We start from the raw sequence: 144179 nt of genomic DNA, 5'->3' as shown, positions 1-144179 counted from the left end.
CGTATCACTGCCCCTCTGGCGTCAACACAGACGTGTATTGTCACATGTAAACGGTCATAAAGGTGACAAATGACATCTTGCGATAGATTGTCTCAAACATCTTGGGCATTTTGTTGCAACTGGCTCTGGACAACTAGTAAATACCTGCTTCATCGTGTCCCATACTGTTCAGTTGGCTGATTGGTTGGTTAGTTTATTTGGGGGAGGGGACGAAAAAGCGAGGTAATCGGTCCCATCGGCTTAGTGAAGAATGGGGAAGGAAGTCGGCCGTGCCCTTTCAAAGGAACTATCCCGGCATTTGCCTGAAGTGGTTTAGGGAAATTACGGAAAATCTAAATCAGAATGGCCTGACGCGGGTTTGAATCGCCGTCCTTCCGAATGCGAGTCCAGTATGTTGACCACTGCGCCACCTAGCTTGGTGTTCAGTTGGCGAGAGATCTGGTGATCTATCTCGTCAGGTCATTACTGTGCACCATGAAGAACAATTTATGTACCAGCAGACGTATGTGACTGTGCATTGACTTGCTGCAAAAGCACACCTCGTCCCTACCGAAGAAATGTCAGTTGCCCGTGCAATTTAGTGGGCACTGGTTACTTTACCCTCCAGAAACACAAGACGTGACCGCAAATGGAAACTGATGGCTCCCACACCATGAAGCCTGGGGTGGGACCAGAGTGTCGTGGTCGAATGTAATCTGGAATAGGCAGCTCAACAGGTTCTAAGCCATACAAGTGTACCTCCGTCACTTAAATACAGATAGAACCTACTCTCATCACTGAAGACGAGCACCATTCCACCTTCTAGTCAACTTTTCCAATGAACCAGAGCAGCCATGACTGACAATGTATTGTTTTCACTCTATACTGATGACTGTTACTGCCTGCAAAGTCATAAGAGATGGGGCAGGCCACCTGACCACCATCTGGTTGCCGATGATCGTATTAAATCAATCACTAACACTACAACCGCTAAGTATGCATGTATTATACCCTGGTGCCACTGTACATACGGTGCTGCATTTTTTCTGACAGTGTGTAACAGTATCCTGCAAAGACCCAAAAAATACTTAAAACACTAAGTGATGGCGGTATGGAACCCAGGAAGAAAAACAGAGAAAAATAAATCTTCACTGAAGTTCCTGAAAACCGAACTAGACCGACATTCCCGGAAGAATGATACCTTGAGTCAGTTGTATTGGAAGAGAAAAGAAGGTTAGTGTTTGACGGCCAATCGACTACAATGTCATTAGACTCAGCGCAAATTAGAATTCGAGAAGGAAATTGGCTATGACCATTCACAGGTACAATTCCGGCACTCGCCTTGAACGATTTAGAGAAGTCACGGTAAACCTTAATTTGGATAGCTCAATGATGCTGTGAAATGCAGTCCTTCCGAATGACTTGTATAGCGGCGCAGTGGAAGACACGGCTCCGTACATTTACACGCGTCGGTTATCCAAGCGTTATTGTGTAGCCAATCAGTATTATTTTGCGGTACCACCAGCCAGAAAATCTTTTTAAATAACGGCCGACAGCTCCAGTGCTGCTTCAGCGCCACCGGTCTGTCAAAAAATGTGATTACACCCCAAACAATTTTTACGGTATCAAAAGGTTGTCTCTCTCAATTTCTGTAATAAACGCATCGCGCTACGGGTGATATTTTTGGAATTATTGGTTTTTCGTTTGAAGCAATAGGTAGTGTGTCACGTGCACGATGATACATACAAATGTCAGGAGTGAGTTCTTCGGATAAAGATCGGAATATACAAATATTTTTATTTATTTTATGTACATCGTGAAAAGTCACCCCCAGAAGACAACACACTAATGCCAAGTAACACCACATCTAGCCCTGATAATGACTTCAATTCGACGAAGAAGAGACTCCACACGTTTCTTCAGGTACACCAATCCAGCCGAACCTACTCGTTGATGTTTCGGTACCCTAGTGTTGCCAGCCTATAGAGATGCTGACCGTTACATTTTAAACGCTCCTCCAAGTAGTTTCTGGTTCAGGAATTTTCGTTGGGATTAAGATCGGATGATCTATTAGCCTAGGCAAGATGCAATAGAATGCCTGAATGTTAGTCAAACCAGGAACGTATGCACGTAACTCTGTGAACACACAGGTGTGGTGAAGGGTGACGGGAGTGTACTACAGCATACTCATCATGAAGCTGTAGAAAGGGCAATACTTGATCTCCGAGAGTATTGAAATAAGCATACAGGTTCATGTTCTGTTCGTGGTAACCTGAACCGTGTCGTCGCCCGAAAAACACACCCAGAATATCACAAAATCACCGCCATTCTGAGCTATGCCCTCTCCATATTGGAGTTGGACAATCCCCGTTGATACACGAAACAACTGGACAACATTATTCACAGTGGCTCATGGGTACGATCAAATATGGTAGCTCCTTTCTGACATTCTTTCACATCTCATCGTCGAGTCTTCATTGTTCACTGTGTTGAAGCCATACAACCGAATGGCACATAGTCACTACGTCGCTGCTATGATTTACGTGAGCGAGGAAGGTCGCATGACTACCTGGTAGAAGTTCTACACAGTGTACGATCACTGTGCTTCTTTAAGACGGTAACCGGTACTTTGTTCAGTGAGTTTAACTGCGAAGTTGTCTTTATAGATAACATCCCACTGTGCCTAGCAAATACGGTTTCAATTACGTCAGAGGGAATGCATGGAAGCTGAACGTTAAGCATTGGTCGTGGGACTTTACATTCATTTAACGCTTCTCTTACGTCTTGCAATGAATGTCCGGCCCTGCAGCGACAAAGATGCGCCTAGCGGTAAGTAGTAGGAGAGTTTGTGAAACAGCTGACGGTTCGTTCTTAATAAGGAAGTGGATATTTTATACGTTTGGAAGTGTAATATGCACGTACATATAGCATCTCTTACAGTGAGAAGTTAATAGAGATCTTATGCATGAGGACCTCCACTAAATGAAAGAATGCTACGAACTTCACTAGTGGGGCCACGGCAATAAAAGACGGTACGCTCGCAGTTATCGCGGCAGCTACTGTTGTCGTAACACGGCAAGAATGTCAACACAGCTTAATGGCCTCGGCGTAAACACAGGGCACTCGCAACCAGGGGTGACGTAACCGAGAGCAGACGATATGAATCACAGGCGCGACATCACCTTCATATGGCTGAGAGCAGATAGTCGAGAAGGCCTGAACGAAAATCGACAGTAGAATACAGTATACCAGAGGTCAACGTTAAATGTCACATGTAGCATTACAGCAGTGTATCGGAATCAAAAAGTCTGTCCAGTTGAAGCTTTCCTATGTAGTTGAAGTTAATCAGGAATTTCTATCCGTGTGCCTACTGCAGTAACGACACAACAAATTACAAAAAAAAGATATGATTACTTTTCTTCTGTTAGGATATCCGCATGGAAAGACATGTTGAGCACATGAGAGCGTCGTACTATGGGACATTTTCAGACTTTCTCCTCTAGTCAGCCCTACAATAAAATTTTAATCTTTCTCTTACTCTATTTTGCAATGATAGCTATAAGTAGGCTGTTTAGGTTTTTATGTCGGTAACGCCACGAAGCTCTCTGTATGAAAATCACTGACAGTGCTGTAGTGAACTTACATATATATATATATATATATATATATATATATATATATATATATATATATATGACGACTTTTGAATATTATTAAGGTAAATACATTGTTTGTTCTCTATCAAAATCTTTCATTTGCTAACTATGCTTATCAGTAGTTAGTGCCTTCAGTAGTTAGAATATTTTATTTAGCTGCCAGTATTGGCGCTCGCTGTATTGCAGTAGTTCGAGTAAAGAAGATTTTTTTGAGGTAAGTGATTCATGAAAGGTATATGTTATTGTTAGTCAAGGCCATTCTTTTGTAGGGATTATTGAAAGTCAGATTGCGTTGCGCTAAAAATATTGTGTGTCACTTTAGTGTTGATCAGAATAAGTAAAGAGGGAAATATCTAAGTACGTTCAGTTCTGCTCAGCTGTTTGAAAATCAAATAACGTAAGGCGTAAGGGGTTTACCAACACAATTATTCACTAATTTTTCTAAGGGGATGTTACATAGCATTCGCATTGTATGTGCTGGAGCCTTCTTCTGAAATTACAAAAATTACTGCGGAAAATTAAGCTTTCTCCAAATGTGAAACACTGTTTCAGGGAACGATATGATCAAGTACCTATTCAAACATGGAAAAGTTCTGCAACAGAGAAAATTTTGTCAGTACTGTATTTAATAGTCTATGTAGTACTGCACTATTACTCTACTTAACACCATCAATCAGTCACTGAAAACAAATTAAGAATTTTTATCAAAAACCAATTCCACGTTTAAAACATTTTGGAATAGGAGCTATTAGCAATTAGCGCAATTTTCCATATTTAAAAAAAAGAAAAATTGTTAAGGCGTTAAAGAAACGTTGCTAATTTGCAAATATCAAGTGTTCCATGGTAGAAGACCTCCTTCCATTTCAAGGTACAAGATGACGCACTACCGACGAAGTGTAGCTTAAACGTCCACAGGTTAGACAACTAGTTTTGGAAATAAAATATAAAGTTCTGTATCCGAAGAATTAACAATATCCTCCAAACAATTTTAACATATTATACCACTATTAAATACGTAGGACTCATAATGCAGGGCTTAGGGATATACGTGCAGATATTGTGAAGACTGTTACCGTGATTTGTACCCATTAAAGAGTGTTAGCTGTTTTTTCTTTCTGTCTGACAGTCTTCTCGCCGACGCATCACATAATTTCCTACTTAATGTTTTCTGCACGGTCGTAATTGAGGTGCAAAGTGAAGCATGCCTGTCGGTATACAGTATCCGCTTTGCGTCCACGTGTGCACACCTAAATAAACGATAATGTGTTGCTCGTGCCTCACGTACTTGGTGGTACTAACTAACCTAAAAACATATTACCCTAAATAGCTACAAATTTTTATTCAGCAAATGATGTAGATACTGTTGTCAAGTTGTTCAGGACACTGTCCACAGTCATCAATAGAAATATCTGCGCTAATACCCTTAACAACTTTTATTTACAATATCTGTAGAAAACACGACCCTATGTATCACAACAATAAAGACCTGTTGAAAATGTCGGAAACTGCTTATGGTGGTTTATGGTGTACATATGGTTCTAAAATCAGACACTAGATTGAAGCACTGGCCAGGAAACATCATGCATTATCCACCAGGCACGAATCTCTCCTCTACGCTCTCTTTCACTGTAAATACACTGCCCTGCAAAACGTAAGGAGAAGATAGATGAAGTAACATTACATATTAACTGCTCGGTGGGAATGAATGAAAGTGCAGGAGCACAGTGCCAGAGGTCTCCCAGTCGTGTTCAGAAAACTGGATGTCACTTGCCAGGAGGTCAGAATGACTGTAGCGTCAAGTGGGGCTGGCCCCTAACACGAGACACTTGAAGGAACGGGCACACAGAGCATGCCAATCTTCGAACAGTAACGGTGCGCTGTGATAGTGTTCTTAATTACAACATGGCCTGTTGACAACATATGGATGACTTCACCTGGGCCGGCCGAAGTGGCCGTGCGGTTAAAGGCGCTGCAGTCGGGAACCGCAAGACCGCTACGGTCGCAGGTTCGAATCCTGCCTCGGGCATGGATGTTTGTGATGTCCTTAGGTTAGTTAGGTTTAACTAGTCCTAAGTTCTAGGGGACTAATGACCTTAGCAGTTGAGTCCCATAGTGCTCAGAGCCATTTGAACTTCACCTGGGAAGAATCACTGGGAAACTGGAAGAAGACGAAGTGTGGCGAGTGTAGCCCAGGAGTTTGCTACTGCTCACAACATTGTGTCACATGTATGGGGAACGTTCCGAGTCACAGGCACTGCTGCCAAAAGGAGAAGAGATGATCGACCACAGTCAACTGCAGCATCGGATGACAGCTACATTGTGCAACAACCAAGAAGGGATCCACGTCAAACAATGGTTGCAGTTGCAGCTACATTTAACAGGATTGTAAGGCACGCAATCTTATGCTGCACAGTGTCACGGCGACTGCATGGGGGTGGCCTTCATGCCCGACGACCAGTACGTTTTATTCCGTCGACGCCTGTACATCGACGGCATCGTTTGTTATGGTGCCAAAAGCATAGGGAAAGGATCTCGTGCTCCTCTGGGATGAGAGCAGATTCAGTCTGCTTAGTGGTTCTGGACGTACGCAAGAGTTGGGATTACATAATGAACTCAGGAACATAATCGTTTTGGTGGTCCACATGTTACGGATGGGACGGCGTAACATTGTGTGGGTGTACTGACCGCCAAATCTATGAGCAAGGTGCACTCACCGACCGATTATTATGACATTGAACTCATTCCCCAAGTGCGTCTTTTCAGGGGTGCATACGGTCCTGACTTCATTTTTATGGATGGCAAAGCAGAATCGCATCGAACAGCGCAGGTAGAGGAGGTGTAGGAACGAGAGGTATTCGAAGGTGGGACTGGCCTTCTCGTTCTTCCCACTTTAATCCAGTGGAGCACTTGTGGGATGCGCTGGGGAGACGCAGCAAATTCATGTGTACCAACCATCATCCATCAGTTATCAACCGTACTGGTGGAGAAGTGGGGGTGCCCTATGACAAGAGCTCTTTGCCAACCTTCATGCATTGCCGTCCATGGTGGTCACATTTCCTACTAAAAACCATGTCCCGCCTTGTGCAATATCAAGAAGACTATCATAAATCACGCGGACTTCAGTGTAATTTTTATCTTTGAGTAAAAGCGGTATTTCTGTTCGTATCACTGCGTTCTTCTTCCAGCTGGCTTGTGTATTATACTGTGGCTTTCTACGTATGGTACAAGTTTCATGGAGCTATGTTACCTGGCAGTGGCACATCATGCGAAAGTTACTTTTGTCCTTTTGTTTTTTATACCAGTGTATTTGTGGTGTTTTATGTAGTAATGTTTTGGCAGGATAACGACTTGTATACTTCTTTTGTATACTGAAGTACTGAAGAGTTCTAGATATTTTAGACGTGCTTTCTTTCTTTTAGAAATTGTTGGATGATACAGCTGTGCATGGATGGCTCCCAGGCAGCTGTGAAGTTCAGAGGATCCATATCTCCCACCTTTCCAATTAAAACAGGCTTACGACAAGGAGACGCTTTGTCATGTCTCCTCTTCAACATTGTATTCAAAATGGTTCAAATGGCTCTGAGCACTATGGGACTTAACAGCTGTGGTCATCAGTCCCATAGAACTTAGAACTACTTAAACCTAACTAACCTAAGGACATCACACACATCCATGCCCGAGACAGGATTCGAACCTGCGACCGTAGCAGTCAACATTGCATTAGAGAAAGTGGTTTGGGAGAGTAATTTACATCTATACAATGGTCTCCGATTCGAACACAGTGAAGTAAAACTTCTAGCTTATGGATATACGTTGCTGAATGAAACTGAAGAAGGCATGTACAGACCTCTCAGGCACAGTGCCAGCAAAATGGGGCCTTTGATTAACCAACAGAAAAGAGAATACATGGAAACAGGACGAGTCATAAACCCAAATCCTTACTTTGAAATTGACCAACAATCTAAATTCAGAAACCTTCTTCAGTTTAAATACTTTGGATCACGTTTCAACAGTAAAAGTATCATAAGTATGGATATAAACGAATGAATAGCCTCAGGGTGAAGATGTCTGTAGTCACTAAGCAACCCACTTAAAAGTAAAGCTTTGTCAATCACCACAAAGATGAAGATATACAACACTATCATCTGCCCCATAGAACTGTACCGTTCAGAAAGCTGGACGCTTACAAAGAGTGAAAGAGAAAAACTGAATGTTTTCAAAAGAAAAGTAACGAGGGAAATCTGGGGACTTGTGTTGGAGATTGGCGTACGGAGAATTCGAAAGAACAATGAAATTTATCAGTTAATGAAGCAACCTACTATCATCCAGAAATTAAGAAGTTGAAGACTGCAATGGGCTGGACATGTCGCTAGAATGGAAAACAACAGAATCACCAAAAAAGCATTTGAAGGAACACTCTAGGCAACAAGGCCATTGGGCCGACCTCGTACAAGGTGGAAAGATGACATAGGGAAGGACATCGCAACATTAGGAATTTCCGCAGTGTGGAGAGAGGCTGCGAGAGATAGAAGGCGGTGGAAGCAGATCGTTGATGCAGCGAGTGGTCTACAAGGCCTGTGATCACTGAGAAGAAGAAAAAGAAGAAATTATTTTAGTGCTGGACATTTTTTGTGTCTAATGCATTGGCAAATGCGTCAGAAAGTATGTGCTAATGTAGCTTTCTTTGCTGTTAATGTTCACACAATGAAAACGAATAAATGGAGCGTTGTTACATACGTATAAGAGTGCATTATTTTCAAGACTTGTTACAACTGTAAACAATGGAATTACTGTGACAATGGAGTAGCAGATTAATTGTACCTGGCTGTATCAAATAACCTAATTTGGACTGTGAACACTTCAGTTATAACAAATAACTCTCAGAGTATACAAATAAATAGTGTCTGTTAGAATTCAGCGCCATAATTGGCGTGTATAGCAACAAATCACTTCCACATACTGGACTGTACGTAAAGAATAATTGATTGCAATTATTTGTTACATCAAACAGATAAGTGGTTGGACGTACATAGAACTTTCACTATTTAATTGTCTGTGTAAAAGAGGGCGGGACATGTGTGTCGATTCTCTGCCTCGTGATGACTGGGTGTTGTGTGATGTCCTTAGGTTAGTTAGGTTTAAGTAGTTCTAAGTTCTAGGGGACTGATGACCATAGATGTTAAGTCCCATAGTGCTCAGAGCCATTTGAACCATGTGTGTCGATGCTGACAGGGTTACTGAGCATGAGCACTGTATCTTTTGAATTCTGTTGCTATTAATTCCAAACGAGTTTTCAGTGGATTTGTCGACAGGACTGGTTATCAAGATCTTTTCTTTGGTAGAGTGTTGATACCCTCCAATGGCACACAGATTAGGCTGAGATCAAAGATGCAGAGTTCGAACATTAATGTTCATACCATTATAGAAAAATATGGAGAAGAGGTTGATACCGTCACATCGTCAGGCCAAGCCTGATAACACTGGGTGCGGCAGATGCTACCAAGAGTGACTGTCTCGCTGCGCGTTGGTCATTGAGGTGTGGCTGCAGCGGCGGGGTGAGAGAGAGTGTGGGGAAAATTGCGCCGTCGCTAGGGCTGTATTTAGTGGATGAAATGCTAACAGATACTTTGTAATGGTACAATAGAAAAATAAGGAATTAGTGTGGTACACAGGGATGAAGGGCAATATCAGAGGTGGTTTCTGTAGATTTCTCATCTCGTTCAGCTCCCGGGAATACCTCTCTGCAGGTAGCAGCAGCATTCATCTGGCAGTTCCTAAACAAAAGCAGTTTCCATTACTCAAGGGAACAAGAAGATTAATCATTCCTCTGAGACGTCCACAGACAGTAGCAGCGCCGAAGCCCTGACGCTTTGATTATAACAGTAATCATCCTTACTTCAGGAAACAAGAGGATTAATCACCTCTACTACAGATTCACTCACCTAATAACAACAGCACCTGTAGAACATCGATTCATTTTTCCCTCTTAAACTCAAAACAACGGTCGCAGTCCTTGTCGTCTGTAATGGTGCGAGAGAGAATTGAGCTTCTCGTCATTTAGTGCTGGGTCTGCTGATTCAGAGATAAAGCGCTTCTTAGAATCTCTAATTCCGTCACGGTTCTCAGAAAGTCATGTTCTTTGTAATGCCAAGTTGTCTGATGACGATGTGCCATGAATCATGTACACCGAAGAAGTAAGTTCGTTTATCAGTGTGTGCCGGGTTATCCGGATAAGACTCGGTACTCTAGCAATGACATCAAGCGCAATAAACGTGAGCAACTGTGCTCGATGGGTAGTCACTTGGAGGAACGCGACTTTTTTCTCGTGCACAATGAACGTGTGATAATAGGACTCCCAGTCGGATTGGACATTCAACTCAGCTGGTGATACATAAAAAAGCTGGCGTGCGCTGCCATAAGAAGAACATAAGAGCATAATGATAGAAAAATCTGTGACCGACCTAGACTGTTTGCAGGATAAGCACTCGAATTCGTACGCCATCAACAGATGATTAAAATAGCTCTCACAAGAACAATGTGACAATTACGTGCTTGCCTAGGTAGTCTGAAAATGGAATAAAGAAGGTAAAGCTGAACAGACACGAGGAAATCACAAACCTCGACAGCTCGTCTTTCATTAGAATCTACTTTAAGTAAAAGTTCTGCTATATACAATTCCTTTCCTGAATGTGTTCAGGTTGGCGAAACTCTTATTACTGGATCATTTTACCAGAACGAACGACGAGTTTCTTAATAAATATATGCAGACACTCTCTCAAAGTTCAAAGTTACTAATACTGTGATTATCCTTTATCAATAGAAAAAAACCTTTTCATAACCACAGTACATCAGGTCCTCATTACCAACACAAGGGAATGATAAAAAGGGAATGTAATTTTCGAATCTCCAGCACAGGAATTTGTCGTCGAGGCACAAACAGGGGAAAGGCACACAGACATTTCATCAGAATTAGGAAAATTCGAATAGATAAGTCTCCGACGCAGAACACCGTGGTCACAGATAATCTAAATAACTGATATATTTTGAAACCGTTGAACAAAACATCCAGCTTCGTACCTGCTGTTACCAGGAAAAGAGAGTGAGAGATATTGAAATCCGATTGACGTCGAGGCCGTTTGAGTCCTGAATACGAGTCCATTATTTTAAATTCGCACCACAACAGTTTATTTCTGCTAGTATGTAGGCATGAAGCAAGTGTAACATTCTTTCTTGTGTTACGTCGAGAAAAGATAGCGACAAAGTTTTGAGATATTGATTCATGAAAATCTGTCACGTACCGTAATCTGATTTCTAAGTTTATCTCAGCCTGATTGATCGCTTGTGCTTTCACATTTCTAAGTTGCCATCTGCAGTTTGTATAAAGTGTTTTTACAAGTGATATAGACAGCCTCTTCCCTCTTCCGTTGTCTTACGAGTGCCCTCTGGCTGAAGTCCAGACAGTGTTTAGAAAGTACTCAGTGATATCGAGAGGAAGAACATTACTCGCTACAGTATCGTCTGTTTGGTACTGAATATTTACTGAGACCTATCAACAGTCCAGAGAAGACGAACACTAAGCAACGCTTTTCGCTTCGTCTGCAAGAGAAATAATCATTTTATTTGAAGAGGTTGAAAACATAAGCCAACTAGTTGCAAGGCAAAGGTTTATTTGGCTATTGACTAGGTTTCGATATTTCTAAAAATAACTTTTTCAGAATTGTGTGCAAGTGGCTACGAACTATTTGTACAAACATAACAAAATATTAATAATAGAAAAATATTTGTGAGGTAAGCTCCCTCACTTGTTACATCACATGATGGTAAATTACATCGGCTGAATCCGAACGGCTGTTGTCATATACAAAACTGATATAAAAACCAGAAACACCACATGCCATGGCTTACGACAGCAGCCAGATTACATTCGGCATATACCAGAACAAATGCACATACGTATACGCGCACTCTTAAGGGCTCTTGTCAACATAAAATTATAACAGGAATCCAAAGGACAAAATATTTGCATAACCAAAGTATTTACCATGCCAGAGACAAAGGCCAACTGTTCGGAGGTACAGGCTAAAGTGATAAGGAAAAATTGGGCTACAGAGGGTGCTAAGTACATGCACGTAAGAACTACGGCTTGCTTGTGTTAAGTAACAGCATTTTACATTAAAGTAAGAATTAAAATTTCAGCTACAAGTTTACTAATAATGCAATAAATTTACAGGTATACATTACGTATAAAATCTGTAATACATTTACTGACAGAGTACTACTGCACGTAAACTCAGCATGCAGAAGCTAGAGTCCTATTTCCAAAGGACCACTGTTACAAATGCATGCGGAAAGAAGAGCAAATACAGTATGAGCTAAAACAACGTTACTAAAAAACGAAACTTCCGGTTTACACTATGACAATTTCTTGTAGAAGGCCAGTAATAAATGCAATAAATTTAAAGGTATACATTAAATATAAAACTATGAGTAAAAAATTCATGTAGCAGAGTGATACTGCACGCACATTTAGTGTGCAGAAGATAACAATTCTATTACAAAAAATACTTCTGTAACAAAAAGCTGGAGGAGAGATGAGAATCGGTAAAATTAGATCAAAACATAAAAAAATAAGAACCTTCCGCTAAACTGTTTAAATACAATTTGTTTTGGAATGCAAACTGTAGAAACACATTGTAACAAGTCCGATTTACGTATCTCGACCCGATCGGATCTGCTAGCAATAGCAGCCCAAAATAATTATTAATTAATGTGACCGTGTACCTAATGGGGCTGGCAATCGGAAATGACTGCTACGGAGTTGTTACTTCCCAGTTTGTCCTTCTCAAATGCTGTAATAATGAAATGTACGGTGACAAGAAGAAACGCCAACACAGCTTCACTAATCAAGGACCTATATTCGTTTTAAAAACACAAAAGGAAGGAGACAGTGCATGGGGGCTTAATTAAATAAATGAAAATAATTTAAAAATTTTAGTAACTGTCTGTCCGATTACGCAAGTCTCGTAAACGGTTGGCCCTGACTAGTATTATTACGCTATCTGACTGCAACAAACAATGTAAGAAAATTTTCGTAAACACAGTTAATTAATTAAGTCCCCAGCAACTAAAAAACCTACAAAATCCAAGCACAAATGTAACTGTTCTGTATGTGGGAGTGTGACTCAACGTATGCATCTGGCACGGTTCTTTTCCAACAAGACAAGAATTTTTTAAATACCAACTATACAGACGTGACAAAAGAAAATTAGAAAACTATAATTACGCAAGAAAACCAGAATTCCACTCTAATCCAAGAACACAAGCCAGATGCTTTGTTGACTGAACCTGTAGTGACACATTATTTCAGATAGACAATTAATAAAAAAAAACATTATAAATTTTACCTTCATATATATTGACGAAATGCACTCATTACAATAACATCTGCTATCTCTCCCATCAAATAACTGCATAAAACAAGGAGCAACACTCTTTACTACCACATCTCACTCCGACTTCACGACAATCACGAGCTCTTAACACACACTGTGCTCTCTACTAGCACTGACTGCCATGAGATCTTAACACGCACTGTGGAGGCGGCTTAATAGTACTCTTTGGCGCAATCTCTGGCGCAGTGGCACAGTGTAGCCACCTTTCATATGCCCCTCCTCCACAGGCCAGAATTTGATGGTATTTTTGCCAGCATTGGTGGTGAAAATACCACCAAATTCGTCCAGAAAAATACAGACAAAAATAAAAGATAATATTAATACCTAAACATCACATAATTAGTTAAAAATTTTGGCTTTGCACTGACCTTTTACTAACCTAACATATGAAATACAGAAGGCAATACAAATTATTTTCATACATGTGACTTTACATAATAGTTTACACAATATACAAAAAATCAGTTTATACAAATGTTCACATAAAATGCTTTCAATGATTAGTTTATACAAAAAAGAACACCAACAGGTAACATCTTTTCAGTAGAAGCAGTCCATCAGTTGCACCCAGTAAAGTTTAGCAGGTACACCCAGCAACAAGTGACTTCATTTCAGTAAAAACAGTTCATCAGAGGCACCCAGCAATGTTGAGTAGGTGCAGACAGCAACAAGTGACTTCATTTCAGTAAAAACAGTTCATCAGTTGCACCCAGCAATGTTGAGAGCAGGTGCAGACGCCAACAAGTGACATCATTTCAGTAGGAGTAGTCCATCAGTTGCACCCAGCAATGTTGAGCAGGTGCAGACAGCAACAAGTGACATTATTTCAGTAGAAGCAGTTCCATGTGTGGCACCCAGTAAAGTTCAAGAGGTACACACAGCAACAAGTCACATTAGTTCAGTAGAAGCAGTCCATCAGAGGCACCCAGCAATGTTGAGTAGGTGCAGACAGCAACAAGTGACTTCATTTCAGTAAAAACAGTTCATCAGTTGCACCCAGCAATGTTGAGAGCAGGTGCAGACACCAACAAGTGACACCATTTCAGTAGAAGCAGACCATCAGTGGCACCCAGCAATATTGAGAGCAGGTGCAGACACCAACAAGTGACACCATTTCAGTAGAAGCAGTCCATTAGTGGCATCAGCAATGTTGATCAGGTGCACACAGCAACAGGGGACATCTTTTCAGTAGAAGCAGTCCATCCGTGGCACCCAGCAATATTGAGTAGGTGCAGACAGCAAAAAGTCACATCTCTCAGCAGAAGCCGTTCCAAAAAATTCACTAGCACTGATCACACAGTTCATCAGCAGAAATTAAACACGACCAAATGTCACACATCATGTTGAAAAGTACAGGTAACAGTTCAGAATATTTATCTTCACTAATCAGACAGTTCAGGCATGAACAATAGTTTGAATGCACATACAGATGCTTTTACAGTAACATACAAATCACAACAAACACACAAATGATATCAGATAATTATCCTATTAACTATTACAATACACAAATACCAGTAAACCTATAATATTCATGGGTGTCAGTGCAAGCCACTACAAACAAATAAAATAATATTTAGGAGATAGGTGGGTAGGATTAGTAAAGGAAAACACACAGAACACACTCACTCATCTCTCATCCACATTAAGTACTACTGTGTAACTGAATAGTGTTAATTGTGTAAATGTAATTCTGTCAAAATCTGATGTTCATCATGTGTATCAAGTAGTACTGGCAGCAATGTATAACAGTCACTAATAGTTAAGTCAACGTCATAGTCATCATGTCAAGACCAATGTTTGCCAAGCCAGATCAAATGTACTGTTGCTGAACAACTGTCAGTGAGCCACGATATGCAATTACTTCCTCTCTCCAAAAAAAAGTATATACTGCTTAGTGATTTAACAAAGTGTGTGTATAGACTGTCTTCTTTCTACTTTAGTGTTTTAGTTTGCTCTCTTCATCCTCTTTGTTCCATAAGACCAACAAAAAAAATATGCTCCTCACTTACTTTACCTCTTATCCACCAAAACTCCAATAATCATCAGCATCACATAATCTCAATAATACCTCAATAATACGTCGATAAATGTAAACCTCAGCACCAATATCACCTTACCTCTTGTCCACAAACAACTTCATATACTCTCAATACCTATAATAATACATCGATAAATATAAACCTCAGCACCAATATCATTTCACTTCAATAACAACTCTTTCCTCTAGTCAGTCTCCTCGAACAAGAACAGATAAACAACCTCTGTGTAATCCATCTGACCCAAATTTTCTACTCATTATAAATTATAAACAAAGAAATGCATACATGACCTCTAACAGACTTAGTTCGAATAACTCTCAGTAATTAAGTACGATTACGGAGTGTGAATGATCATAATATTTCACAGTGTGTACACCACTTCAAGAATTATGGCAAACAGAAGCAAACATGTGGAGTATTTCTTGTGTCAAGTGTCACTTCCTATTTCAATTGCTTACGAAAAATGCAGTCTAATAATTGTTAATGGTCTAAACCTCGTAATGGTATGTCATGTCGTTAGCTTCCTTCCTATTAGCATAAATTTATACAGCTTCCATAAAACCTCAGCTCATGTGACTTCAATGACTTTCTTGTACTAATGTCGTTCGTCGAATTATAGCAGTTCATTTTCTTATCTTAAAATGTAAGGCACTGAGCGTAAGCAAAACAAGCAATAGCGAGTAAATATACCAGTGGAGAACAGAATGTCAACAAGTGGATGCAGCACAATCCCTACAACGAGGCTCTGCCAAGCGAACGATCTATAATTAATCCAATAGTGTGACCTAAACTCTATGTTTATACACAGTATATCAGCATTTCTATACACCAAATTAAAGAGCAGTTATGGCAACAAAACAGAAATGTGTAAATATGTAATCCATACAAAAAGCAGCAAACATATATCTTACGTAATAAACAGGTCATTAGCATCATATCAGCATAAGCAAATAAATGTTCATATGTAATCTTAATAAGTAAACATGGAGGCGCAAGCAGATAAATCACAAAGTATAACTTACATACCTAAACACATCAGCACAATAAATCAGGTTACCATTACAATTTAAATAAATAAGCACAGCAGGCACATAATTAAAAAAAAAATATGACATCAGTGAAAAAGCATAGCAGCCAAGCGGTGCATAATATATACAAGTCAACCCAGTTCATTAATCAATAATTGTCAAAATCAGTAAATGTACACAAGCATGTCGCTTCACAAGTAAATTCATAGAACATGAAATTAGCACAAAGTATGAATCACGTAATCGCGAGCAGCAAATTACGTCTAAAGTACGTACCTAAGTGGAAATTTGTTACCTGAAAAATAAACTCAATTGATAGTTACCTTTTTTAGTTTATTAGTTTCTTCTTCGAAATTACATTCTTCCTGAAAATTTCCCGATAGCAAGTCGTCTTAACGTCGGACACGCACAGAATTTACCTGAAGTTCTTAAATACTTTATACAACCGTATCCTGAAAAATACTGAATGTTAATAACAAAATTCATCAAGTCACTATAGCTTTATACTGAATTTAGTCAGAGAAATTAGAGTGTGTATTTGTTTACGGCTGTCAGTGCATTCGCACTGAGCGCTCGATCAGCTGTAGGCGCGTGACGTAGGAAGCAATTGTTCGCGGTCAACGACTGCCTTGTGCGGCGCGCAGACTTGACTGTTGCTTTGAGTATATGCCGCCGCCAAAACACAGCGCGGTATCCTTGTACTCTCTGCGTGTTTACATGTAGCTGTTAGTTTCTCACAAGTATGTCATTCCACAAAAATTTTAACGTTTGATATATGATGTATTCCTTTAGAGCGTCGAGATTTAAGAGTTTCTACTTCAACAGTGTTATCATGTATAATTTTGCGAATTCTATATGGACCGTTATAAAGCAGAAAAAATTTGCGACACAAGCCTTTTCCTTTATGAGACAAACGGTGGGACTTAATTAATACCTTTTGACCAACTGACAAGATTTTTAAACGACCAGGACGCTTAGCTGATCTCTCTCTTCTAGCAGCCGCAGATGCAATATTTTGTAGAGCCAGGTTGACAACTTCAGAATGCCGCAGTTTCCGTGAAGGCGGAAAAGGAACGATTTCAGAAATGCGATTTGTTGGTACTTTATTTTTTAATATCAATAGAGGCGGTAAAGAAGTTGAGTCATTAGGAAGTTCATTCAGAATGTTTTGAAAAATATGAAGATACTGATCCCAAGTTCTGTGATTCTGATGACAATAAAGACGACACAATTTATTGATTTCCTTCATCCATCTCTCTGAAGCGTTCGATTGAGGGTGAAAAAGTGAAATGAAAATTGGTTTAATTTTACGACGGTGTAAAGTACGAAGCCAAATTTTAGAACGAAACTGTGATCCATTATCTGATATAACCTTATCAACATGACCAACTTCTTTAAGAAAATGTTTGATGAAAGCGTTAGATACTGAACGAGCTGTTGCTTTGCGTAAAGGTGTAAAACACACATATTTTGATGTCAGTTCCACTGCTACGAAAATGTACGCAAAACCATTAATAGATCGAACCACTGGACCAAACAAATCGACTGCAGCCATCTCCTTTAATTTCGCTGGAATGATGGGAAACAACGGTGCTCTGTGAGAAATCGTTGGAGGCTTAGCCATTTGACATAATTTACATTTGGCAAGAACAGATCGAATACGTTTTTCCATATTACTGAAGTAACAATTTTCTCGTAATTTGTGAAAGCATTTTCGGGGACCAAAGTGTGCATAACTGAAATGCGTATACCAAATCAGTTTATTGACCCACTCATCAGGAATACAAACTAACCAAACAAAGTTGTCGACGGATTTTCGTTTAAAAAGAATGTCATTGCGAACTAAATAATGCTGTCTAATCGCCACGCTTTCCTTTCTCCTCCACTTCTCCTTAATGTCCTTCCAGATTGGATCCTTATTTTGCTCCTTAGCGATGTCCTGGAGCGAAGACGAAATAAAGTTCTCAAACGCAACACCTTGAATATACATCAAACAATAATTGTTTTCCTTGCAGTCCTCTTCAGCACTTTGTTTCAAACCCATAGGTGCACGTGATAAAGCAACGGCAACAATATTAGAAGAACCCTGTATGTAAACAATACTAAAGTCAAATTCCTGTAGGTACAACGCCCATCGTGACAATCTGCCGTGAGTTAATTTTGTTGACATAAGAAATTCCAGAGCTCGATGATCGGTGTAAACCTTAGTATGTCTGCCAAACAAAAATGTGCGAAATTTTGTAAAAGCCCAAACAACAGCCAAAGCTTCAAGTTCCGTAATCGAATAATTCTTTTCTGATTTAGAGAGAACACGACTTCCAAATGCAATAGTTTTCTGTACTACAACGCCGTTTTCTTCTATCTCTTGAAATAAATGTGCCCCTAGGCCCTTGTATGATGAGTCCGTTGCCAAACAAAATTCTTTAGATAAATCCGGATGTGAAAGAAGTGGAGCAGCAACTAAAGCATCACGAAGCTGTTCAAATTCTGACTGAGCTTCCTCATCCCAACACCAATTAGATTTCTTTCCAGATAGTTCACATAAACGAGGTGTGGCCAAATCGTCCAATCTAACAAAGCGTCGAAGAAAATTACAGACACCAAGGAAACTACGAACATCACGTTTTGTAGTAGGAACAGCATAATTACGAATAGCGTCTAATTTCTCTGGATCAGGAAGAATACCTTCTGTAGAAATAATGTGACCGAGAAATTTCACCTGAGAACGACCAAATTCAGATTTTTCCAAGTTTACTGTAATGCCAACTTTTGCAAAGATACGTAATAATGAGTCCAAAATTTTGTTGTGTTCACTCCAAGAACGTTTAGCAATAAGAATGTCGTCGACATACGAAGTAATATTGTCACGAAGATAAACAGGTAACATTTCATTTAAACTACGAATGAATGCTGCTGAAGATACAGTAACTCCACATGGTAATTTCCAAAGTCACTTTTGGGTAAAACAGTCATATCCGGTTATTGTTCACTTACTCACTAGATAGATTGATAGTCGAAGAGCTGGTTTGACAGATGCAAAGAATAGTAAAAGAGTAGGCAGCGGTGCAGAAAGCTAAAAGAGAAATAGCACCACTACAGCTCGGGGCCCTATGCTCGCTACGGCACATATTCACTTAGAGTAGTGAATCCCCTGAGGACTTTAATAGCTGCACATAATTTCAAGTTTGTGACTTAGTGGCAAAATTGGCGGAAGTGCGTACGTAAATTGATCTAGCCATGAACATGGATGTATGTCATTCTTAGAATTACGAAATATCTTAGTCTTCCAAACAGTTAAAAAGTGTTTACAGTCAAAGTTTTCGCCTCGTGGCGACAAAGACCTACCGCGTCTGTCCCAGTCCCAATAACGATTATTGTTAAATTCACGCGCCTGGCGCTCTCTTGTTGCTTCTCGTAAATGAAACAAATTACTTTCTTCAAACCCTTCTGCTAAACTAACACTTGTCAATTTATCTGAGATCTCCTCAACTCTTTCCGATGAGTCACTCAATTGTTCTTTCACTTTATTTACGTCCTCCGTAAATGTCGCGACTCGGGTGTCGGTGTTGTCACCTTCAGCAGTTAAGTGTTCACACTGTTGCGTTAAGTTATTTATTCTGTCATTTGGTACGGATTCCTCGGTTCCCTCAATTATTTCTTCCTTATCTTGTGCACGTTGTAAATTTAACTCTGAAAATTTCTGTACTATCACGCGATCTTTTTCTTCCTGTTCTCTGTCCTGTTCCTCTTGTCTGATTTCTGTTGAAATTAAACTATTATTGTCAGCATTCAAAATCGGCTGTACTTCTTCTCTGATTTCTTTCTTTAATTCATCTTTCATGTTTTTGAAAGATGTCCCCGTTCGTAAGCCTAACCGTGTTTCCATTGTTCCCATCTCAGTTCTAATTGTTCCTACCTCTGTTTCAAATTCAGATCGAAACTGTGATCTCACTGCTTTCATCTCGGTTATAATTGTTCCTAGTTCTGATCCCTGTGAGTCTAACCGTGCTTCCATACGTGCTCCCAAATTTAATATAGCACTCATCAACTGCCCTATCTCTTCTGTCGTTAATCTCGTATTCTGTGAATTTTTCGATTGAGAAACATTTTGAACTGTTACCGGACTATTTTCCTTGCTTATTAAATTGTTTTCCACTACATTATTCATGACACTGTTTTCCTCTGTTGGCGAGTTCGCCATGTTAACAATTTCGTTATTCTGACTATTCATCATTTTTGCCTTTTTCATTGATCGCGTAATCATTTGCAAAACATACAAAGAATTCGCCACTGTACGAAAATTACACACGGTGACTCTTTATCTCAACAATACCATTCAAATGCAATGACTCCCTCAAACACGATCAATCGAACAATTGAAATAATTGCACAAAATTGTCAAACGCGTATACAAGGCAATAAAAATTAAATTTTGAAAAATACCATTAGAAGAATGCTAATTACCAAATCTACACATGCAATATAACCTACAATTACTAAACTACAAATTGCTACAACAATACTACAGTCTACAATTTTCACAATCAGAAGAATCCAAGGGACGATCCGAAGCAGCGGTCGCCACGTGCATGGGGGCTTAATTAAATAAATGAAAATAATTTAAAAATTTTAGTAACTGTCTGTCCGATTACGCAAGTCTCGTAAACGGTTGGCCCTGACTAGTATTATTACGCTATCTGACTGCAACAAACAATGTAAGAAAATTTTCGTAAACACAGTTAATTAATTAAGTCCCCAGCAACTAAAAAACCTACAAAATCCAAGCACAAATGTAACTGTTCTGTATGTGGGAGTGTGACTCAACGTATGCATCTGGCACGGTTCTTTTCCAACAAGACAAGAATTTTTTAAATACCAACTATACAGAAGTGACAAAAGAAAATTAGAAAACTATAATTACGCAAGAAAACCAGAATTCCACTCTAATCCAAGAACACAAGCCAGATGCTTTGTTGACTGAACCTGTAGTGACACATTATTTCAGATAGACAATTAATAAAAAAAAACATTATAAATTTTACCTTCATATATATTGACGAAATGCACTCATTACAATAACATCTGCTATCTCTCCCATCAAATAACTGCATAAAACAAGGAGCAACACTCTTTACTACCACATCTCACTCCGACTTCACGACAATCACGAGCTCTTAACACACACTGTGCTCTCTACTAGCACTGACTGCCATGAGATCTTAACACGCACTGTGGAGGCGGCTTAATAGTACTCTTTGGCGCAATCTCTGGCGCAGTGGCACAGTGTAGCCACCTTTCAACAGCCACTGCCTTCGTCATACATATTTAATTACGGCTAATCTCAGCACAGGCTTCTTCGTTATTCATAATCGTCACACGCTAATACAATCACTGCAGTCCAACACTGCAATCCAAATGATGCCGGCGCGGTAGACGCGAAACCAAAAATATCGGCACAGAAATATCACTGATCACTCTCGTAATTATACTTCTTCACTTTCCCGTATTATTCTAACACAAAGGGGTTAAACCGCGACGATGGCCACTCCCTTTGTCTGTAAAGCCTTGCATTACAGCAACAGGCCTCCACATGGCTCGGCCCGCAACCTGGGAACTGACTTCAACTCTACACTCGCTCTCGCAACACGACACTATCGATTGTTTGCCCTATCGACCTGTGCCGAGTGCAAACTTATAGTAAGGGCCTACGGACCCCTTACAACATACTGAAAAGTCCATGAAAAACGAAATCCAATGATATGAAATGTCAGTAGCTCAACAGTATAAAGGAAATATTTTGAGGAAAACACATATTTTATGACCGTGAGCAGCGGTTTAAATCCATCCACGAAGTACTTACTCGCTAGTTGCAACTGATCGTTTAAAATGTACCGTCTCCCTTAACAAGATGTTTATAAATTTCACGTTCATCTAATAAATCCAGTTTCCAGCCTTTTATTTCCTTACGTAAAATTATGGTTTCTTCTAATTCCGTTGGAGAATGTTATGATATAAGTAAATGTTCAGCAAATGATGAATTCTTAATCCATGGCATGTGATGTTCCTGGTTTTTATATCAATTTTATGTAAGGCAAGAGCAGCTCGGCTTCAGCTAATGTAATTTACCACCATGTAATGTTACAAGTAAGTACCCTTACCTCACAAGTATTTTTCTATTATTAATGTTTTGTTACGTATGTAAATATAGTTTGTCGCTGGGTATATACATTTTCAGGGCCCACTCCTTCTGAAGAAGATCTTTTTAGAAACATCCAAACCTAAATCAACGGCTAAATAAACCTTTGGCTTGCAAGTGGTTGGCTGATTTTTTCAACCACTTCAAATTTATACAGTTACTGAATCGCAGACATGTTTAAGATTTTGGAATTATTTTGTTGCAGTACCTTCTGACACGTACTAGACATACAGGGTGTCACGGAAGTCCCTGTAACGCTATTAATTTCGTAAAACTGGGAAAATAAGTAGCTCAAATTTCGTTCCATTTGAAAAGTGGAGGCACTCCACGTTTGTGATAACACTTTGAAAATGGTACAGAGCAGCACCAGCAGTCGATGTTTCCGTTCTAGGTTTATTAGAGCAGATCCATATTTCGGCTAGTAACTAGCCATTAACAGTGTCGTATTTCGCAGCTGTTATACATGCCCTAGTACGTACACCTATTCATCAGACTCTTGTTACCGTTCACTAAAATGAACTGTGACAAAAGTCTAAACAACAGGCGTAAAAATACTAGGGTGTGTATAACAGCTCCGAAGCACTACATTGACAATGGCTAGTTACTAGACGAAATCTGGATCTGCTCTAATAAACCTAGAACGGAAACGACGACTGATTGCTCCTCTTTAATCACTGCTTTCAAGCTGACGAAAAGCGCTGGTGTCATCAGGGCATCGTTTTATTTCTATGTTGCATTGTTTCAGCTGTGAAACCACGGCTAATGTGAAGTCATATACTGTCAAGGAGCGAATAGTGGATTGTGTGTGGATGACCGAACATCCACAGACGGGGCATAGAATGACAGAGATAATGAATGTGTTTAGAGACCGCTTTGTGAAAGCCCCACCTCGTAAAGTAACCCTGCTTGACTGGGAGGCAAGTGGATTTGTTTTAGGCAGTGTCATTGATATGCCGCTAGTGGCGCCATAAGATGTGAGAGGGCACGTGTGGCGCAGCCGCTCAATCGGCTGAGCAGTCTCCATTGCAGGTACAGCTGTCTTCCCAAAAGGGCAATTGCTGACAATGCACACTGTAAAAGATTTGATAATGAAAGGATTTAGACAGGTCTTTGTGAGAGAATTGTCTGATAACGGCTTCTAGCTGGGTCTTGCTCAAAAATGTTATTTTTATCATGAGTATGCGATATATCGCAGTTTGCACTGGAGGAATCCCCATTACCAGCAAGCGTTTGAAAGAAAAGTGTCTTATGCTACAGGCTGGCACGTCATCACGACTGGGTATCCTGCAGCCCTCTGATGACGGGGGACATGATCACCTTGAAGACTGCGGTGATCCAGTGTTGAAAAATTCGCAGAAACTAGAACAATCTTTGATAGCAAATTTCACTGTTTATTTCAATTGTCGGTTTCGAGCACTACGACCAAAGACTCATGTCTCTTTACTGAGTTTAAAGAGTTATATGAGTCTGATGATGAACGTATTGATCGAAACCGGTAACTGATGTAAATGATGAAATTTGCAATCACAGTCTGCAGCCCCACTGAAATGGTCAGCGAGTAGCCAAGACCTTAACAAGTCAGATCGCTTCTTGTGCTAAATAATTAACTTCCATGTGGTTCAGTTTTGGTAAAAGCCTAATGAAGAATTTCGCAAAAATGTTGATGATGATGATGACGTTTGGTTTGTGGGGCGGTCAACTGCGCGATTATCAGCGCCCGTACAAATTCCCAACCTTTGCTCAGTCCAATCTCGCCACGTTCATGAATGAGGATGAAATGATGAGGACCCCGCCGGAAATCGAGCCCGGAACCCCGTGCTAGGGAAGCGAGAACGTGACCGCGAGACCACAAGAACGTTGAGCAGGCCTTCATAAGCTAACTCCCGAGATGTGCCCCAAATGTGAATGAAAACATGGAGACAAACAGCTCTTCGTATAAGGCAGGACGGTGCATATACTGCACGAATCCACTGGATGTAAGGGGGCAGTAAAATGAAGACAAGACGCATGGAAAATAGTAAGTAAACTGTTCATTATTTCAAAAGCAATCGCCGTAACTGTTAATACATTTATTTCACTGTGAGACAGGATGGTCAGTGGCTTCATGGAAAAATGTCTGCGCTTGTGCTTACATCTCTTCGTCCGAAGCAAATCGACGGCTACGAAAGTCTTTCTTCAGGTCTCCAAAAAATATGGTAACTGCATGATGACAGATCGAAACTGTGTTTAGGATGTGTATGGACTTCCCAGTGAAACTTATGCAGCGTAGTCGAAACAAACTTGCCTATAAGTGGGCGGGCATTATCTTGGAACACAATGATGCCATCCGTCAACATTCCTGGGCGTGTAGACTTGATGGCGTGCTTCAATTTCTGCAAAGTGACAGCGTACCGCTGTGCGTTAATTGTGGTACTGTGATACAGAAAATCAATTAGCAGCGGGCACTTGCATTCAAAGTAAAACGTCATTATCACTTTGACGGAGATGGCATGTACGGCTTTGGATGTTTTCGGTGATGGTGAATCCATGTGCTTCCATTGTTGGCTCTGACACTTGCTCCCCGACTCAAATTGATGGCATCATGTCTCAGGCGCTGCAGTGATGTCGATTTCTGTTCAACTTCTGCTTCTCCGTCAAAATGCGGGGAACCAACTGCGCAATGAGTTTCTCGAACTTCAAATGCTCTCATGACGGTATGAGCAGTACCGTGACTGATGACCAACAAGAACCGAATGTCTTCGACCGTCCGTCGTCGTGTAAGGTGTCAGGCAAATCCAACACCTTCCATGAAAACCCTGACATGATAAGCAAATCCAGTAGTATGTCACATAGCTCCGAATAAATCGTGACATTAAATTAACCAAAGTAATACGAGTAACGAGTGAGCAAATGAAATACCACAGACTAACACAAGAATGCCTAAATGCATGTCATACCTTCCCACCGTGAGACAGACGCAGTTCCGAGGGGAGAAACGAGAACAGAAGCCGAGAGCAGAACCGTGTTAAGCGAGAAGGCCCTACGGTAAGGGACGGACACACACGTCTCCAGCTAACCGCTACGACCACACCACCCGCAAGTTTTTAGCGTGAGACTTTTTCGCGTCTCTGTTACGTTAGGACCACCCCCCAGCCGATGTTAAAAGCTAGAGCCCTGCAGAAGAACGGTATAGATCTTACGATAACACAAAAAGGGCTACACCACCCGCAAGTTTTAGCGTGAGACTTTTTCGGTCTCTGTTACGTTAGGACCACCCCCCAGCCCATGTTAAAAGCTATAGCCCTCCAGAAGAACAGTATAGATCTTATGATAACGCTAAAAGGACCACACCAGCTGCAAGTTTTAGCATTGAGACCCTGATTGGTCAAATGGAAACACAGTCAGATAGTTTTTTTTTTAAACCAACTTCGGTAAATTGTAGTAAGGAGAAGTTAAGAGAGAGTTGCTTGAAGAGTTGCTTCGGAGATGGCGAGCTGGACGGAGCTGCGCCGGCCGCCGCCCCCTGACGAACACCGACAAGGTAATGAACGCAAGCGATGGCGCATAACAGCGCATAAAGCCTCACTCAGAACTGCAGAAGTCTCATCTGTTACATCCCCTTTTTGCGTAATGCTAGTGTCGATCGTCAATTAAAGCTCATGGTGTTCACATTTGCCACTTGAAGTAAAAATCTGAAACGCAATGATTTTTCTGTTATATAGTTACTGAGAAGCCACATCAGCCACTGTAATTTACAAGTTAGATAAGTAATTAAAGATGATTGAGGGTCACTGTAGACCATTTTGATAGTTTTCTCTCTTGTGAAACTTAATTTAAACCTAGATTATAGATGTGATATGGCATAGGTCATCCTTCGATCCATTGTAGAACTTGGAAACCCATTCAGGGAATATTCGTTCACATTTTTGTTGAACGCAGTTGGTTTTTACCAGCCTGTATTAAAACATTTCCTTTTATCAATAGTGCAATTTATAAACAATGTTTTGTGAGTAGAATAAAATTTCCAATGGTAAACTTAACTGCTTTTTCGACGTTATTTTACCAGCTAACTAAAAATAGGAAAGCCTTGAACCCCTTCCACTAAATTTAGTTAGTATTAAGATTCCTTTACAGGGAGTGCAGTGGAGCTGACGCTGAAATCATTAAGTATTTGGTTATATCATCGCTAGTCTCACTGAACTCTTCTGAACTCTACATGTCATGTGTGGTCTGGTGTCTCCTTACCAGCAACAGGTCCCAGGTTCAAACTAGTCAATTCCCTAAAAAAAAAAAAAAAAAAAACCACGCTCAGAGCGTCGTTGCGCGAAAGTGGTAAGGAGACACCACGCAGAATGTTTAGAGTCGGTCATTTCTGACGCCAACATTCACCCAATGACTGAGAGAAGGGGTAACGACACTATGAGGCTGCCCTGGCCGACTACTGTCTTTCAATGACACCCGACTTTCTCGAGATCGTTATTCCAGGCACACTCAAGCACACGTGACATTACTGTGTTCGCCATACACCGCACTCCATCTCGCTGTTGCTGTTTCCTGGATCCATGTTGATGTCGAACGCTCAAACAACCCGCTGGCCTTCGTCGATCACGTCTAATAGACAAATGACTCAACAGTGAACGTTCATGCTGGTCCTTCTTGATCCCAATAGAGGGCACATCTACACACACACCCGCCTGCATTACTATCGTCCGCACCATGCTCGTTATATAGTCTGTCTCGGTTTCATTTGATTCCCCCAACCTCCTCCATACTGCTGCACTAGTATTAGTCTTAGTCGTAGGAAACGGGAATTTTGTTTAAATTCAGTAAAGGCGCAGTTGGGCGATGAAGTCTGGGGACGCTGGTAGTGTGTGGTAATAGTCGCCAGCCAGTAGGCCAGGCAGGGTAAACATGGCGAGGAGCTGCAGCAGCATATTGCACATACGATTTGTTTGGAGTGAAGCAACAGCGAGGGAGGGAACTACAGCATCGATTTAAGTTATTTCCATGTATGAGGCGAGGCAGTAGGCGAGAGCCAAGAGTGGCGGTGTGTAAGTGGCTGATGTATGGGAATTTACCCCTGCCATAGTTTCTGTCTCTCTCTGACACTACGTCATAAGTGAGGGGAAAAGCAGTATAAATAGTGAGACACTTTTAGTTTGGGGGTTGTGAAACGACAGTCAAGAGTCGGATCGGACCTGTGCTGGTCTACGCTTATAGGGGGCAGCGATGTTGTAGGTATTCTGTGTAAACCTGTAATTCGTTTCTGTGTACTTGTTCGGGCTGTATTCCACTTCCGGGGACACAACACCCAGGTAGGATAGAACGACAGCTGGGTACTTGGAGACTGCACGGTCTGCCTGAAGGAGGGCAGTGACAGCGGTCTGCAGCGGCTTCAAGAGGGGCCACGTTCGCTTCCTACCTGGCGTACTGCGGTCCGGGCGAGACGTACGCCGCAGGAGGCGTGGCAGCGCTAGAGACGGCGGCGGTGTAACCATCCGGCAAGCACCACTAACAGCAAGTTGCGGCACAGCATGCAGAAGGGCGCGGGTTCGAGTCCGGGCCTGTCCTGGGAGCAGCGGCAGCCCGAGGGCCACTGGTGACCAGTACATCCATCTTGTCTCATGGTCAGACAGAGCAGGCCAAATGGGGCAGAGGGGGGCGAGGACCAGGGGAACTCTAGCAGTCTCCGGAATCACGGACAGCTACGCGGTGCAAGACGCGACATATCGGCGACCGGGCGAGCACGGATGATTTCCATTGTTGGGCGGCCTTGATGACGGCAGCAGCGCTGTCGACAGTCCAGGAGTGCTGAGATGGCCGGACTCGCAGAACAACGCGCTGGCGGCTCGCCGACATTACGCTACTGTAAACTAGAAGAATAAAGGAGTACTTCCGAATACCGCTGTATCACTCTGCATGGCCCCTTGACGCTATGGAACTTGCTCGGTCTCCTGCGAGAAAAGTCGCAGTGGGCCCTGGCTTCAGCTCCGCCAATTGGAGTCCTGGTTTGGACCATCGACAGTCCGCAACAACACATAGTTTTCATATGTATGTACTCCAACATACAGTTCGCAGTATATTGTTTTGATAAAGGGGTGCCAGGACATCTCAAACACACTGTACATTGACTGATTTTCATCTATTTATTCTCATTTAATTGTAAGTTAAGAAAAGTGTTAATTCCAAATTGTTGCCGAGAATTGCGGAAAAGCGACAGGTAGAAATCCATGCGCCAGTCGCTACAGTTATCTTTCACTGTTTTTCAAAAACGCTTGAAGAGTCAATATTACGAGACGCAGTGCCTTATTTTTTCTTTAAAAAAGTATTATTTTATTTGTTCTAGTTTTCTTTTTCAAAATGAACTAAAGCTTACTGAAATTACTTTACTTTCTATCAGTTCGTGAGTGTGCAGCTTTTTTAAATTGCTACGTGGAAGTGAGACATTTAAACCATATTTTATTAGTTAGTATTCTATGGAGTTGAATCACGCACGGAGCGGCGGAACTTCATTCATGCAGTCATATGCGTGTTCTAGGGCCTCAATTAAATTTTGCACCAGTTAATCAATATTTTTCAAATAGTTTTCATTTTAGGCTCCTAATAGCGGCGGGCGTTACACTTTTCTCTATGTGTTTGTCCACCAACATCTTCTTACACTGTCTTCACGTCTTCTTTCAGCGTCGGATGCGCCTTACGGAACTTGATAAAGAAGTACACCCGTCTTGGCCACAAGCTATTGTCATGTGTTGTGTGGTTTTGTTCCATTATTAATTGGCATCCATTACTATTACAACTAGTATAATTAATGTTATTAATGACATGACTTGTTATGCTGTTAATATCCAGCTGTTTCCGCCTTGGCTGTAACGCATTCGTGTTGTTTCACTGTGGTATCAGGTTCGGTTGTCACCACTTGTTACCCATTATTACTACAACGTCTGTTAGAGGAGACTGGAGAGTACCGAAATACTTGGGAATACCGACACCAGTTGAGCAGCCCCGTAGCCAGTGGGAGATAGTGCTGCAGCGTAGCGGACAATGTCAGATGTAGGGTGCAGAGGCGACGAGTTCTTGTAAAGGACAGTCTCACTGCGGTACTAATAATCAATTTTTATTGCGTGTTGATGTTATTTTTGGTTTATGCTTAGATTGAGGAACTCATTTCTATACTCTTTTAGCGCCAATAAATATAATTTAGATAGATAATATGTTTCTAATTCGTCTTTTAGAATCGGATTTCTTACTTTTCGAACGTTAGCAAAACCATTAAAGTCTGATCTCCACCATTACGTTTGACTGGTGTAACATCGGCAGACCAATATGGGTCAATGTCGCCAGTGTCGATATTTTCCCGTGTTCTAAACTTTGGAAAAAGTGTTGTTTACACATAAGTAATGTCGTATATCTAATGTCAGATAGCGAGGACAAAAAAAAAAAAAAAAAAAAAAAAAAAAGAGAAAATCATAGAGGGCTAAATGGACCGAAGAAACCCTAAAAATCGCATTAAGTGTATGAAGTCACGGACACCACTGAACAGTGTATGAAAGGAGTTGAACATACCGAAATTAGACTTTATGATAGATTAAAATGAAATTGAGACAAGATACCTTCAGTTTGGGAGAAGATCTGCTTTTACTCCTGAGCACTAGCATTAGTCAGCCGTATGACTACAGTGGCACAATTAGTCTATGGCATTACGATAGATGAGTTGCTGTGAATTGCCTGTGACCTTGTCGATAAACTAGGCTTGAAGCACAGTTTCAATAAAATTACCAAAGGGCTAGAAAAAACTGAAATCCTGGGTTTAAAAAGAGAAATCCGAAGATAAGCTTAAGAAAATCGTCAGCAATAAGTTGGATCTATTTTTTCCAATGTGAACACCATTTTCGAAAAACGTTTACGTTTTTTAATACGTGTTAAGATAATAAATTATTTTACTTTCTTAGAACAGGAATTTTATTTTTTATGTATTTCATACTGCTGGTATTAAATTGTCAGGATGTCTATGTTATCTACGTACTCGGGGCAATACCGACAGGTTTGAGGCTTGAGAAAATGTTTATGTAGCTCCGAAAAATTCAACAGTTTTCGATTTTTCTGGTACAGCTGTGCGTTTAACAATTCTGGATCACACAGGGTGCTATGCATTTTTCCATGGAAGTGACAGATTCTAAAGGAAAATGAAAAGTGTCTTAAGGTATCAGTGTATCACCAGTCTCCTCTATTACTAATCTCAGATGTATACGTTTCGCAGCTACTACTGCTACTACAACACCTACAACTATTTGTACCGCAGACGGGCCGGAATAGACTCAGCTTGCAGGGATCTCAGTTGACTCCATAGTTACAGTCTGAACTGCCATCATTGGCCCACTTATCACACAATAGGACAACTGATGTTTGCTGCTAGGACTTAACTACTCGTATAGCGCAAGCGAACAGGATTCCTTACTCTTTCCGAGCCACTTAGTGGTTGGTACGCTAGACTCGCTTTCGGGAGGATGACGTTTCAAATCCGCGTCCGGCCATACTGATATTACTTTCTGTGATTTCTCTGAATTGCCTTTGAAAGGGCACGACCGATTTCATTCTCCATCCTTGAAACATATACAGCTTGTATTCTGTCTCTAATTACTTCGATGTCAACGGAACGTTAAACCGTAATCTCAATTCCTTTTCTTCCGAGCCTCTTGCTCCTCTAAAAGCGGGCAACTCGTGACGTGAATATCGAACTGTTAATAACATTGTATTTGAAAGAAAAGTAGGAAACCTACATCTTTGATGTTAAAGGAGAATTTACATGACCATATTTTACGGCAAAGTATGGCCGCGACAGCATTGTCGTCAACATTGCTGCAGTATGGCTGCAACTCATGCAATACTGCTAGATAACTGGGAAGTAGTCCTGATGGAACAGGCTGTTGCAAGAGTATTGAAGCAAAAATTATTAGAGCGAACCGAAATTATCAGTTTATAAATAAGTATTTGCAATGCTTTACATTTCTTAGCTATTACCTGCTTTTCAGAAGATTCCGCGACAGATAATGAGGGACAGATGTTTCTATCTTTAGCTGCATAAATGGGCGCTGGAAGTCATTTGGCGTTGCAGTTGTTGGCGACCATGCACGGAACACGTAAATTAGAGACTGGCGCGGTTATTAATTAGCCTCGGTACACGCGTAACGAGCCACCCGAAGCCTTACCTGTGCAAACGCTGCATCGACACGAACTGCGGAAAAATAATTACCGTCATGTTTTCAGATAGGAGTGGTGGGACTAGAGCCAGAACATATTGGGAAATTGGCGTGGGTATGTGAAATGTGTTGCACGAGAAACGTTGAGCAGACGATTAGTAAAGCGTGTGGATAAAAGACTAAATACCAAAGGTTTTCTTTAAAAAGAGGAGTTAAACATGTTAAATGTTCACAAAAACAGACATAATGTCTTAAGGGATAACAGCAATCAGTGATTTTATAATGTTACTTAAAATCCGTCTTGATTGCAATTTTTTTTATTATTCATATGACCGGTTTCGGTTCATTCAGAACCATCTTCAGATCTGATATTTCAGTTACAGGAGTAACCCGTCCAAATCCAGCAACTTTCACATGCTACGTTACATCCAAGATGAAGAGATGTGACGTAGCATGTGAAAGTCCAAGATGAAGAGATGTGACGTAGCATGTGAAAGTTGCTGGATTTGGACGGGTTACTCCTGTAACTGAAATATCAGATCTGAAGATGGTTCTGAATGAACCGAAACCGGTCATATGAATAATAAAAAAATTTGCAATCAAGACGGATTTTAAGTAACATTAAATGTTCACACTGAATAGTTAAAAATGGAATTAAGAGACGATATGACAGCCTTTAAGGTAACTATCTTGAAGGACGCTTGGAAGGAAAAATGTGTGTGAAATATTATGAGACTTAACTGCTAAGGTCATCAGTCTCTAAGCTTACACACTACTTAACCTAAATCATCCTAAGGACAAACACAGAGACCCATGCCCGAGGGAGGACTCGAACCTCCGCCGGGTCCAGTTTGGAAGGGATAGGCTTTTGGGAAGAGGTGGGGGTTGCTGAGGCATCTGCGTATAGGGTGGCAGGCGTTGTGTGACAAGCAGCTGGACGAGCGGCCAGTTGGCCACACTAATTCGGACTGGTAAGAGCTTGACGAACAGTGTAAGGCGTTGATCGAACTCTTGTTCGCACAGTTGAGTATTGTAGCTGGATAACCCGCTGGTCTAGATAATTTACGCAAATTTTCCAGCTGCAGATAGTTTTGGACTAATTTGAAGTGCAAAATAAAATGTTATTTTCGCTAGGAAACGTTGTTTGAGCCTACGTTATTTAGTAGCCGCAGCCGCTTGAAACAATACTATCCATAATGCACTGACGGCACCGATGCAGGCATGTGACGTGATAAGGAAAGTGTATAAGCAGAGGAGATACGAATGGTGAGATCATTATAGAGATACGGACCGCAAATTGGGAAATCCACTTACGTAAGTGACTCTAACAAATGACATGTAATTATGGCCCTGCATCTGGTAACGAGCGTATCGGAAATGGCGAAGCTAGTCGGTTGTTTGTGTGCCACTAGTATGACTGTCTGTTGCGCTGCGGAAGATATACTGGGCGAATGTCAAAATTTTTAAAGTTTCGGCTAGCCAACACCGAGCCAAGTCAAGAGAGGCTCGAGCACAGTGTCACAACAAGAATTTCAAGCAGGCAAGAGACTACATGCTGCAAATATCATGGTACAGAATCGAGTTCATTGCCACAAATTACTTGAGTAAGATGTCTGCATCCCCAATTCAGCAATACAATCTGTGTAGGGAACATAACATCATTCAAACAGCATTACAACGTGACGTAACAACATGTACCTGCATCCCCAATTCAGCAATACAATCTGTGTAGGGAACATAACATCATTCAAACAGCATTGCAACGTGACATAACAACATGTAAATTTTACAAAAGAACGCCTTGCAGCTTACAGACATTGCAGAAAGCTCCAAGATGAAGAGCTGAAGGCTACATGTGAGATATAATGTTGTAACGATGAGCACTGAGCTGCCCAGAAAACCAGGCAATATTCGGTCATCTTTGCCAAGGGTAATGTAGTTGTCTCTCACAGACAGTGGGCTCCCAAGCCCTTCTCTACTTCAATTGCAGTGAGCCAGCTTCGAGACAGCACTTGTGATGTGCTGGCTACCATTCGCCAGATGATTACTACCATTGAGACTGCAGCCAGCCTGGTCTGTTAGACTCAGCTGCTGTGAACTGCTAACCTCTCCTTCTGTGACTTTCGAGTCTTCTGCCACTGGCTCGCTACCCAGTGAGCTGGTGGTAGGGGACTCCAAAGTCTTGCATTAAAGAAGGAGAGGCTGGCAGTTCGAAACACCCAACAGCTAAAGTGATGGTGTTTGGAAAGCTCTCAACTGTCACTGTACCAGGGTCCAGGGTGCACTAACTGCTGCTGTTCCCCCCCCCCCCCGCCCGACTTGCATCCTATCCATGAGTGGACACTGACGTTCATGGACTTTCTCTGGGGAAGCAGGAAGCAGCCATCAAGGAACTCTGCATCGCCACTGCCAGCCTGTGCAGAACGTGGAAGCTTACTGCGGTCCTTCTTAGTTGTCAACTAGTGCGCCCTAGTAAGATGTGCCATCGAGTTGTGGGGCGTCAACTCTGGATCAGCTGGACTGGCGCTGCTTCCGCTATGTTAGCAGCCGCGACCTCGTTGACAACCCCAAGATTACTGAGATGCTTATGTCATTGCATTCCAATCTGGCCACCTCTGCTGCTCTTGCTGCAGCCGTGGAGAAGATCATGCAGTTGTAAAACCAAAACAAATAAATTTATAGATCGCTATTGCTATGTGATTAGCGTCCAGAGCGTCTGACAGGCTTCTCTCGCCGTACTCCACACTTCTCCATCCTGCATGCATAAGGGTCACAGCTGACTGTTTCATACATATTGGTGTCAGAATTAACTGTCATCTCAGACTTTAGTGACAGTGGAAGCCTGCAGAGTCAGCGTCACAACCTATGTGGACATGCAGTCCGACACAATGCACTGCGGTGAGTGATCATTTCTCTGTCGGCTCTCTCTTTGCGCTAATTTTTATGTAGCCATGCCGAGTTGCAGAAACATCGACAGTGTCAATACTGTCATTTGTTATATTGCACGAGCTTGCAGACTTTTTCAAAGGAAAACATGTTTAACGATAGTGATATGTGCTGTGGTAAACCACAGAACTCAAGAGGTGCTGAGTCAGGGCCATCTACATGTGACATTTGTAGACGATTTGGTCATTTAGTAGATGACTGTTTTGAGTCCTGCTGGGTCATAATTCGATGTAAAAACTAATTTAGTTCATTTTTTTGTGAGTATTGTAAGTATAGCATTTCTATTTTTTTCTGCTTTTATAACGACTGTTGTAGAATATGAAACCCAGACTACGGGGGAGACTCTTGGCAGCTAAAGCTCAGTAGAAATAATACAGTCAGGGATTACGAGGGCAAGAAGAAGTATTAAAAGCCACTGAACAGCACGTACCGTCGGGATCGGGCAAGTAAAATCAGTAGTCTATTAAGTGTACCCCCTCCTGTGGATCTGTCAGCAGCCAACTTGAACACCTTTTTCCGGAAAAACAACAGAGGAGGCTACTGTGTTTATTAACAATTATGTAGCTACTGCCAAACTAAGTAAATGCTCAGGTGGGACACGTATACGTGTGGTTAATTTACGATTAGTGGGCCAGGTAAAGAGATACCTTATATATCAGGAAACACATGAAACACCCCCTTGAAAAATTATGAATGACTGTGCTGGGAAACGTCTTACGTCATTTGACTTTCAAACAGCTGAGCAAAACTGCAAGTACTCAGACAGTTTTCTCTTTACTTATTCTGATCATCACTAAACTGGCTCACAATATTTTTGGCGCAACACAATCTGACTTTCAATAATCCCTACAAAAGAATGGTCCTGACTAACAATAACCTATACCTTTCATGAATCACTTACCTCACAAAAATCTTCGTTACTCTAACAACTGCAATACAGCGAGCGCCGCTACTGCCAGCTAAATAAATGATTCAAACTACTAAAGGCACTAACTACCGATAAGCATAGTTAGCAAATAGACGATTTTGATAGAGAACAAACAATTTAGTTACCTTAATAATGTTCAAAAGTCATCATATATCTATCAATTCATGACAACCATCTTTGCAAGTTCCCTTTTTCTGGTGGACACACGTCCAGATCGTCCGCTTATAGTAACCTCTCAAAACTCTTCCCTCTCTCTCCCCACATCCACCACTGCTGGCGGCTCTCCTCCAACTGCCCAACGCTATGTGCTGTTCACGTCCAACTGCCCAACACTACACAAGCGAATATTCCAACAATGAGTCCAACCAACCACAGACTGCACACAGCACAGTCAGTGATTTTCATACAGAGTGCTACGTGGCGTTACCAAAATAAAAACCTAAACAATCGACTAACACATATAGTAAGGCAGAGAAGTTTGAGGACTCACTAGGTGTAGAAGTATGAAACCGAAGTTCGCCTTAATTACACGTCTGCTGTTAGAAATTGATAAACAATATTTTATTCAAAATAATCTCCACTGCTATTTATACATTTCTCCCAGCCCTCCGGCAGGCTATGAATGCTACTCCAAAATATAAGTTAAAGCGAACCAGTCAGCGAGTCATTTTTGTACATTTTCATACGAATAGAAGCGTTGTTCAGCGAGAGCGTGTCCCAGTGATGCAAATACACTCCTGGAAATTGAAATAAGAACACCGTGAATTCATTGTCCCAGGAAGGGGAAACTTTATTGACACATTCCTGGGGTCAGATACATCACATGATCACACTGACAGAACCACAGGCACATAGACACAGGCAACAGAGCATGCACAATGTCGGCACTAGTACAGTGTATATCCACCTTTCGCAGCAATGCAGGCTGCTATTCTCCCATGGAGACGATCGTAGAGATGCTGGATGTAGTCCTGTGGAACAGCTTGCCATGCCATTTCCACCTGGCGCCTCAGTTGGACCAGCGTTCGTGCTGGACGTGCAGACCGCGTGAGACGACCCTTCATCCAGTCCCAAACATGCTCAATGGGGGACAGATCCGGAGATCTTGCTGGCCAGGGTAGTTGACTTACACCTTCTAGAGCACGTTGGGTGGCACGGGATACATGCGGACGTGCATTGTCCTGTTGGAACAGCAAGTTCCCTTGCCGGTCTAGGAATGGTAGAACGATGGGTTCGATGACGGTTTGGATGTACCGTGCACTATTCAGTGTCCCCTCGACGATCACCAGTGGTGTACGGCCAGTGTAGGAGATCGCTCCCCACACCATGATGCCGGGTGTTGGCCCTGTGTGCCTCGGTCGTATGCAGTCCTGATTGTGGCGCTCACCTGCACGGCGCCAAACACGCATACGACCATCATTGGCACCAAGGCAGAAGCGACTCTCATCGCTGAAGACGACACGTCTCCATTCGTCCCTCCATTCACGCCTGTCGCGACACCACTGGAGGCGGGCTGCACGATGTTGGGGCGTGAGCGGAAGACGGCCTAACGGTGTGCGGGACCGTAGCCCAGCTTCATGGAGACGGTTGTGAATAGTCCTCGCCGATACCCCAGGAGCAATAGTGTCCCTAATTTGCTGGGAAGTGGCGGTGCGGTCCCCTACGGCACTGCGTAGGATCCTACGGTCTTGGCGTGCAACCGTGCGTCGCTGCGGTCCGGTCCCTGGTCGACGGGCACGTGCACCTTCCGCCGACCACTGGCGACAACATCGATGTACTGTGGAGACCTCACGCCCCACGTGTTGAGCAATTCGGCGGTACGTCCACCCGGCCTCCCGCATGCCCACTATACGCCCTCGCTCAAAGACCGTCAACTGCACATACGGTTCACGTCCACGCTGTCGCGGCATGCTACCAGTGTTAAAGACTGCGATGGAGCTCCGTATGCCACGGCAAACTGGCTGACACTGACGGCGGCGGTGCACAAATGCTGCGCAGCTAGCGCCATTCGACGGCCAACACCGCGGTTCCTGGTGTGTCCGCTGTGCCGTGCGTGTGATCATTGCTTGTACAGCCCTCTCGCAGTGTCCGGAGCAAGTATAGTGGGTCTGACACACCGGTGTCAATGTGTTCTTTTTTCCATTTCCAGGAGTATAGATGATAATCGGACGGAGCCAAGTCTGGAGAATAAGCTGAATGCCCTTGTGTTTCCCAACTGAACTCCTCTATCGTTTCCCTGGCCGATTTTGCTGTGTGTGATGGGGCGTTATCATGGAGCAATATGACCTCTATGTCGCCGTTTTCCATATTCCGGTCCAGCGGCGTATATAAGGGGGGAAGGCTTCCTGGCCCCACACCCCCGAAATAATGAATGCAAAGAAAAAAAGTAGGTATCTGAATGATGTTAATAAATGATGCATGAAGGCATCACTGTAGTAGGCAGTCATACGTTCCCGTATTGTTGAAGGGAGTGAGGTGTTAGTGGCGTGAAGTTCGTGCCAGTTCGTTTGATTCGATCTGAGTCGGGATCACACCCGGCTACCTGTGCGCATGCGGACAATTAGACCACGTTCGGAATGAAGACCAATTCATATTATTTGTCGCCGCCCCTGTTCATTTCTGCTCCTTTCAGTGCCCGTTCCGTCTCAGAAAATGGTGTAGCACTCATGCTAGCCTCCGTCAACCTTCCGTAAGTTCACGTGACAAACACTTGTTTCTCATCGTCCAGCTGTTTTTGTACGAAATGTCTTTAATGGATTTGAAAAACAATTTCATACCGTGACCGCAAGGGAATATATCAAAATACTCGTTAAATCGTGTCGATTCCGCTTTGGTCCAATTCAAATTCAATTTTTTATCAATATATGTCGTTCGAAGCATGTTATTTGTCTTTAGGTCAGTGTAAAAATGTAAGCTGATTTCCCAACAAGGAATTCCTGAAAGAGGTTTTAAGAGATCCTGTTCAAATGTCGTTTATCATAGCCTCGTCTGACCTGCAGTTACGTTTGAGACAAAAGTTTTGTGATTCAGTTCTGTCACTTAAAACATGTCCTCACCAGCAGATTGAAGTTACTAAAACTTGTGACGTGGGATGTGTTAGTTTATTTATAAGTGCGTAGTATATATACGATACACTGGTTCACTAATAATACATATCACATAACCTTAGATGGATAAATTAATAGAGGAACAGAAAACTGTATTGTAACGGCATACACTAGGTAAGGAATGTTGCGGAGTGACAGCAATGCACAGTGCTTGCGAAATTATCGCATCATATCGATTATTTGCTCAAGTAGGAGTGCCGCGGAAGTAACAATGTTTGGTAAAAGCGCATTATAAACACGCTCATGTTCAAATGTAGTGATTGTCATAGTGTGAACGAACGTAATGATGTAATAGCCTCTTTTTATGTAGCACTACCATTGTCACTGCAGATACGTTTGCGTTTGTCTCAACGGCGACGGTTACCGAGAATTACCGAACGGCTGCAGGAGCCAAATTGTCCGAACCGGACACCAATAAAATCTGTAACTGATTTTTCTAGGTTATTGTTTCTTCGACATCCGTATGGTGGTGTCTTAAGTCTTAAAGTTTATGAACTTTACAGTGTATTGAAGTTGGCCGTAAGTGAACCACAATCGTAATGAAGAGGCAAGCTTCTAAAACTTTCTCTCCAAAAAACTAAGTGTTTATAAGCCTGACGTCTGTAGTGTTACGAAAGGACAAAGTGCAAATGGGCTTGACGGTGTCAATTCTGAAGTCAGCTGCGTTGGTAGAATTACTTCTTGTGATGTCGCTACTTCGAGCTCAGTTCCTGTGGTTCCAGTTACGGAGGATAGTGGGCCTGATCAAGTAAGGAAAAAATATCTATAATATTGGAAACTATTGTCAAAACAATTCCACTCAGTTTTTCTCAAACGAGAAAAAACAATTTTTTTTGTTAGAAAATATTAGGAAACCTGAGCCTGAGTACAGATTTCCCTCAATTACTAGTTCAAACCGTACTAGATCTTTTCAAACGAAGTGGGAGGAAGAATTTACGTGGTTAGCTTATTTAGCGGTAAAATCTGGATGTTTTTGCAAGTACTGCGTGTTATTTTCCCGTACCAAAAATGAAAGAAAAGGAAATCACTAGGCAGCAGTGGCGTTGGTTACTCAGGCTTTTACTAATTTTGAAAAAGCCAGGGAAATGTTTAGCGAACATCAGAACTTATCATATGATAAGAAATATGTTTTGATTGCTGAAAACACAAAAGATATAGTTAAGAAAAAAAGCTGAAAGTGTTATCACTCAAGTAAATGTCCAAAGAAGACTGGATGTTGAGAATAATAGAAAATTGCTTATCCCCATAATACCAACAATTCCATTTTGCGGGAGGCAACAAATAGCTCTAAGGGGTCATCGTGACTCTGGCCGAACCAACTTTGAAGAACCGTACGAAAGTGATGCAAAGCTGTATTACAAGAATGATGACTGCGCACACGTCGCTCTGCAGAAGTTCCGGACAATGAAGGGTTTGAGAAAAGGCGTTGGTCCGATGACTGCCGCGAGTCTGGAGAAAATGATTTGGAAATTCGATAAGACGGGTTCTTTTGGTGTGCAACCTGGTAGATGGAGGAAACGAATTGATTCGACGTTAGTGGAAGCAGTGGCCACAGCAATGCAGTAGGAGACAATTGGTGGTGTGTAAACGTGTAGTGCACGGAGAATTGTCCGAAGATTGGACATACCGGTGAGCACGCTGCCTAAGATCTTTGCTATCCATTCGAAATTACCCATGTGCAGGAGTTGCTTCCTGTTGACCTGCCGTCAAGAGAGACCTTTGGTTTAGAGTTTTTTGTTCGCATGGGAGTGTACAATGATTGCCGTGGAAGATTTTGTGGACAGACGAAGCCCACTTCCATCTGACAGGATATGTCAATACACAGAATTGTCGAATACGGACAACGGAAAATCACACGCAAATCAACCAGAACCACTTCATCCTGAAAAGGTCACTGTGTGGTGCGGGTTTACGGCATCATTTATCATAGGGTCATATTTTTTCGAAGAGACAGCTGCTTCCGGTCCTGTTACTTGTACCATCACTAGTAAGCGCTGTGAGTATCTTTTGCGCAACCACGTCATTCCAGCTCTCCAACAGCGTGGTTGTTTGGATGGGATTATTTTTATGCAAGATGGAGCATCTCCGCACATTGCAAATCCAGTTAAGCAGTTGCTGAAGCGCCTTTTTGGAAATGCTAGAATTATCAGCCACCATTTTCCTAGAGCCTGGCCGTTCCGATCCCGTGATCTTAATTCGTGTATGTTCTGGCTGTGGGGCTACCTGATAGACGTTGTGTTTAGTGTACCGATTGCAAACTTAGCTGCATTGAAGGCACGCAATGAGCAACACATTCTGATCGTGACACGGAAACACTTCGATCATTTGTGGAACATGCTGTTTCTCGATTTCAACCAGTTGCAGACAGATATTGAACACGTTTTTCGCCAGTCACATGGAAATTAATAATCTGATTTGATTTTGATTGATGCTTTTCCAAATGGTTCAAATGGCTCTGAGCGCTATGGGAATTAACATCTTAGGTCATCGGTTCCCTAGAACTTAGAACTACTTAAAGCTAACTAACCTAAGGACATCACACACATCCATACCCGAGGGAGGATTCGAATCTGCGACCGTAGCAGTCGCGCGGTTCCGGACGGAAGCGCCTAGAACTGCCCGGCCACCCCGGCCGGCGAATGATGCCTTTTATGCAGTTTTTGGCCTCAGGACAATTAAAAACTGATGTGGGTGATGCTTCTTATGCTGTTGTTGGCCTCAGGACAATTAAAAACCTATTTTTCCCATCCGATGTGATATGACCTTGCTGTGGTGCATGGGCTTACGTAACTATCAGTATCACACCTGTACCCCTAGGCACACTGAGTAGTACAGTTTGTTTAACGTCAAACGTACATGGTAGGTATTGCTGTTTGATTCTTTTGTCACTCGCAGTCGACCACTATTAAGTTATGATGCTTACAGCGCCATCTATTGCTACATTTTGTAACTATTTATTTTTCTTCTGCCATACGTTTTCCCCTTCCTGATAATATTCCGTTGCAATTTGACGTCATTCTGAACAGTGGAGTTATATTTACAGTGTTTTGAAAGTTTAACTTCAATCATAATCACCCCGTATGTGATCCAGTAGACATAGAAATACTATTCAAACGTTTCCGATGACATTAGCGGCTTTGGACATTCAAATGAATCAGTGGCAACAGGTGAAAATTTATGACAGAACGGGACTCAAACCTGATCTCCCACCTAAAGCGAGCGGTCGTCTTAACCGCCTTGGCCATTATATATGGTCAAGGTACGACAGCCAAAGGTCTATTCTTTTAATGTGGATCCATATCAAGCCAAACCCGATCTCTTGTGGGAATCCGAAATGGCGGGTGAGAAGCTCATGGGTAGATGACTTCACTCTAGTGGTATGCGAAAGGCTGGGAATCCGCTTCGAATGGAAGGCGTGCTTCGCTGGCAGAGGAAGTTACGACGCGCGCTCGTGTTAAGCGGGAGAACCGATATCGAGTCCCAGTCCACCATAAATTTTCACCTGTTAGCTCGAATGCGGCTAACGTCATTGAAAACTTTTGAAAGGATATTAAAGGTTCGCGTCTCATCACAAAACTTGGAAGTCGGAGGCTTGCCTGTTCTGTAAAGCAGAAAGGGCAGCGGTCTGTGGCGTGTCTGACGGCAGAGCACATTGCTGGTGTAGGCACAATTGTTTCGGACCGTGGTCGGATAAACCACGTTTCCTGTTACAGCAGTTGGTGGTCGTGTCCGAATATGGCTTGATCCAGGCTGTTCGAAACATGCACCGTGTCGCCGACGCAGTCCGGTGGGTGACGAAAGTCATTGAATAGCGATACGCATGTATCTGGATGGCGGCTGTGGTGTCACCGCCAGACACCACACTTGCGAAGTGGTAGCCTTTAAATCGGCCGCGGTCCGTTAGTATATGTCGGACCCGCGTGTCGCCACTGTCAGTGATTGCAGACCGAGCGCCGCCACACGGCAGGTCTAGAGAGACGTACTAGCACTCGCCCCAGTTGTACAGCCGACGTTAATAGCAATGGTTCACTGACAAATACGCTCTCATTTGCCGAGACGATAGTTAGCATAGCCTTCAGCTACGTCATTTGCTACGACCTAGCAAGGCGCCATTACCAGTTTATATTCAGTGTAATAATGTCTAAACAACAGCGATACTCCAATTGTGGATTAAAGTTAAGTATTCCAAGAACTACGTTTTTTCTTTATAGGATAATTACTTTACCTTGTTCCAGACCTCACGCCAATCTGCGTGAGCTTAACGCGTGCCTTTCGGCTACCTCCGAGTGGCTTGGCTGTCTTGCCACGCCACTACAGCGGCAGTATCGCATACACAGGGTATAAAGCGGCAGTGCATTAGCAGAGCCGTCACCTGTAGTCACGTTACTCATGCGTAAAAGTTTCCGAAGTGATTATGGCCGCACAACGGGATTTAACAGACTTTGAACGCGGAATGGCAGTTGGAGCTAGACCCATGGGACAGCCCACTTCGGAAATCATTGAGGAATTCAGTATTCCGAGCTTCACAGTGTCAGGAGTGTGCCGAGAATACCATACATCAGGCATCACCTCTCACCACGAACAGCGCTGTGCCCGAAGGCCTGCCGCCCGAAGTGGCCCAGCGGTTCTAGGCGCTACAGTCTGGAACCGCGCGACCGCTACGGTCGCAGGTTCGGATCCTGCCTCGGGCATGGATGTGTGTGATGTCCTTAGGTTAGTTAGGTTTAAGTAGTTCTAAGTTCTAGGGGACTGATGACAGCAGTTAAGTCCCATAGTGCTCAGAGCCATTTGAACCAACTCGAAGGCCTTTACTTAATGACCGGCAGCAGCAGTGTTTGCGTAGAGTTGTCAGTGCAAACAGACAAACAACACTGCGAGAAATAACCGCAGATATTGAAACGTCCCCTTTGTAAAATTATGAAGACTATGCTGGTAAACTTCTACGTTATTTGATTTTCAAACAGCTTAACAAAACTGAACGTACTCAGACATTTCTCTCTTTACTTATTCTGATCATCACTAAACTGACCCACAATATTTTTAGCGCAACACAATCTGACTTTTAATAATCCCTACAAAAGAATAGCCCTGACTAACAATAACCTATACCTTTCATGAATCACTTACCTCACAAAAACCTTCGTTACTCAAACTACTGCAATACAGCGACCGCCAATACTGCCAGCTAAATAAAGATTCTAACTATTGAAGGCACTAACTACTGATAGGCATAGTTAGCAACTGAAAGATTTTGATAGAGAACAAACAATGTACACTCCTGGAAATTGAAATAAGAACACCGTGAATTCATTCTCCCAGGAAGGGGAAACTTTATTGACACATTCCTGGGGTCAGATACATCACATGATCACACTGACAGAACCACAGGCACATAGACACAGGCAACAGAGTATGCACGATGTCGGCACTAGTACAGTGTATATCCACCTTTCGCAGCAATGCAGGCTGCTATTCTCCCATGGAGACGATCGTAGAGATGCTGGATGTAGTCCTGTGGAACGGCTTGCCATGCCATTTCCACCTGGCGCCTCAGTTGGACCAGCGTTCGTGCTGGACGTGCAGACCGCGTGAGACGACGCTTCATCCAGTCCCAAACATGCTCAATGGGGGACAGATCCGGAGATCTTGCTGGCCAGGGTAGTTGACTTACACCTTCTAGAGCACGTTGGGTGGCACGGGATACATGCGGACGTGCATTGTCCTGTTGGAACAGCAAGTTCCCTTGCCGGTCTAGGAATGGTAGAACGATGGGTTCGATGACGGTTTGGATGTACCGTGCATTATTCAGTGTCCCCTCGACGATCACCAGTGGTGTACGGCCAGTGTAGGAGATCGCTCCCCACACCATGATGCCGGGTGTTGGCCCAGTGTGCCTCGGTCGTATGCAGTCCTGATTGTGGCGCTCACCTGCACGGCGCCAAACACGCATACGACCATCATTGGCACCAAGGCAGAAGCGACTCTCATCGCTGAAGACGACACGTCTCCATTCGTCCCTCCATTCACGCCTGTCGCGACACCACTGGAGGCGGGCTGCACGATGTTGGGGCGTGAGCGGAAGACGGCCTAACGGAGTGCGGGACCGTAGCCCAGCTTCATGGAGACGGTTGCGAATGGTCCTCGCCGATACCCCAGGAGCAACAGTGTCCCTAATTTGCTGGGAAGTGGCGGTGCGGTCCCTTACGGCACTGCGTAGGATCCTACGGTCTTGGCGTGCATCCGTGCGTCGCTGCGGTCCGGTCCCAGGTCGACGGGAACGTGCACCTTCCGCCGACCACTGGCGACAACATCGATGTACTGTGGAGACCTCACGCCCCACGTGCTGAGCAATTCGGCGGTACGTCCACCCGGCCTCCCGCATGCCCACTATACGCCCTCGCTCAAAGTCCGTCAACTGCACATACGGTTCACGTCCACGCTGTCGCGGCATGCTACCAGTGTTAAAGACTGCGATGGAGCTCCGTATGCCACGGCAAACTGGCTGACACTGACGGCGGCGGTGCACAAATGCTGCGCAGCTAGCGCCATTCGACGGCCAACACTGCGGTTCCTGGTGTGTCCGCTGTGCCGTGCGTGTGATCATTGCTTGTACAGCCCTCTCGCAGTGTCCGGAGCAAGTATGGTGGGTCTGACACACCGGTGTCAATGTGTTCTTTTTTCCATTACCAGGAGTGTATATATGTCCAATGAATACCCGTTTATCATCTACATTTCTTCTTGGTGTAGTAATTTTAACGGCCAATAGTGTAAATATACAATCTTTCAATACAATACAGACATTCACATCAAGCAGCATATAAAAATGCATTTTTTAATCGTCACATTATATAAGTTTTACGTTTCTTCCTGTCAGACTTATTAACATTTCTTTCTCTTGTTGGCTGGATTTAGAACATCACCAATACCAGCAGTTCCTTATTATCTGCGCCGATTCATTGACCTGCTGTATTTGTGTCATCACTGAAGTATGTACAAATCGTATGGTAATTTTTTAAGGAAAAATAGTTCTCATTTTTTCGCACACAAATCGGACGTAATGTTTGTTTCTCGAGGATGATATATCTCCTTCAGTCACCGGAAGTTAAATGACACATACCGGTACATAAAGGAAAATTTTATGCATCGTCTCTCTTTTACTGGACACGGTATTTAAAAAAGAAAATGAAATATCATTTAAGTAGAGACTCTAAAGAAAATAGATGTTAAATGACAACGCTTGGTTCCATTGACTGTAGGCATGCTGCCGGCTATATTGTGTTTATGGCGTGGTCATTGCTTTTAGCATATTGACAAAACTGTCCGTGTATTTGGCATACGAAGAGACTATAATATACACCTTAATTTTTAACCAATTTTTTTAAAAAAATTAACATTTTTATCATTTTTATTATTAGACTGAAAAGCTAGACTAAAGAACTCTTAGTTTATAAAACCGAACTGACCTTTAAAACCCCTGAATATCATCTAAACTTTCTTCTTCTTCTTCTACTTCTTCTTTTTTCTAAGATGGTCTTCACGGCCATCGAGCGTTACTTTGGCCGCACTTCTTGAAAGATTTAACAATAATCTCTTCTGTCATTCTAGATAAGTACTGTTTTATCCACTGACATACTTATTTGATTGTAGGTCGTGTTAAAGTTCTCTTAGGCGTGAATTCATGTTGGGTTTCATCCACCATCCGTTTATCCATTCCTGTCTCATATACACTTTAAATGGCTGATTCATCGAGACATCAAGAGGTTGCAGTTTTAAAGTAAGTCCTTCCAGAGAAACAGCAAGTTCTGTATTTCCCTGTCTCAGTTTCCCTTTTATAGAATTTTTCAAATGACAGCTAAACTGATCCAGCACAAGAAGAGAACTCTTCTTCAATACTCTGTTAATCTATAATGTCATACCAGCCTCGTCCATCCATCTCTTGTCGTGTACGTGAACAACAACACTTGGCGGTATTTCAGAAGATTTTGGCATTGTTTTGCGCTTGAAAATAATCATTGGATTAAGTTTAGTACGTCAGCCCAGCATGAAAGGACAACAGTGTAGTGCATTTTTTCATATCCAGTTGTTTCTATAGTTACAGTTTTAGCACCTTTCATGGCAACAGTTCCGTTACTCGACACATCAAATGTCAGAGGAGTTTCGTCCATATTCGCTATTTGGCTTAGTTCCACACTGGTTTTCTTTCGATGTTGAACAATAAAGCGATGGAAAGATAATATTTTCTCTTCATGCCCTTGTGTCATTTCCTGAGATATTTTGGTTTTGGTTCGCATGCTAAGTCCATGACGCTTCATAAACCTATACTACCAACCAACATCACCCTAAGTCTGTTAAGTTCCACTGTAGCGCTAACGCATAAGCGCGTATTTGAATCATTTTTGTAATAATTCCAAAATCATTTTGACAGTGTCCTTGAATCCATTTCAATACGTCATATTCCAGTTTTGGCCATTTTGCAATCATTCCACTATTTTCACATTTAGTCCTCCTAATTTTTTCCGTTCTTCTTTAATAGATCGCAATCGCGAAAGCTTTTTTCTGTTGATGGAGGGCCGAAATACCGCTCAGCTGTCTGATTCCATATTCTTTAGCATGTGCTGTTACTTTCAATCCGTAGCCTCCATCATATGAAAACATTTTATTTTCTTCCTTTATGAAACTGTCTACTAACAGAAATACCGATAACACATATAACTTTCAGTTCAAGTTTACTAGCATCGTAGACTGCAATGACGCATCGTAGACTAGACAGTGTACTCGCTTGTGACGGCGGAGCGGGAGGAACACAAAGTTAGCAGCCGTGTGAATCCCCACAACTCATGTTCGTCGCATCGGTGCACTACCACAGTCATTTGAATCCAATGTTTCCACATAGACGGAGGTTTCCCGCGGCATCGAATATATGGCCCATTTTTAAGGCAGGCGGGAATTTTAAATCAAACACTGGAATTTTTATATTGATGTCGAGCATAAGACGCACATTAATTTTGGAGGCAATTTTTCGAAGAAAGTAAGTATGTTTTATAGTGCGCAAAATATGGTAAGTATGTAACATTACGTGCAAGCATCTAGATCGCTGCGTCGTTCTTTGTTCTTGCATATCTGTCTTTCCAGTCGTATCAATTTAGTTTTATTTACATTCGCAGAGATGTTCTGTCAGTGACTGCCCGTTTCTGACGCAGTTAATTCCGCATATCACCTGCGTCTCCACAAGTAAATCCGTGGATGAAAGTGTCAACATTCCCACATATACAGGAGTCTGTCTGAGTTCGCAGAGATTTCCATTGATAGAGAATCTGTCATTGACGATAATGTACCATTTATATTTCACAGTGGACCTGAGGTCAACATTTCTCCAGATGATGTTCCGTTTCGATCGAGGATATTTTTCTTCGATTCGGTTACAGCAGATTGTTGCTGTCAGGATTATGTAAAAGCAAACCCATTGTCCTATGTGTGGTGTCATCGCCAGACACCACACTTGCTAGGTGGTAGCCTTTAAATCGGCCGCGGTCCGTTAGTATACGTCGGACCCGCGTGTCGCCACTATCAGTGATTGCAGACCGAGCGCCGCCACACGGCAGGTCTAGTCTAGAGAGACTCCTTAGCACTCGCCCCAGTTGTACAGCCGACTTTGCTAGCGATGATTCACTGACTACATACGCTCTCATTTTCAGAGACGACAGTTTAGCATAGCCTTCAGCTACGTCATTTGCTACGACCTAGCAAGGCGCCATATTCAGTTGCTATGTCTTCTGAACAGATAATATTGTGACTCATGTACCGTCAAGAGCGACGTTCATCATTAAAGGATTAAAGTTAAGTATCAAACTAATTACGTCCGATTTCTGAATTCTAATTCCTTGTCATGTTCTAGACCTCATGTCAGTATAGTTCTTCCATCCTCACGCCAGTCTGTGTGAGCTAAAACGCGTGCATTCCGGTCTCCTCTAGTAACACGGTATTGGCTCTTCTGCCAACACAACAGTATGAACTGCCATTAGACTAAAAATAATTTAAAAAAGAAGAAATTAAAAGTTTAGAGAGAGACGCACTAATCTGTAGAGTATCTGATAACGCGCGTTTATCCTACATCTTTCAACACAGCTCTTATTAGAAGGAGCAAATTTTTTTCTGAAACTTTGCGACCAGAAGAATGGGGAGTAAACAGTAACCACGGGAGAAATAAATCAAAAGATTTGACTTTCGGTTCTCCCAAATCCGAGACCACTGCGCCAGCCGCTGCGGCACATCGGTCTGGACGCAAGTTCTAGAATGATCGTGTGCTACTTAGGAAAACGTATTTCCCGTTACGTATGTGCTCCAGAGTACAATGTTGAGTTGAAGGATTGTACATTTAGCGTGATCGATCTTATTGCCAACATCATCCGTTCCCAGAATGAAATTTTCACTCTGCAGCGGAGTGAGCGCTGATAAGAAACTTCCCTGCAGATCAAAACTGTGTGTCGGACCGAGACTCGAACTCGGGACCTCTGCCTTTCGCGGGGAAGTGCTGTTGGAAAGTAGGAGATGAGACGCTGTCGTCAGTACAGCTATGAGGACGGGACAAGAGTCTTTATTGGGTAGCTCAGTGGTAGAGCACTTGCCCGCGAAAGGCAAAGGTTTCGAGTTGGAGTATCGGTCTGGCCAAATGTTTTGATCTTCCAGGAAGTTTCATCATCTGTTGCGTTTGAAGCAGGGTGACTCCTAAATAAGTACACGACTTCGGTCTCTAAGCAGTTTTCTGTTCTTGTATCGCACTGTGCCCCAATTCTGTTTTCTTCTTATAGATTATAAGATCTATCATTTCAATAATGTTCCTTGAACATTCGGGGCATGTAACTGGCATCGCTACATTTCAGTTTTAGTTACCTGACCGTTGGCGAAGATGACTGCACACAGGATACAAACACGTACAACTTTTCGCCTCTACAACAGCCTGATGAACATGCATCACATAGAGAATTGTTGCCACGAGATGTTGTGCATACGGAGAATGCTTGTAATGCCAGTGGCTGATAACGCCACCGTGTCGTAACCGAGTAGACTGGGTCTGAATGTGGGAACGCAGGAAGCGGCAATGAGGGATCGTGGTCTCCTCTCTCCAAATGGGCCACGGCTGTAGTGGGGTCGCTAGAAATTGCCTCCCACGCTACCAACTTCGTTAAATGGTGATTTACTGCATTGCCTCGCTCGAAGGACCCCGTGAGTCCCAGTTTCCATGAAAGGCAATACGAATTATGAAAATACAGCAACTTACTATAAACGGAATAAGATAATTCCTAGGCTAAAGTTTTCGTTCCATGAGAACCAGTGATATTCCACTTCATGCGATTATATTCCACGGCAGTCATTTTCTTTATCTATCGTAACACTAGCGCTGAACAGACAGTGCACGCTGTCTGTTTCGTATTTTGACTGAACGGGTTGGTAAATAAATAGGCTTTGAATGTATCCTTGTGTCTAACACACTCGATGACATAGCAAATTACGAAATTACGTAACGCGTTAAAAACATGGGGGAATATGGGAATAATATTGTGGTCGGTTATGAAACAACGCTGGCGCCTTTGTAGATTTTGCCAATGTAGTCTGAATCTCACAATAGCATTTATGAATAAATTTGCTCAGGTTACTTGCTTATAGAAACACAGGTAGGCAGATTATGTTGAGGGACAACAGAGAGAGTACTGTATTTTGGCAAAACGTTCCTATTATTAAGCGTAATGTGTCTCTTTAGACTTGAGAAACAGAGCCAAAGGATAGTGGCTTAGATTTTGTAAGTCCTTAGTTTACGTTGTATACAAAATCTGTAATGCACCTAGTTCTGCCATAATATTTACGGAACAGTAAATTTACTTTTACGTCTGTGCAAAAATACTTTCTTAATTTAATAAAATTTTAAAATTAAATTTTTCAAACTGAATCATGTACTTGGTATCCCTAAACATATTTCTGCAAATGTTGTTATTTTTGAAATATTAGCATCCATTGTGAAAATAACGGAAGAGGTATTTCAATCACTTGAATAATTAATAATAAGCCAGATAATGAATAAAGCTGAATTTTTCACAAAATAGTAAGTTCTAGTTGGAGGAACATTTTCTTGTAAAGAATGATAATTCAGTTTTTAATTACTATCTGACAAAAAAATAAAAATTAAAAAAAAAATGAAAGGTAAACATGAATTTTTAACCATAAGATTAACATAAAATACATGAATAGTGCAGTTTAATTAACTGTAGCAATGATAATAACAATAATAATGTTAGCCACAACAGTCAAACGAATCTGGCATTATTGGCCGATAAGTGGAAGCCAATTTTACGATATGTGGCTTCACTTTAGTCAAACGGAGGCTCTGTTTGTCCTTTCACAGGTCTGTACGCCCCCTGGTATTGTTCTTGTGAAATATTAAATAGAATAAAGCAACAGCCTCCGATCGGGGACGTATAATTAATATGCCATCACTGTCCGATTTGCTGTTGACATTTTCGACCGGTGCAATATTTACTGAGAGGATAAACCACTCGCGGCTCCAGAGTGAAATTTCGCATTTCAGCGAAGTGTGCGCTGATTTGAAACTCTGACAGGTTATAACTGTGTGCTGGAGTGAAATTCCAACGTTGGAACTTTCCCTTTCAAGGGCAAGTGTTTTACCGACTGATCTATTCAATTGCGACTCACGGCCCACCCTCACGGCTTTACTTTCGCCAGTGCCTCATCTCCTGCTTTCCAACCTTCACAGAAGCTCTCCTGCACTCCTTGAGGAACATTCGGCCGGTCGCGGTGGTCTCGCGGTTCTAGGCGCGCAGTCCGGAACCGTGCGACTGCTACGGTCGTTGGTTCGAATCCTGCCTCGGGCATGGATGTGTGTGATGTCCTTAGGTTAGTTAGGTTTAAGTAGTTGTAAGTTCTAGGGGACTGATGACCACAGCAGTTGAGTCTCATAGTGCTCAGAGCCATTTGAACCATTTGAGGAACATTCATTTCTGGAAGTAAAGACGTTGTTGGAACATAGCGAAGCCACAGCCAGGGGAATTATTTGCAGAATGAATTTTCACTCCATAGAGGTATGTGCAGTGATTTGAAATATCCTGTCAGATTAAAACCTCGTGCCGGACCGGGACTCAGTCTTGGGACATTTACCTTTCGAAGTTAAATGCTTTATCAATTGAGCTACCTGTATCCAAGCACGACACACGAACCGCTCTCATAGCGGTGCTTCCGTCAGTGCCTCATCTTCAACGTTCGAAACTTCTGGAAACAAAGCCCCTTTCTTCCAGTAGTGCTAGAACCGAAAAGTAAACTGGAGAAGTTTGTAAAGTTTGAAACGTGGGAGGAGTGAAGTAAAGCAGTGAGAATGGATCGCGAGACGTGCTTGGATAGCTCAGTCGAGCTGACCACGAAGGCAAAAGTCCCAGGTTCGATTCCCGATCCGTCACAGTTTGAATCTGCCGGGAAGATTCACTTGCGGCTGTGTGCAACAGTTGCATCTGAACTCTCACTGCGAAGCGAATCATATATCTGACACGAACATGGGAACGCAACATGCACGCAAGTAGCATTTATTCCGATAACACACTGTCAGAACTTTTGTTCAACCTCGATTTTACTCTGTAGATTTCTACGTTACTGAGAAATGGGTATGTTTATCTCAGAATATTAGAAAATAAAGCGTTTTTCTATTTTAGGGTATCTGAATTTCTATTGAACACAGAAAGCTAACTCATTATGCACTGTACGTGCACTAAATTAGCATTTCAAACGTTTATGCAAGTAAGTTCTACCGCTTTCTGGATTAGGAAGCTGAGGACTGTGGGCTTTCAAAAACCTACGCACCCTCCGACTCAACGTTGAAAGATTAAAAGTTTTGGCTGGTTTCGTTGTCTAGGGGCTGGGATACGTAGTTGCCGCATTACAGGCGAAATACTGCCGAGTCTACAATATACGATAAGAATAACCACACGAATCGAATGGTTGAAAGTTTCAATCACTCGGAAATTTCGAATTGTGAAAGTAAGATATAAATTTATAAATGAAAAATTGCAATTAAATAAAATCTGCAGGTACTATCTTAACGACTTTAAATGATGAGTACGATAGTAGAAGTACTTTTCAGAATGCGGTATATTTCTGCAAAACACTTATTGGTGTCGATGGTCCAGCAATTAAATAAAATAAAAGTTGAATAACAGGGAAACAATAGATTCCTACTGCACGTAATTAGTTGTGAACAACATAGCTCGCGAAATATTCACTTGTAAACGCACACTACGTCTGCACTGCAGATGCCACGGAAATCACACAAGAGCACAGGTCGGCACTCCGAAGTATTTCTATGGTTCGCGACCACGCACAAACTGCTCCACTGTGCAAGTCTTTCCGCCAACTGTGCGTCCGTTGCGCTGTACTGTCCGCGTCCAGCACTCACTCCCGTGTCCTGTGCCGTGCCGTCCAGAACCCCCTCGTGTCCTCTCTGGGAACGATGCTCCTCCCCACTTCGATACAGTCTATCCGTCTCTCCACTTAACGATCGCTGTGATTGGCTAGAGCGCTCCCACCCTGTCTTGAAACGAACGTGCCTTCACAAATATATTGAAACACATACGAGATACTGGATTTACATTTAAATAACTTGAAAGTAAATAAATTTTCCCACGGCTGGACCATAAACACGCTCTAACACACACTATTAAATACATAAACAAATTAAATAAACGTATATCAAAGGAATAGCACCAAAAGGTGGCCAGTAACCTAATGTCTCTGTGCTTTCTAAAACACAGTAAATATTTAACCAATTTCTTCATGAATAGTATATATCGGATATAAACAAAGACATAGATGAATAAATATATTTATAAGCATGCTGCTACCGTATTTTCGTGTAACTGTGGAGTACTTATGGCCTGACGAGATCGATAGTAATCGGCCACTTTGACCTCCAATAACTCATGTACTATTTAAGTTACATGCCTGTAATTAATACCAATTTAGGGTTACGCTGATAGCTTTCTAAAGACACGTAGATCGATGAAATCGGATGAACCGTTTAGATTTTGGAAATTCGTTGCTGAGTGTTACTTGTATAATTTATCGTCAGATACTGAACTTTAAACTATATTGAAAATCTGATTACACCATCAGAATCGTCGTGCAAATAATGGTAATGTACATGTTTTTTGAGGTATCATGGTTCATCTGGCTACTATTAATTTCTATACGAACTGTGAAATGTCTGCTATGAAGGTTTCACAAAGTCCGCCATCTTTGGCACTCCCGGCATAAAATCTCCTTCATCGACACAAAGCACCGTCCTCGTCACAGTGTCAACATGGAATTCCCAGCCACGCGGCTGGACCCCTCTTCCTTCGGCCAGCGTCTGCCACCACGTGGTCGGCCTGCCGATCGGCCCGCGCCCGCCAAGCGGCCTGTGCGACCACTGCTTCCTCCGAACTTAAGAATATTTTCAGGGCGCGACGACTCGCCCGTTACCTCACAGGACACATGTTTAAGATACCATTATTTTTATTTCATCTGTTGTGGATGTACGAAAGAGTTAGGATATTGCAACCTATGATGACAATTCTTTATCTTCTTTCCCTTTTTATGACATATATTAAATCTACGATGCAAGTTCGCAACCATTTTTCCCCCCTATGGGTTTGGGGGTAGAATAGGCCAGCAGTATTCCTGCCTGCCGTAAGAAGCGACTAAAGGAGTCTCAAACGTTTCGGCCTATATATGATGGTCCCAATATTCCAAAGAGTGAGCCAACTGAGAATGGGCGCCTTACATGTTGGATTGTGTCCATCATGCATTGAGACCTTTAGCCAGCTTTCTTGTCGTCGCATTGCCGTCCCGATCGTTCTCCATCTCTTGGGCGAGGATGCATTCCTGGGAGCGATTTCCACCATGCACTGTGCAGTGTTGCTTTTTGTGGAGACGACAACCATGGTCTTCCTTGCACCTAATATCCAGCATGGTAGCCAGTCCATTATGGTGGGGCTGCCATGTACCCTCTTGGTTGTAGCCCCTTGACAACACTGGGATCGCTCTGCTGATGCCTGCGCCATTAACTCCCCATGTATGCCAACGAGTAGATGACTATCTCCATGAGGCATTGGGACTCCTGGCAATGGCCATCCTGCCACGTGGCCCTTGCTGAGACTGGGTGGCTCCTGTGGGGAGGGCCCTTGATCAGAGTGGGTGGCATCAGGGCGGATGACCTGCAATGAAGCATGGTCCATCATCTCTGGCTGGCCAGCCGCCAGCAGCCTCTAAGCGTTCTTGGGCTCAATTCAACGCTCATAAATACGATCCCAAATCGTTACCCTCCCTGGCCACACCATGGGAGGAGTGTAAGGTTCAGGATGGCAGTGACACTTTTTCGCCCTGGTTCCTAGTATGTACAAGAGCTGATGGGGAGTCTTTCATGTCAACAAAGGCTCAATTCTTCGTAGAGAATTTATAGAGGACAAGTTTGGAGAGGTGGAAGGCTTGTCCAAAATGCGCTCTGGGTCATTATTGATAAAAACGGCATCCTCTGCCCAGTCACGAAGGTTACTTGCATGTGACAAGTTGGGAAATGTTTCAGTTACCATCACATCCCACAGGAGTTTAAATATGGTCCAGGGTATTATTTTCCATAGGGACCTTCTTTTTCAGTCTGATGACGCGCTGCGCGCCAATTTAGAGCGTCGAGATGTTCATTTCGTCCGGCGCGTTCATCGGGATCTGAAGGATAATCAGGTTGCTACTGGTGCCTTCATCTTGGCCTTCGAGGGTGATACATTACCGGAGAAGGTCAAGGTGATGATCAATCGCTGTGGTGTCAAGCCCTATATCCCTCTCCCAATGCAGTGGTTCAAGTACTAGAAATTCGGCCATGTGTCTTCCCGCTGTACTTCCAGCATCACATGTCGAGATTGCGGATGCCCATCACATCCCAATACTGCATGTGCCCCGCCTCCCATATGTATCAACTGCAGAGAACATCATTCAACTTGCTCGCCAGACTGCAGGATCTTACAGAAAGAGCGGACCCTTAAGGAATATAAGACCCTAGACTGACTGACCTACACTGAGGCTAAGAGGAAATATGAACGATTCCATCCTGTGCGAATGATTTCCTCATATGCTGCCACTATGACAACCGTGATACCCCATCAGTTCAGCGAATTCCAGTCGGCTCACCGAGCCATACAACACGTGCCCCCTTGTTCATGGGGGGCACTACCCACCCTGTTGCTCCTGCACCACCTACCTAGGGAGCAACACCCCTCCCCCATCCATCAGGGACGTCTGCCTCTGCTTCTAAGCCGGAGAAGCGTCCAACTTCTTAGGATCCTCTGGCTCGTAAGGGGTCCCTTGGGTCCCTACCTTCCCAGGTTTCCACAAGTGGGAAGGACGACGCCAAGCAGTGGCATCAGAGCCCACAAGCAGATGCTTGTAGGGCTTCACGATCCTCCTCTGTCCTGCAGACTGAATCGGTGAAGCCCTCCCAGCCAGTGAAACCCAAGGAGCAGCAAGAAAAGTCGAAGAACAAGACCTCTAAGAAGAAGGAACTTGCGATGGCACCCACCGCACAGCAACCTACAAGCTCTGCGTCTGAGGATGCGGTGGAGATTCTGGCGTCCGCTGAGGACCTAGATCTCGCCGGTCCTTCAGACATGATGGATGTCACTTCCATCGGTACTCAATCGGTGGCAGCAGGTGATCCAGTGGCGTAATCTGCCTCCTGGGTCCCTTCACGCCTTTCTCGGCCATGGAGCATGTCGTCCTCCAGTGGAACGACAGCGGTTTTTTCCACCATCTTGCTGAGCTTTGACAACTTCTCATCCTTCACCCTTTCCTCTGCACTGCTCTTCAGGAAACATGGTTTCCGGCGATGCGAACCCCCGCCCTCCATGGCTATTGGGGTTATTATAAGAACTGGGCAGCTTATGAGAGGGTATCTGGTGGCATCTGCATCTACATCTTTCACTCCCTTTACAGCGAGTCTGTCCCTCTACAAAAACCATTACAGGCTGCCGCTGTTCGGCTGCAGACGTCTCAGGCTGTTACTGTCTGCAGTCTCTGTCTTCCACCAGATGGTGATGTCCTGCAGGATGTCCTGGCTGTGCTGATAGCCCAATTGCCACCACCTTTCTGTTACTGGGCGACTTCAACGCCCATAACCCTCTGTGGGGTGGATCAGTGGTAACAGGCCAAGGGAGCATCGTTGAGAAAGTATTGGCATAGCTCGACATTTCTCTTTTAAATAATGGTGACTTCACACATTTCAGTGTGGCACAGGACACGTACTCAGCCATCGACCTTTTGATCTGCAGCCCTAGCCTATTTCCATCTGTCCAATGGAGTGTGGATCACGACTTGTGTGGTAGTGACCACTTTCCGATCATTCTGTCACTGCCACAGCGTCACTCTTCTGGGCGCCCCTGCAGATGGGCTATGAATAAGGCTGACTGGGAAATATTCTCCTCCATTGCCACTATTGAGCCTTTTTCCCATGACGCCTTTGATGCGGTGGTTCACTCGGTCACCAGAGGCATCGTTACTGCCACAGAATCTGCCGTTCCCTGTTCTTCTGGGTCCTCTCAGCGGAGGACTGTGTATTGGTGGTCGCTCGAGATCGCTGAGGCGATTAAAGACCGCAGTCTGGCACTCCAGCATCACAAGTGGCATCCCTCACTGGAACACCTCATCGTCCGTGCGTGAGCCCGCCGCCTCATTCGCTAATGCAAGCATGAGTGCTGGGAAAGGTTTGTCTCCACCATTGGCCTCCGTACCTCTCCATTGCAGGTTTGGGCCAAGATTAGGCCACTGTATGGCTATCAGACCCCCCATCAGCATACCTGCGCTTTCACTCAATGGAGAAGTCTGTACTGACTATAACACAATTGCAAACCGCTTAGTGGAACATTTTGCTAAGAGTTTCACCTCTGCGAATTACCCACTATCCTTTAGCTCCCTGAAAGAGCGGTTGGAATGTCAGAGCCTTTCATTTCACACACGCCACCCTGAATCGTACAATGCTCCATTCAGTGAGTGGGAATTCCAAAGTGCCAATGTTGAAACCTGCCAAGAACCCACTGGAGGTGGACAGCTACCACCCTGTTAGCCTCACCAACGGTTTTTGCAAGTTGCTCGAACGCATGGTGAGCCAGAGGTTGAGTTGGCTATTTGAGTCTCGGGGCCTTCTGGCTCCGTCTCAGGGTGGGTTCCACAAGGGCCGCTCTGCCGCCGATAATCTTGTGTGCCTGGAGTCTGCCATCTGTACGGCCTCTGCCCGCCGTCTTTTTTGACATGCGGAATGTATACGGTACGACATGGCGATATTACATCCTCTCTACGCTTCATGGTTGGGGTCTTTGGGGTCCGCTCCCGATTTTCATACAAAATTTTCTGTCACTTCGTGTCTTCCATGCGCAAGTTGCGGCCTCCCATAGTTTCTCTGCCTCTTTTTGACTGCTCACTGCGGCGGTGGGAACGTCTGTCTCGTCATCCTTGTATGCTTACGACTTCTGCCTATACTATAGCTCCACTGGCATTGCAGCTGCTGAACAGCAGCTGCAGGGCACTATCCGAAAGGCGCAGTCTTGGGCTGTAGCGCATAGCTTCCAGTTTTCGGCTGCCAAGATCTGCGTTATGCCTTTCTGCCGGTGACACACTGTTCACCCTGAGCCACGCCTTTATCTTGATGACGAACCTCTTGTAGCCGGCCGGGGTGGCCAAGCGGTTAAAGGCGCTACAGTCTGGAACCGCGTGACCGCTACGGTCGCAGGTTCGAATCCTGTCTCGGGCATGGATGTGTGTGATGTCCTTAGGTTAGTTAGGTTTAAGTAGTTCTAAGTTCTAGGGGACTGATGACCTTAGAAGTTAAGTCCCATAGTGCTCAGAGCCATTTGAACCATTTTGAACCTCTTGCTGTGGTGGAGATTGGTTTTCGATACCTGGTTGACTTGGTTGCCTCATATTCGGCAGCTTAAACAAACGCGCTGGTGGCATCTTAACGCTCTTCGTTGCTTGAGTCACACCAGCTGGGGTGCCGATCGGTCCACCATTCTACGGCTGTAGCAGGCGTTAATTCAGTCCCGTCTAGATTATGGGAGCCTTTCTTACGGTTTGACATCCCCTTCCGCATTGCGGTTGCTGGACCCCCATCCTCCACAGTGGGATCCGACTCGCCACTGGAGCTTTCCGGACAAGCCTTGTCAACAGCTTTACTTGTGGAGGCATGTGCCCTCCATTGCGGTTCCGGCGCCAACGACTACTGGCCGCCTATGCTACACACGTTTGTAGCTTGCCCAGGCATCCCAATTATCGTCTCCTGTTCCCTCAGTCGGTCGTCCATCTTCTGGAACGGCGGCCCCGGTCAGGTTGTACGATTGCGGTGTGCGTGAGAGCTCTTCTCTCTGGGCTTGAGGTTTTCTGTCTTCCATCTCTTTTCCAGGCTCCTCTGCGTATACCTCCGTGGTGTGTGCCCTGTCCATGCCTGCGGCTCGATTTGGCACAGGGCCCGAAGGACTCAGTTACTCCTGAGGCCCTCCGCCGCCGTTTTCTTTCAATCCTTGCCACGTTTCAAGGCTCTGACCTTGCCTATACTGACGGTTCGATGGTTGCTGGTCGTGCCGGTTATGCTCTTACTCTAGGGGTTCATTATGAACAACACTCATTGCTGGCTGGCTGCAGTGTTTTCACTGCCGAGCTGGTCGCCATCTCTTGTGACCTGGAGTACATCCGCTCCTGCTCAGGTGAGTCCTTCGTTATATGTAGTGACTCCCTGAGCGGTTTACGAGCTATCGACCAGTGTTTCCCTAGCTCTCGTCTGGTGATGGCTATCCCGGAGTCCCTTCATACTCTTGCCCCTTGTGGCCACTCTGTGGACTTTGTGTGGAGTCTGGGTCATGTAGGCATCCCGGGAAATGAAAGTGTTGACACGCTGGCCAAACAGGCTGTCGGTGCAGCAGCCTTGGAGATTGGCCTTTCAGAGAGCGACCTCAGGTCAGTTTTGCAGCAGACGATACTTTGCACCTGGTGTGAAGAATGGCGCGCCCTTCCTTCACCCAACAAACTTCAGGCCATCAAGGAGGCTACCGGTGCGTGGCGCTCCTCCGTGTGGGTCTCTCAAGGACTCTGTTGTCCTCTGCCGGCTGCGCATTGGCTACACCTGGATAACGCACAGTTATTTATTGTGCCGTGAGGACCTACCTTTATGTCGCTACGGGTCAGCTTTGACTGTGATCCACATCTTGTTGGACTGCCCGCTTTTAACACCGCTCAGGCAGACGTTTGCGCTGCCTGATACGCTTCCTGCACTTTTATCACATGACGTTGCGATGGCAGATTTAGGTTTGAGTTTTATTAGTGCAGGGAGTTTTTATCGCTTGATCTAAGTGTTTGTCCTTTTTTTTGTGTTGAGTCTGGCCTTTGGCCTACGATTTTAGACTGGGGTTTTTAGTGCGTTTCTTGGTGGTTGGCTTTTCCTTTTGTTGTTTCTATGGTCAGCCAATAACTGTTGTTTTTATTCCTTCTGGGGGTTTCAAGTTCATGGAAAAAGTGACCGATAGCCCTAGTAGTCTGGTCCCTTTAATCCCACAAACCAACCAACTGCTACCATTTTTCCTTTTTATTACCTGTATTGGACCAAACTTACACGTTTTAACGTAGTGAAGTCATTTTTATAATTACTGTAAACATTACGAACCGTGTAGCATTCTTCTAGAGGGTGTGTTAATAGACTTATGATGAAGTAAGGAACATCATTACTAAAGAAATGATAAGGTAAAAAGAAATACTTTCAAATGGATGGTGAATTGCTGCATGATCTTGACAAAACACTTAACCTCCAGATAAATTTTTAAAAAATGGTTCAAATGGTTCTGAGCACTATGGGACTTAACATCTGAGGTCATCAGTCCCCTAGAACTTAGAACTACTTAAACCTAACTAACCTAAGGACATCACACACATCCGTGCTCGAGGCAGGATTCGAACCTGCTACCGTAGCGGTCGCTCGTTTCAAATAAATCTCACAAAGTAGCTGACGTCAGGCCTGTACTACCCCGCTTAGCATACTACCAATAGCAAACAACTACGGTAGCCATTACTCAGACCGTCAGTTTTCCATATATTTTGATAGTAGCCAACTACAAATACAAGATACGATTGACTGACAGTTTATGACTTGGCCTTAAGCTGATCTTCTGCAGGTTTCCACTCATTTTCAACATTCAATTTTTTCTGTGCTTTCATAGCGAAGTGTTGATCAAGTGTTTTGCTGGAATGTCCAACTGTACGGTTTGAGATTCTATTTGTTGATAAATTATTCATTCTAAACGGCAGATCAGCATGTCACTCTAAACGTATTTGGCCAATATAATTTCGAAACAGAATTATCTAAGGTGAGGTTAACTTCGGTATCAATGAAGCTAATTAGCTTGCTGGTGGCACACCGCCTCCTATAGTCTCCAACGAGGCACTCGGTGCTAAACGGGTCGTGGTCTAAGCATTGGTATATAAATAAAACCTTGCAGCTGAAGCCGTAGTTTCATTCTGCTATAATGTTCAGTTGCGGATGTTGCTCCATCAGCATTGTCTGTGAAGCGGGCAGGATTTGCATTGGCCGCTGCAGTGTATCTCGACTGACCTTGCGTTCATCCAGTAGTATATGAGGGGGTTGACCATGGCGTTGGCCATGGCGAGCCAGTAGAAGGCGAGGTACAGGTGGCGCACGTATTTGGCGTATGTGACGGCGCGGTCGTGGTGCGTGTAGATGAAGTAGGCGTGGTAGGGCAGCCAGCACACCGTGAAGATCACCACCACCACGATGAACATGCGGACCACCTGCAACAGAGACCAGTCTCGTAGCACCCCGGCGCTGTGTTGGCGCCTTCAGACACAGCAGCTGTCGTGCAACTGTAGGAGTAGCGGTAACTCCTTTCTCAGGAGTTATTAATAACCCCTTGAATTATTTTTAACAGAATTCGTAAAGGACCACTGTAACTAACAATGATCATGCGATGCGACGACGTGGAAGTTCTTCAGGGGGGACGTTAATGAAATTGACATAAAATGTCAACTTTCGATTTATTTTTTATTTGTTAGATCAACTCATGGACAACAAGTTCCCAAAGTTTCAATCTTGAAATCGCATCCGAAGTGCCTGAAAATTAATTAAAAGTAGACGCGGCCTCCCTGCCACGCCAAGGTCAGAGGGATAACAACCCCTATATTAGCAAGGAGAGGCTTCCAAATTGTATCCTGGATCTTGTCAAGCCTACTTAGTTTTCTGGCCGATCCTGCAATCTTCAAAAAGTGTGTTCATGGCAAAACCCAAAATCCAAATGAGTCTCTAAATTCACTCATGTGGAAACGATACCATAAAAACACATTTGCATCTGCTACAGTTGTCAAAATTGCAACTTATGATGCAGTTATTGTATTTGATGATGGGAACGTCGGGAGGATGAAGGTATTAGAAAAAAATGGGCTTCAAGATAGGAAATTTTACTCGAGACATCCTGAGAAAAATAGATTTACAGAGCGTCTCTGCAGCTGAAAAGTCAGTGGAAGACCTGGTAAAGGAAAGAAGACGGACAACAAGAAACCAGAAGAGAAGCCTTGAAGGGAAATACATCCCTGAGTACAAATGTGGTGCCTTCTGAAGAAGTGACGTAAGGAAAAAAGTTGCGTTGAACTTGAAATTGCGTTTACTGAAAAGTTGGTTTTTTAAAGTTTATCTACCTTTTCCTCAGATTCTATGAATGCTACAATTATGAAATTCCATACACATATTTCTGTAAACCTAATAAACGTTGTCTCAAGAGCAAATTTTAAAATTCTGATTGCAAGCTGAGATATGGGGCAAAGTGCTTGGAATTTTGCATGAATTTAAAATTGTACTTGTGGAATTATAGTTAAAAAGTTATGACTATTCTCCTGTTTGACCTATTCCAAAAACCTCATGAGAGAACCTTACAACAGAGAAACTTTTGTAGAAATCTCTCGAATACTTTCTGAGAAAAAGGAACATACATTATTTTTTGAAAATAAAATTTCAAATTTCAATAAAAAAAAGTTGAATATATATAATCGTAGAATTTTATAATTAAATGTGTTACTTTCATGTAAAGTGTGGTACGAAATTTCATTGCCATATCTCCAAAGCCGTGGATTTGGTGTATTTTTGAAATAGTGTGTGTTTTTCGTCAACGTTACTTTACATTCATGTAATGTGTTGATCACATCTGACAAGATTTTTTAATGACGACTGTATACAAGGAGATGTGAACAAACCATTCTAAAAGTATAGTTGGATTAGTAGCTGTATAGTCATTTTATTCGTATATAGTTAAGAATATAAAACAAAGCAATTTGTAAAGTTTGAGCTCTCTCCTACGATTTTATTTATGAGCGGCGTTCAATAAGTAATGTAACGCATTTTTTACTGAGAAAATTTCAGTTGGAAGAAATACAAAATTCGTTGTGGGACATTGTGGAATATTCCCGCTGCAGCCACTACTGTTTCATAAAATTCCGATACGTGGCGGCGCTATTGTAGCCATCAAAATGGCGTCTGTAACGGAGGTGCGTCCCACACAGAGAGCGGTCATTAAGTTTCTTTTGGCGGAAAACCTGAGCATCGCAAATATTCATAGGCCATTGCAGAATGTCTACGGAGACCCGACAGTGAACAAAAGCACGACGAGTCTTTGGGCGAAGCGTTTGTGATCTTTGTAACGAGGTCGCGCAAACCTCTCCGTTTAACAGCATGCCGACCGGTCGCATACAGCTGTGATTCCTATGGTTACTCTCATTCGAGTCGACGGATCGCAACCAAACACCTCGCTGCACAACTGGATGTCTTTGTTGGTATTGTTGTGAGACTCGTCCATCAGTTGGGTACTCAAAGGTGTGTGCCTGCTGGGTTCATCGCTGCCTAATTGAAGACGATAAAGAGTAACAAGGGACCATGTGTGCGGAATTGATTGCGCTTTACGTGGCTGATCGTGACAATTTTTTGTCAAACATTGTAACATGCGATGAAATAGCGTTTCATCAAATCGAATCGGAAACAAAACGCCAATGTATCAATGGAGTGGCGCAAAAACACCTGTTCTCTGAAGAAACAATTAAAAGCTGCGCCCTCTGCCGGTAAAGTCATAACGACGGTCTTCTTGGATGTCCTCGATCATGGTGTCACTATCAACACTGAAATGTATTGTGCTACCCTTAGGAAAGTGATGCGACGACTTCAGCGTGGTCGTCGCCACAAAAATGCGAACAAACTTCTCCTTCTCCATGACAACGCAAGGGCGCACATAAGTCTGCGCACCCGAGAGGAACTCACAAAACTTCGTTGGAGTGTTCTTCCTCATTCACCCTACAACCTGGATCTCGCACCTTCCGACTTCCAACCGTATGACCCAATGATGAATACAGTCCATGGGAAATAGTACGTAGTTATTGATGCAGTAAGATGTCGGCGAATAGGGTGGTATCATTCGTGCATACAGATTCTCCCATTAAAGAAACGTAAGGCCGTCATATTGGACGGAGCTTATGTTGAAAAATAGGGTTTTGTACCCAAAAGCGTGGGGAGTCATATTATTTAATGTAATCCCCAATAAAATCAACCTACAATCAAAAAAGAATTGTTACATTACTTATTGAACGCTCCTCGTATTATTACGAGAAGTATAAAATTCTGCCGAAGAAATGATGGGCCTGAGGACGGACAAGCTTTTTCGCTTGTTGTTCCGTTTCGCGAACGCCTTTAATGGGGAATGGAGTATGCCGCAGACTGAATTGTAGGAAGTAATAGACAGCCGGAATTTTTAATGAGGTATGAACTGGTACGCTCTGCATCACATTAAATATTGGTGCTCACATGCTACAAATTATGGAGTAAGTCGATAGTTAGCACTTTGGCGGTAATATGTCGTCTCCTGCGAATTGTACACTTGGTGCGACTTTCCCAGGCTACAAAATATGGTGTTACTAAAACTACACCTTTGGCGGTAATATGTCGTCTCCTGCGAATTGTACACTTGGTGCGACTTTCCCAGGCTACAAAATATGGTGTTACTAAAACTACACCTTCTTCAGGAATGCGTATGAAAGGTAGACATTATGTCACCTTTTATCTATACATTTAATAAGAGGTCTGAAAATCTACAGAATACTTTTTGCAGCAAATCCCCAACTGAACTGCTACTGACAAGGCAAGATAAGGACAATTTATTTCTTTATTTATGTGAAGTATAGCTGGAGTCAAATTGTGTGAAAAATTTGTTTGGTTCAGTGCACTGACAGTTAGTTCTAATCAGTGTCACCGTCTAATTTCAATTACCTACCATTAGTCTGATTTAATTCTGTCTTTAAATCATCATTTACCGTGTGGAAAATTAACAGCAGTGAATGCTATGGTCGTGTGGTTTATTCAAGGAAGAAAGTGGAGACACCTTTTATGCAACGCTTTGTTACAGTGCGTGCTTAGATTTTTTTAGTTAAATTTAGTCACTAAAAATCTCAAGGTTAAAGAAACTTTAGTCCAATGACAATTACTATTTTCATTTTTGTCTTTGAAAAGTTCGCATAGTAATATCCGAAAAGAGTACCATTTAACATCATGCTAGTTTTATTCTAGACAAAAACTACAATTACATTTCTGGAATTATAAAGTCAACATCTGTACTAAGTTGGCTGAAAACTACTTTCAGAATTCGCTACCAATATTAAGAAGTACAATTATTGATTTTCAGGAGGAAAACTCTCAAGTTAGCATTCGTTTCTGGCGCAGTTGTGAGTGTTGTCACTGTGTTTTAGTGGGAAACATGAATTATCAGAACGATAACTACAGATAACAGTGAATGGAAGTTTATATAAAGTGTGCCCGGTTGGAAAGGAGGCTACAATTATATTTAAACGAATTTTAATAAAAATATTATGATTACACTTCACATGGAACAGTACAATTGTAGATAACAGCCATTGACACTGATACGCAGATCCCAGCGCATAGGAGAGGAATGCATGGCTTGAGTGTTGAAGCTTCTGAGCTGCTGTCGGAACGTTTTCTATGGTGTTCCACAGTTTCTTGTCACAGGTGAACCTCTGACCTTTCAGAGATTGTTTTAACTGGCCGAAGATATGCGAGTAATATGTGGAGATATCGGGGCTGTAAGGAGGATGTTCCAGGGCCTCCTTCCGAAGTTTTTAAAGGAACTGAAGGGTTTTCTTTGCCATACATACCGCTTAATAACGCTGGCAGAAGCGACGTACTGTGCACTGGCGAAACCCTGTTCCCCACACCTCGTTAATCTTGCTGTAAATTTGTGAAGCATGCTAAACTTCTGTGCTGATCGGGAGGAATCCACAATGCAACGAACTGCAGAAACAACTCTCCAGGAATCTCTGTTCGGGGACTGGGTGTTGTCCTTACATTCGTATAGACGGAATTGACATTCCGCTACTGAGATGGCTGAAAGGGCACACCCCGAAATCCAATCTTTTTTTTAAAAAAAAGAAAGAAAGAAAAAGGAAATCTCCAGAAATTAGGAGACTGCAGCGAAGCTTACACCTGCGCTACATTGATGGTCTCCTCTTCAATTAGGCTTACCTTATAGCTTGTTTCTCGATACAAGGCTCTCCAGTTTGCCCACTAAAGGTTCGGGAAGAAGTACGATAGCTTACTTAATATTCGGACAGGTGCAAACGCGGTTAACATTAGCTGGAGAGTTCAATTTAAAATAGTGTTCAGAATGTTAAAATTGTTTTTATATAATCATATGTGTGATGCCTGTTATTTTCGGACATGTCCGGAAGAATAGACACCAACGATCGTCTTACACACCTTACATACGTAACTAAAGAGAAATGTGCATGACTTAGCTGCTTGGGGGTTGTTGACTGTTCAGTCATGTCCGAAAGAACAGACACCACTCATAATTGTGTAGGTCCGCCTCGAGAGGCATACGACTATTTCAATGCGAATGCATACCATCTTTCGTCCCCTTGCGGGATTGCAGTGAGGCTGCGAACAACGGAGAAAATGAACGAAATCACGACATCAGTGGTGAGCAGTACTTGGGAACTTGATTCACACGTGAAGCGTGTCTGTAATGCTCAGGCGGATGCCGGCACGGTAGCTCACCTCAGAGGGCTGTTTGCCCTCTGTAATAAAAAAAAAAAAACTGAGTAAAGGAATCAACGATCAACTTGAACGGACGTCATCTGGCGTCCACCCAGATCAAAACGCAATGAACAGTAAAGAAAGAAAGAAAGAAAAAAGCGATTCTTCGCTAGGATTGGAACATCCGAGTTCGAGACCAGGTCTAATCACAAATGTTCAACTGCAATTTCTGAATTGTTTCAACGCCCAAAGTAGTTACGTTATATGAATATCCCTTTAATTATTGCTTTTAATAGCGTATTGGAACTTAAAAATTATAGACATCCAAGTTTCTGCTTAACAGGCGAGACCAGATAAGAGAGCCTACTTATGAACGGAAAAGGGGATGTTGGGACGTTATGATAGAACTAAGGCGTAAAATAGGCAAGATCTTGTTGAAGGAACCATTCTGAAATCTAACTCATGTCACTGGATAAGCAAAGATTAATCTAAATCAAGATGGGCGACTCGTTATTTTAAAGCATATAGCCCTGCGTGTGAATTGGCCTGCTCGCGTAGCTAAAAGCGTAGTGCATTAGTTAGAGACGGTGAGGTGAGCCGAACCAGATGAAAGCTTCGCCTCAGGTTAATGACCGTTCGTGTGGCCACATGGCAGGCTGAGTGTGGTTCTTTGGCAGTTTTCCACGTTTGTTCAGGCACACACTGCGCTGATCGCTTAACTCCACGTCAGAAAATTACGATACACAAAGAAGTAAACACTATTGTCGCACAGATAGTGCAGATAGTTCCGTCTCATTTATGGTCAAACGTAGATAGTGTCGACAGAAGCCGGCCGGAGTGGCCGAGCGGTTAAAGGCGCTACAGTCTGGAACCGCACGACCGCTACCGTCGCAGGTTCGAATCCTGCCTCGGGCATGGATGTGTGTGATGTCCTTAGGTTAGTTAGGTTTAAGTAGTTCTGAGTTCTAGGGGACTTATGACCACAGCAGTTGAGTCCCATAGTGCTCAGAGACATTTGTCGACAGAAAGAGCACCTTTTCACGAAGATAAAATAAATTTATCAGATCATGAAAACAGCGAACCTAGTGCAACTGGATAAACGCAAGGAAAGAGAATACTGTGCTCTAATTACTTCACGATATCGCACTGTCCGTTCTCGAGATAGTCAACAAGTGAGAGTGGTTTGGCCTTAGAACGATAGGGAATCGGTCGTCTTCTGACTTGGGAATAAATTTGGGCTGCGAGTGGAGAAGAGGTTGTGTCATTCAATTCAAGAAAATCAAAATGTGTTTCTCACATATTCTATAGCTTTTGAGCATGGCTGTCTTTCGGCAACCCCCTGTAGGTTTCAAACGGAGAAATAACACAACCAACCGGTTGCAAATAATTGCTTAGTACTCAGAACTATGTTTCGTCACCTCTTAGGATGTCTTCATCACAATGAAATTTTAAAAGCCGTAAAATTAAACTACGAGAAGGTGATAGTCAAGGTTTATAGCAGATATGCTCAAGTCAAAAATTAAAAATTAAAAAATTTCCAGCTTGTTTGTTGTAATAAGATGACGGCAAACATCACTGGTTTTAAAGAGCTATTGTGACTTGTGCATTATGAAAGTATGCCATATTAAGGAACGGCACAGTGAGGCTCCATCAAAAATGCATTGTCCTCCCTGTGCGGGAGGATGTGGCATTTTCCATAAGATGAACTAGGAATGCACTACTCCACTCGTTTGTGGACGGAGGTCTTTGCGGTGGTAGGGGTCGCACAGTGTGAATGCCCACGTCAGCCAGCAGTGTTACTGGTTGGTGAACTGCGCTGCAGTGTTCTGCCCTACCTCCTATGCCTTTAGATAATTAACCTGCGTCGGTATGTAGATGCCCAATGAAGATTGTAAACTATCATCGATTATGGAAGAACTTAGAATTAACGCTAAATTATGGCCCTACAGACTTCAGAAGGGTGGTGCAATAGTGACACTGTAATTTAATTTTATGACCAGGTGAGCTACATGTGTGAAGAAAGTCAAAGTTACCATACGTTCCATTGTTTGTAGTACATCCTCAAACTAAACGAGTGCAATAGTTGCACTGAAGTATAAGACGAACATTTGATTTGATTTCTTTATTAATCCGCGAAACAATTTATATTGTATGGATTTAGTCATTGAATAATAGACAATTTAACAGTTTAAATTTGTTTCTTACACAATAGTTGACAGTGAAATTTTCTTATTTGTTTCTTACACAATAGTTGACAGTGAAGTTTTCTTATAATCTAATTTACATTTTTCAGTCCTATATAATTCTTATTTCTCCATATAGTTTGAAACAGAACTTTCAGATTTTAACTAACCTTTTTTAATTCAAGTACTCCATTACTATATAGTAACTTTTATCTTGTAAAGATTTTTTTAGTTTTCTTTGAAGCAGGAGATTGTCTCTATGTCTTTTATGTTTTTCGTTAGTTTATTATATGATTTGCTGGCATTGTACAGTAGACTCCGTTGCGTTTTAAATTTATTTTTTCTATCCAGATGCAAATTAATGCAGTTCCTAGTTTCGTAACCGTGTACAGAACCATTGTTAACATAGTGTCCAATATTTTTTAAAATGTAAATAACATTCTGAAAAATATATTCTCATGGGAGAGTTAAGATTTCAAGCATTTTAAAAAGTTGAAGGCAGTGAGCCATGCTGCCACTCTTGGTCATTATACGTATTGCTCTTTTCTGAAATTTGAATATAGCTTTTATATTTTTCCTGTTCACTCCTCAGAATATTATCCCATAACTAATAACAGAATGGATATATGCAAAGTATACTGATCTAATACATGAAATATCGCATGCTGAAGTAAAAACCCTGAGGGCATAGCATGCTGTAGGGATTCTGTAACGAAGTATTTTAACATGTTCTTCCCACTTCAACTGACTATCAACTTGCATGCCAAGAAATTTTGTGCTTTCCACCCATTGTATGGTTTCATTATCTAACTTTAAGTTATTATAATATGGTTTTTTGTTTATGTAAAAGTTGATAGCACTTGTTTTCTTAATATTAAGCGCGACTTTGTTGTTAACAGTCCACTCATATACACTTTTTAGTGTTTCTTCAGCTATCTCTCTTAGATCTACATGTGATGTGTCACTGATTAGCACATTAGAGTCATCTGCAAACAATATTGTATGCCCATGCTTTATACTTTGTGGGAAATCATTAATATAAATTAGAAATAGTACTGGACCTAGGACACTACCCTGTGGTACATCTATATTAACATGTTTGGGGTCAGAAATAAGTTTTTCATTACAGTTGGAGTTACATGATAAATGTGTTATTTCAGTCATCTGGAACAATTTTTTTACGATCGCCCTTATTCCCATTTCATCTAGCTTAACCAACAGTGTTTTGTGATCCACTGTGTCAAAAGCTTTGGTTAGATCGAGAAATATACCTGTTGTATAGTTTTCTTTATCGAGTGCTTCTAGGATATATTTAGTGAGATATGCTGTTGCTGCTTCTGTGGCTTTCCCTGTTCGGAATCCAAACTGGTCCTTGGCTAGGTGGTTATGCTTATTTCAGTAGCTCATAAGTTTATCTTTCACAATAGTTTCTATTATTTTTGCAAAGTACGAGAACAGTGAGAGTGGTCTACAATTTTCTATATTTCCCGTATCTCCTCTTTTGAAGAGAGGCAGTACTTTAGCATATTTTACGTAGTCAGGAAAGTAACCCTGCTTGAATGATTGGTTGGCCGAGCAATTCTAGACGCTTCAGTCTGGAACCGCGTGACCGCTACGGTCGCAGGTTCGAATGCTGCCTCAGGCATGGATGTGTGTGATGTCCTTAGGTTAGCTAGGTTTAAGTGGTTCTAAGTTCTAGGGGACTGATGACCTCAGATGTTAAGTCTCATAGTGCTCAGAGCCAACACAACAACAAATTGTAAAATAAAGATCACTGCTGACTGTATGTTCTATTATAGACAATAAAAATTCCTTACCTCCTTTCCTTGTCTCTCGTATGTTTTTCTTTTTCCTTTCTTTTCTTATTTTTTTTTTAATTCACTTAATCACGCTTTTTGCCCATGGGTGCGCGATAGACGTAGGGTGACCTTAAGCGGGACAGCCGCTGCAGCAGCGTGCTGTGCGGGTTGCCTGCTCATTGCCTGCCCCAGGCCGGGCCCCCTAGCATTACTGGGACCCGGTCGCGCTATAATTCCGCGTGACGTCACAGATAAGGCGCGCTCTGCTCGGAGCCGAGCAGCTTTGCTGCAAAGACGATTGTATCGACTGCAGCCACTGGCCATCTTTGAAGTTTTTCTTCGTGAGATTTGCTGGAGGCGTGGACGGGCTCAGTCAGGTGCCCCGTCCAGTGAGAGCTTTGCCGTATCACAAAGCACGCTGAAAGCAGCTTTCCACTTCCTTACTCTGCTGCGGGCTGTGGCGAGGCGAAGACGTATTGGGTGTTATCACTGAGTTGCTGCTGGGTGCGTTGGTTCGTCTTATTGCGGTTGGATGTAACCTTCGTACGAACGGCGTTCTGTAAGGAACGCAACACGTTTTTTTTTCTCGCTCAATTTCGGATGAAAAAATGCAGAATTTGTTGTTGGACATCGCGGAATATTTCCATTTCAGCTCCTGTAGTTTGATCTTCCGACAGATCGTGGTGCAATAAGAAGCCTTCAAAATGGCGTCTGTCATGAAGTTCCGTTCCAGGCAGAGAGCTATCATTGTGTTTCTTTTGGTGGAAAACCAGAGCATCGCAGATATTCACAGGCGCTTCCAGAATGTCTAAGTAGGTCTCACAGTAAACAATAGCACGGTGAGTCATCGGGCCTGGCCGGCTGGCCGCACACAGCTGTGACTCCTGCAATGTTGGAACGTGCGGACACTCTCATTCGAGGTGATCAGTGTATCACAATCAAACAGGTCGTTGTGTAACTGGACGTCTCTCTTGGTAATGATGACACTCTCGTCCACCTGTTGAAGTACTCACAGGCGCCCGGTAGGTTCCTCGTCGCCTAACAGAGGACGATAAAGAGCAACGAAGGACCATCTGTGCGGAATCGCTTGCGCACTACCAAGCTGATGGAGGCAATTTTCTGTCGAACACAGTCACAGGCGATGAAACTTGGATTAAACACTTCGAACCAGAGATGAAAGTTATCCATGGAGTGGCGCCACACCGTCCTCCTGCGAAGATGGTGTTCAAAGCCACTTAGCCGGAGAAGTAATAGCAGCTGTCTTCTGGGATTCTGAAGGGGTCACTCATTTCCTCCCTCGTGGTATAACTACATTACTGGCCATTAAAATTGCTACACCAGGAAGATGACGTGCTACAGACGCGAAATTTAACCGACAGGAAGAAGATGCTGTGATATGTAAATGATTAGCTTTTCAGTGAATTCATACAAGGTTGGCACTGGTGGTGACACCTACAACGTGCTGACATGAGGAAAGTTTCCAAACGATTTCTCATACACAAACAGCAGTTGACCGGCGTTGCCTGGTGAAATGTTGTTGTGATGCCTCGTGTAAGGAGGAGAAATGCGTGCCATCACGTTTCCGACTTTGATAAAGGTCGGATTGTAGCCTATCGCGATTGCGGTTTATTGTATCGCGACATTGCTGCTCGCGTCGGTCGAGATCCAATGACTGTTAGCAGAAAATGAAATCGGTGGGATCAGGAGGGTAATACAGAACACCGTTCTAGATTCCAACGACCTCGTATCACTAGCAGTCAAGATGATAGGCATCTTATCCGCGTGGCTGTAACGGATCGTGTAACCACGTCTCGATCACTGAGTCAACAGATGGGGACGTTTGCAAGACAACAACCATCTGTACGAACAGTTCGATGACGTTTGCAGCAGCGAGGACTATCAGCTCGGAGACCATGGCTGCAGTTACCCTTGTCGCTGCTCACAGACAGGAGCGCCTGCGATGGTGTACTCAACGACGAACCTGGGTGCACGAATGGCAAAACGTCATTTTTTCTGATGAATCCAGGTTCTGTTTACAGCATCATGATGGTCGCATCCGTGTTTGGCGACATCGCGGTGTACGCACATTGGAAGCGTGAATTCGTCATAGCCATACTGGCGTATCACCCGGCGTGATGGTATGGGGTGCCATTGGTTACCTCTTGTTCGCATTGACTGCACTTTGAACAGTGGACACTACATTTCAGATGTGTTACGACCCGTGACTCTACCCTTTAATCGATCCCTGCGAAACGCTACATTTCAGCAGGATAAAGCAAGAGCGCATGTTGCAGGTCCTGTACGGGCCTTTCAGGATACAGAAAATGTTAGAGTTCTGCCCTGGCCAGCAAATTCCCCAGATCTCTCACCAATTGAAAACTTCTGGTCAATTATGGCCGAGCAACTGGCTCGTCACAATACGCCAGTCACTACCCTAGATGAACTGTGGTATCGTGTTGAAGCTGCATTGGCAGCTGTACCTGTGCACGCCATCCAAGCTCTGTGTGACTCAATGCCCAGGCCGTTATCACGGCGAGAGGTGGTCGTTCTGGGTACTGATTTCTCACGATCTATGCACCCAAATTGCGTGAAAATGTAATCACATGTCAGTTCTTGTATAATATTTTTGTCCAATGAATACCCGTTTATCATCTGCATTTCTTCTTGGTGTAGCAATTTTAATGGCCAGTAGTGTATCAACATGGAAGTGTATTGTCCTACCCCCAGCGTGTTCGTCGTCACAGAACCGCAAATGAACTTCTCCTTCTCCATGACAACGCAAGGCATCACACAAATCTGCGCACCAGAGAAGTGCTCACCAAACTTTATTGGACTGTTGGTCCCCATCCACCGTACAGTCAGACTCTCGCACCTTACGACTCCCAACTGTTTGGCCCAATGAATCATTCACTCTGTAGTACACAATACCTGGATGATGTTGAGGTTATTGATACAGTAAGACGTAGGTAGGCTCCGATATCAAACAGTAGAAAGGTAACATGCGACATTGTGCCATGCTCCCAATAAGGTGGTGTAAGGCAGTCGCATTGAACAGAGACGATGTTGAAGAATAGGACTTTTTGGCCAAAAGAGTGGGGAATGGTATGGTGTATTGGGATCCTGAATAAAGCCAAGTCGCTTTCAGAAAGAAAGTGTTGCATTGCTTCTTGAACGCCCTCCGTATATGCACAAAATTATTTCAGTAGCCATTTGTGACGATTTACTAATCACGGTAGAGTTTTCACTAATTAGCGTTGAGAAGGTGCTATGAACTGCGCGAAAAGACGTCGTGTCCCACGTGCCATTACTACCTTGTCCATTTGTGAGGTCTGCAGCTACGAGGTTAGGTACAGTCTGACTTCGGTGAATCGATTCGTAAAACATACCAGTCACTTAAGTTAATCTTCCCATCAGTTTAGCTTATTAAATGACTTTTGAATTGCACGGAAACTTTGTTCATATTATGAATAAGCATTTGAATTTTACCTATCACGTGTCAGTGGTGCTCTAAAAGGAAATGAATTAACACGTTCCCTTGATTTTTCAAAGCAGTTCTATGAGGTGATATCTAAGTATTCCCTTTTATTTTGATTTCTCCGGCCATTTATTTAGTATTTAAACACATTAGAGAGACTGATGCTTTGCAGCCATTACACAGTCGGACAATGCAATGCGCAACTTTCGCTGTACTATTTTATACGTTCATCTGCATCTACATCCATACGCTGCAAGCCACCGTACGGTGTGTGGCGGAGGGTACCGTGAGTACGTCTATCGGTTCTCCCTTCTATTCCAGTTTCGTATTGTTCGTGGAAGGAAGGATTGTCGGTATGCCTCTGTGTGGGCTGTAATCTCCTAATTTTATCCTCATGGTCTCTTGGCGAGATATACGTAGGAGGGAGCAATATACTGCTTGACTCCTCGGTGAAGGTATGTTCTCGAAACTTCAACAAAAGCCCGTACCGAGCTACTGAGCGTCTCTCCTGCAGAGTCCTCCACTGGAGTTTATCTATCATCTCCGTAACGCTTTCGCGATTACTAAATCATCCTGTAACGAAGCGCGTTGCTTTCTGTTGGATCTTCTCTATCTCTTCTATCAGCCCTATCTGGCACGGATCCCACACTGGTGAGCAATATTCAAGCAGTGGGCTAACAAATGTACTGTAACCTACTTCCTTTGTTTTCGGATTGCATTTCCTTGGGATTCAACTTTATATGATCATTCCATTTTAAATCACTCCTAATGCCTACTCCCAGATAATTTATGGAATTAACTGCTTCCAGTTGCTGACCTGCTATATTGTAGCTAAATGATAAGGGATCTTTCTTTCTATGTATTCGCAGCACATTACACTTGTCTACATTGAGATTCAATTGCCATTCCCTGCACCATGCGTCAATTCGCTGCAGATCCTCCTGCACTTCAGTACAATTTTCCATTGTTACAACCTCTCGATATACCACAGCATCATTCGCAAAAAGCCTCAGTGAACTTCCGATGTCATCCACAAGGTCATTTATGTGAATAGCAACGGTCCTACGACACTCCCCTGCGGCACACCTGAAATCACTATTACTTCGGAAGACTTCTCTCCATTGAGAATGACATGCTGCGTTCTGTTATCTAGGAACTCTTCAATACAATCACACAATTGGTCTGATAGTCCATATGCTCTTACTTTGTTCAGTAAATGACTGTGGGGAACTGTATCTAACGCCTTGCGGAAGTCAAGAAACATGGCATCTATCTGGGAACCCGTGTCTATGGCCCTCTGAGTCTCGTGGACGAATAGCGCGAGCTGGGTTTCACACGATCGTCTTTTTCGAAACCCATGCTGATTCCTACAGAGTAGATTTCTAGTCTCCAGAAAAATCATTGTCCTCGAACAATACTTGCTCCAAAATTATACAACTGATCGACGTTAGAGATATAGGTCTATAGTTCTGCACATCTGTTCGACGTCCGTTCCTGAAAACGGGGATGACCTGTGCCCTTTTCCAATCCTTTGGAACGCTACGCTCTTCTAGAGAGCTACGGTACACCGCTGCAAGAAGGGGGGCAAGTTCCTTCTCGTACTCTGTGTAAAATCGAACTGGTATCCCATCAGGTCCAGCGGCCTTTCCTCTTTTGAGCGATTTTAATTGTTTCTCTATCCCTCTGCCGTCTGTTTCGATATCTACCATTTTTTCATCTGTACGACAATCTAGAGAAGGAACTACAGCGCAGTCTTCCACGAATTTCATATGAAATTTAACATAGAAGAGAACTTCCCTTATTCTGAATATTATGTATCCAGTTCGTTGCACGTGATATTCAGCAAATCAGGTAAGTCGTAACGCTGGTCCAGCTTTCACTTGATTGGACTTGATTGTGCAGTGTACATGTTCGATGTTTCGTATTTGACTGCTATAATTACAAATCAACTAAGTATAAGTAGTCAAATTCCCAAAACACTTCAGTATTCCTGAAATATTGCAAATAACTTTCTATGTTCGCTTAAGTTCGATTTACATTTGCTGTCTTGCTATATATCGTTCTGCTCTTAAGTAAGTGTGATCTGTTGACGTAACTTTCACTTACCATATCGTAGTCACATTTCGTCCACAAGCATTCTTTTGTCATCAGTCGCCAAACTGGTTTGATGTGGCCCGTCACGAATTCCTCTCCTGTCCCAACCTTTTCAACTCAGAGTATCACTAGCAATTATTTTCTGTATGTATTCCAATCTCTGCCTTCCACTGCTGTTTTTACCCTCTACAGCTCCCTTAGTACCATGGAAGTTATTCCCCGATTTCTTAACAGATGTCCTATCACCCTGTCCCTTCTTCTTGTCATTGTTTTCCATACATTCTTTTTCACACCGATTCTATGGAGAACCTCCTCATTCCTTACTTTATCAGTCCACCTTATTATCAACATTCCTCTGTAGCACTATATCTCAAATGCGTCGATTTTTTTGTGTTCCGGTTTTCCCACCGTCGATGTTTCACTACCATACAATGCTGTGCTCCAAATGTATATTCTCAGAATTTTTTTTCCTCAACGGAGTCCTATGTTCGATAGCAGTAGACTTCTCTTGGCCAGGACTGTCCTTTTTTCAAGTGTTAGTTTGTTTTTTATCTCCTCCCTGCTCCGTACGTCATAGGTTATTTTGCTGCTTTGGTAGAAGAATACCTTCACTTCGTCCACCTCGTGATCACAAATTCCAATGTTCTCATTTCTGCTACTTCCAATTAATTTCGTATTTCTTCGATTTACTCTGAATCTGTATTTTGTAATTATTAAACTGTTCATTCCGTTCAGCAGATGCCATAATTATTCTCCAGTTTCAGTGAGAATAGCAATGTCACCAATGAATTTTATCAATGATACACTTTCACCTTGAATTTTAATCCCAATGTTGAACGTCTGTTTTCCTTCCGTCATTGCTTCATGGATGTGTTGGTTGAACAGTAGGGGCTAAAGACCACATCCCTGTCTTACGCTCTTCTTTGTCTAGGTTAATTACATGGGTCGTAACCTTCTCTGGAATCATGGCATAGCTTTCCCAATCATTGTACGTTAGGATTTATCTGAACTAGTAGTACAACTGTAAACAGGCTTACAAGGTCGCAATGCGTTATAAAATTCAACCACTTTTAGATGCTGCGTGAGGTGGATGTTGGAATCTCTCATTGGACATCAGAACCACAAAGGCAGTAGAATATCACAAATGAGAAACATGACAGAATACAACTTTCCAAGTCTAATATTAGAGTGCTCTTTGAAGAGCTAGAGTTTTGGAGAGAAACATGTCTCTTGATACTGCAGAACAGCAGGGTCTTTCACCTGGAGGGTATGCAATATTATTTCTCGTAAAGCTGCAGGGTTATGATGCCCTGCCTTAGTTGCGTACGCTGCGCTGTGCGGAGAGCGAGAAGAGGGAACTTCACCTCAAGATGCAATTTTGGTTTAAGAATCTGAACGCGAGGAGCCTCTGAAGTAGCGCTTTGTTCCTTGTTAAACAGGGTGCAACGTCGTCAGATCTTATAGAATTTCCTCCTGGACCTGTTAGACGTCCAGAATGGATAGTGTACTGCATGGAAGCGGTGATAGGATGGGCGCAGACAGAAACTGTAATCTTTTCAAATTTGCTCACTGCTATAGAATAACATCATACGGCTTCTGGTATAGATTGTAACTAGGAAAAAAAATTCTTGTTTGTAATCGACTATTAAATATCTGTTAGATCCAGAGTAAAAATATTTCGTTTCTTTATTGTGATTCGTGAAAAATATTACGTAATTTCATTCTAAACTGAAATATTAAGTGGGGCAGTACCTATATAATCTGCCTACTGCATAAACTATCGTCACTGATAGCTATCACAGTTACATATAATACCTACCGTCATATATCTTTGCTGTTGCTCAATGCATTTTCAGGTAAATGATTCTGATAAATACTACCGGGCGGATACAATTAAAGTGCAACTACTCACACTAGTCCAGAGCGGACTGTAATGATCGTGCGGCAGTGAAACTTGGTCTATAATCTAGTGCGTTAATGCAGAATCGATCTACGCAGGAAAAAATTGTTCCAATTTCGGCAACCACGCGTAAATCTGGCGCTGTGATCACAAGAAAGATATACAGAAGTGCTTCTATATGTAATGGGTTAGGAATGGGACATGGGCAGAAAGGTCAAATACGTGATAAACGTATAATGTTGATTCTATTATTAACCGAAATTCACACAATTTGTTCAATATGAGCACCGGAAACGTCGTCGAGATGCTGCATCTGTAAAACGACGTGATCAACAGTTGCTAAGCAACGTGTTTCTGTGTATTTTCCTTCAGATCAGGCGAAACCGAAAGTATCCCAGGTAAACGCGTTCTCTTAGACATGCCCAGAGCCAAAAGTCACATGGATTCAGATCAGGTGATCTTGCAGACCATGCATCTGGAAAACCTCTGGAGATGACACGTTAGTGGAAGGTTGCATTAAGCAGATCTTTCACTGGGCGAGCGACGTGAGGTCTTACGCCATCTTGTATGAAAACAGTGGTTTCTACACAATTACGCTCTTCCAAAGCAGGAATCACATGACGTACAAGGAGGTTTCGATAATACGTAGACGTCACAGACCATTTGGATGTATTCTATTCAAAGAACAACGGGCCGAGAATACAAGTGCTTGCGAGTACATACTATAGAGTCACGTACGGCGAAAACAGTGCCTCATCGTGCACAACACATACAATTCTGTGTATTGTCTGCACCCTGTAGTGTAAAACGTGCCTTGTCACTCCGTAGAATATTACCCAACCACAAGTCATCAATTTCAATCCGTGCCAGAAACCGAAGAGTAAATTGAGAACGTTGCTGAGGATCGTGTAGTTTCAGTTGCTGAATCGTGTGGATCTTGTTTGGGTACAATTGTAAAATACACCGAAAAAATTTCCATACTGTTGGTCGTGGGATGGACAATTCCAATGACACTGCGCGAGCAGGATCACTACCTAGGCCACGTGCTACCTGACCAATTACAGCAACAGCAACCTCATCAATAACTTCCACTGGGGTAGGAAGCCTTCCTGTTTCAGGTACTACACCAAGCTCACTCGTGTTTTCGGATTTCATTACCATATTTTTTAAACCCTTTAATGACATCCGGACTCTCCTGAGACATTTCATCGGCAAAACTCTCTCAATGCCGCACTGTTCATATAAAACAGTTTCAATAACAGCGCATGATCTCTCTCTTCTCGATAGCCATACTGTTCACTCACGGTATAGCTTCTTAACTGACAACGTAGATGTCATACCGTCATACAAACAGTATACCGTACAGCCCCGGGTTTGTACCTGATGACCAAAATTGGAACTAATTTGTTTTCCAGCGCAAATTGGTTCCGCATTAACGCGTTAGCACTTTTGCCAAGTTTCACCGACATACGATAATTACAGCCTACAATGGATCCTCGTGAGTAGCTGCATTTTAATTATAACTACCCGATATTTTGCAGTACCACGTTGATATTTGTCTGGTCATCGTTACGAGTTGCGGATAATTTGGTACAGCAGTGATTGAAAGTGATATCGTGAATGAAACGTTTTAATTGGAATTGGAATTAGCAATTAGCAATCTGAAAATTATCAAGCTGCATCTGTTTCATAAATTTGTAGAAGTTGAGTCAGCTGAATGACCATATATTCCAATGACTGGTTAAATGCTAAGAATGGAGGATTTATCAGCGAATTTCACTGGCGAAATTTTTTCACGTTGTTAGCCAAAGCGATGCCCGAAGACGACGAACAGCAAATTGGTCGAAGTGATTCTTCGAGAAGCTTCTACTCTACTACTTGCTCGACGAGACCTAATTAGCGAATAGCTTTTTGAGTGACTTTTGTACTCGAAACTGCCTGTAGATAAGTGTCACTGTATTATCTGTTCATTTCGATACATGTCCCACTCTGTTGAGAGACGAAAAGGATGTCTGCCTCACTGACGTCACCGAAACATTATGAAGCTACGGTGCTCCCGCTAGTTGTATTAGTAGGAAATGGTACACTTATCTGAATTTGTCTGCTGACGAAAGGAGACATGTCTGTTTACGTTTTGTAATGGGAAACATGGAAGACGAAACGAACTGATGGATTTCTGAATTCTGTAGACGATTCGGGTCCCTATATACTTCTCATTTGAGGCAAAGTATACTTCATTACGCACAAGACTGCATAGTTTGCGTAGTTGTTAGTCAGCAACTCCTTTTTTTTTTTTTTTTTTTTTTTTTTTTGCACACCGAAGTAGGATCCCATTTTCCATTAGTGAGTATCCATGTAGTTGGTTGACTGTAATGAGTATTGTGCAGTGTAGTATTCCGTATAATAGTGGGTGAGTTTTAAAAGTTAAAGAAAAGGAAATTAACAGAACACACACTATTCCTCTCGAACACCACGAAAGGATTCGATGATGTTGCATTTCTATCTGACCGGACGAATCATCACGACGACGTGAAAGGTTTATCCCCATCAACCAACGAACATAGAACGGTGCACATCATTACACAGTCTAGTGATAAAGAACCATACCTTGCTAGCTTTCCTCAACTTTCTGGAAAATACATTTTACCATGAAGTTCAAAGCGAAAACCTACATATCAATACAACCATAACAGCGTACACTCCCAACTTTGCCTATGGAGGCGAGTAGGCCCTGCAGCCCTCTACAGTGAGAATTTCAAACGGTTTAAAACACGATGCGACCTCTGATGTTTTAGACATAGATTTTTTGCATCTATAGCATGAAACAATTTATTCTACAGATAATGTGAATCCCAGACGTTAAACAACTGCGCCGAGATTAGTTACCTACGGGGACCCAGCAGTACCCACCTCGAATCCTTTTACAAGTCACAGGCAGTCAAAAGAAGAATAAGTTCCAGTCCAGAAAAATCCAAAACCAAAAGAACCCTGATAAAATGAAGATTTAACAACAAAGCACTTGACAATATGTCTGCGTGGAAACAGCTGAGTTATTTGTCATTTTACAGTTCATACTAAATGCGACATCTATAAATTGACAGTCCTGATGTGTACAGATTCCACGAGTACAGTGCTGTCTTTCACAAGGCAAACTTCGCGGAATCTGTAAATCGTCCAGCACAGGAACGTTTCTGCTACGAATGATCTCCATTAAACGTTCTCTTTCCAGTGCATATTGTGTCGCATTGTTATAAACAGTAAAGAACATTCTGACCAACCTGCTAAAAATGCCTAACAGTTCTCACCAACTTCAAACTCACTTCCACACAGTTAGAACTATAGTAAACTTACAGTTGAGACAAAGGCAGGGTGCTTCAATGCTATGCGTCGAGGAGAACTTCTAAGGGACCTAGTCTTTTGTTATAAAAGATCGCATACAACATTACTCATGGCTCCTTAACGTCGGAAGAAGACTATCACAATCAATAGGTTAGAGAACGCCACAAGACTACAACACAATGAAACCCCTTTTAAGGTTAATACAATCTCCGAACTGCGATTACTGTGCAGCTGTCAACGATATCTTAAAATTTTTAGAGGAGAGTGTAAGATACAACAAACAAGGAGCAAAATATCTATCTGAAGTTCTGAAAGTAACTTGTTAATTCTTACTCCATTATTTCCAAGTTCTTTGATCAAACAAGTTCGAATGTGAGTTTGCAAACTCATTAATCTTTCCAGAATGAGATTATCACTCTGCAGCGGAGTGTGCGCTGATATGAAACTTCCTGGCAGATTAAAACTGTGTGCCCCACCGAGACTCGAACTCGGGACCTTTGCCTTTCGCGGGCAAGTGCTGTACCATCTGAGCTACCGAAGCACGACTCACACCCGGTACTCACAACTTTACTTCTGCCAGTATCTCGTCTCCTACCTTCCAAACTTTACAGAAGCTCTCCTGCGAACCTTGCAGAACTAGCACTCCTGAAAGAAAGGATATAGCGGAGACATGGCTTAGCCACAGCCTGGGGGACGTTTCCAGAATGAGATTTTCACTCTGCATTCATTCTGGAAACGTCCCCCAGGCTGTGGCTAAGCCATGTCTCCGCTATACCCTTTCTTTCAGGAGTGCTAGTTCTGCAAGGTTCGCAGGAGAGCTTCTGTAAAGTTTGGAAGGTAGGAGACGAGATACTGGCAGAAGTAAAGCTGTGAGTACCGGGCGTGAGTCGTGCTTCGGTAGCTCAGATGGTACAGCACTAGCCCGCGAAAGGCAAAGGTCCCGAGTTCGAGTCTCGGTCGGGCACACAGTTTTAAACTGCTAGGAAGTTTCATTAATCTTTACTAATAATATGGAACTACTGCCGTCTTTTGTGACTGTAAAAACGAGTTTACGTCCTCAGTGGACAGTTTTCTTCGCTCCTTACATTATTCCCATGTCGTTCTCGTATACACTGGCGTTTCCCAACTCACAGAGCCATAAACGCTGAAGCCCCAAAGAAACTGGTACAGGCATACGTATTCAAATACAGAGATATGTAAACATGAAAATACGGCGCTGCGGCCGGCAACACGAATGTAAGACAAGTGTCTGGCGCAGTTGTTAGATCGGTTACTGCTGCTACAATCGCATGTTATCAAGATTTAAGTGAGTTTGAACGTGCTGTTATAGTCGGCTCACGAGCGATGAGACACAGCATCTTCGAGGTAGCGATGAAATGGGGATTTTCCCGTACGCCCGTTTCAAAAGTGTACCGTGAATATCAGGAATCTGATAAAAAAATAAAATCTCCGACATCACTGCGGCAGGAAAAGATCCGTCAAGAACGGGACCAAGGACGACTGAATAGAATCGTTCAACGTGACAGAAGTGCAACCCTTCCGCATATTGCTGCTGATTTCAGTGCTGGCCCATCACCAAGTGTCAGCGTGCGAACCATTCAACGAAACATCGTCGATATGGACTTTAAGAGGCGAAGGCCCACTCGAGTACCCTCGATAACTGCACGACACAAAGCTTACCCCTCGCCTAGGCCTCCCAACACCGACACTGCACTGTTGATGACAAGTACGGGTATGGAGACAACCTCATGAATCCATGGACCCTGCATGTCAGCAGAAGACATTTCAAGCTGGAGGAGGCTTCTGTAGCTGGAGTGATAAGGGACCCCTGATACGTCTAGATACGACTCTGACTGATGACACGTACGGAAGCATCCTGTCCAATTATCTGCATCCATTCATGTCTATTGTTCATGCTGACAGACTTGGGCAATTCCAGCGGGACAGTGCGACATCCCATACGTCCAGAATTGCTACAGAGTGCCGGCCGGAGTGGCCGTGCGGTTCTAGGCGCTACAGTCTGGAGCCGAGCGACCGCTACGGTCGCAGGTTCGAATCCTGCCTCGGGCATGGATGTGTGTGATGTCCTTAGGTTAGTTAGGTTTAAGTAGTTCTAAGTTCTAGGGGACTTATGACCACAGCAGTTGAGTCCCATAGTGCTCAGAGCCATTTGAACCTCAGAAGTTAAGTCGCATAGTGCTCAGAGCCATTTGGCTACAGAGTGGCTCCAGGAACTCTCTTCTGAGTTTAAACACTTCCGCTGGCCACCAAACTCCCCAGACGTGAAAATTATGGTGCATATCTGGAGTGAGTTGCAACGTTCTGCTCAGAAGAGATCTCCACCGCCTCGTACTCTTAGGGATGTATGGGCAGCTCTGCAGGATTGGTGGTGTTGTTTCCCTCCAGCAATACTTCAGACTAATAGTCGAGTCCATACCACGTCGTGTTGTGGCACTTCAGAGTGCTCGCGGGGCTCCTACATGATATTAGGCAGGTGTTCCAGTTTCTTTGGCTCCTCAGTGTAGATTTTGCTATATACAGAGTGTTTAACTTGGGATAACTATCTCGAAAACGACACATCGTACAGAGAAAATGTTCTGGGAGATAGGTTAACATTAGTATAGGGGACATTTGTTCGTGCTGCAACTGGCCGCGTCCTAACCACACCTGCTGCGTCGGTTGTATTTTCAAATGGGAACACACCCTCCGCATTTTTACTGCATATTCGGATTCTATGCCAAAAAATACGTACGGTTTACTCAGACCATTGTTTCCTATTCGTGGTAGATGGTGCTGAAATCGACAAATACCAAGTGATCTTGTTTCTGCAATTAAGAATCGACGCATTTGATTCTAAATTTCGTTTACGAAGTAAATGTAAACCTTTGTGTTCTAATGGTTGATACTGATTTTCAGACGTTACTTTAGTGTTACAAATTTAACTGTACAGTATAATATGGTCAGCTGCTTCAGTGCCTGGTTGGAAACTGCGTTTAGCATGATTCAGGAACTACGGCGTGGATACAACAGTTATTTATTCCCAACGGGGCGCTTGATTTCGGCGGGTCCCCTTGCTTCTCACTATTAGGGACTTGATTTCGGTAAGTATCCATGGCAGATCATTACTACTTCATCATGGACATTTTACCTTATTAAATTGGTTGTGGTTTGTATTCCGTCTTAGCGGCCGGTGTAAGAGTTAACGGTGACTGGATGATAGTACGCACAGAATTCAATCACGCTGATGGTGGGGTTCAAAGGTGGCCACCGAAATCCAGCGTTCCGAAGGTTTGATGACTCACGCAATCAATCCCCTAGGCAATAGAAAACTACATTGTAATATAATAAACTTGTTTGCCAGAAATGTCTACGTCTATCCATATTATTTGTTCTGTACAATCACATTTGCAACATCACTAGCAACCGTTAGAATACTGAGGTTTACATTTACATCGTAAATTAAATCAAATGCGTCGCTTCTTAACTGTGAAAACAGGCATAATTGATATTAGTCGATTACAGCGCCATCTATCACGAATGGGAAACAATCGTTTGGCGCAGAATCCGAATATGCAATTAAAATTTAAAATACAAAGTTGACCCCTCCCACGCAGGAGGCATGGTCAGGAGGTGGCCAATTTTAAGAGGCAGACGTCCCGTTTCGTAATATTAACTTTCCACCCAGAACACTTTTTGCGAACGGTGCTTTGTTTTCATATTTGTTTGTATCAAGTTAAAATAGGTACTCTGTATACACATTCACTTTGTGGTTACGTGTGCTTAACGTTTTTGTCGGAAATGCGACAAACATTGAGTACACATTGATGACAGCTTCCCAGGTTATCAGCCGAGTCGTGGCGTTATGTTGCCACAACGTTTTGACTAGTTTCCTACTTGTCATATTCAGGCGAAGACTTGAACTGAAGATGACAAGCAGGAAACTCGACAAAACCTTGTGATAACGCGACGCCACGACTGGGCTGCTAACCAGAGAATATTTCATGGATAATATTAGCCAAGAAAAATCTGCATTACCAATAAGTATGAATAATCACGAGGTGACTGGCAAAAAAAAACTCAAAGACAGTAGTAATCCTTGGATAGCACAGGAGATATTAAATTTAAATGACGAAAGGGAAAACAGAAATGCAGCAAATGAAGCAGGCAAAATTGAATACAGGGTTTCTTTCTCTGCTTTTTGGACATTTAAGTTAATGGATGGGTTTACTTTTCCCTTTTGTCATCGTTTTATTGTGCTGCCAGTGGCGAGAATCTAAATGTAAAGTAATTTTTACATTCAAACTTTTGTAAGGAGTAATTTTCATTTTCTTTTCGTTTCTACATCGGATTCTACGCTAGCCGGTTTCAAATAATTGTTTGGTACAGTGACGTGGATTTCGACACCTCTACGGATGTCTTCATCAGAATGAAAGTTTGAGAAACCGTAATATTGCATTACCAGGAAACAATGGTTAGAATTAACAGCTCAAGACAAAAAATAAAATAACATAAAATACAATAACAAATTAAAACAAAACACGTGTTTTCTTTTATTTTTTGAGTCGAGCATATCTGCTGTTATTTCTGACCATTGCATTCTCGTAATCTAATTTTATGGTTTCTCAAAATTTCTGAAACCTAGGTCAGTGTACCAAACAGTTATAGGCAACCGGTTCGCTGTATAATCCTATGTTGAAACTAATATACAGTTGCTGAGAAACAATGATGTTTAAAACTGTAAATTTTCGTTTCAACACACAGTGCATCGTTCAGACAGCTTTCAAAGCCGTTAGAGGAAACAAAGTCCTTTTACGCAGCTCGGAATTCCTCTCGTCCGGTGGCTACTCACTTTATTGCACTTTCCTGCTTTGCGCACGTGTAACGTCCTAAATGCGGCTCAGTGACTTTTCCAATTACGCTGTTTCAGCTTTTAGTTCAAACACCTCTTAGCAGTGGTAGAAATCGTTTCGTTTTCTCGTCTGTCGATAGCGAGTTGGATCGTACCTCCACAAAACCGACGTTCCACTTACTACGAGTGACCGGTCAGGCAACAGCTTTGTTAATAGTCTGGGAATAGTTTTGTTAATAACGAGAGAAGCAAAAGGCAAAACCAATATAGGTTTCTCAAATATCAGTTACAATTTATACTTTCCTCAGGTTTCACTCCCAGCGTGTTGTTAGTAGAACTCTGAAAGAATACACAGTGCGTGGAGGCTGCACCACGTGCGTAAGTTACTCGGAGTTTTAATATTTTGCTTTTGACAAATTCACAGAGTTACACTCTCACCTATGAAGCACTACCGTTGATATATTGATTCTAAAAAAAATATGTATACCAATTTATTTAAATATCAAAACAGTTTCTGAATTCTCTTGCGACAGATATGTCAGTAGAGTGATGGTAATTTCTTTCAGTACTGTAATTACTCATGAGAGCTAGACCGTCTCTCATCAGAATCAAATGAGTATTGCTTCGTATTTTCATACAATCACTGTATTTTCACCATCTGCCTTGCTTTCTCCCTCTTGAAAGAGTTATTTTCTTCGCAGTCTCCCTATTTTCTGCCTTTTTATACGTCTCCTGCTCTTTAGAGTTCATGCATTACCATCCTTCAAGTGTGGCGTCTAGGTAACTTCCTCTTTGAAAATGACTACCACAAACCTAACTATTCCCTTGAAACTAATGGTGACGTCAGGTTGTAATTCACACTGATTAAAAACTTGGTGAGCAAGACTTTATATATCTGGCTAAAATTTAAGTCTGAGATTTTCGCTCAACTCTAATGTTTTCAGCGTTATCTGGAGTATCAAGCATTCGTTTCTTGCCTAGATGACCGGTAAAACGTCGAAAAATTAGCACAAACAAAGAGTAACGGAGAAGCTGCGGACCCTATACTATTAATGAATACTCCTAAATAGTAACACTGTAACTACTCTATAAGGCTGGTTTGGTATTTTAGTATAGCAACGTTGGGAGAAACTGCGAGAATCATTGAGGTAGCTTGCTGAGGGATGCTGGTTTGTCTTCAGAATAGCTGCAAATGGGAAAGTATTCATCAGTATTCAAGCCCTCTGCCACTTGTCAAAGGACAGTATCGGCTAACGTACGAGAAGCAGGTGCCAAATCATCGGCTGAATATGATCTTCTTACAGTGCTCAGGTTGTTGTTTCCCCTTATCATGTACTGAGACATTAAGATAACATCATTTACTCTGGGCGGAGCAAACAAGTGACAACTTGAAATTCATGAACCACACGACATGCAGGAAAGACGAAATTTCTTGCAAGTTGTCCGTGGAAGGTATAGGCTACTCCGGTTCTAGATTATGGCTTGGAAGACAATGTTTATATGACGAAAAATAGTTGGGCAGACATTCTTAGCCGGCCGGAGTGGCCATGCGGTTCTAGGCGCTACAGTCCGGAACCGCGCGACCGCTACCGTCGCAGGTTCGAATCCTGCCTCGGGCATGGATGTGTGTGATATCCTTAGGTTTGTTAGGTTTAAGTAGTTCTAAGTTCTAGGGGATTGCTGACCACAGCAGTTAAGTCCCATAGTGCTGAGAGCCATTTGAACCATTTTGACACTCCTAGACAAGAGAACCTTACCAATATTCGGCTCCTGAGACAGGACACATGATGTGCTTTCAAATCATCAAGAATGAGAAAGGGAAATGAAAGTTTGCGAATGAGGTTATCGAGGCCCACAGGCAGAAAATGGCAAGCATTTAGGTCGAGTCCTCCCCCCCCCCCCCCCCCCCTGTTACCCATAACTGTTTCATTATTTAAAATATTCTTCCTGTGGAGCATACAACGTTTAATCAAAGAGTTAAATCAAGGCATTAAATATGTATCTTGTACGATGCTGCGTCCATGAAGGCCGACTATCATTTTAAAAAAAATCAGTTTGCAAAAAAGCAGCTTTTCCTTCCTCCTTACCGAGAGAGATGGCGTAGCAGTGAATAACACACTGGACTCGAATTCGGGAGGACGATGGTTCAAACCCTCTACCGGCCATCCTGATTTAGGTTTTCCGTGATTTCCCTAATTCTCTGCCGGCCGCGGTGGTCTCGCGGTTCTAGGCGCGCAGTTCGGGAACCGTGCGACTGCTACGGTCGCAGGTTCGAATCCTGCCTCGGGCATGGATGTGTGTGCTGTCCTTAGGTTAGTTAGGTTTAAGTAGTTCTAAGTTCTAGGGGACTGATGACCACGGCAGTTGAGTCCCATAGTGCTCAGAGCCATTTGAACCATTTGAACCTAATTCTCTTCAAGCACTTGCTGGCATGGTTCCTCTGAAAGAGCATGGCCGACGTCCTTCCCCATCCTTCCCTAATCCAATGGGGCCGATGACCTCGCGGTTTGGCCCCCTCCTCCACATCAACCAACCAATCATCCTTCATCCTTTGTTGCAGATTTAACTTGGAGTGCACCAAAATCGCAAGAAATGAGGAGAAGGGATAATGTGTGAACTGGTATTCAGAATCGAAATCTGTGAGAAAAGCAATGCGGAATTATCTGCGCCAGTATGGGAAGTAAACACCGGCAAAAATAAGAATATTGACATGGTTCAAGAACTATAAAGAGACAGCCAGTATCAAAGACCCTCCTCGCGTGGCCACCGCGCTCTACCGATGCCACACCATTAGACTTCTTCTCGTGCTGTTACGTCAACGATCGCGTGTACCCAACACTAATCAGTGACATTACTACCCTTGGTATACGAATCACTGAAGCATTCAGACAGGCTGATGCTGCAGTGCTGACCCATAGGTGGGCGGATCTCAAATATCCTCTCGATGTTCGACGAGTGACGAGTGCTAAACGCTAAACGTTATATAACAAACTATGTTGTTCCTTCTCTAATAGTTTCCAAATTACGATTTTTTAAATGACAGCGGGACCTTGGTCAAAAATGGTCAAAAATGGTCAAAAATATACCAATGTTCTCAGTTGCGTTCCTTCTGATTTGCATGCAGCCCACACTACGTAATTTTCTCCTTTCGGTACAGTCGTTTGACTATACACACTAGTTGCCACAAATGACGACTGGAGTATACTGCTCTTTATGGCAACGAATCCAGATATAAATTAATGTAAATTAATACCATGATATTGCAAATATCAGGCAATATGTTAGTAAAGAAGACATTGTCCTTAACACTTGTATAAAATACGAATTTACTACAATAAGTATCATTTCAAAAACATTACCACTCCAATTAGTATCTGATACAAGCAATATATGCAACACAATAACGGAATACATTTAGTACTCCTTAGACAAAACTAAATTCATTTTTGCCGGCCGTGGTGGTGTCGCGGTTCTAGGCGCTCAGTCCGGACCCGCTCGACTGCTACGGTCGCAGGTTCGAATCCTGCCTCGGGCTTGGATGTGTGTGATGTCCTTAGGTTAGTTAGGTTTAAGTAGTTCTAAGTTCTAGAGGACTGATGACCACAGATGTTAAGTCCCATAGTGCTCAGAGCCATTTGAACCATTTTCTAAATTCATTTGTGATTTTGCAAGGATATCTGGACTAGCAAAGTTCTATGAGGATGCAAAGTATTCTTCCTCTATAAAATGTTCCAGGACCAGCTGTTAACCGTCGTTCACTAGGCAAGTGGTTTGACATGAACTGGTGGTTTATCCACTTCCATTTACGTACTCCACAAGCCACCTTACGGTGCATGGCTGAGCGTACTACGTATCATTACTGTTCATTTCCTTTCTGTTCGACTCGTAAATAGAGCGAGAGAAAAACGATTGTCCATAAGCCTCCTTACGAACCCTAATTTCTCTCATCTTCGTGGTTCTTACGCGAAATGTACTTTGGCGGCAGAAGAATCGATCTGCAGTCGACCTCAAATGCCGGTTCTCTAAATTTCTCCAGTAGTACGTAGTATTGCGTCGCGAAAAGTGTGTCGTCTCCCCTCCAGGGATTCTTATTCCAGTTCATGAAGCATCTCCGTAGTAGTTGCGTCCTGGTCGAACCTATTGGTAACAATTCTAGCGGCGGCCTCTAAGTTGCTTTGGTACGTTCCTTTAACCTGACCTGGTGGGGATCCAGAACACTCTAGCAGTAGTCAAGAATGAGTCGCACAAGTGTTCTATACACCGTCTCCTTTGTAAATGAGCTACTCTTTCCCAAAATTCTCCCAATAAAACGAAGTCGACCATTCGTCTTTCCTACTACCAACCTGACTGCAACTGTTCGTTAAGAATGAGACCGTCCTTCAGAGATAGGTGTTTAAAAATTTCTAGCGCTTCTAAGATGTTAAGCCTGAAGCCTTTTTTCTCTGAGTGCAAGATCTGGGCGTCTTTTACATCTTTAGGATTATGCCCTGTGATTAATAAATGATCAGCGAAAATGAATTATGAACATTTGTGCCTTTTTCTCTAGAAGGTGTTCCTTGAATCTTATCGAAATGGCTCGGCCTCTTTGTCCTATGTAATAGGCTGGTCAACTGTCGCAAATAATTTTATAAACACCAGAATTTTGCAAAGGATAAAGCGTAGGTTTCAAGTTAGGTCTAAAGTTATTTGTAAAAAAATTATTAGTGGAAAAGGCTACTTTGCAGTTGTACTTATTTTGAAGGAGGCTCTGTATTTTGTAAGAAACTGGACCCAGAAATGGTATAGAGAAAAATTTTTGCTTTTCATTAGGTTCATTATTAGAAATGCCTAGGGTGGTAATTCTCTTATTGGTTTTACTGCTAAAAATATCGTCTACTATGGAAGGGTCATAGCCATTATTGACTATAATAGTTTCAACCAGATTGCTTTCAGACTTGAGATTTTCACTTGAAAGGGGGTAGAGGTGGCTCTATGGATAGCTGAATGAAAAAAGGCTTTCTTATGAGAATGCAGGTGTACTGAAGTAAAAGGTATAATTTGATCAGAACTGGTTTATTTAAGGAAGATATTGAAGATAATTTTGTCATATACTATAGGTAGTGTGAAATCTAGAAAGTTTAACTGCCGGAACTCAATTTCAAGTTCACAAGTGAAGGAAATATTTTCGAGAAAGTCGTTCACTTCGCTTTGCAATGTTAAGCCTAGTTATTTAATCGATGTCACTGCGTCAGGTAGTACACTACTAATGCTGTATTCGAACGATACAGGATTTTCTATTCCACTCATCTACATTAACTTACAAAAAAATGGTTCACATGGCTCTAAGCACTGAGGTCATCAGTCCCCTAGACTTAGAACTATTTAAACCTAACTAACCTAAGGACATCACCCACATCAATGCCCGAGGCAGGATTGGAAACTGCGACCATAGCAGCAGCGCAGTTCCGGACTGAAGCGGCTAGAACCGCTCGGCCACAGTGCCGGCCATTACATTTTCTACATTTAGGGCAGACAGCCATTCATCACACCAACTAGAGATACAAAGCCACTTTGAATCCTCCTACAATCACTCAACGATGACACTTCCGCGTACACCACAGCATCATCTACAAACAGCCGCAGATCGCTATTCACCCTGTCCGTCACATCATTTATATAGTCTATATACAGAATAAGAGCTGTTCTGTCACGCTTCTTCTGGGGATACCTCCGCCTCTGATGAACACCCGCCGTCGAGGACGACTTGGGTTCTATTATTTAAAAAGTCTTCTAGCCACTCTCTCTGGACTGGAGCGGTTTTTCCGGTTCCGTTTCCTTGCCATTTTTATGTATAGAAGTCACCTGCACTTTTTTTAGTCCCTTGGAACTTTACACTGGTCGAGAGATTCGCAGCCACAGTAAGTAAGGGGCTAATGCCACAGATTAGTCTCCCATCAGGACTGATCGACGTATTTGTTTTCATCTCTTCCAGCTACTTCTCTGCGCCAGAGAGTTAAATTACTTTAAGCTTGCATGACTCTTTTGCATGAATGATTCCTTAAACGTGAAATTTTAAACTTCATCTTTCCTTTTGCTGCCTTTTATTGCTACCCCACACTGGCCTACGAGTGACAGGACATAAACTTGCGCGTTGATTTTTGATCCGAGAATGCAACAGTCTCTATGTACTCAATGTTTTACGAATTTAATTATGAAATCACGGAGGGTTTTTTTTAGCCTTAAGCCACATACTTGGCTCATGCGTCTCAGGAATGAGGCTTACAATCAGTTTAAATGTTGCCCATAATTCCTCTACATCCGCCATATTCCACCTAAATGATGTCAATTCATTACCTAAGTGGGATACTAGCAACTGCTTATCTGGTTTCTCTAGCATAAATTATATCCTACTCGTCTTGACGCATTTATTAACTTGGGTAACCATCGTCGCTATGATAGCACGATTACTAATCCCTGTCTCTATACTGACTTTTTAGATATTTCTATTGTGTATGGGTTGCATAACTAGCTGTTAAAGGTAGTTTTCGGAAAACGTATTCAAAAGTACTTCACAGACAGTTTGTCTGTAGCGTCTGCCGTGAATCCATAGACGTTCCAGTCTATCCTAAGATGAAAGTCGCTTTCAAATAATACAGCACGATTTGGGTATTTCTGCGCTGCTGAACGCAGAATTTCCTTGAAAGATTCTACAAATGTTACAGCGGAATCTGGTGATCAGTAAAAAAATCGATAACTAACTTCAGATAACCTAGGCCTGCTATTTCTGCTTAAATACGTCAACTGTCAGACACGATTTCTGCGTCGATATACACCATATTTCTGTCAGCAGCAATGAACACTGCCCTCCTCTCACTCCCCTTCCTAAGGCGAATAATCTTTCTTTCGAAATATGTTCCATGCTTCGATAAATACTTCGGAATTTTTTACTTCGGTCTTCAGCCAGCTCTCGAGCGCGACAACTTACCTGCAAAGCAGCACATTCACGAACTTTGCTACGAATACTTCGATAATTAACTGTTAAAATTTTGACAGTTGAGATGTCTACTTTGTATGCGATCTGATTTCACTCTCTGCGTATAGAACGGCGAGAGTTCCTCATCGCTCTCTGCGTATCGAATGGCGAATTTATTCACAAATAACATGATATTTGAATCTGCAATGATGGGACGAAGGAGATTTGCCTTATCGCAGTCTACATTTTATATCCTCTCTACTTCGACCATCATCAGTTATTTTGATGGTCGAAGTAGAGAGGATATAAAATGTAGACTGGCTATGTCAAGGAAAGCATTTCTGAAGAAGAGAAATTTGTTAACATCGAGTATAGATTTAAGTGTCAGGAAGTCGTTTCTGAAAGTATTTGTGTGGAGTGTAGCCATGTACGGAAGTGAAACATGGACGATAAATAGTTTGGACAAGAAGAGAATAGAAGCTTTCGAAATGTGGTGCTACAGAAGAATGCTGAAGATTAGACGGGTAGATCACATAACTAATGAGGAGGTACTGAATAGAATTTGGGAGGAGTTTGTGGCACAACTTGACAAGAAGAAGGGACCGGTTGGTAGGACATGTTCTGAGGCATCAAGGGATCACAAATTTAGCACTGGAGGGCAGTGTGGAAGGTAAAAATCTTAGAGGGAGACCAAGAGATGAATACGCTAAGCAGGTTCAGAAGGATGTAGGTTGCAGTAAAAACTAGGAGATGAAGAAGCTTGCACAGGATAGAGTAGCATGGAGAGCTGCATCAAACCAGTCTCAGGACTGAAGACAACAACAACAACAACAACCTATCCCCATTGTTTTCTAGTCACGAAGAGACGTTAAATATCAGTTTCATCCATCAGCAGCAAGATGTGCTCACTACACAAGATTAAATTTTACTGTGGGATACTTTTTTCTCAGGTGCTAGGAGTGGCACGTTTGAACTGGAAATGATGTGATTTAATAATCTGTGCCTGAGGGGGAATCGTTATTGTTGACAGGCTCGAAAAGACATTGCCAGACTACAGAATGCTTGTCAGTAGAAGGTACGTGTCCACATCCTACAGCTCTAAATAAATTTTTGTGCTGGACCAGCAGTCAAATCCACATACGCGCCTTTCATGGAGATCTTTTAGAATTTTGGAACCTTGTTTCGTGGGCATCGTTCTCATATTTCCCTTATAGTGTCTTTGGACTGCTCCTACTGTGCAATGCTTTGGCGAGTATAGACAGTGACCACATTAGGTCTAGAAACGTTGTTGAGTAAATTGAGGGGTGTATTGTGCTAGGAAACAACTATTCAGAAAAAAATTGCATACGTTAATCAGCATTGAACTTAGCCAGTCATGCCTTTGCGAGCGTAAATTCAAGCAGCACGCCAGGTACAATTAGTGTCAGTTGTTCTCGTAGCGTAGGTAACAGCTAAAGAGATTGCTCAGACTTCTGTTCCAATTTTTGTATCACTCTCTTGTTCGATCTTACGAAACCAAACGAATAACACCTCTGGCGCCTTCGTCTTCGATGGGGCCCTTGCATTTGCGCGCGCAATGGCATGATTCAGTGTTAATTAACTCAGAAACGGCGCAACGTATTGAGAGAGCAAAAGTTACTCTCTCACCTATTTTTCGTATACGGAAAATTATTAAAGGTTTTATTACAAACTGACGCACCATAAGTGAGACTCTAGAAAGTTAACGGCCTGAGAAGACGTTGATGGAGCCTGGTAGGGTGCTAAAAGCATGAAGTATTTTTATGGTTCTTAGCTCGTAGAAACGGCATGTTGGGAGTTGAAAGCAATTGTTGGCGAGCCCATCTCTCAGTAAATCTTGTCGGACAGGCCCACAGCCATACAGGGCAGACAGAGCAGCCTCTTGTCGAGAGCCCCTTGTCGAGACAGGTCTCCAGCAGAACAATGTTGCTATCCCCGCATTGGCACCAGCTGAAGGCTGGGCTTGGGGCGACGGACTGAAGGGACGCATCTACACATTGGAGTCGTAAACTGGGCATTGTGTTTAGAGCCACGCATAATAAAAATTCACAAGTTTTCGTGTTCGCCGATACTGCAAATAGGCCTGTGACCCACTTCCATCGGCTGCCTCGGGTTTATAAGAAACTCTGATGTCTGAGAAACGTTTAGAGATAGAATCTTTATTACACCTCCTCGTAGCTAAGACTAACAAGCTCCAAGGGACAAGCGATTTAGATAAAGATCTATAAGATTGTCTCTATTCACTTCTTGCAGTGGGAAGTGATGCAACTTCGGAAAAAACTTAAAAAAGCCAATAACTGGCGGTTTCCTCTTTTTCCAGAGACGCAGGTTTCGTAACTCTTGCCCTGGTTCGACATGTGTTTGTGCTGTCGTGTGGGAGGGGAGATTTAGCGCCTCTAGAGCCCTATAATTAGCTCAAGACGGCGAGAAGGCGGTGTCGTTTGTGCACTTTGCGGCAAAACGGATTTTTTTTTTCTTCAGAGGTGTGAGGCACTTGGGTGCTGGACTTTGGTCTAGTAAGAGGAGACTTCTGGTCGAAGCTCTGGCATGTGTGGTTGGTGCTTGGGACCTGTCCTGACTTCACTTGCGAGTAGTTTAGACTGGGGAGCCGGTGGTGAAGTTCTTGCTGTATCAACAGTGTGACTTCAAACGTCTCGGACTACTCGTTTGCTGAGGGCGCACTTATTCGTTTTTGGTTTACCAGTCTTGACATTTGCACACTGTCGTATAAGTGAGCATCAAACGGGTGTGCCACACACTGAAATCTACCGTGATTTCAGGGGTCTGGTAGAGAGTAAACTGCGATCCATCTGCCTGATCGCTAGACTGTGAGATTTTTGCATTTCTTTCGTGACCGCGATCGATTCACATGTGCCGCTTCACGTCTCGCCTCCGCCGCACACATCTCGCCAGCTGTAAGTTTTATCGCCGTACAAAGCAAACCGGGTAACATACTGCTGCTCCGGCCTTATCAGGGTGCACAGATCTCTATCACCATTTGCTTTCAGCTGCACCTATATAGAGAAAATTCTGTAGATTTGAGCAATCAAAGTCTGCTCAACGTCAGATCAGTTCCGACTGCATTATCCACATTTCTAGGGCCAAAGTATTTGACTCACTTCTGCCACCCAGGATCCTTGTTTACTGTGGTCTTAAACCACCTGTTAGTTGTGTACGGTATTCAAATATAGCTTGTTTAGCATAATTTATGTCTGTCTTTGTTTTGGGAAAATAAATGTTGTCAGTGAACTAAATTTCGCACACATTCTCAATCATTTTTGTGTAGTCCAAACAGTGTTACCTTTCATTCATACAATGTAAGCTTTCACGGCCAGTATTGTCTTCACTTAAAACTTTCGGGCTGATAGGCCGTGATCGAAGTATAAAACTCTCCCCTGACGTTTCGTCTCCGACTGCGGGGGATATCCTCGGAGGTACAGCGGCGAACTGCGAAGAGAACTCGAGGAAGCGTTGACTGTATAGGCAGTACAGAGGGCGCCACTGTCGATCACGTGGCGTCGGCTATGAGATTGTCTCTGGTAATGCCAACATTCTCGATTGAAAGTAATCGATCGTCACGCTTGCGGTGCAACGCTCACATCCAAATTTTATCCACTTTAACACCTTCGTCTTTTCTGTTAAAATTATTACGGTGTTTATCAATCTCAATAGCCTCTCTATACTTGCGTGCATAATAATGCGAGGTTTTTGATACGACGCTCATCTCGCTGAATTTTATTTCATGATGACTTTCCTGGTAAAAATGTTCCGCTATGGCCAATTTGTCCGTGTGAACCTGGCGGCAATTCCTCTTATGTTCAACAAGACGGGTGTTCACACTTATTTTTGTGGTACCGATATAAATCTGGCCACAACTACAAGGAATTTTATATACCCCCGGTGTAGCCAAAGGGTGTCGTGCATCTTTTGCCGATCTTAAATATTCTTTTATTTTCCTGGTGGGTCGGAAAATAGCTTTTCAGACTGTTTGTGACCACCCTGTATAAGTAGATATAGGTTATGGGCGTATTGTCAGGTTTTCTAGTGTGCCCTTTGATGACAGTGCAGAGCGAGCTAACAAGTAAGGACTGCGCTAATTTCAGAGATCATAATCACTCCAAGAGGCAACAATTGTTTCTAACAGAGCAAGACGTATTTCTGTGTTAATATCTCTACTAACACGGCTGTAGGTAAAACAATGTAGGAGGATCCTGTCTGGGGGAGGTGTTATTGGAGACTGAACAGAATCTCAGATTGGGGAAAGCTTGGGAAGGAAATTGGCCGTGTCCTTTCTGAGGAATATGGATGACTCGCCTAAATTGTTTACGGAAACTACGGAAACACCTAAACTTATATAACTGGACATGGATCTGAATCGCCATCCACTTCAACGTAAGTCCGATGTCTAATCGGCAGCACCACCAGGGTTGAAGCAGTACAGAGTGATTTGATGGACATTGTGGCAAAATAACACGTTTGTCATGTCCACCAGAAATGTTACATTGTGGTTTATTTTGGGAAAATAATATTCTGTTGGCTTCCACAAATATCTCTCAGGGAGTCGGAAGAGTTTCTTGGCAAGGAATGGTATAAGATGCTGCTCGGGATTGGTATACATCAATCCCCGGAATGATTAAGTTGATATATTCCTCAAGTTAGACTGACTATGCTACAATAGCAATGTTATAACTGCAGCCTCTATACACACAGCACATGATATGGGTTGCCGTTCTATCGTGTAAATGTGAACTATTGAGCAATAACAGTGTATATAGGAATTCGTTTTTGAGTTGCTACCACAATGACAGCAAATAAACAAGAGAATAGTAATATAGCTATAAGAATAACAAAGCACACGCAAATTGTAAATAAGCATTTGATGAACGATATCTTGAGAACAATGCGGTACATCGTTTACAAAATAAACACTAACCCAGTTTGTAACTTCTCGTTCCTGGTTTTATAATGACAATGAGACAATAAATAACTGACAATCGTAGCTTTTAGCTCACCAATTTACGGCTACAATGGCGCATTCCATCCAGCTCGCCGTCGTCACTGTTGTCGACGCTAGTGCTAAAACTATCTTCATTGTCATCACTGAGACAAATCATTAACTATTCATGTTCACTGATGATACTTTCCATTGTCTGTGCTGCTCGAATAATTTTTTCGACGTGTCCGATCTTTTTCCTCCATGAAGCTGCAACCACAGTTGCAAGACCTTAAAGTAAAAGGATTTACACCTCTGTTATTGTAAAGAACTAGTTATTATTCCTTATGTAGGTCTTCACATTACTCCATACTAACTGATTGGGCTCGAAATGGCACTGATATGGCGGCAACATTTTTGCAGTATGATGCTGCTCCTTGGCGACTTCGCCTACTGCATGTGTAGGGGTCGTAGGCTTATTTTGTTTAACAAGTGAATACAACAGACGCTTCGCCATGCCCATAACTGCAGCACTATCTCGCACCTGTAACCACTGCACCCTTCATTGTAGTTGGGACTTTGTTCAGTATCATTGAATGACATGGAGTATTGTCCATTACAATTGTTATAGAGATAGAAAACTGTTTTAAAATGTTGCTGAGCCACTTGACGTATTGTCTGTGGTTCATATCTTCATGGTAATCCCCTGTCTTTTGGAACGAAAAACTAAGTGCTTTAGGAACAAAACCATTGGAAGATGGCATTGGTTAAAAATAGTCTTTGTTGCAATTTCATTTTTATTATTTTTCAATGACGCCTTTTCGCCTTATTTAGTCATCATCAGGTTATCTTTTCTAGATGGACGCGAGAGGCACCAAGATCTGCATAACGCGTTCCAGTTCACAGGAACGAGTAACAGTAAGTACTAGCAACTTCTCTACGGCAAGATAGTCTTCCCTGCTCTAGTACGCATAAATACACCTGCGAATTGCATGTCTGGAAAGAATCTAAGTCGGTGACAGAATAAGACACTTTTCTTTTCAGGAGTAGATAAATATACCTCATCTGATCCAGACGCCTCGGAATCACTGCAGTTCACGTCTACATCTTTCAACTTCTGCAGTACCACTCCCTTACTTAGTGATGTTCTTGCACTAATTGCGAGAGTTTCTGATGTGCATTGCACTACTTTACAGGCAGGAACTGAGAGCTGTCAATGAATACTTAAAGAAATCTTTTTCCTGCTTGTGAAAATCAATAGTTTTCTGCAGTAACTCCAGTGCCTGGCTGTTTAGCGGGACACCTCGACGCAATGGATTGTCATTAGGCGAACGAACTCTTTTTCTGTGGCATCTGCCGCATAAATTTTTTTTTCCCAATCACAGTGCAACGCAAACACACAATAGAAGTCAACCAAATGGTTCAAATGGCTCTGAGCACTATGGGACTTAACATCTGAGGTCATCAGTCCCCTAGAACTTAGAACTACTTAAAACTAACTAGCCTAAGGACATCACAAACATCCATGCCGGAGGCAGGATTCGAACCTGCGACCGTAGCGGTAGCGCGGTTCCAGACTGGAGCGCCTAGAACCACTCGGCCACACCGGCCGGCGAAGTCAACCACATCACACGTTGTTGATGTACACACAAAGCAAAGCCGACAACTCGGGAGCTTAGACGTCACGACCGGAAGCGATTACAGCACTGGGATTGGTTCGCAGCCCTGCCTAGCGCCCCACGCTTCTCGATCTTCACTTGTTACACTGCTACGTCATCTTAAAACACAAGCAAGTCCGAAATTTCAGCGGCCTGGATATAAGCGCCAAAGGTAGCCCTACGCCGTATTACACAAGCAGTGTACCAGAGGTTTGAGCAACCTATAATCCAAGTCCACTTCAATGAGTCTACCATTTGTGAGGGACGTGGAAGTAACCTCCAACGAGGTTCGTTGCAAACGGTGAATGAGCGGCTAATAACCCACTGCAGGAGCAGTATCGAAAGGCGAAGAACACTTGCCTCAAACGTAATGTCTAGCTGAATTTTATAGAACAGCTAGATATCGACAGTCATTGCTCAAACATCAGCTACAGATCTCCGTGGTTCTAGGCGCTACAGTCTGGAACCGCGCTACCACTACGGTCGCAGATTCGAATCCTACCTCGGGCATGGATGTGTGTGATGTCCTTAGGTTAGTTAGGTTTAAGTAGTTCTAAGTTCTAGGGGACTGATGACCTCAGAAGTTAAGTCCCGTAGTGCTCAGAGCCATTTTTGCACAGATCTACGTGGAGGAGTATGATCGGTGACAGGACGGCCACACCAACCCACTCCAGTTCCGGCGTCCCAGCGCCAGTACGCTTCACGGTGGAGAGCAGGCGCATCGGTTCGCTACGTCACTGCGCCCGCGTCGTGTTTACGCCGCCGACTGTTATCTGGCAGTCGCAAAAAGCCTTGCAAGACAACAGCCTCCGTGTCTTTTGTCGTCTCGTGCCCCGCTCCCCCCCCCCCCCCCCCCCAGGCAAATGTCACTTACAAGCGACGCTCCTGCCGGTAGCTTCCTCTTTCAACGTGCCCTTTTACGTTGGAGCGGCTTGAGAAAACCTCTCAAGGCTGACGCGTTAATGAGCAGGCCGAAGTTTCACTGTGTCTCCGGCACTTAAGGGTTAATTCACCTGAGTCACCCTGTACGTAAGCGATTTACACAAGACTTTTTTTTTTGGAAAAACTAATGAAGCAATCAACTTAAATTTTTTTCAGTTTGATTATTGATTCTTGGACAATATTGTTTGATTTTTCAAAGAAATTTAGTCATCATTATGCCCATTGTCCAAGTAGTAAGAGTTGCTCGGCCCAAAATGTGTGTCCTGCAATCTGAAAATCTTATCTGAAACCAAAAAACAAACAATTTCCTTAATCTATAGTATATTCCGCACGGTGTAATAGCACAGTTTTTTTTAAATTTGACAAAATAAAAAAATGGCGAATGCTTGACGCAAATATGTAGTTTTCTCGTGTGTTTCTGCTCACTTTTTTGCAATAACGAATGAATAAATAAAAATAAATAGCCTATTACCCCTAACGGACACCCAAATTTCAGGAAGATATCGTTATTAGTGTGCCCGATTTCCATTCCGCAACTTGAGATACACTGTTCTTCGTGATGATGGAATGGATTGTGGGCACGCTAATAACGATGTGTTGCTGACATTTGGCTGCGTTACTCGTCAGGCATGTCCTCAAGGAGTGATAGACTATCAACAACACATGAAAAACTACGTCTCTGTTTCAAACGTTCGCCGTTTTATTCTTTTGTCAAATTTCAAAGAAACTGTGCAATTGCTGACACACGTCATTTTGGACAGACCAGCTCTTAACACCTCAGATTGGGGTTAATGATGACGGATTTTCTTTAAAAAACCAGTAAATATTGTCAAACCATCGCTAAATAATGCACAAGAAGATTTACATTGACTGCTTCATAAGATAAAAAAGCTGTAGAAGTCGCTTATTTCATGGGCTGCCAGAGGAGAATCGAGGAGAATAGATCATGAAAAGGGATTCCGTTCTGTTGGAAGTTCGGCATTCGAGGTCATGTGGATGGCTAACACAGGGCTTCCAAATAGACATTTAACAATTTTTAACTTGTAACACTGAAAGGAACTTACTAATTTAAATTTAAGTTGTAGTGAACTTTCAACACGTACACTACTGGCCATTAAACTTGCTACACCACGTGCTACAGGTGCGAAATTTAACCGACAGGAAGAAGATGCAGTGCTATGCAAATGATTAGCTTTACAGAGCATTCACACAAGGCTGGCGCCGGTGGCGACACCTACAACGTGCTGACATGAGGAAAGTTTGCAACCGATTTCTCACACACAAATAGCAGTTGACCGGCGTTGCCTGGTCAAACGTTGTTGTGATGCCTCGCGTAAGGAGGAGAAATGCGTGCCATCACGTTTCCGACTTTGATAAAGGTCGGATTGTAGCCTATCGCGATTGCGGTTTATTGTATCGCGACATTGCTGCTCGCGTCGGTCGAGATCCAATGACTGTTAGCAGAAAATTAAATCGGTGGGTTCAGGAGGGTAATTCAGAACGCCGTTCTAGATTCCAACGACCTCGTATCACTAGCAGTCAATATGATAGGCATCTTATCCGCGTGGCTGTAACGGATCGTGTAGCCACGTCTCGATCACTGAGTCAACAGATGGGGACGTTTGCAAGACAACAACCATCTGTACACAACAGTTCGACGACGTTTGCAGCAGCGAGGACTATCAGCTCGGAGACCATGGTTGCAGTTACCCTTGTCGCTGCATCACAGACAGGAGCGCCTGCGATGGTGTACTCAACGACGAACCTGGGTGCACGAATGGCAAAACGTCATTTTTTCTGATGAATCCAGGTTCTGTTTACAGCATCATGATGGTCGCATCCGTGTTTGGCGACATCGCGGTGTACGCACATTGGAAGCGTGAATTCGTCATAGCCATACTGGCGTATCACCCGGCGTGATGGTATGGGGTGCCATTGGTTACACGTCTCGGTCACCTCATGTTCGCATTGACGGCACTTTGAACAGTGGACGTTACATTTCAGATGTGTTACGACCCGTGGCTCTACACTTCATTCGATACCTGCGAAACCCTACATTTCAGCAGCATAATGCACGACCGCATGTTGCAGGTCCTGTACGGGCCTTTCTGGATACAGATAATGTCCGACTGCTGCCCTGGCCAGCACATTCTCCAGATCTCTCACCAACTGAAAACGTCTGGTCAATGGCGGCCGAGCAACTGGCTCGTCGCAATACGCCAGTCACTACTCTTGATGAACTGTGGTATCGTGTTGAAGCTGCATTGGCAGCTGTACGTATACACGCCATGCAAGCTGTCTGACTCAATGCCGAGGCATATCAAGGCCGTTATTACGGCCAGAGGTGATTGTTCTGGGTACTGGTTTCTCAGGATCTTTTTTTTTTTTTTGGTCATCAGTCTACTGACTGGTTTGATGCGGCCTGCCACGAATTCCTTTCCTGTGCTAACCTCTTCATCTCAGAGTAGCACTTGCAACCTACGTCCTCAATTATTTGCTTGACGTATTCCAATCTCTGTCTTCCTCTACAGTTTTTGCCCTCTACAGCTCCCTCTATTACCATGGAAGTCATTCCCTCATGTCTCAGCAGATGTCCTATCATCCTGTCCCTTCTCCTTATCAGTGTTTTCCACATATTCCTTTCCTCTCCGATTCTGCGTAGAACCTCCTCAATCCTTACTTTATCAGTCCACCTAATTTTTAACATTCGTCTATAGCACCACATCTGAAATGCTTCGATTCTCTTCTGTTCCGGTTTTCCCACAGTCCATGTTTCACTACCATTCAATGCTGTACTCCAGACGTACATCCTGAGAAATTTCTACCTCAAATTAAGGCCGGTATTTGATATTAGTAGACTTCTCTTGGCCAGAAATGCTTTTTTTGCCATAGCGAGTCTGCTTTTGATGACCTCCTTGCTCCGTCCGTCATTGGTTATTTTACTGCCTAGGTAGCAGAATTCCTTAACTTCATTGACTTCGTGACCATCAATCCTGATGTAAAGTTTCTCGCTGTTCTCATTTCTACTACTTCTCACTACCTTCGTCTTTCTCCGATTTACTCTCAAACCATACTGTGTACTCATTAGACTCTACATTCCGTTCAGCAGATCATTTAATTGTTCTTCACTTTCACTCAGGATAGCAATGTCATCAGCGAAACGTATCATTGATATCCTTTCACCTTGTATTTTAATTCCACTTCTGAACCTTTCTTTTATTTCCATCATTGCTTCCTCGATGTACAGATTGAAGAGTAGGGGCGAAAGGCTACAGCCTTGTCTTACACCCTTCTTAATACGAGCACTTCATTCTTGATCGTCCACTCTTACTATTCCCTCTTGGTTGTTGTACGTATTGTATATGACCCGTCTCTCCCTATAGCTTACCCCTACTTTTTTCAGAATCTCGAACAGCTTGCACCATTTTATCTATCTACATCTACATCCATACTCCGCAAGCCACCTGTGTGGCGGATGGTACCTTGAGTACCTCTATCGGTTCTTCCTTCTATTCCAGTCTCGTATTGTTCGTGGAAAGAAGGATTGTCGGTATGCCTCTGTGTGGGCTCTAATCTCTCTGATTTTGTCCTCATGGTCTCTTCGCGAGATATACGTAGGAGGGAGCAATATACTGCTTGACTCTTCAGTGAAGGTATGTTCTCGAAACTTTAACAAAAGCCCGTACCGAGCTACTGAGCGTCTCTCCTGCAGAGTCTTCCACTGGAGTTTATCTACCATCTCCGTAACGCTTTCGCGATTACTAAATGATCCTGTAACGAAGCGCGCTGCTCTGCGTTGGATCTTCTCTATATCTTCTATCAACCCTATCTTGTACGGATCCCACACTGCTGAGCAGTATTCAAGCAGTGGGCGAACAAGCGTACTGTAACCTACTTCCTTTGTTTTCGGATTTCATTTCCTTAGGATTCTTCCAATGAATCTCAGTCTGGCATCTGCTTTGCCGACGATCGACATTATATGATCATTCCATTTTAAATCACTCCTAATGCGTACTCCCAGATAATTTATGGAATTAACTGCTTCCAGTTGCTGACCTGCTATTTTGTAGCTAAATGATAAAGGATCTATCTTTCTGTGTATTCGCAGCACATTACACTTTACATTGAGATTCAATTGCCATTCCCTCCACCATGCGTCAATTCGCTGCAGATCCTCCTGCATTTCAGTACAATTTTCCATTGTTACAACCGCTCGATTAACCACAGCATCATCTGCAAAAAGCTTCAGTGAACTTCCGATGTCATCCACCAGGTCATTTATGTAAATTGTGAATAGCAACGGTCCTATGACACTGCCCTGCGGCACACCCGAAATCGCTCTTGCTTCGGAAGACTTCTCTCCATTGAGAATGACATGCTGCATCCTGTTATCTAGGAACTCCTCAATCCAATATATTGTCGAACGCTTTTTCCAGGTCGACAAATCCTATGAAAGTGTCTTGATTTTTCTTTAGCCTTGCTTCCATTATTAGCCGTAACGTCAGAATTGCCTCTCTCGTCCCTTTACTTTCCCTAAAGCCAAACTGATGGTCACCTAGCGCATTCTCAATTTTCTTTTCCATTCTTCTGTATATTATTCTTGTAAGCAGCTTCGATGCATGAGCTGTTAAGCTGATTGTGCGATAATTCTCGCACTTGTCAGCTCTTGCCGTCTTCGGAATTGTGTGGACGATGCTTTTCCGAAAGTTAGATGGTATATCGCCAGACTCATATATTCTACACACCAACGTGAATAGTCGTTTTGTTGCCACTTCCCCCAATGATTTTAGAAATTCTGATGGAATGTTATCTATCCCTTCTGCCTTATTTGACCGTAAGTCCTCCAAAGCTCTTTTAAATTCCGATTCTAATACTGGATCCCCTATCTCTTCTAAATCGACTCCTGTTTCTTCTTCTATCACATCAGACAAATCTTCACCCTCATAGAGGCTTTCAATGTATTCTTTCCACCTATCTGCTCTCTCCTCTGAATTTAACAGTGGAATTCCCGTTGCACTCTTAATGTTGCCACCGTTGCTTTTAATGTCACCAAAGGTTGTTTTGACTTTCCTGTATGCTGAGTCTGTCCTTCCGACAATCATATCTTTTTCGATGTCTTCACATTTTTCCTGCAGCCATTTCGTCTTAGCTTCCCTGCACTTCCTATTTATTTCATTCCTCAACGACTTGTATTTCTGTATTCCTGATTTTCCCGGAACATGTTTGTACTTCCTCCTTTCATCAATCAACTGAAGTATTTCTTTTGTGACCCATGGTTTCTTCGCAACTACCTTCTTTGTACCTATGTTTTCCATCCCAACTTCTGTGATGGCCCTTTTTAGACATGTCCATTCCTCTTCAACTGTACTGCCTACCGCGGTATTCCTTATTGCTGTATCTATAGCGTTAGAAAACTTCAAACGTATCTCGTCATTCCTTAGTACTTCCGTCTCCCACTTCTTTCCGTATTGATTCTTCCTGTCTAATGTCTTGAACTTCAGCCTACTCTTCATCACTACTATATTGTGATCTGAGTCTATATCTGCTCCTGGGTACGTCTTACAATCCAGTATCTGATTTCGGAAACTCTGTCTGACCATGATGTAATCTAACTGAAATCTTCCCGTATCTCCCGGCCTTTTCCAAGTATACCTCCTCCTCTTGTGATTCTTGAACAGAGTATTCGCTATTACTAGCTGAAACTTGTTACAGAACTCAATTAGTCTTTCTCCTCTTTCATTCCTTGTCCCAAACCCACATTCTCATGTAACCTTTTCTTCTATTCCTTCCCCTACAACTGCATTACAGTCGCCCATGACTATTAGATTTTCGTCCCCCTTTACATACTGCTTTACCCTTTCAATATCCTCACACACTCTCTCTATCTGTTCATCTTCAGCTTGCGACGTCGGCATGTATACCTGAACTATCGTTGTCGGTGTTGGTCTGCTGTCGATTCTGATTAGAACAACCCGGTCACTGAACTGTTCACAGTAAGACACCCTCTGCCCTACCTTCCTATTCATAACGAATCCTACACCTGTTATACCATTTTCTGCTGCTGTTGATATTACCCGATACTCATCTGACGAGAAATGCTTGCCTTCCTTCCACTTCACTTCACTGACCCCTACTATATCTAGACTGAGCCTTTGCATTTCCCTTTTCAGATTTTCTAGTTTCCCTACCACATTCAAGCTTCTGACATTCCACGCCCCGACTCGTAGAACGTTATCCTTTCGTAGATTATTCAATCTTTTTCTCATGGTAACCTCCCCCTTGGCAGTCCCCTCCCTGAGATCCGAATGGGGGACTATTCCGGAATCTTTTGCCAATGGAGAGATCATCATGACACTTCTTCAATTACAGGCCACATGTCCTGTGGATACACGTTACGTGTCTTTAGTGCAGTTGTTTCCATTGCCTTCTGCATCCTCATGTCGTTGATCATTGCTGATTCTTCCGCCTTTAGGGGCAATTTCCCACCCCTAGGACAAGAGTGTGCCCTGAACCTCTATCCGCTCCTCCGCCCTCTTTGACAAGGCCGTTGGCAGAATGAGGCTGACTTCTTATGCCGGAAGTCTTCGGCCGCCAATCCTGGTTATTTATCAAAATTTAGGCAATGGCGGGGATCGAACGCTGGGACCGAAGACGTTTTGATTATGAATCAAAGACGCTACACCTAGACCACTTTTTTTTAAATTTTTTTTTTTGAACAATATTAAGAAATGAAAAGTCTTCTTGAGGTTTCTTTATTTTGTTTTTTTTATTTTTATTTTTTTTATTTATTTTAACATTTGCGCCAATTTGTAATAAGAAACAATGAACAAAGTGTATATCATTGCTAGGCTGCCGTAGCGCAATATAAGAAATGAAATGTCTTCTTGAGGTGTTTTTCTTTTTTTTTTTTTTTTTTTTGGCCAAGTAGTAAACAGAAATTGTTATGGTGCACAAAAGACTATCACTTCATAATTGAAGGAAGGTTGCTCCGCTCGCGAGAGAAGGGAAATGTGAAAGCGAAAATGGGAAAGAAGAAATGCCTTCTGCATTGGTGAACATCTGAATAGTATCGTAAAATTGCGGCAAGTGCTAAAGTCCCAGGAAGCAAATGGGAGTCATACATACAGGTCACTGGCAACCTCTGCGATCCGAAAGATTGTATTTGAAGCATTTAACCCTTAATTATGATGTTCAGCATATTTCCAAATATCCTCCTGTAGTCACAGTGTTGTCTCATTTTAAAGTGTTCAATTTCTATGTAAGAATAATAGTCGAGGAAAGTAGCATGCCTATTCTGCATAATAAACGATGCTGTGTGGCCCATGATCCACGTTACAGCGTTGTTTTTTGCTTGTGGATATCTCAGTTTTTGTGGCTGAATGATCTCTAAAAGATCTACACCACAGGGCGTCGTACGGTCTATCACCGACAATCGTTGACGAAGAAATGTAGTAATTTCTTCTGCATGTCCGCACGTGAACCTATGAAGAAGCGTATCGACCCTTCCGCATGCGTCACAGTTGGGCGTTGGATGAAGGCCAATTTTATGTAGCTTTTCATTCGTTGCTACTTTATCGTTGACTGTTAGATACCAGTCGGCTATGACGCGTGACGGTAACACGTCGCTGTGCACATTCCGCCATACTATACTCCAATGTGTATGTGGATGTTTTTCTTCGAGACGATTCCTGTGGTTTGTTGTCGTGAGAAGGCCATGAAGCTTCCTGTTCGTCAGGCTTCCGTTATCGACGATGTTGTGTAGAATGTAGCTCATTTCCATGTAATACAGTCGCACATGTCGGTAAGAAAGTGGAATGCCGGCAATATTAACGGGTGGGTCAAAGCTATGAGGCTTCCACCGCTGAATGAGGTTTGTGATGATACTGGTCCTCCGGGTACGGAACTCCTTCCTGATGCGATTTAGGAGCAGGGTGACACATTTTTTGTGTACTTTAATGAGGTTAAGGCCACCTTTGAACGAAGGTAAGGTTAAGGTATCGAATTGAACTTTGAAAATGTGCCCCCTAAAAAGAAACCAACATAACGCTTGTTGTATACTCTTGGCTAGATGGTCGGAGATTGGAAGAATTTGCGCCAAATAAGTCATCTTGCTCGTAATGGCGATCTCGATGGTCTTAACTTTCTGTAGTATGTCCAAGTCACGGTCGGAGTGAAGTATCAAAGCAGCACGTAATTTATTAAGCATGTGTGACCAGTTCTTCGTCAGGAATTTGTCTGGTTTGGCCTCAAAAGTAACACCGAGGGTTGTGTGAGAATCCTTGACCTTGCACCAGGTAACATGGGATATGTCTCCGATACCGCCACCGATCTGCAAAGCTGTGGTTTTAGTTCTATTGAGTATTGCTCCTGAAAGAAACGTGAATTTCTGTAAAAGAGTTTCCGCTGACAGAAGTTGTTGCGATGATGACACAGTTACGCATACATCGTCAGCATACGCAATGCATGGGATAGTGACAGACTGGACGCTAAGTCCGATCCCGCTATGCGCCAAGTTGTTCAGTAGCGGCTCCACTGCAATGGCGTACAAAATCATTGACAGAGGACATCCTTGGCGGACGGATTGCTCAATGGAAACTTCTTTTGTAAAATGGCCATTAATGAGAATCCGTGAAGAGGCGTTTGTAGTATGTTTGCGAATTAATTCTATGAGATGAAGTCCAAAACCTAGTTTCTTCATGCTTTTAAAGAGGAAGTCATGACGTACACGGTCATAAGCCTTCTCAAAATCTAGAAAGATCAGAGCGCCCTGTCCTTTGGTTTCAGCATACGAACAGATGATGTCCCTCAAATCGCAGGCTGCTGAGATTGCACTTCGGCCTTGCACTGCACTGTACTGGTAACTGCCCAAAACCTTGTACATAACGGTTTGCATCCTTAGCTTAATCGATCTGGTGATGATTTTTAAATCGGCATTCAGGAGTGTGATGGGTCGCATGTTTTCGACCTTCCTGCTGTTCCCTTTTTTCGGTAAGGGCAGGATGATACCTTCCGTAAATGCCTTGGGTATAACTTCCAGGTGCCAGAGTTCATTCGCGATCTCGAGGAGTGTCGGACCGAGGAGGTTCCAGTAACGCTGGTAAAACTCAGCGCTGAGACCGTCGGGTCCTGGTGACTTCCCTTTCTTTGCACTGTGGACTGCCAGTCGGATTTCGTCCTCTGTGAAAAGAGATTCCAGATTTGCAGTATCCTGTTGCGACAAGCGACAGCTCAAGGTCCTAAGAAAATCGTCGCACGAGTGTTCATCAACGGCTTGCTTCTTGTAAAGTTGACTATAATAGTCGTAGGCGTGCGAGATGATGTCACGTTGCTTCGTGATGGCATTCTCAGCGTCATCAACAACGGCTTCAATCAACATGGCTTTACACCGTTTCGTCGTTCTCAGGCTGTGGTACAGAGAGGCCCGTTCTTCGGCGGCAACGTCCTTGGGGTGGGCTCGCACGATGATGCCTTGCATTCGTTGGCGTTGTATCGCCGTGATTTTCGCTTTATATCGTTTGATCTTTATGTCGATGTTGCCAGAAGGATTGTTAGCGCGACTGTACAGTTCTCTCAAACAGCGATAATAAAACTCAATAGTCTGTTTCTGCCAAAAGCTTTTTTGTCGGGCGTAACTCATGAGGGTGAGGCGTAATTTAGGCTTAGCACACTGAGTCCACCACTGGAGAGCGCTATCGTAACGACGTCGTTGCCGCTGGAGCTGTTGCCACGTCATATTCACCTCCTCTTCAAGTTGGGCATCCTGCAGAAGGCTGACATTCAATTTCCAGTAGCCTTTCCCGCGGTATATTTGCTGGCGGTGTAGGTTAAGGTAACACTGATACGCACAATGCTCGGAGATGTTGACAGGAGCTATGTCACAGTTCACAGCGTGTCGCTGGAGGGCGTCGGACACATAGATCCTATCCAACCGACTGGCAGAATGACTAGTTACGAAAGTGTACGCTACACGTTCACCGTGCAGTTGTTGCCATGTATCGTGAAGACGCATGCCATGAATTAAATGTTCAAGTTCGATACATCTGTTCGTGTGAGGAGTTTGGTCTCTGTCGTTAAGCACACAATTGAAGTCACCACCGAGGATGAGATGTGCACGATAAGCGCTAAGAAGAATAGGAACCTCGTTTTTATAAAATGTTGAGCGATCTCTCTTATGAGTGCTACCTGAGGGAGCATACACGTTAACAATCTGCACACCATTCACTCGAAGAGAAATGCCACGACCACTAGGCAGCCTCTGCACATCCGTAAATGGTATACCGTCGCGCAGAAGTATGGCAGTGCCTACAGCATCCTGGAGATTGATGTTATCAATGAGAACGTAACCGGGCACTTCTAAGACTGTGATTACCTCCTGTAGGAGGGCAATGTCAACGCTGGTACCATACAAGAAATCAGTTAGCGAACGGAGTTTCACCGCACTTTGAATTCTATTGACGTTAAGTGTGGTAACGTTGTAGGTTTGGCTATCGCACATGATGGTTCAGAGGACAATGAGCTCTGTGTTGGATCGTCTTTCTCGACGTCTTTGAATCAAACTCGTTGGGAACGTCTGGAGTACTCAGAGAGTGGAAATGTCGCAGTGCGATGGTCATGCTCGAGAGCAGCTACTGCTGCATCTCCTCGTCCTTCTGCCACCACGGCTCATTGCTGTCGGGGTGCTTCGCGGTGCGCGCGCCGCCCTGCCCGCCACCGCCGGCTGAGTCTGTCAACGTGGTCGCATCCGCCTGACCACCACGCGGGGCTGCGACTGACGTCAGCGAGTTCCTGCGGGAGCGCTGCTGCAGCTGCTCGCTGCTCTGCTCGCTCTTCCTCTTAGCCGTTACGGTGCTCTGTTCCCTCTCAGCGCTCAGTAGTGCCTTCAGGTGTTTGGTCTGTTCACGAATGCGTTCTTGCCTCGCGGTGTCCTCGCAGCGCACGGAGCAAGAAGATTGAGGTTCAGTCTCGCTGCCACTTTCTGACATGTGTACGGGTCTCAAATCATCTGACTTTTCCTCTTTGCTACTATTCCCTTTGCTTCTCCTTCGGCGGCCTTTCTTCGTGTCTGCTGCAGTCTCTACCGATAGGGGCGGTTCAGGCAAACTGATCTGCACCCGCTCCTGTATCTCACACGGTTTAGTTTCAGAGGTGGCTGGCGCATCGTTGTTATCCAGCGGTAACTGCCCCGGCGAGGATGACGGTGCCGGATCGACGTCCGTCCTACCGCAAATGTCTTGGGCACTGCATTCCACCTGAACTGGCATCTCCGCCTCGCTAACACGTTCCGGTTGCCGAGGTGGTGGTACCGTCCCCGCGACTACCTCACTCAATAGCGGAACAAACTTTTCACTACCGTCTGCAGGAAGTTGAAATGGACGTCGACGTGTACAGTTCATCCGCAGATGTTCTGTTGAATGGCAGATCGAACAGGTAGGGGGTTGTCCAATGTAAGTTACCTGTGCACGACAGCCGCCAATGGTAACATACGAAGGTATATGCTTTTTTAAGTCCACACGTACACTTCGCACCCCGCTGTTAACTTGGTAGCGATATGCACTCGACCATTTTTCATTGGTAACTGACAAAACAGCGCCGTACAGTGACAGAGAACGTGCTATCAGGTCATTAGGGCACTCAGGTGGCACATTAAATACCCTGACGGTTCTCACTCCGTATCCCGAAGGCACGATTTGGACATTGCTAATACTGCCATCATTATGACGAAATGGTCTCACACCAGCATGCTCCTCAACGAATTTCTCATAAGAGTCACTCGAAATAAATTTGATAAATAACGAGTACTGCACAAAGTCCAACTGGAACGTGTCGACTATATCTTCCGGCAATTTCAGATCCTCAAAAATCCACTCATGGATTTCGAAAGCCGTCGGTCGCAAGGCAGCACGATCGAAAACACACTGAACGCTGTTCGCTCTGTTAATTGTCGACATCTTACTTACAACAGTGGTACAGAAACAAACGTTAACAGCGCTCGCACACGCTGCGCAGCTCTCCACCGCAGCACTGCTCGCGACGTAAACACTGGCCCGCGCTACCGCCCGTCACCGCGCGATGTGCACTGGCCGAGTGCCTGAGCACGACTGTGGCCACGGGTCTACGCACCCAAAGTGCGTGAAAATGTAATCACATGTCAGTTGTAGTATAATATATTTGGCCAAGGAATACCCGTTTATCACCTGCATTTCTTCTTGGTGTAGCAATTTTAATGGCCATTAGTGTATTTTACTTGCAATTACTTTACTAAATAAAAGCATTTAGACGACTGTATTTCATTTCTCGAATAATTGTTAGCGATGTCTAGAGTTTTCATTTGTGATGTTTACCGTTTGCAAGCGTACTGGGATATCGCTGCCTTCCCCGCACGAATGTCGATAGTCTCCTACCGGGAGAAGGCAGGACGCGATTGTCAGGTGTCGTGGTTCAGCTTCCGTACTGCGTCCAACGTCAAGCGCCGACGTCGCGGCTTACAAAACGAAAATTGCGGTATTATTCGTAATTAAAGCTTTTACCACCGAAGTTATGTATTTTACATCAGCGTCGACCGCACGGAATCAGTACGTTAACTGAGATGTGAAAATTTGGAAGCCGGGAGTCGTATCCAAAAGTCAACAACCAACCGTCTCGCGACGGTTGCGGGACGTTGAGTGTGGTCTTGATCAAAAGTAAGTGGCTACTCTAAATGAAAGGGAGACATATAATTAGCTGACTTAATTTTATGAACGGTGATACTTTTCCTTCCGATCTCGTGCCGCAAAATCGTAGTCAACCGCATCGTGAACGATCACGCGTATGCTCGTGAAAAAACGATAGTTAACACAGGTAGCACGCTTTAATGTTAATTGCAAGAACTGTGCCACCTGTCAGATCTTATAACAGCCTACTTCAACACTGAATCTTACGTGATTGTGGTCCAATTAATTACCTGCGTGATTAACACTTCGACAACGGACTTCAGACTGCAGTGTTGATTGCCAGTTGACGACTACGTCGATTGTATGATAATATTAGATGTGAACAGTGCAGCCCAAAATTGAAGAGCTTAATTAACAGAGTATGTGTGACCTAACTAGATAACGTTGGACCTCATTGTGTTACTGCACTTCCAAAAAATGGTTCAAATGGCTCTGAGCACTATGCGACTTAACTTCTGAAATCATCAGTCCCCTAGAACTTAGAACTACTTAAACGTAACACATCCATGCCCGAGGCAGGATTCGAACCTGCGACCGTAGCGGTCGAGGGGTTCCAGATCTGTAGCGCCTAGAGCCGCTCGGCCACACCGGTCGGCTAATGCACTTCCAACGTGTTACCATTAACAAGTATTGCCTTGCTGGATAAAGTTGGAATCATTGTGTGAATGCGCCCCGACATGTTCATCATCATCATCATCATTTAAGACTGATTATGCCTTTCAGCGTTCAGTCTGGAGCATAGTCCCCCTTATAAAATTCCTCCATGATCCCCTATTCAGTGCTAACATTGGTGCCTCTTCTGATGTTAAGCCTATCACTTCAAAATCATTCTTAACCGAATCCAGGTACCTTCTCCTTGGTCTGCCCCGACTCCTCCTACCCTCTACTGCTGAACCCATGAGTTTGTTGGGTAACCTAGCTTCTCCCATGCATGTAACATGACCCCACCATCTAAGCCTATTCGCCCTGACTGCTACATCTATAGAGTTCATTCCCAGTTTTTCTTTGAGTTCCTCATTGTGGACACCCTCCTGCCGTTGTTCCCATCTAATAGTACCTGCAATCATCCTAGCTATTTTCATATCCGTAACCTCAACCTTCTTGATAAGGTAACCTGAATCCACCCAGCTTTCGCTCCCATACAACAAAGTTGGTCGAAAGACTGAACGGTGCACAGATAACTTAGTCTTGGTACTGACTTCCTTCTTGCAGAAGAGAGTAGATCGTAGCTGAGCGCTCATTGCATTAGCTTTGCTACACCTCGCTTCCAGTTCTTTCACTACGTTGCCATCCTGTGAGAATATGCATCCTAAGTACTTGAAACCGTCCACCTGTTCCAACTTTGTTTCTCCTATTTGGCACTCAATTCGTTTATATCTCTTTCCCACTGACATTACTTTCGTTTTGGAGATGTTAATCTTCGTACCATAGTCCTTACATTTCTGATCTAGCTCTGAAATATTACTTTGCAAACTTTCAGTCGAATCTGCCATCACAACTAAGTCATCCGCATATTCAAGACTGCTTATTTTGTGTTCACATATCTTAATCTCACCCAGCCAGTCTATTGTTTTCAACATATGATCCATAAATAATATGAAGAACAGTGGAGACAGGTTGCAGCCTTGTCTTACCCCTGAAACTAGTCTGAACCATGAACTCAATTTACCGCCAACTCTAACTGCTGCCTGACTATCCATGTAAAGACCTTTAATTGCTTGCAAAAGTTTGCCTCCTATTCCATAATCTCGTAGAACAGAGAATAACTTCCTCCTAGGAACCCGGTCATATGTCTTTTCTAGATCTATAAAGCATAGATACAATTCCCCAACATGTTACCATTAATAAATATTTCAGGAATGAAATGGTTGCCGGTAGACTTGCAGACGAACGACCTCACTGTTATCACGAACAAATAAATACTTCAGGATTGAAATGATGGACGATAGCAACTCAAAAGAGCAACTGCCGTGGGTATACGGGTATGTTGGATATAAGTACGCATCTGCGCAGTTTCCCGTCCACGTTTTTGTGTTTTTACGTAACTTAACACAGCATGGGTAGATCACATAACTAATGAGGAGGTATTGAATAGAATTGGGGGGAAGAGAAATTTGTGGCACAACTTGACCAGAAGAAGGGATCGGTTGATAGGACATGTTCTGAGACATCAAGGGATCACCAGTTTAGTATTGGAGGGCAGGGTGGAGGGTAAAAATAGTAGAGGGACACCAAGAGATGAATACACTAAGCAGATGCAGAAGGATGTAGGTTTCAGTAGGTACTGGGAGATGAAGAAGCTTGCACAGGGTAGAGTAGCATGGAGAGCTGCATCAAACCAGTCTCTGGACTGAAGACCACAGCAAAAACAACAATACAGCATTCGCATGAGAGAGAAAAAACTTAACTCCTGAGTGTGTCCCATGGCAACGTGCGTTCTCGGACTCGTAATCTTCGGTGAAGCAGTGGCGATTTATTAATTTAAAAACTGTGTGTGACTTGAAATAGATACGAACAGTAGCGTGGTTGTTGTTTGGCATCCGAGAGACTATGCGCGGAACGGTGCAGTGAAGTTCGGAATATAGTGATATCACATGCCACAGCGATGTGCAAGGTATCTATCTATGTTGAGAAGTGATCCCACTGCTTCCTGCTTCGTCATCTTGTAGGCCTGTACGTGGTGTCCCACGAGGAATGGTCAGTATTCAGGGCTATGATAGGAACGATCATCGCAACCAAAAAGTTTCAGTAAACCAAAGGTTTAGACACAATGAAATTTACCAAATATGATTATCACCAGTAAGCGTTTGAGAGTAAAATTACGTAATCTTAACGGCGTAGGCATTTTAATAAAATTAAAAAAAGGCACTTAAAATCTTTTAGCAGCACGTGAAATAATTTACATATACTCACTAACACCCAGCTGCACCATAACTAGGCACATCCAGTGATGTTTAAATTAATTTAAAGAATGTTTTAAGAGTATACTTAGAAAATGCAACGAACAGAAGCCAGAAAGAATAAATTTTTCTAGCAAGTACTCTGAGTACAAAGGCAACGCCACAGGGAAGGCGGCAGTTTGGGCGTGTGCTGGCAACGTTACGCGAACTCAGGAGGTATCACGTGTGCTCATGTGGAGAAGAAGCGAGGCGTGACAAGTTGCATACACCTCAAGGACGCTGAACGAGGCAGAAAGAGGGTACGGTACGATTGAGAGGGAGAGGTTGGCCATTTGTTGCGTAGTGAAATATTTTAAACCATATGTATTCGAAACAAAGTTCCTAATATGTACTGATCATAAACCACTAACAAGGGTAGGTGGTATACCAGATCTGTCATTCATATTTATGAAATTTTTGTTAAGGCTGGAGGAATATGACTATCAGATCCTGTATGAGAGCGGCAAACAAAATAAAGGCGCCGACGCACCCTCGAGTGAGAGAGGTGAGGGTGGCTAGTGCACGACCGGAAGGTCAAGACACAGTGGAAACAGAAACCGTGGCACGGGTAAGCGACCTGCCGGCAGTCGACGACAGTGGAGCCGTTGGCGCATGCGAGCAGGTGGCAGTCGCGGCTGACAAGGAGACAGGACACAAACAGCTGGTCTGAGAACAGTAAAAGATATTGTTCAGGAATGCGAAAAGTGCATCAAGAGTATAGAAAAGTATATCCGAAAACAGGAGACAGTTGAGTAGGGGAAGGAGGGAAGAAATAAGTGCGACTGAGAAATCTGCGGTATTAAAACAGTTTGACGATTCTCCCACTGGAGGACACCAGGGCCTAGGAAGAATGTACGAGCGAATTATGAAGTACCGAGTATGGAATGGTATGAAGAGAGATATAGAAGAATATATCCAAAAATGTGAGAGTTGTCAAAAGAGTAATCTCAGTAGCAAACGCAATCAGATGTCTCTAGAGATTATGAAGATGCCTGAGCACGTTTTCGAAAGATGTGACATTGATACGATAGGTCCATTATACCAGAGGGGCAGAGGACACAAGTATGTCCTTACTTTTCAGGATGCGCTGACAATGTTTACGGCAGCTGAAACCACTGTAAAGCAAAATGCCGATTCAGTAGCGAGGGCGCTAGTTAAGAACATTGTATTGAGATTTGGAATAAGAACACTACTGTTAAGTGAAACGAGAAGTAATTTACTGAGTGACACTATGAAAAGAGTATGTAAAGTACTGCGTATCGACAAGATAAAGGCAAGAAGTTACCATCCTCAAACAAACGGAGCGTTAGAGAGGTCTCATCGACCATTAAAAGAGATGTGACAGTATCTAAAACGAGCACAAACAAATTGAGACTGGTGGTTCCATTCGAATCTCACAGTTCATGCAAAAAGATTGAAGTAATTATTTCTAATTGCACATGTCAGCGTCATACTGCTCGTTGGGGTTGAGTACACTAGACAAGAACCGTAGACGCAAGTAACGAAGTTCCAACCGTTACCTGGACTGTATTATGACAGTATGAGTCGAGTGAAAATCTACAGTGTAATGTGGAAAATTGTGAGTTATTTTAGTTTAATGGTACTGAAAGAGAATTTTGGGTGCACTGAGGTTCTTGCGAGGCGAGTAATCGGATATCGTAAAGACAGGTTAGCATATTGAATATGATTGCAACAAAGTAGAACTCGTGTTAAAATGGCACGTAAGAAAAACAGAAAACGCACTGGGTCTGACTGGGCAATTGGCATGGCATGAATCCCGAAAAAAGAAAAAAAAAACGAGGAACCTTAAACTTCGTGGGCGAGATCAGTAAGATTCTGTTCGGAAAACTAGACCATGACGACGCCATCTACTTCAAGGCGATGACAGATGTCTTCCAAGGGGAACAGAAACAGCTACTCTGACTTTCGAAAGAGCAAGTGACAGAAGTTAAAACAACCTTGACTAGATTTAATCAAACGGTAAAATGGTTCAAATGGCTCTGAGCACTATGAGACTTAACATCTGAGGTCATCAGTCCCCTAGACTTAGAACTAAAACCTAACTAACCTAAGGTCATCACACACATCCATGCCCGAGACAGGATTCTAACTGCGGCCGTAGCGGCAGCGCGGTTCTGGACTGAAGATTCAAACAGTAAGCTCCATACCGAAAAATGAAGAAATTATCACTCATGGAATGAAGCAATGAAGCCGGCACATAGTAGATTTTAAGAACAACACTGATAAACAGTTACAGAGTACCGTTAACGAACAGCTGATTCAGCTGACGGGCATTTTCAACGAGCTAGAACGGGAACATGATACGTCAATATCAGGAATTACTAAAGCTCAGAAAGGTATTCCAGCGCAGCTAGAAACATCTTCAGTTAAGTGTTGAATGTCCCGCTAGTAGAGAACGACTTGTATAACCTCTAAAAAATATTACCGTTACCGTCAGAAGTGGATGGAATGAGACATTTATTTACGTATATTGCCCCAGAGAAAGAGTGACTGCTAATTGATGACGGGAAACGTTATTATGCGAGGTTAAATAACACGCACTTACAGCGTTAGTCGGTAGATCAGAGCCTCAGAATATACAAGCTGGTATTTACACTTTTGTTCACGTATCATCATTAGAAGCGTGAGGGCAATGTGCTACAGTCAGTACGAGAAGTTCCGAAGGATTGTGTGCAGAAGCTAATAATGTAAAACGGAAGTCTGTGGACACCGCTAAGTAATAATGAAAGGCTGTCTGTTGACCCCGTAGACGAAGGCATTGCCGTCATCACTTGTGACGGAAGTCCCACAGATGTCATGACTCGAGGCACAGGGAAGATAAAATTTTTAGGTAAATGTCGTGGGTCTACGGCTCAGATGGTGATACACTCAGCTGTGGCTGCTCCGTTCGGTCGCTGGGACTGGGAAGTACTGTACCATCCACCATACTCCTCAGACTAAGTCCTTGTGACTTTGATTTAATTCCCAAGATGAAGGAACCACTTCGTGACATTCGCTTCAGAACTGATCCAGTGATTCCACAGGCAGTAGACCACCCCATTTGTACCAACAACAAAACAGGCTCTGCTAACGGTATACTACGCCTTCCACAGGCTCTACACAACGCTGGTGACTACTTTGAAGGAGAGTAACGGGTGCAAATATGTAACTCTTTTGTATCGGTTGTGAATAAATAGTTGCCACAATTTAAGTTCCAACCCTCGTAATACGAATAAATGTCCCCAGTAGTGATATTATGCCGAATTTGTGTGCAAAACAATGGGTAACGACTGTTGTAGAAAAATTTGTGTTAAAAAAACTATCATAAATTAGTGCCAAGAAAGGGATACAGTCAGGTGCCGTCCTACGAGAAGCTCATCTGAAAACAGTGAAAAGATCACCCGTGACAGATCTCTAGTGCCTGCTAAACACGTTAGAAGTGAAGTTAGACGTGATGTTTATCAAAGCTTTAAGACAAAACGGACAAATGCTGAAGAATGATAACATTGGTAGAAAGTGCGAGAAACTAATGTATTCTTTTCCAAGTACTGAAATTGTAATAATGTTATGACTTGTATATCAATGTGTCAAGTGTAATTCATTATAAAGTTTATTGTAAAATCGTATATGCACCCATCCTACCAGAAAACAGAATCGGTAGGATAATACGAAATGTCTCACATTGTAAAATAAAATATACCTTTATTACAGGTATTAGAATGTGTAATAATGATATTAATTATGAAATGTAAAAATGTTTGATTTACATGTATTTCGGACGGTTGTAAAGCAGTTGTATGTCTTTTGAACATTATTGTAAAGGAAATCTGGATGTTTCCCCATTAATGGAATAAATTTTTTGGAAAACCTGGTATAAAAATTTGTAATCGCTGAGGACAGCGCTTACAGATTTTACCCTAAGGGGGGAAGGTGTTGCATAGTTAGAAAATGCAACGAACAGAAAGAATAAGTTCATCTACAAAGTACCTTGAGTACAAAGTGACACCACAGAGAGGGAGGTAGCTGCGAAGCGTGGCAAGGGGGGGGGGGCACAATATATAGCCACATACACATACGGGGCCTGAAAGGGCAGTGGCCAGAATCACCAACGTGGAAGAAGGGATGCAGCCTGCCGCACATATAAAGGGCGGGGATGGCATAGCCTGCAGGGGCACTACCATAGGGGGAAGCATAAGCGGCCAAAGACACTACTAGCTAGGGCATAACCACCCATGGCGAGCTGACATACACTCACAAGTGACAAAATCGGAAAGCCCCTGAAAATCAAGAACATTCACTGAATATGCCAGCTGCTATTAAAGCCGACCAACAGGCTACAGCAGGGAAGCCGACAAGCTTGTACACTAACGCACAAACAAACCACCAACAGTACCCTAGAATGTGAATCCGATATACGACCTAGTGGACACTAAACGACGATGAGCCCAACTCTTACAGGCAGGCTGAAGCTGACTGGGAAGCCAACACCAGTACCCGGCTGCAGCCTCCGGGTAGCACTGCTCCACAACGTCAAAGGTTTTCGCCTGCATGATATCCGCTACTAACAAAGCCTACCCTTGCATGAACTGCCGCAGGCAGAAAGAAAACCGCTACTGCTCTTACAACCCGACCCCACTCTCGCAGAGGCTTTTTCTCTTGGCTCTTGCCTTGGCACTATTTTTCCTCTGCCCTTCAAACCGCTACCCTCCGTTCAACTTTCGACCCAATCTATTTTCAGATGAGTGCATGTTAATTGTTAATCATAACCAGATGTACACAAACATCGCAGTACCCACATCCTGCAAGACCACACTTATTGATAATGTAGCATTATGCTGAGATGGCAGTAGACCTTCTGTTTTGGCCATCATGCCGGTTTGGGCGTGGATGAGAGTTCAATACAGACAGCATTCTACGAGAGACTTCTGCGTATGCCATGCTCGGGGCCTGGATTTGCAGAAATCACTCTGGCTTTTCTCGCACTCATACTTAGACACTTACCTTCCTCCATGGGATTTTGCAATCAGGAGTAGTGTACTGCCATTCAAATCATTATCAAATTCTTGCTAAGACGAGCAATTAAAGATTGCCGTTATTTAAGTCTTGTCTTTGTTCGAATATTCCTCTATCGAGTTCCATAACTCTTTCAAATGCCAGTTAGCCATCTCCAAGTTAGCTCAATGGACAGACCTTCCCCAGTCCCCAAAGCCAATGAGCATCCAGACCGCTCGTTGGACATGAAAACATGAACTTGGCCAAGTAGCCCAAATTAACTGGTTCTGGTACATACACAAGGCTATTATTACAAAAACAATAAAATTAACACAGGGATTAAGTACTCGCCTTCCTTCAGTACCACACAGTTTTAAAATAAAAGAATGGACAAGTAAAAATTCCTGGTATCTGGTGACGTAACAGAAAACTGCAATAAGTTAACACAATTTTCCTGCATTTGTAAGAAGTAGAAAATTTTTGCTCTCAAAACACGCACTACCAGGTTTAATAAGAGAATCCCATTAATGGCTTACAGAGGCTAGGCTGCGCTCCTCAAAGAACATACACTGCTGGCCACCGTAAATGCAACACCAAGAAAGACAAGAGGTAGCACAACAAGATTTATTTTGTAGATAACATGTTGACCAAGTATCAAATGATTACGTTTACAGACGTCTGTGACATGTGGTTCCTGCCAGAATCAGTAGCCAGAGTAGCCGCCATTGTTGGAGATCACCGCTGCCACACGTCTCGGCATTGAGTCAAAGAGACGTTGGATGTGTTCCTGGGGTACAGCAGCCCAAGCAGCTTCCACACGTTGCCAAAGATCATCTGGTGTGGCAGCTGGGGATGTAATCTGGGTCACTCGTTGAGCAACCATGGACCACATGTTTTCTATCGGCGAAAGATCCGGAGATCGAGCCGACCAGGGAAGCACTTTAATCTGGTTATTGACGAAGAACCTTTGGACAATGCGTGCCACGTGTGGTCGCGCATTATCCTGTTGAAATATGGCTGTGGCTTACCCTGAAGGTAAGGAAGGACAACTGGCTCCAGCACCTCGGATATGTAGCGCCGGCTACTTAAAGTACCGGCAATGCGTACTAGAGGCGTGCGAGAGTAATATCCAATACCGCCCCATACCATAATACCCGGTGCAAGACCAGTGTGGCGGTGCATAATGCAGCTGTCCAGCATCCTCTCTCCACGGTGTCTCCACACTCGAATCCGACCATCGTGGTGCTGCAGACAGAAGCGTGCCTCGTCAGTAAAGACAACGTCATTCCATTCTGCCGTCCACATCCGTCCGTCATCACACCATTGGCGACGGAGACGTCTGTGGTTCCGCGTCAATGGTAGACGAAGCAATGGACGTCTTGCGGACAGACCACTCTGCTGTAAACGGCGTCGAATGGTACGCGCAGACACTGGATGATGCGTTACAGACGCAATGTGCTGTGCTATGCTTCGGGATGTCACTGAGCGATCCGTCACTGCCATGCGCACAATTTGCCTATCAGCACGTGCAGTGGTGCACCGAGGTGAATGCGATCGACCACGTCGGTCCGTCGCACCCTCCTGCATCCAACAGTCACATATACGCATTACAGTTGTTTGGTTTCGTCCAACACGACTAGCGATTTCTCTGTATGATAATCCACAATCTCGGTAAGCCACTATCCTTCCTCTGTCGAACTCGGATACTTGATCAAACGATGTTCGCTGTTGTCTACGAGGCATAACTGATCGTCTTGTGAAACAACCACTAGGTAAAGACACGTGCCGAACGTACACTTGTCGAAATCGCCAAGCCTTAAATGGCGCTATGAGGTGGCGCCACAGGCGCGCGTGATGTGCGTCTGCGCTGAAATTCTAATCAGTTGCATATCTCATCGCTGCAAACCCATGGTGTAAATTTCACTTGATTCAGATGCTTCTTTCAGGGTGTTGCATTTACGGTGGCCAGCAGTGTAGATGGAGCGTTAAAAGTCACACCAAAACTTGACGCTGTCCTGAACGGCAAAATTTCCTGAATATAAAGTCGTATGCCCTTACTTGCTTCTCTCACCCAAAGTCGGACACAACAAACAGCAAGCAAGTAAGCTTCCCCACAGTGTAAAGTGTCAGGCAAATCCAACACCTTCCACGAAAACCCTGACATGATAAGCAAATCCAGCAGTATGTCTCATAGCTCCGAATAAATCGTGACATTAAATTACCCAAAGTAATACGATTAACGAGTGAGCAAATGGAATATCACAGACTAACACAAGAATGGCTAAATGCATGTCATAGCTTCCCACCGTGCACAAGAATGCCTAAATGCATGTCATACCTTCCCACCGTGAAACAGACGCAGTTCTGAGTGGAGAAACGAGAAGCCGAGAGCAGAATCGTGTAGGCTAGGAGGCCCTAGATAAGGGACGGACACCCACGTCGCCAGACGACCGCCAGAACCACCCCCCAGACCATGTTACAAGATAGAGCCCTCCAGAAGATCAGTATAGATCTTACGATAACACTAAAAGGGCCACACCAGTTGCAAGTTTTAGTGTGAGACTTTTTCGCGTCTCTGTTACGTTGCAAACGTTAAAAACATTGCCCCACCACGAAAAGTATAACGTTTCTCATTGGGTAGGCAGAATTTTGTAGGCGGAGCTTAAGGTTAACATTGAGACACTGATTGGTCAGTTGAAAACACAGCCAGATAGCTTTTTTTAAACGAACTTCGGTAAATTGTAGTAAGGAGAAGTTAGGAGAGAGTTGCTTCTGAGACGGCGAGGTGCGTGGAGCTGCGCTGCCCGCTGTTCCCTGACGCTGCCTAACCAACGACAAGGTAATGAACGCACGCGATGCCGCATAACAGCGCATAAAGCTTCACTCAGAACTGCAGGAGTCTCATCTGTTACACCCCCGTTTTACGTAATACTAGTGTCGATCGTCAATTAAATCTCATGGTGTTCACATTTGCTACTTGACGTTAAAATCTGAAACGCGATGATTTTTCTGTTATATAATTATTGAGAAGACACATCAGCCACTGTAATTTACGTCAAGTTAGGTAAGTAATTAAGCATAATTGAGGGTCACTGTAGACCATTTTGATAGTTTTCTCTTTTGTGAAACTTAATTTAAACCTAGATTATAGATGTGATATGGCATAGGTCATCCATTGTAGAACTTGGAAACCCAATCAGGGAATATTCGTTCACATTTTTGTTGAACGCAGTTGGGTTTTATTATCCTGTATTAAAATATTTCCTTTTATCAACAGTGCAATTTATAAAGAATGTTTTGTGAGTAGAATAAAATTTCCAATGGTAAACTAAACTGCTTTTTTGACGTTATTTTACCAGCTAACTAAAAATAGGAAAACCTTGAACCCCTTCCACTAAATTTAGTTAGTATTAAGATTCTTTTACAGGGAGTGCAGTGGAGCTGACGCTGAAATCATTAAGTATTTGGTTATATCATGGCTAGTCTCACTGAACTCTTCTGAACTCTACATGTCATGTGTGGTCTGGCGTCTCCTTACCAGCAACAGGTCCCAGGTTCAAACTAGTCAATTCCCTAAAAAACACGCTCAGAGTGTCGTTGGGCGAAAGTGGTAGGGAGACACGACTTAGAACAGACACCACGCAGAATGTTAGAATTGGAGGTTGAACCTTGTCAAACAAATAAAGTGATTTAAATAACAAGATGATAACTAGCGGGTATCGAGTTCTCTCAGAGGTCTGCCCAGTTAACGAGCATTAACTAAGTTAGCGCGCACTGCAAGACACTCGGCTGGTATAACGTGTCGTAATTGCAGAGCAGCGCTACTGCATTATTAAATGTAAGCAACCACATCAAAAGCTTCTCACAAGGCAGAAGTGGAGAGACGTAAACACGCAGCACGTGGCGACAGGTAGAGCAGAACTCTGGCACAGGCGGCGGCTTACGGCAACAGCCGTTAGTTCGTGATGGAAAAGCCGCACGTCCCAAGAACTTCCCTGCTAGGCCACACAAGCCGACTTAGAAGCCGCCCCTGGACGTCCTCTAGTCAAAGAAAGCCTGGCGTGACAGGTCGATTAGCGACACTGCTCAGGGCTTACCCATATTCACATGTACAATGGTTAGTAACCGTTACAAAACGCATTTAAAAAGTATTAAGTCAAAAATGAGTATTCTTAACACATTCTCCTCTTAGCATTATTGTGTATGTGGCGTTACAGCTGTTGTATCGTTCACTAAAGATATGTTGCTTGTCTGTGTACCTTTACACATTTGCTAATGAGGGCAGTAGCTTCCATTATGCCACCAAGCCGTTTGTCTCGCATAATCACCTTTCGTTTGTACACTTCACACTTGATCCAAGACCATAAACAAATATTTAATGGCGTAAGGTCTGACGATCTTGGCGGTCAGTTACTTTTACTGCCATGACCAGTGCAGTGATTAGGGTAACTGAGATTGAGATGTTCCTTCACTTATCTGGTAAAATGTGCAGCAGTTCCCACATGCTGGAAGTTAAATGCTGTCCACGTAACCAAAGGAACGTCCATAAGTCCTTCAATTAGCAAATTTTCCACAATAAACTCAGTCCCATCATTCGCTCCTCTAAAATTATGGACCTATCAGCATGTCACTAACCATGTATATTAAATGTGTTCTGTCTTAGAAACCATTCAGAATAAAGCATATGTCTAGATGAAGTTTATGCATCAAATGAGCTTTCCTGTAGTGTGCCTCAATATTGACCCCTCCTCCTGCGACAACCCGTATAGGCTCTCAACGACACCTTTTACGCGAGCAACACATATGAACAACGCGAGCGTCTACAAGGCGACCATCATGGCAGTTTCACCAAAATGCTGCTGTATGGCACTGCTTCATGTCAACACGACTCATTCTGAATGGTTAGAATTAAGTTAATACCGTCCGCCTCGGTAGCTGAGTGGTCAGCGTGACAGACTGTCAATCCTAAGGGCCCGGGTTCGATTCCCGGCTGGGTCGGAGATTTTCTCCGTTCAGGGACTGGGTGTTGTGTTGTCCTAATCATCATCATTTCATCCCCATCGACGCGCAGGTCGCCGAAGTGGCGTCACATCGAAAGACCTGCACCAGGCGAACGGTCTACCCGACGGGAGGCCCTCCCACACGACATTTCCATTTTAAGTTAATATCTTCAGCTGCTGACGGGCGTTGATATATATCAACGGGGACAGGTGAAAATGTGTGCCACGACTGGGAATGGAACCCAGGATCTCCTGCTTACATGACAGACGCTCTGTCCATGTAAGTTTGGAATGTGGGTCTCACGGAAGGCTTGTGCGAGACAGTCCCTGCAGTCGCACTATCCTCTGTGCCCTCGGTGGTAAGCAGGAGATCCCGGGTTCGAGTCCTGGACGGGGCACACATTTTCACCTGTCTCCGTTGATAAATATCAACGCCCCTCAGCAGCTGAAGATATTAACTTAACTCTAATTTCGTTCTAGATGGCTGCAGGTCATCAATGGTGTCTGTTCTTTCGGACATATAAGTATATGCTGAATGGGATGCGGCATCAAGGCGTATGTGCCGCTGTGCGGACTAGATGTTTAAAAGTAAGTGTAACGAAGTGCAGTGATCCCTTTTGCAATTAAAGCCCCGAAGCTTAATTGACTGGCAGTCCACACTTTGAATAGATAACACACAGTAGAAGCTAAAAGTAATAACTGAATATCGTGACATCCTTATTAATTAGTAACGTAATAGTATTTCGTAATAGTGTTTCGGAAGTACCCACGTTAATTTGTTAATACAATGCTAACTCAGAATTCTATCTTGTACATTTCAAAATAACTTTATTCTGAAGTTGTTTGGTTGTCAACACATCTGGTGTGCTTCTCAGAGCTGGATAATGGCGTTGAACTGATAGCATTGCGTTTTGATTTGTTGTTTTGTTTTGTGTACTGTTGGGGTTGTTTGGGGAAGTAGACCAAACAGCTAGGTCATCCGTCTCATTGGATTAGGGAAGAACGGGGAATGAAGTTGGCCGTGCCCTTTCAAAGAACCCATCCCGGCATTTGCCTGGAGCGATTTAGGGGAATCACAGAAAACCTAGATCAGGATGGCCGGACGCGGGATTGAACCGTCGTCCTCCCGAATGCGAGTCCAGTGTGTACTGTAGAAGGAAGCTATTGTGATTCCGTGTTTGTTACATTATTCTGCTCGTATGTCACATTTTAGTTCGTCACTTCAGTCGAAGATATCAGTGTAACCAGGATAATTATGAGGGATATACACTGAAGCATCAAACTGATATAGGCATGTTTTTTTAAATACAGAGATATGTAAACAGGTAGAATACGGCACTGCAGTCGTCATCTCCTATATAAGATAACAAATGTCTGGCGCAGTTGTTACATCGCTGCTGCTACAATGGCAGTTTATCAAGATTTAAGTGGGTCAGAATGTGATGTTATAGTCGGCCAGCGGAAGTGTTTCAACTCAGGACTCTGTTCCTAAAGCTACGCTGTAGCAATTTTGGACGTGTGGGGTGTCGCATTGTCCTGCTGGAATTTCCCAAGTCCGTCGGAATGCACAATGGACATGAGTCTGCACCGGCATGAACAGTTACTGCTGAAATGCAGTGTCCATGGATTTATGAGGTTGTCTCCATACCCGTATACGTCCGTCTACTCGATACCATTTTAAACGAGACTCGTCTGACCAGGCAACATGTTTCCAGTCATCAACAATCCATTGTCGCTGTTGACCGGCTCAGAAGAGGCGTAAATCTTTGTGTCGTGCAGTCATCAAGGGTACACGAGTGAGCCTCCGAAAGCCCACATTGATGATGTTTTCTTGAATGGTTCGCACGCTGACACTTGTTGATGGCCCAGCATAGAAATCCGCAGCAATTTGCGAAATGGATGCACTTCTGTCACGTTGAATGATTATCTTCAGTCGTCGGTGCTCCCATGCTTGCAGGATCTTTTTCTGCCCCCAGTGATGTCGGAGATTTCATGTTTTACCGGATTCCTGCACCGACTAAATCGGGAGGTCACAGAGGATACGCAACGTTATGAGAAGATCTAAACCGAAACTCAGCGGGAAAACTGTAGTACTAGATGAACACTTGTAAAGATTTGACGAAGAAATGCAAGAATGTCAAAACAGAGTGCAAGCAGTTGTCAAGAATTTCGAAGATCACATAACTGACGTTGTATAGGGACAAAACGTTCGCGTACGCAGTGTACAGGAAGTGTGCGAAGAGGTAAGCAAGACGCAATTGCTTCTTATCCATGTTAAGCAAGAGGTCGGAGGAGTGGAGCAGGAGACATCGTACGGGATTTACAAAATGGTGAAGTCTTCCTCAGCATTGGGAATTTCAGGAAGCTTGATCCAAGAGGAAGTTGACATCCCAGAGACTATTTAGATCAATCGAAAGTTGTGCTGCCTGAACGATGGGAGGAATAGCGGAAGATAGACTTCGTTGCATCAAGAATGGATTGCGAAGCTGGTATTTTGAGAATGAGAGTCAGACAAAAATGCGGGTCCTACGCTGACTTCGAAAAAGATCTCCAGAAGCAACATTACTCCAAGAGAAAGCAGAATGACTTGTGAAACAGTTTATACCGATGAAGAAGATTTGACAGATGACGCGACCGAAATTTAAAGAATTTATTCAAAAACTGTTACGAAAGGAACCTGAATATAGTCCTGTTTAAGGTAGTTTGTGTTTCCATTCTCTGAAAATTATAATATCGAGAGGTGCGATGCCTGAGCTACAACGAATCTTCATATTTCGGTGTAGGTAGTGTAACAGAAACTAGTCATCAGTTTTTGAATGTGATTATGCACCTTAACTCACATGAATGATAGACAACATGTTTGCAGGGGTCTACTCGAGGCGGCGATCCCATGTTCGTTCACAACAACCGGCAGCCCAGACAGACGAGCACACGCTAGGTCTACATTTGCAACACGGGGCATAGACGATAAAATGTATCTTCGAAAAACCACGCGTACATATGGAATGGTCAGCATGGTAAGGTAGCACAAAATGTACAGTCTGACCTTGTGGACAACAAGATCCATTAAAAATTAAAAGTGAACAAGTTTTTGCAGAGCTTCTGTGGCCTTACATAACGTTTTATTATTAAGGGGCGCAGTTAACAGTCGTAATATTCAAATACGACAGCTGCCTTCTGAAACATGCATCACAGGTGAGTGAGATTAGTGTAACACACTTGGCTGTGCCTATACACACGTTACAAAAATGTATTCACAGTTGCGAACGTGAACAACCATCAGCTGATAAAAGGAATGATGACAATGAAAATTTGTTCAAATGGCTCTGAGCACTATGGGATTTTACGTCTGAGGTCGTCAGTCCCCTAGGACTTAGAACCACTTAAACCTAACTAACCTAAGGACATCATACAACACCCAGTCATCACGAAGCAGAGAAAATCCCTGACCCCGCCGGGAATCGAACCCGGGAACCCGGGCGCGGGAAGCGAGAACGCTACCGCACGACCACGAGCTGCGGGCGAATCGAGTGTCAGTGTTCTCATCCTCAAGAGACAAACCTGTGTGGTAACGTATCAGGTTAATGACATGTGTCGCAAAGACCAGTTTGACTAAGACCAATGCGGTGGATGCATTTGTTTGTCGGGATTGGGTTGTGAATGACCCTATACCACGATGAGGCGACTCCCGTCGGGAGAACAGGAAGACTAACGTGAAACAACACTGTTTTCCGGGATACCAATGGCGTGGCCATTTCAACTGGGCAACGGGATGATTGTACTCCCCAACGAGAATGCAAGGATCTGGTGGTAAGGTGTGTCACTGATAAAATGTCAGCTCCCAGAAAACTTATTATAGTATAAAATTCACGTATGTGCCGCACAATTTAGAGTTGATCCGGAAAACATCGGCAGGAGGAGTCAGACTGGCCTGTCGAAGAAACGTAAATAAGTGAGATGTAATAGAATGAGTACGTGCTAAAGTTTTAACCCTCCAAGGCGACCGGGCCTTGCAAGCACTTCATGCCCAAGTCGAAAAGTATGACTTTTCTAAAGGAAACGTTCGAACATCTGCATCAATTTGCGCGCCGTCATCGAGGGGAGCGGGAATACTTGTGCAACATAGTACACTTTGCTGAAAATGCAGGAATCTAAGATCCACAATTTGTGAAGAAGACTAAGGAACGGTGTTCTTGTTCACGAATTGCCCCTAGAGATCGATTCCTCCAGCCAATTGAGTGTAGCCATTTTCATCGGGCAGCGATCCTCGGTAATTCATCGACGATTTGTGGCGAGCAACCCGGAAAGGTTTCTTCTAATATCTTACATCAACCTAATTGATCAGCAATATGGCGAAGCAGAGGTTCTAGGAACATGGAGAGGGGGCTCCCCTGCGGTAAGCCCCGTCGGATGGTGAATGGGGAGTAAGTTGTCCATTCACTAAGACAGATGCGTGAATACCAGTAAAAAGATTAGATAAAACCTGACACACGGTATGATTGAGAATGGTCACCTTGAGCACCTGAATCAAGAAACTGTGACTGACCCGGTCAAATGCCTTAATAAAACCAATAAAAAAGGAAGGCTCCAGAGACAGAAGTCATGCAGCAGCGTCGCGATCCAGGCGCGCAGCATTGGTGCACAGCAAGAAATTTCCCTAGCAATATCGGCCAGAGACTATTAACCTCCCGGACGACTGTTTTGAAATCGAAATTAAGTAGTGTGATCGGGTGGCATTTATCAGTATCTGGACGTCTGGTTGTCCTCGGCATTAGAACGATTTTACCAACTTTGAAGGGATCAGGAATACCCCCCCCCCACCCCCCCCCGGGATCACCTCACGTACTAGTGGCGTAATAGTATGACCTACAAAAGACCAAAAAAAGTACACAAAATTCCTTGGGAACACCTTCGAGTCCCGGCGAGTTTTGCGATGATGAATCAACAATAAGGCGATATATATCATCGCAAGCAAAGTCACTTATAAAGTCATCATTTAATGCGGGAGTAACAATGCTGAAAATTTCGACCATAATACGATAAATATCTCTAAGGAAATTAGAAAAGTTATACTAAAATACCAAACAAGTACATACAAACGCACAAGTACCATAACTACAAACACTGATGTACAATGAATAGGTGAATAGTAACGTAAGTACTAGCTTGATTACAACCAATATAAGTGAACAACGTGCAGAGAGTGCAGCATTCTAACACGTTCCGCGTGATAAATATCCACCAATGCAACAAATATGGCAATCAAAACAGTACATGTGTGTTTTATAAACTGGAGCTGCAGTAATTATTACATTTGTAAGACATGGGATTTTTACTCTTTTGACTACAATATTTGTTACATTAGTGCATATACACGTCACGTATCGTTTTACAAGGCTGCACTCTCTATATATTGTTCACTTATGTTGGCTGCACATGAGCTAGCACTTACATTTCTTTTCACCTACTCATTTTACACCAGTGTTTGTACCTATGATACTTGTACTTTTGTACATACTTGTTCGGTATATTAATATAACTTTTGTAATAACCTTTCTTTTATCAGGTTGTTGTCGAAACCTTAACGCTGGTATGCATTTATGTGAAGCCTAGAAATGAATATGCTTTTAGGTACCCTGAAAGTCAGTCAAAATAATTTTCTCCTATATAATTTGTAGCATTACTATGTCGCCAGTCTGCCCTAATTGCATACCGACTGTCCACGAAAACCTACATATGAAAGTTGTAAAAGTGCATTGACTCCTATTTCAGTTTCATGATTTTAAACGCATTACTGTATCACGTAGTTTTTGTCAATTTACATTAAAATATGCACATATAGTCCGATGTATTGCACTACTGGAATTACTTACCTCCTGCACAGTCAATTTTCTCTATTTTTATGTACAAAACATTGTAACGTAATCTATATACAAGTTTTAAACTACAGCATTCTTTTTTATAAATTTTGAAGTATCCTGTAGAAGTATGGTATGTTTATTGAACTGCCACCAATTAGAAGCTTCAGTGACTCGAATGTTGGTATACACAATGTCGACCAATCTGCCTATTGCTATTAGGTGGATAGCTCCATGCGATGCCATCACCACACAAGCATGCTCCGTATGTCGTCTGATTATATCACTATGATGTATCTGTTTTTATACTGCATGTTTAATACGTATAAAGTGTAACCACAATTTCGAAGTACACGTTATTCAAAAATGGTTCAAATGGCTCTGAGCACTATGGGACTTAACTTCTGTGGTCATCAGTCCCCTAGAACTTAGAACTTCTTAAAGCTAACTAACCTAAGGACAACGCACACATCCATGCGCGAGGCAGGATTCGAACCTGCGACCGTAGCGGTCACCCGGTTCCAGACTGTAGAGCCTACAACCGCTCGGCCACCCCGGCCGGCTGTTATTCAAAAGATCTTTTTACCGATGACTTTGGATTATTTTCGGAAATTTTACTTGACTTTGTGAGACAGTTTGAAATTTTACACATTTCTGTGACAAAGCATCTTGCTTCAGTAGTCGATGTAGACCCTGCTTTCTATTATGTGGTATGCATTCTTACCCTTACAGCTATGAAACCATTAATTTCGTATATTCTTTGCATTATGAATACTGGCCTTTCAGATCTGAAGATGGCTATTCAGCTGGTCGACACTAGTAACCGACTTATCCTTCCTTACAATCTTTCCAAATAAAGTTTTGTTACAGAAGACTGCAACGCTATACGTAAACGTCATCTTCAACGACATTGACAACGTCAGGTAATTTTTGGTTTACACTTCTAGTTCCGTAGGACCAAATTCAGGAGTAAATGTCCAACATCATGGCACATGTCAGTACATGAAATTGCAACATAAAAGTAACAACAGATAACATGAAATATTTATGAACCCAAAGAGAGACAAGCTATAAGTTCATGTAAACACAATCAACAATATAACACAGGAACTAGATCAAAATTTCAAGGAACTCATCATCGGAATAGGAGTGACCCATGAGGAAGCTCTTCAGCTTCGATCTCAAAGCACGTGGATTACTGTTAAGATTTTTGAATGCTTGTGGTAGCTTACTGAAAACGGATGCAGCAGTGTACTGCACACCTTTCTGTACAAGAATCAAGGAAGTACGATTCAAATGCAGATTGGATTTCTGCCTAGTATTAACTGAGTGAAAGCTGCAAATTCTTGGGAATAAGCTGATATTGTTAACAAGAAACGACAGTAAAGAATATATATATATATATATATATATATATATATATATATATATATATATATATGTGTGTGTGTGTGTGTCAGAATACCCAGACTAGTGAACTGGGATCGACAAGAGGTTCGTGAACTTACATCACTTATTGCCCAAACCGGGCGTTTCTGAACCAAAAATATAATATCAAGCTTCATAATCGAATGAAAATAAGCTACGTAGACTACTTTCCGTGTCGAACTATCACTCACTTCTGATACCGTTCGAATAGTAAAAATGGCAGCATTAAGTCTTTGAACAAGATCATGACTGTGGGCTTTCCACGACAGTTCACTATCTATCTGAACACCTAGAAATTTGAATTACTCAGTTTCACTAATCGTATTCCCCTTCTGTGAAGTCAAAACGTCGGGTTTTATTAAATTGTGTGTTAGAAAATGTAAAAATGGACTCTTCCTGTGATTTAACGTTAGTTTATTTTCTACAAGCCCAGAACTTTTGTCATGAATTGCACTATTTGAAACAGTGCCAGCGTTGCACACAATATCCTTTACTACCAAGCTTCTGTCATCAGCAAACAGAAATATTTTAGAATCACCTGTAATACTAGAGGGTATATATATATATATATATATATATATATATATATATATATATATGGAACAGGAGTGGCCCCAACACTGATCCCTGGGGCACCCCCCACTTGACAGTACCCTACTCAGACCCCCACATCACAGCCATTAACAACATTGTGAATAATGACCGTTTGCTATTTGTTGTTAAAGAAAGGGGTGAATCAATTGTGTGCTACACCCCGTATATCATAATGGTCCAACTTATTGAACAATATTTTGTGATTAACACAATCCCGTGCGACTGCTACGGTCGCAGGTTCGAATCCTGCCTCGGGCATGGATGTGTGTGATGTCCTTAGGTTAGTTAGGTTTAAGTAGTTCTAAGTTCTAGGGGACTTATGACCTCAGCAGTTGAGTCCCATAGTGCTCAGAGCCATTTGAACCATTTTGATTAACACAATCAAACGCCTTAGTTAAATCAAAAAAGATGCCTAGCATTCGAAACCTTTTGTTTAATCCTACCAGTACCTCACAGAGAAAAGAGAATATAGCAGTTTCAGTTGTTAATCCACCTTTAAAACCGAACTGTACATTTGATAACAAATTATGTGAAATAAAATGATTAGTTACCCTTACATACACAGCCTTTTTAATAACTTTAGCAAACACACATGGCATAGGCATATGACTAAAATTGTCTACGTTGCCCTTCTCTCACTTTTTATAAAGAGGCTTTACTATTGAGTACTTCAATTGTCCAGGAAAAGACCATTCTTAAAGGAAAAATTACAAATATGGCTAAGTAAACGGGTAAAATGTGCAGCACAGTACTTTAATACTCTGCTAGGTACCCCATCATATACATGAGAGTCCTTAGTCTTCAATGATTTAATTATTTATTCAATCTCCCCCTTGCCAATTCGACAGAGGTATTATTTCAGACATCAGTCTCGGAAAGGCATTTTCCAAGAGAGTTATATGACTCCCTATAGAAACTAAGATTTATTTGATTCGCCAGTAATGCTCAGAAAGCGATTGTTAAATACTGTAAATATATCTGACTTATAAGTAACAGCAATATTTTCACTACGAACTGACTTTACTATATCGTAGACCTTGTGCTGCTGATGAAATATTTCATTCACGACTGACCGTTTGGTTTTAATTTTATCCTGTGAATTAGCTATTCTATTTTCATATCACATACTCTTTGTCTTCCTAATAACATTTTAAGCACTTTACAGTACTGTTTATCACTGGCTACTGTAGCTCAGTTGTGGCTCTTTCTAGCGTTTTCATATAATTCAGACTTTGTTCTACATAATATCCTTACCCCATTAGTCAGCCACCCAGGCTGCCTTTTACTGCTAGTACTCTGTTTAGAACGTCCAAATGGAAAGTAGCTTTCAAAGAGCATGATAAATGTGTTAAGGAATGCATTATATTTGCTATCTATGTTATCGGCACTATAAACATCCTGTCACTCTTGTTCCTTAATGAGGTTTAAAAAAACTCTCTGTTTCTGTTGGATTAACTTTCCTACATAGTTTGTAGTTATATGTGACATTTTTTTGAGTGAAAAAGCCTTTTAGTGTTACAATTTGTGCATCATGGTCTGAAAGGCCTTTTACAAACAGAATGTCCATCTAGTAATGGAGAATGAATAAAATTATTGTCATGGCTGTGTCCCCTGCACTCAGTCTACATCACATCATATGAGTTTAGGAGATCTTCCAACATCCTTTTTGGCGCACAATCACGTACAAAGTTAATACTGAAATACCCACACATAAACAATTTTTCGTACTTGCTGTAAAGTGAACCAAGAAACCTCTCTAGCTTGAGCAGAAGTGCTCTGAAGTTAGAATTAGGGGATCTATAAACAACAACAATTAGAATTTCAGTTTAATCAATTTCAACTGCCCTTGCACAACATCAAATACCTTTATCTGTAAAACTTTTCGTATTTTCATAAAATATGCTAATTCCTTCACTACTTGGATTACTGGCCTCCTTTGAAGGCGAATTCTGTATAACGGGACTTCCTTTAAGCAGGAATACTTATCAGCTGATTTCAGTCTAAGAAAGGTGCATCTCTAACACCAGTTACTACAGGAATTCTTCCATGTGTGACTCCACCACCCACTATACTGTCACCTACTTTTGCCAGCCTCCCCTTCCCATACCTACTGAGGTGCAGGCCATGCCATTAATAGACTCATCTGGCACCACTGCAATGTGAACCATGTTCTCCGCCATCAGCGCCTTCTCCAGCCCTACGTTCACACGTCAAACAACAGCATTAAGAGAGGCCGATCATGACGATGAAACAGTTCCACAGAGTGCACATTACTGCCACCAGTTTGAGTAGCTATCGTTACCAGGTCACCACCTACATACTATTCTCATTCCCTATTAAGACTGTTCACAGTTCCACCTACAATCACTACATGATCCTTTGTCGTAAAATTCCTACAGAGCTCCCCTATGTTAACAGTCACCTGAAGCAACCCTGCACTAGGCTTCACAATGCTGGTGACCTGGTACTCACTCCCCAACACATCCTGCAACTGCTGGCCCACACCTATGCCATGTGAACTACCGAGCAGCAGAACCTTCTTCTTTCTGCTAGAATTTGCAACTGACTTAGGCTTCCTAACTGCTGAGGACCGCTGCATGTTTCCTACATCTACAGCTACAGGAGACTCCTCTCCAGTAAACTCTGACAGTTGGTCAAATATATTGGTTTTACGCGATATACAACTGTCTGAATATCTCCTCCTCCTCCTAGCTGCCTTCTTACCAACTGCCAGTTGCCGTTCCCCAGCGCCCTTTAACCTCTTCAACCTATCTAGTTCCTCCTTCGCGTTTTGTAACTGCACCTGAAGGGCACAGATCTCACGCTCCTGTTCCTCTGTCAGCTTGTTTCTGCTACAAATGCTGCCTTTCCAGGAGAGGATCCCGCTAGAATGCCCACCGGCTTCCCCACTGCATCCCCCCTCCCCTCAATGAAAATACTTCGAACAATTCTCACACTGTAACCCGTTACTCATAAACCTACGACAAAGCCCATACTTCTCACTAAAGGCAAAATATTAACAGTTGCTGGACAAACTAAAAGTCTACGTTACCAAAGTTCAGTTAGAAATACTTAAAGTTCTAACATTAGTGATATCAAATATCGTTCTCTACTAAGAAAGCAACTACCTTCAGTTATATTATTTTACTATAAGTAATAGCAATACTACAAAATTTTCACACAATTTCTTATCTAAAACTGAAAATTCAAGCGACCACTAGAACACTCAACAAAGTTAAGCACAGTGAACGAATGTTTTACCAAAACATTTCACTACAAACAATATGAAATGGCAGCTGAAAACTAACGTACTAAATTTAATAAATGAGTTCAACACACAAAAACTGTATAAAATAGCTTCCGAAAGTTTATTAAATCGTTATTTCCCCAGAAACAGCAAGGGTCACCGTTGAAAGCAACTACATTTAATACCAAATAACAGTGCACAAACAACTTTGTCAGTACTTAGATTTAGAAACGCTACAGATGCAGCAGCACGCTGCGAAATGTAAACACGCTGCTGAGACTTCGATGAACAACGTAATCAATAACAATACATGGAAGATTGAGACAAAAGAAAATCCACAAATAAGTTACTTTTACAGCAAATTTAACATCAATAATCTTTGAAACAAGTATCTGAAGTCTAGGACTATATAAAATATTGGCGAGCGATTTGAACAGCAGTCTAGCACATGTGAAGCCACACCAAAGAGTAAGTATAACAAAAGCTAAAATTTAATAGTTGTAGGAATGAAAGAGGAGAAAGACTAATTGAGTTCTGTAACAAGTTTCAGCTAGTAATAGCGAATACCCTGCTCAAGAATCACAAGAGGAGGAGGTATACTTAGAAAAGGCCAGGAGATACGGGAAGATTTCAATTAGATTACATCATGGTCAGACAGAGATTCCGAAATCAGATACTGGATTGTAAGGTTTACCCAGGAGCAGATGTAGACTCAGATCACAATATAGTAGTGATGAAGAGTAGGCTGAAGTTCAAGACATTAGTCAGGAGGAATCAATACGCAAAGAAGTGGGATACGGAAGTACTAAGGAATGACGAGATACGTTTGAAATTCTCTAACGCTATAGATACAGCAATAAGGAATAGCGCAGTAGGCAGTACAGTTGAAGAGGAACGGACATGTCTAAAAAGGGCCATCACAGAAGTTGGGAAGGAAAACATAGGTACAAAGAAGGTAGCTGCGAAGAAACCATGGGTAACAGAAGAAATACCTTAGTTGATTGATGAAAGGAGGAAGTACAAACATGTTCCGGGAAAATCAGGAATACAGAAATACAAGTCGTTGAGGAATGAAATAAACAGGAAGTGCAGGGAAGCTAAGACGACATGGCTGCAGGAAAAATGTGAAGACGTCGAAAAAGATATGATTGTCGGAAGGACAGACTCAGCATACAGGAAAGTCAAAACAACCTTTGGTGACATTAAAAGCAACGGTGGTAACATTAAGAGTGCAACGGGAATTCCACTGCTAAATGCAGAGGAGAGAGCAAATAGATGGAAAGAATACATTGAAAGCCTCTATGAGGGTGAAGATTTGTCTGATGTGATAGAAGAAGAAACAGGAGTCGATTTAGAAGAGATAGGGGATCCAGTATTAGAATCGGAATTTAAAAGAGCTTTGGAGGACTTACGGTCAAATAAGGCAGAAGGGATAGATAACATTCCATCAGAATTTCTAAAATCATTGGGGGAAGTGGCAACCAAACGACTATTCATGTTGGTGTGTAGAATATATGAGTCTGGTTATATACCATCTGACTTTCGGAAAAGCATCATCCACACAATTCCGAAGACGGCAAGAGCTGACAAGTGCGAGAATTATCGTACAATCAGCTTAACAGCTTATGCATCGAAGCTGCTTACAAGAATAATATACAGAAAAATGGAAAAGAAAATTGAGAATGCGCTCGGTGACAATCAGTTTGGCTTTAGGAAAAGTAAAGGGACGAGAGAGGCAATTCTGACGTTAGGCTAATAATGGAAGCAAGGGTAAAGAAAAATCAAGACACTTTCATAGGATTTGTCGACCTTGTAAAAGCGTTCGACAATATAAAATGGTGCAAGCTGTTCGAGATTCTGAAAAAAGTAGGGGTAAGCTATAGGGAGAGACGGGTCATATACAATATGTACAACAACCAAGAGGGAATAATAACAGTGGACGATCAGGAACGAAGTGCTCGTATTAAGAAGGGTGTAAGACAAGGCTGTAGCCTTTCGCCCCTACTCTTTAATCTGTACATCGGGGAAACAATGATGGAAATAAAAGAAAGGTTCAGGAGTGGAATTAAAATACAAGGTGAAAGGATATCAATGATACGATTCGCTGATGATATTGCTATCCTGAGTGAAAGTGAAGAAGAATTAAACGATCTGCTGAACGGAATGAACAGTCTAATGAGTACACAGTATGGTTTGAGAGTAAATCGGAGAAAGGCGAAGGTAATGAGAAGTAGTAGAAATGAGAACAGCGAGAAAGTTAACATCAGGATTGATGGTCACGATGTCAATGAAGTTAAGGAATTCTGCTACCTAGACAGTAAAATAACCAATGACGGACGGAGCAAAGAGGACATCAAAAGCTGACTCGCTATGGCAAAAAAGGCATTTCTGGCCAAGAGAAGTCTACTATTATCAAATACCGGCCTTAATTTGAGGAAGAAATTTCTGAGGATGTACGTCTGGAGTACAGCATCGTATGGTAGTGAAACATGGACTGTGGGAAAACCAGAACAGAAGAGAATCGAAGCATTTGAGATGTGGTGCTAGAATGTTGAAAATTAGGTGGACTGATAAGGTAAGGAATGAGGAGGTTCTACGCAGAATCGGAGAGGAAAGGAATATGTGGAAAACAATGATAAGGAGAAGGGACAGGATGATAGGACATCTGCTGAGACATGAGGGAATGACTTCCATGGTACTAGAGGGAGCTGTAGAGGGCAAAAACTGTAGAGGAAGACGGAGATTGGAATACGTCAAGCAAATAATTGAGGACGTCGGTTGCAAGTGCTACTCTGAGATGAAGAGGTTAGCACAGGAAAGGAATTTGTGGCGGGCCGCATCAAACCAGTCAGTAGACTGATGACCAAAAAAAAAAGTTTCCTTTGGACCTACTTTCTACGTAAATTTGTTACTTCCAGAAGTTTACGCGTAATTACTAAAAGACCCAGAGACCTGATTCATAAAAGTGTCTGACACAAAGTAGCTTCTGAACGAACTCCAACCCAAGGATACGGTCAGTCCAAGGTAAGGAGAACAGGCACGAACATGCCTCTACGGAAACTGACACGAATGGTGAAGTTCGCAAAATAATGTTTATTATTATCTATAGCATCACACGTGCTCCTTATGTACAGTTTTAGAAACGTATTGCTCAACTGCCTGTTATTATTTGATAGCAGAACAGGCATTTTCTTAAGGAGACCTCACTTTGCCTTTGTTAATGGGCCTGTGACAGTCGTTGGTTTAGCCATCCCATCAATTTCAAAAGTTGCTGAGTTTTTTCGTGTCTATTGTCCCTCCCCATCTTTCAATTTTCAAAGTCACTTTCACGTTTGTCTTAATTATCTTTATTCTTATTTGGAGATACGTGATAATTATGGTGGCAGTTACATTTAGTACTTTTAAATCTTCCTTAACCTCAGTCAGTGGGAATAGGCATTATCATCGCACTGTATCAGCACGTTTTATTTATTTATTATTTTCTTAGCCTCCGGTCGACAATTAGACCATTAGCTAAGGGTTATTATTTGAAAGAAAAATCAAGAGCTTACAGCGATGGATTGCGAAATTTAGTTTGAAAAACTGAATCTCACTCCTTCAAGTAAATGTCAACCGAAACGTGCAACAAGGAACACAGTATCAAAACTGTAGAAGTAATACTGGGTTACGTACCTGTGCATGTGTGGCAAAGACACTGGCGTCAACTAACACGTTACTTGTCATACAAATTTTGCAAGTTTCTGTCACAGATAATGGTTACTGAATGGGAAAGGAGAAAGCATTGTGCAGAAATTGAAGCAATATTTCCTCTACATGCTCGATCTGTGAGACGTAGTCTTATGTGCGCCATTTAGTTTATGACAGCCCTGATAGTACCTTTCAGACTACTGCGAAAACGTAATTAAAGTTGAAACAGCCCCAGGTTTTAAAATGAAGTCACACAGGAAACCATACGTTCGCATAAAGATTCAGCTATTGAATCAAAATTAAAGATGGGAAATTTGCAGGGGGATGAATAAACAGTTCGTCAGACGGCGCCAACCGTATATCATTTGGTAGATTGCGGGAAGTTTGGTGTGAAATCAAACATTAGGGACACGCAATACCGAAACAGCGAATAGTAGTGAAAAATAGGAGAAAATAACCAGTCACTAGCTCGATGAACAACATTGGACGTAAGCACTCTGCAAATATCGACTCATATTCAGACCGAAATTATTTACCAGAAGACAAATAAGATTTCGGTATTATCAGCAACTGCGTTGCCCGTGTTGCTGTTTGAAAATACAGGAGCAGATAAAATGATGTGAACGTAGACAAACGTACATTTTCAGAAAGCTTACGAATAGGACTAATTACTCGCGCCAGCAACAGCAAGTGACATTCGGAAAATTCAATAACGGCACGCAGATCCTGCACAAAAGCTGCCTGTATTTTCCAGAGTCGTGCCTCAAGTAATTTAATAAGCGTCTCGAGCCAACCTATTAGCAGTCTAATACAATTATTTGGCTAGGGCGTTGACAGCACGCAGCGAGCAACACAGCAACTCGTTAGATTAACAGAGCGAAATTCTGCTGACTATTTTTCTCGCCGTCCAAATACGTTAGCGGCCACGTGACATCTCCTTTCATGTGTACCCGTTTGTCTGGCGGGCTGCGGCCATCGGCCTGCTACCCGTTACCTGGGAAACAGACCGCAGCAGCAGCAGCGGCGGCTGCGGCGGCGGACGCTGTGGCGGGTCATGGAGCAACGGTACTACGTTCCGTGGCTTCCCACCCGTGTGTGAACAGCGCTTTGAGATATAGTGACGTGGCATGCGTCCCTACACACAACCGAACCTGTACTTGCTTTAGAAAAGAGCAGGCTCCATGTGCCAGTTCGACAATACTCGTATAATATTCCATTTATACATTATGAATGATCGTGATTTAGTATGTAATGAAATACAATCATCGCTCTTTGAATTTTACACGATTTGCTGTTCTACTAAACACATTTGGCAAAAAAAAAAGAGATCACTTATTCTAAACCCCGCAGTTGTCTCCCATAGTGACCCATAAGGTTGAAGTTCGGCTCTAAGTTGACTGAAACCTTTCTCTACTATAGAGCAAGAGCGTGGCGTTCCACGTCGTCATCTTTGGGTCGGCGAAGTTTCAAATGACCTAGTACAGGGCTTCACAACATACGTGCTCGTGGAGCAAGCTGTGAGCAGGAAGGCGCGAGCATGGAGCAGCGCGAGCACGCTACCCCCACTACCGGACCAGAGCGGAACAGAGCGGAGAGTGGGGAAAGTCACGTGGGGCACACAACAGCTGCCGCCAGTCAATGTAAATCCGGCCACCTGCAGGGATATCACTCACGAATTATTACTGTAACAAATGAAACAAATAAAGGAGAATGTACACGTGCCACATAATTTTATTATCTTAGTGTATGCCTCTACATTCGTATTAATTTGTGAACTGTTACACAATAAAAGGTGTCATTGAAGTGTGGGATTCTCTGTTATCTTGTACTTTCTGCCCTTTACGATTGCGTCTATGTTCAGAGTAATTGTTCTTGTGCATCGTAGGCGCAGCGTGCAGTTTAAATTTCGATCAGACAATGCGTTTCTCAGGCGTGTCTTGTTACATTTCATTGCAGAGAACAGTTATTCACAAACATACATGGAACTGAACATTGATATTATTGTAGCTGCCAGTTTGTGCAAATGAGGAAATCTACCCTGAGGGAAGTATCGGTAAAATTCCAAAATGTTTTTCTTGTTCTGAAATTTGTCTCTGTATTCTCTGTCACACTGCAGGTCAATAATTTCTAGTTGCAGCTCAGGACGAATCTCTTGAATATTCGTTGAATATGGAGAGGAGAACAGATCAGAATCACTGTCTAGTGCTGTCAGATCTTGAAAGCGTTGATCAAATTTTTCCTTAAGGTCAACTACACTATGTGAATAACGTTCACAGTCTTTGTGAACATCTTGCATGGATGATAATTTAGGAAAATGAGCTAGATTTCCTGTTTCCAGCTGACTCACCCAAAGTGTCAATTTCATTTTAAAAGATCGTATTCGATCTATGAAATGAGTAATTAGCAGATCTTTACCTTGTAGTGAAATGTTGAAAGCATTCAGATGGCTAATTAAATCTGCTAAGAACGCAAGACCACATTTCCATGAAGGCTCTTTCAATTCAGGAACACACATGTTATTTATTTCCATGAACATATTTATCTCATCTAATAGGCAAAAATTCGATTTAATAATTCGCCACGACTAAGCCAGCGGACCTCGCTGTAATAAGGCAGGCTACCATACTGGCTTTCTACATCCTCAAGAAAGCTTTTAAATTGTCTGTGTTGTAGCGCATGCTTCCTTATATAATTGGTTATACGAACAACAACACTCATCACATTTTTTAGAGTGATACTCTTTGCACATAAGTTTTCCTGGTGGATCACACAGCGAACGCCCCTTATTTCATTCGGCACGGTCAGTTTTTGCATTTTCTCCTTCAACAGCGCAACGAAACCTAATTTTTTCCCTGTCATCGCTGGTGCACCGTCTGTAGACACTGAAACTAAAGAATTCCACGACAATCCTAT

Source organism: Schistocerca piceifrons, chromosome 1 (genome assembly GCF_021461385.2).
Source record: "Schistocerca piceifrons isolate TAMUIC-IGC-003096 chromosome 1, iqSchPice1.1, whole genome shotgun sequence".
NCBI classification, from domain to species: Eukaryota; Metazoa; Arthropoda; class Insecta; order Orthoptera; family Acrididae; genus Schistocerca; species Schistocerca piceifrons.
Note: the sequence above shows the minus strand (reverse complement) of the source record.